General features: G+C 37.8%; 1 protein-coding gene across 8 annotated transcripts; it reads left to right on the forward strand.

Annotated features, from left to right (window-relative positions):
* The first annotated feature begins 3,085 nt into the window (after positions 1-3,085).
* Positions 3,086-117,991, forward strand: TRPC6 (transient receptor potential cation channel subfamily C member 6). Of its 8 annotated transcripts, XM_081238744.1 has the most exons (14): positions 3,642-3,725; positions 50,170-50,271; positions 64,656-65,430; positions 86,579-86,764; positions 88,649-88,813; positions 94,582-94,798; positions 100,728-100,961; positions 103,350-103,614; positions 104,847-105,042; positions 105,843-106,046; positions 107,929-108,003; positions 115,295-115,378; positions 116,846-116,921; positions 117,624-117,991. In XM_081238744.1, exons 2-14 carry the CDS (start codon positions 50,192-50,194, stop codon positions 117,773-117,775), a joined length of 2,709 nt encoding a protein of 902 aa, XP_081094870.1. In that variant the 5' UTR covers positions 3,642-3,725; positions 50,170-50,191; the 3' UTR covers positions 117,776-117,991. The 8 variants fall into 8 exon arrangements, with proteins under 8 accessions (XP_081094868.1, XP_081094871.1, XP_081094875.1 ...); XM_081238742.1 differs by lacking the exon at positions 50,170-50,271 and having other exon boundaries at positions 3,086-3,725; XM_081238747.1 differs by lacking the exons at positions 3,642-3,725; positions 50,170-50,271 and adding an exon at positions 3,816-3,890.
* Positions 117,992-144,179: the final 26,188 nt, after the last annotated feature.

The raw sequence follows: 144,179 nt of genomic DNA on the forward strand, positions 1-144,179 counted from the left end.
GGTGTTTTTGTTTTTTTCCCTGTGGATTCTACATGCATTAGAATTCAGGGCTCTGGGTCTCCATGCTTTGAATTATCCACATAAATTTCTGACTAAACTATTGTTTGTAGCTGTTGGCCAACTAACCCCAAACTGCATTTCCCAGAAAAGCTGTTGTGTCAGTGGCTTCCCATCAACAATAGCACCTCATAAACTGCAGCTGCCCAAAGTCTTCAATGTAACACCTTCTTCTTGAGTCATTAGGCATCTAATAATGTTTTCTCAACCTTTTGTCCCTGCTGCCAGTAGCAATATCATTTTCTTTCCCTTTGGGCTCTTAGTCTGAGACCTTCTAGAGGGCAATTCTTTTTCTTGACTTTCAAAATACTGTGTTGTATCAAAATCAATCAATCAAACAAACTGCAGGTATGTATAATGAGGTAAAAGTCATCACCTAATGGCATCCCTCCCTTTCCACATAGAGACACACAGCCTACCTTCATCTCCATATCTTGGACCTACAACTTGGTGTTCTTTTTTTTTTTTTAATACCATAAACATACTACATAAACATAACATAAAATTGCATAGCAACATTTTTAGCTCGTAAAAACTATACTTTCTTTACTCATCCAACTATTTTTTACTTTTTTAACTTCATTCACCAATTTTCTTCATTACTCCAATCTACTCAGCAATGCCTCACTTGATTAAAAAATATATTAACTGTCTGGGTTGTCTTTGTTTCACTGTTTTTTTCTTTTTAATGTAATTGAAGAGATGAAACTTCATAGATAAGCATAAAATGCAGAAAGTTAGAGATTGAGGAGTACTTAGTAATTATATATCTGCTTACTGATTAGTAAAGGAGGCATAGAGAGATTAGATGTCCTCTCTCAAATCATACAGCTTCAGTTAGGGGAATGGTTAGAACAAGGCTTTCAGCCTTCCAATCTAATGCTGTTTCCACTTCCTCATGTCATTAAACTCTTTCAGAATCCTCTAATCCTTTGTACACCACCTTCTCCATCCTGGGAAAATGTCCCTAGGATTTGTTGGTCCTGTTCTAACTATATTTAAGAAACAGAGAAAAGCATGTCTTATCTTGCAAAGTGATAAATTGATATCACATTATAAGTTTACTGTAATAATTTTTTCGGTGTGAAGGTTGCTACCTGAGAATGAAAAACTTCATTTTTTGAAATGAAACACTTCATGAAACACTTCATGATACACTTCAACTAACACCACTGGCCTTTTCTAACTTTTCTTTAACTCATAGAATTTGAAATGTCAAAAAACATTTGAATATTACCTTCCCCATTAAATTGTTTACTATACTTGATGTTCCCAAACAGATTACTTTGGCACTATTTAAATTAAACATTTATTAACTAACTCATTCAAGCATCAAAGCTACTGAGTTCTTACAGATGCAAACTGCCACAGACAAATTTCACTATGTATAATTATTAGGCAAAAGTGAGAATTTTAAACCATGACTCCACATGATGGGAAATCAAAGGAGATTCTTTTTTTTAAATATATAAATGTATTTATTTATTTTTGGCTGTGTTGGGTCTTCGCTTCTGTGTGAGGGCTTTCTCCAGTTGTGGAGAGAGGAGGCCACTCTTCGTCGCGGTGCACGGGCCTCTCACTGTCACGGCCTCTCCCGTTGCGGAGCACAGGCTCCAGACGCGCAGGCTCAGTAGTTGTGGCTCACGGGCTTTGTTGCTCCGCGGCATGTGGGATCTTCCCAGACCAGGGCTCGAACCCGTGTTCCCTGCATTGGCAGGCAGATTCTCAAACACTGCGCCACCAGGGAAGCCCCAAGAAGGAAATTCTTAAATCAGGAATAATGTACTTCACAATGATGGTGATTAGTTTTTCAGGGTAAATGTTCTTTTAGTGGCCAAGACTGTTTTCTTACTTTTTCTGTACTGCATCCACCCATCTGTTCATTCACTCATTCCAAATACCAGTGACAAATACAGACCCAGGCCCTCAGAATACAACAGTTCCTGTCCTCTCTGAGCTTCAGCTCTTAGTGTACTGGCAGAATCAAAAACACTAAATTTGTGACCTCTTTTCTCCTCCATCAGGTTCACTGCTTTCACACTTCCAACATCCATTTTATTGTCCACCTATTTATGGGAAGCAAAAGTACCTTTGTCAACAGAATTTCAGACTGTCTGGCTTTCTTCAATCTATTGCAACCAGTTTCTGATCTTTTCATGTCTGGCTCCTTGCCCTGTCCATCTCCACTTAAGGAGCACCTGCCTGGAAAGGTCTCTGTTAACCTCCTAATAATCTTAAATAGTCAGTCTCCAGTTACTATCACATCAACCTGTCTTATTTTTATTGTAGCCTTTTTCTCTGATACTTTCTCATTTGCTCGTTTAATCTCTGTCTCCTTCTCTTCCAGGAAGGCAGACAGGCACCTTATCTGTCTAGTTTGCCTCTGAATCCTGAAAGGGTGCTTGGCACACAATTGGGATCAATTAAATATTTGTTGAACGAATGGATTCCTAAATGACAACTACTTGAACTACTACAGATAGTGATTCATCCTTGTAGAGTTTCTTTTACTTTGCACATGTATGAAGATTAAATCTGAATTTAAAACTGTCTTAAAATTAAAAACAGTTCGGAAATGTGGGAAACATCTGGCAGAGAGATAATTCCGGCATTTGCAATGATGGAAGGAAAGTTTTTCTCTGAAGTAAGCAGGTTGTTGGCCTCTATTGGTATCATCGGAAAATGCCTATTTTTGTTGATTTGCTCAGGAACTGGGAACATTTGGCATTGGGAACACAGAATGTTGTTCATTTTAAAGTGAAGAGTTATAACTTCGGGGGTTGGGAGTGGGAGAGAAAATGTCCTAAGAAATGAAGGCAGACAGGAGAAAGGAGAGGCTCCTGTCTCTTTTAAAAAAGAGTTCTTTGAGTCTTACTTAAGAGAAGCTTCCTAGAAAGTTCTTAATTTGTATGGTTTCTAAATAAGCAAACTCTTACCCCGCCCCCCCCCAAAAGTGCATGTGTGGCTCCACCTACTTTAGGTTCATCTTGGCCCTGAAAGTTGTGGCTACACTATAGGCTTTGGATGCTTTCTGGAACGTCGTTCCGATCCCTTTAAAGGTGGAATCATGACGGAGGATGCGGGGGGAGAAGGCGGGAGCCTAGGGCTGAAGAGTCTCGGTTGACATAGTAACTCTTCAGCTCTGTCTCCCTTGCTCTCAGCTCTCAGGTTCCGCTGCCACCCACCGCCCCGCCTGCGCTCGCTCGGTCCGGGAGCCCCAGCCGCCTCCTCGAGGGGTCCCCTGGCCGGACACACCCCAGACAAGGTCCCCTTTGCGACCCGCTGCGTGGTAACTTCTCCCCGGGCCAGCGGGTGAACCGCTTGCGGAGCTCATCTCTCAGGGCGTCTGCGCTCCTCGCCTCACCCTCACCCCCTGAGCACCAGTCTGCCGCGGGCCAGTCCGACAGGTGACGCGGGACCCTCCGCACCGGGTCCCCGCTGGAACTGCCGAGGCGCCTCCCCCAGGAGCTTGATCCCGGCCAGTCGGGCGTTCCCGCCATGAACCAGAGTCCAGTGTTCGGGCCCGGGAGGGGAGGCTCTCCCGGGGTGGCTACCCGGGCCCGCGCGCGGCGCAACGAGAGCCAAGACTATCTGCTCATGGACTCGGAGGTGGGAGACGACGGCTGGCCGCAGCCCCCCCAGCCTCCCTACGGCTACTACCCTTGCTTGTGAGTGCGGGCGCTGCGGGAAGGCCGCGGGGGGCTGCAGGCGGGAAGTGTGCGCTCGCCGGAGAAGACCCGGGGCTCCGCGCGCGTCTCCGCACGCGTCTGCTTTCCAGGGCCGCGCGCGCCGGGTTGAGACCTGAGTGAGCGGAGGGCGCGCGCGGATCTAAGGTTTGTTCCGGGCGAGCAAGCACGGGTAGGTTTGCCCTAGAGAGTGGGACCGTGGGGTACCGATGCCACTACAGGTGATAGGTGTCTGTCGGTTTCTTTAGTCCCAAGTAATCGGGCGCCCTCAAAGAGACCCTGTGTCGCTGCGCCAAAGGCATGGTCTGGGCGGGGGACTGATTCAAATTTGCGTCCCCCGTGACTCTTAGCATTTGTGGGAGGGATGACCAGAACTCTCGGTCCTGGGCGCAGCTCGGAGCTTCTGCCGGGGGAACTCGAGAACCCGCGCGCCCGCCCCCTAAACACTCCCCGCCGTAGCCCTTAAGGTGGCGCGCACAGGTCCTCAGCTACCAGACGGCAGCAAAGTTCGAAGGTGCGCGTGGGAGGGGGTGCACTTACTCCAGGCATCCTCTCCCCAGCCTCCGGTTCTCCGGGTTAAGTAGGAGAAATAGAACCTCTAGGCTTTCCCACCCATAGCGCGAAGCTTTTACCAAGGGCGTCCGGGGGAGGCGAGCCTGTTACAGGTGCGGGCCGGAAATTGATAATTGTAGAAGCTGAAGAAGGTCGTCTGCTGTGGACCCTGAGGGACTACGAGATTTTATTTAAGAATCTGCAGTTTCTTTTTTGGCGGGGGATGGGTGGCAGGGGCAAGCAGAGGACGGAATGGGGAAGTCTCCCCTCCCCCACACGCCTGGGACCATAAGTGCAGCTGGCAGATAGCGTGTCTGCCTCTTTGCTCCTTTAGTTGATTAGGCAGTCTGGTTTCTTGACATGTCACATCCATCCGCATGCGGTTTCCCGAGGAAAGGCAGTTCTCAGTAGCAGTTCTGTAAGCAGCTGTAGAGGGGTGTGTGTGTGTGTGTCTCACTGTCGGGGGATGGGGGGCAGGATGGATGGGTGCACCTTTAGATCATTGGTCAGGGCTGCCCAGAGTCAAGGCCTGCTGTAGATCCCTTTCCCAGTAAGAAGTGAGCCCTGGGAAATGGTGCATCTAATTTTTCCCCTAGATAAAAGAAAAAGAAAATGGAACTGGTTCCATTCATCTACGTGCTGTATGGTTTGAAAGCATTTACTGTTACTTATTTTTTTCTTTTTAAAAAATTAAGATATATTTCACATTTCATAAAATACATCCATTTAAGTTGTACAGTTCAGTGGTGTTTAGTATATGCACAGAGTTGGGGAAACCATCACCACTATGTTATTCCAGGACATCACCCTCAAAAGAAATCTTGTACTTGACGTTAAATTAGAAAATATTTCTGTGTCTTTTACTACAGAACTTCTCGAATTTTATTGGCATATGAATTACTTATGGAGCTTGTGAAAGTGCAGATTCTGATTCAGTAGGGTCTAGGTGCAGCCCAAATTTCTGCCTTTCTAACAATCTCTGAGAAAATGTAGAGGCTGCTGGTCTGTGGAGCACACTTTGAGTAGCAAGGAGATATATGCCAAGAAAAAATAAAAATAAATAAATCAATTCTGGATATTCTGAATGCAGCTACTTTCAAATTTGCTTTGAGGGTATGTTTAACACATAGATGGACTTTTTCATTGACTTAGACTTAAGATCTACCCTTAAGCCTGAGGGTTATGTTTGGTAATGTTACCTGTGGTTAAGTTAAGCAACTTATAAAAGCTATATTGCTTTTTAAAAATTAGACTGTTCCATAGACAAAATCTTTTTTTTTCCTCTTTATCACCTAATCATTCTATAGTCACTTGTTACTGTGTGGGGAAAATAATTTGATTTTAAACACTTGTGGCTATATGTTAGTAGTGAGAGAGACTAAATAAAACAATAATTGCAAGTTGTCCTGAAAAGCTTCCCCAATGCTTTCTTCAAACGTGGTTTACTGCCTTATTGATTTATCTAGTTTTTACATCATCTACTATTTAGAGAATAAGTATTTTTCTCCCTTCATTCAGGAATCCTAGATCACTCTTAATGGATAGGCCTTGGCAGTAGAGAGATGAACAGAAATATTTTAATGTGCTTCAATTCTTAATGAGCACTCCCTGTCATGTCAGAGGTATGATAGTAAATTTAAGAGTGAGCCATGTTTCCAAGTAAGACTTTGGTCTTGTCCAAATCTATTATTTCCAAAAGGTTCTTAGTTACTTTTCATCACTATTTACTCTGGCAAGGTTTTTTATTTTTTCCAGTTAAATAATCAAGTAACTGAAAAATGTTAACCAATAAACAGTAGTACTTCACACCTGTGATGTATGAGAAAGAATGAAAGAAAATTATTTCCCTCTGGTAGAGAGTACAAATAAGAGCTTCTATATGCTTTTGACTTGTAATTTAAACAATTGTTTGCATATTTTCCTAGAGTGGGAGGCATAATATTTGTGAAAGTGGCAATCACTAGTATGTTTTAGATATGGGTACTGCCATTATCTCAAATCACTGAGATTTTTTCCCTTGTAAGATAACAGATTTTTGCAAATTGTCAATTCTGTGGGATAAGTTCTATGACTCTTGCTAAAATATTGTCATAGTTCACTTATGTAGAAGGATTTTTATATATATTTATGAGGCTTTTACTACTGAAAATTGTGGCAAATTATCTTGTTTGAGAGCAATTAAATATTCTCAGACCTTAAGTGTAAGAAGTAACATTTTGAAGTGGTGCTTAGAAGAAAAAGATGCAAATTCTCCCTTTTTTCATCTTCTAATTGGAAATTAATTAATACAATCTATTTTGATCATTTTGTAATGATGGTTAGCAAGAAATGTCCATGCCCTAGGAGGATCCCAGGAGTTAGAGAGTTCCTTCATTTAGAACTTAAAAATGTCTCTAGTCCATCCCTTCTGAACATGGAGAAGAATTCTGGACATAAAAAATGTTAAGTGTTTCTAAATTCTCAAGATCTGAAACAGTCCAACTGAAATTTCTGCTTGGAAAAGATTAATTATGAATAATGAAACAAACTGTAAACTAAAGCTCTGGCAAAACAATAGACTGAGATATTCTAAAAAAAATTACGGTTACAAACACCTAGCAGTGCTGGATAAAATAATCTAAATGATTTTAACATGGTACCCAATTTTGCAAAAAATAAAAGGGATTACTATTTGCAAAAAGCAAAGAAGTTAAAAGCCAGAGTATATCCTGTGAACCGATGCTATGGTTACCCTAGTGATTATGGATCTGGGTGACCAGGAAGTTGGAGTCTAATGTCCATGTGAGATGGAGAAAAGCTAAGGCCTTTGTTCCAGATGAGGCAGAGAGTTGGAACTCAGACATCCCTGTCTGCTGCATAAAACCAGGACCCTTATTTTAGTGAAAAGTTAGACTAGCATAATATGCCATCAGCACAGAGTGAGAACAAGAAACTTTGTTAGTAAGAGGAAAAGGAATCTTCCCCTAAGAATTTCATTCTTTGGGCCTGAACATCATGTGACTCTATTATTGCTTTTGTTTTTTACACTACCTAACTGACCTAGAAATCTTCAATTTGAAAAATGCTCCTGAGGCTCCTAGAAGAGTAAAACAGAAAGCCATTCTGAAAGTATAGTACCAACTATCTAGACTGCCAAGGATTTTCAAGAAAACAGCAATCCCTGCTAAAGATATGCTCGCTATAATACATAACGAAACACACAAGGAAACAATCAACTAAGAACAAAAGTTAGCAGACAGTACAGTCCATGAGGGAGAGTTAACATGAGACATAACAGCAGTATTGGATCCTTAATAACTTGAGATAATATAGCAACATGAAAGAGAATATATAAAATGAGTATGTATAAAATGTTGACAGTATATAAAGAAGTTAAACCCTAACAAAGAATGACTTATTTTTAAAAAACAGACAAATAGAAAACCTGTAAGTGAAAAATACAATTTTGAAATAAAAACTCAATGGAAAGGTTAAAAATGCAGATTAGCCATGGTATAATCGATGGTAATACCTAGAATGCAGAGACATAAATAAATGGAAAATATAAACATTATTGAGTTAAGAAACAAGACGGTAGGAGTTCCAGAAGGAGAAAATATAGAGAGTGAGGGAGAGGCAACATTTGAATAGATAATGGGTGATAATTTCCAGAAGTGATTAATCTCATGTTTCTGAAGTACAAGAATACTAGTGTGATACAGAAAATAAACCCATTTAAATGTATTATATTGAAATTGAAGAACATTAAAGATAAGAAATATAAAAATGAACCAAAATATAAGATATTCACATAAGTAAATTTTAAAATTCAAAATAAGAAAATACACTCATAGTGTATTTTGATACCCAGGTTATGCAATGTGTAGCTTATAAGAACTATGTTTTTTCTTTTACATGAAGCATTGTTTACTCTCTAGTTATTAATGTAGTTTTTAATACAAAGTCAGTGCTCCATTGCTGGTAGGATCTCTTTAAACATGGATATGGACAAAAAGGGATTCCAAGGGTCATTAAATCATGGTCTCAGGAGAAACCCAAAGAGATTTTTAATTGTATACTTTAATTCATATTATGAAAAAAAAGTGACATTTAAGAAAAATGTTTTAATGGGTCATGGATCTTTTTAAATTTTTATTGACCTCACGATGGTTTTGGATGAAACCCATCTATGAGCCCTAGGACCCAGACTTTGAACTCTTGATTTAAGAGAGGTAACCTAAGGTCAGAGACCACAGCTAAATAGATTCCCCCAATATAGCCTTCTTTTCTCCAGGCAAAATAAAATATGCTCGAATTCATTTATGTATTAAAAGGGAATGAAAAATTCAGACTGCAGGATAGAAAATGTTTTCTGACATTAACTGCTGATAGAGTACACGAATCCCTTGAAAAAGTTTAGGATTGAAGTTAGAGTATGGACTCAAGCCTATGAATCACATTACATTTTTTTTTTTTTTTTTTTTTTTTTTGCGGTATGTGGGCCTCTCACTGTTGTGGCCTCTCCCGCCACGGAACACAGTCTCCGGACACGCAGGCTCAGCGGCCATGGCTCACGGGCCCAGCCACTCCACAGCATGTGGGATCTTCCCGGACTGGGGCACAAACCCATGTCCCCTGCATCGGCAGGCGGACTCTCAACCACTGCGCCACCGGGGGAGCCCCCCCCATTACATTTTTATGTGCTTGTTATCCCTCCATTATTTTTGCCTCCCTATGTCTGATAAATATGTCTATTCAAACATCTGTTTCACTTTTTGCTCACAAATCTCTTTCTACCAGACTGTATGCCTCTAGTCCTTCATCTCTCTACTCTTAGCATAGTACCTAGCAAAGAGAAGGTATAAATTAATTTATTCCTCAACAAAGACATTATCCTCTCATCAATATTTATTCTAATAAGGAATAACGTGATGCCAGCTCTTTTCGTAAAATAGCATCTGAGTCCTTTAAGGAAGACAGAAGAGTGAATGTCCACATAGAAGGAGATACCCAGATCTTATATTCCAGTTGCCTGTCCCCTTAGATTCACCTTCTGCTGGGGGATCTGTCACTAATTACTATGCCACTACCATGCTGCTGTCCTTTTAGCTCTAGCCCCAGACTCTTCCCTTCAAGTTCCTTCTGCTCACCTGAGATGAGGCTGTATCTTTATCAGTACTTGTCAAATGCTTAGGAATAACCAGAGAATTAACATACAGAGAAAAACTCCTGGCTGGCTATAACTGTCTTTCAGCTCATTTGTGGAGTCTCCTAAGGACTGACCCCTGCCTAACCCCAAGTTTTATCCAACTGGCAGAGAGTATTCTTCCCTCCCCTCCTCAGACCATCCGCAGACAATCTAGCCCTTAATAGTCAGTGTTCCATAAATTGGGAGATTGGAACTGACATATACATACTACTATATATAAAATAGATAACTAATAATCTGCTGTATAACACAGGGAACTCTACTCAGTACTCTCTAATGGCCTACATGGGGAAAGAATCTTAAAGAAGAAGAGTAGATATATGTATATGTATAACTGATTCACCTTGCTGTGCACCTGAAACTAGCACAACATTATAAATCAACTATACTCCGATAAAAATCTTAAAAAAAGTTTTAAAAAATGTCAGTCTTAGCCCAGATGGACAAGGAATACCACCCTCCTCCCTTTATCCAGTGTAAAATATGCCTCTCAAACTCCATTTCTTTTTCTAGGATCTCCTTCTTTCCTGGATCATTGACATTAGGTATGTCTACTCTTTTAATCAGAGAACCTACAACTTACCCACACAGGTATGGCTTCACTCTCTGACCTATAGGGGCAGTTACCTTAGAACACAGCCACTCAGCAGCAGTACAAGAGATTTCCAAGTAAAATCAAGGACTCATTTCCTTATAAGAACACACTTATCAAATGAAAAATAAAATCAATCAAATAGAGTACGTGTGATATTATGATTTCTTATGATACCACAAACATATGTAGTGGTTTAGAATTCAGAGGGAATCCTAGTATCTATTATGTCCTTTGAAAGAAATAACATCTATAACCATAAAGCAAAAACTTGGACCTTGGTTAAGGGTATGCAGTTTGGAAGCTGCTGTGCTAGCAGGGGAAAAACAAGTGTAAAAATCACCTTTGGATCTGCTTCCCCTTCTTCATTTAGGAATCAACAACTCCTCCAGCTGCCATTTGGATTAATGGTGTGTGTCTCTCTCTCTCTCTCTCTCTCTTTTTTTTTTATATACCACATATTCTTTATCCATTCATCTATTTTTTTCTTAACATCTTTATTGGAGTATAATTGCTATACAGTGGTGTGTTAGTTTCTGCTTTATAACACAGTGAATCAGTTATACATATACATATGTTCCCATATCTCTTCCCTCTTGCATCTCCCTCCCTCCCACCCTCCCTATCCCACCCCTCTAGGTGGTCACAAACACCTAGGTGATCTCTCTTTTAATTGACCACTTTAAAGGTCTGTGTTCTGCATGACAGAAACCATCTATTTTGTTTCTAAACCTCCACTGGCTTGAAGTAATCAACATCTGCTGATAACAATTTATTATCATGAAACATCTTTTTTAGGGGTCCAACACTGTAGTTGTGGAATTATTTCCAGATGTGCTGAAATGCCCACATTTATTCTGTAACATAATGTTTGTTTACCTCTAGGAAGACATTGCATAATGTTTTTTCTCTAGACAGTTATGTTCCTTGAGTTACAAGAAGTAAGTTGACTTCATAAGGCAATTCATCTTTGCCTCTTAGAGAGTAAATCATAAAAGGAAAACATTTTCCTGAGTCCATTCTTGTTTTTCTCCCTCTTTCATAAAAAATGCTAAATGTAATTGGAACCAGTTGGATAAAATTACCGTTTGTGATTGCTTTTTGTTTAGGAAGCTTCTGCTGGCTTTCAGGACATGGAGAAGTGCTCATCTCTATGTCAAATTTCAATTAAACTTTGGCATCTAAAACTTGGTATGCTGTTTAAGACCCTTAAGGTATTGGAATGGATTGAATCACATTTCTTATAGAATGTCCTTTTGGAGCAGAAATGAATGTCACAAATACCCAAACAACACGTTAGTTGCACTCTAACTATTCTCACCCTAATTCAGGTAACTCAGCCAGGACAAAGAGGAGCAGGGGTGCTGACTAGAGTTATTTACAGGTTAGTGCAAGTTGCTGTTTCTGTAGAGGACTAATCTAAAGTATTTATGTATATTTTTGGGGACTAACATTTTTTGAATACCTACTCTGTAGCAGGTCCTTTTCTAGTTGTCATACAAATGTAATTTGCTCTTTGGAACAGCCACTTGGATATTTTAAATGTTTATTTTATAAATGACCATGCTGAAGTCTAGAGACACTAAGCAATGTTTAGAAAGTTACGCAGCTGGAAAGTTGTTGTCAAGTGGACGAAAACCAATACATTTTAGGTAACGCAGGCTGGAACGCATAAACAGAAGGGCTGGCAGGTTGCACAGAGTCCCCTAATCTCCCGGCATCCCATATAATCATGCCTGTGCCCGGCACAGCTGGATACGTGGTGGGTGTCCTCTTGGAGAGCACACTCACTTCCTTCTCCTCTGAATTTTCATAGGTGCTTGAGAAGCCACAGTTTGGCTCTGATCTACGGCACCAAGATTCCTGACCTGTGCTCCTTTTATCTAAGTTATTCTCTGGTGAGGGAAGAAGACAGGAAGAAAGGTTATAATAGCAGTAATATGTGTGTTTCACTTCTACCTCTTCTTTCTATTGAAATCTTAGTCATCCGTGAAGATCAAGCTTTATATTCCACTAATTCATTAATCTGTTTATTCATTCATCTTTGTTGACCTTATATGATTTTGTCACTTAATAATAAAAATAACAACTAGATTTATTAGGGATTTCTATGTGCTAGGCCCTCCTCTAAGTGCTTTATATGTACCTCATTTAATACTTCCAGCAAATCTCTGTTTTACTGATGTTTTAATGATAAGAAAGAAAAAAGTAAAAAAATACCACAGCAAAGAGAGGTTAAGTGATTTGCCATGGATTACACAGCCAGTAGTTGACAGAAATGAGAAGAAAGAAAGGAAAGAAAGAAAGATTCTATCACTTATCTAGACACACAGTGAAACTAGGTTTTGAAAAACTGCCAATCTTTGTCACCAAAGGAAGACTGTGAATGCATCAAAACTAAGTAATCTGTAAATTACTTACTAATTTTAGCAATGGTCCAGAAGCTGATCATGACTCTTTTAAGATTACAAAAGAGGAAGCTTTCTTTTACTCTTGATTTCTATCATGGGGATGAAATTGCTTCTTTGCTATGAAACAGGTTGTATCAGAAAAACTGACCTGACTCAAATGGTAGTGTGAAACTGGATTTCATTGCAGGATTTGCATAATTTGTAAAACATTTTACATATCTGAAAATATATATTGCTAGAAATCAATTACAGCATGGATAGTTATGTTAAGATTGATTGCCTTTTCAAGGCAGATTTCATGTTTCAGTTACAGAAACTCTGGTTGCAGCACAAAGAACATTTTGTCCTGACATGTATGGGTCAGCACAAAACCCTTGCACAAAACTGGGAAGAGTTCTCTTCTTGGGAATTACTAACAAGATTATCTTGAGAATTATAATAGGATTTGGAAATGACATGATTTCTAAAACTCTTTTAAAGATTCTTTTAGGCAATTTAAACTGTTATAGATAAAACTTATTTTATTATTACTATGTTAAACTCTCTGAAACAGAATTTTGCATTGAATAGGTTGAAGGGTGGCAGTAGTTGCTATGAAAAGCTGATTCCTGGGCACTGTAAGAATCTTCTCTTCTCCCCAGTAAAATGTTTTCTGCAGGACCCCTTTTCTTGGAGGGGCATCCAGGGCCAGACACTGTATTTCGTCTTGAAGAATGCATTAATTTTTTTCAACAAATATTTGTTTAGCTCCTTTGATGTGCTTAGCAGCATATTTGGGAACCACTGATACTGTATTTCATAGAGTCCAAGGTTGTATCAATTTTAACCTGTCCTGATGTTTTACATGCCTTTGAAAAACAAGAAAGAAAGTGCTGTATCAATTAAATTATACCTTAGATTTTTATACTATAACTATTGAAATAGATCTTTATACTTAATTAGGTATAGGTTTGGGTCATATATAACTCTTACACACATATGAAAAAAAAGTCTAAACAAAATAAATTTAGTTAAGGTATTCCTAAAACTTCTTCATATTCAGAGATTAACCTTCCTGAGTCATTTTCAACTCAAAAATTTTAATGTCTGTGTTTCTCCACACGGTCTTGTCCTTAGTGCCAAGAAGACATTGGTGATGCAGCATTTCTTTAAAGAATCCAAAGAACCATGGTAGACCAAAAGTTTTCGGTGCTAGGCAGTTAAACTGACTTTGCAATTATATAGAGCTAGACTATTTTGACTTAGCAGTTCCTGAATGTTGCTGAACAAATCTGATTCACCATCGTTCCCCATGTATGATCCACTCTCCCCAATTCACATATGCACATACACACATGTATTTGTTTCTTAGGCTTGAAAGGAATCCTTAGCTACTGTTTCCAGGATTTATTTTCAAGCCACTGTCATCCATTCTGAAACTTTGGAGCCATTGCTTTTAATGCTTGTACATACACTGCTGAAGGAAAACTGTCATGATAATGACTGACACCCAACTGGCAGCACTGATAAGACATGTTCTGTTCCAGAGAAGTTAAAGTGGGAGAATTATGTATCCTAAAGTCAATGAAATTTGGTGTTTGGTGTGCTAGAGTCAGGGCAAATGAAAGAAGAGGTGAGATATGAAAGATTACAAGGCAGACAATACACTTTATTACCTGTCCAGAATTTGAGAAGTTTGAACTTTATTCTCTGACTTTAAAACACAGATAAGACTATGCCAGTCTTTTGCCTTATTTATATTAGCTATGCAAGAATTTGATATACCCTCACTAGAAAATTGCAGTGGGATATTACTAAAGGAATAGTGTTGCACAATGACTGATGTAAACACAGAAAAAATCAGCAGCCTCTTGTCTAAACACGTACACACCATATGATGGGGATTAAAAAATGTTTTTATCAGTGGGTTGAGAATCTGGCTATATATTAGAATTACCTGGATAATTTTTTAAAAATATAGGTTCCTTAATAATTATGAGAGTTCAAGTAAGTCAGTATTTCTGGGGGTTATGGACTAGGAATAATATTTTTAAAAAATTTCCCTAGTTGATTCTAATATGTAGTCAGGTTTAGAAACTTATTGTTTCAGCTACTTTAGATTCACTATGAAAACCAGAGTTAGGAACTAAACCTAATTTCAATCAAGAAAACCATTACAGTGTATTCATCCATGCAAAAATATGAGAGACTGAAATTCATTTTTTTACCTAAGAGCCAATGATTAGTTATTATCAGATAAATTGAAAAATAGTATATTTTAATTCAGCAAATTCTCATCAAATACCTGCTATGCACAAGATGCTATTCTTGATATATTTTAGGAGCATAAGTGATGAGATAGGAGATATGCTTGATAAGATGTCAGGAGAGTAACATGTTGTTTTATGAGAAAAACTACCTTTCCAGTTTGTTTCTTAAATCAAAACATGATGCAATAATTTTATATTTAAATTAGAGGAGAAAGTAATTTATTTGAATTTTATTTTTATCTTAATGTTGACCTTCTTTCTGATTTGAATTATCTGTATTTTCAGAAAATAAAGAAGAAGTTTGTCCTTTTTAAATCACCCAAGATTTTATGGGGTAAAATTTTCCAAAAGGGTGAAAATTTTGCTATTAAAGAAACTTGTTATCACTTAACTAGATTTCTTTTTCTGAATATTATGAGATTTTGTAAAACTTTCTTGAAATTCTGCCTCCAGTGGAATAGATAATCTTGATGGTCATCCTGTTACAAAACAACTAGATTCTGCATAAAATATAATTTATATTTCTGTGCTTGTAGGAAGCAAGGGAAATCTAACCCAACCCCTGTATGCAAACACGAACATGCACAAGTCATAGGCTTCTATCAGAGCAGCAGCAAACTCTCTTGAAAGGTGGAATTCCATAAATAAGGTGCTAATGTCAGCATCGTGGTTAGGCGACTCTGCCTTAGACCTGGTAATCCTCAATTAATCCTGGTCCTCTGGGTTCTCTACAAATTGGTAATCTTTAATTGTGAGTACATATTTAATTTACCTTAGATAAACAAGAAAACAGCCATCCTGAGTGGGAGTCAACAGAAATAGCAAGCAAGATATAAAACCCTTAAGGACTTCAATATAAGGAGTAAAGTTAAGAACATAAAATTACTTTGTTTGAACTGTATAAAGACATAAAGATGGAATCCCAAAAGTGAACAAGCACAAGAAAACTATCAAAAATCAGCAAGCATATTTCTAAAAAAATTTTATTGGGATATAGTTGATTTACAATGTTGTGTTAGTTTTGAAGTAGGTGTACAGAAAAGTGAATCTGTTATATGTATACATATATTGACTTTTTTTAGATTCTTTTCCCATATAGGCCATTAAAGAGTGTTCAGTAGAATTCCCTGTGCTATATAGTAGGTCCTTATTAATAATCTATTTTATATATAACAGTGTGTATTGGTCAATCCCAATCTTCCAGTTTATCCCTCCCCCTTTGCCCCATGGTAACCATAAGTTTATTTTCTGTATCTGTAACTCTGTTTCTGTTTTGTAGATAAGTTCATTTATAGCCTTTTTTTAGATTCCACATATAAGTGATATCATATGACATTTGTCTTTCTCTGAGCAAGCGTATTGAAAAAAAAATGACAAGACAACAATACAGCTTTCAGAAAATAAAAAAACCCAAAAAACTATTGAAATAAAAGTATCTTGATAAAGGAAGCAGGAATGTACAGTGGAGAAAGGACAGCCTCTTCAATAAGTGGTGCTGGGAAAACTGGACAGGGACATGTAAAAGTTTGAGATTAGATCATTCCCTAACACCATACACAAAAATAAGCTCAAAATGGATTAAAGACCTAAATGTAAGGCCAGAAACTATCAAACTCTTAGAGGAAACATAGGTAGAACACTCTATGACATATATCACAGCAAGATCCTTTTGGACCCACCTCCTAGAGAAATGGAAATAAAAACAAAGATAAACAAATGGGACCTAATGAAACTTCAAAGCTTTTGCACTGCAAAGGAAACCATAAACAAGACCAAAAGACAACCCTCAGAATGGGAGAAAATATTTGCAAATGAAGCAACTGACAAAGGATTAATCTCCAAAAGTTATAAACAGCTCATGCAGCTCAATAGCAAAAAAACAAACAACCCAATCCAAAAATGGGCAGAAGACTTAAATAGGCATTTCTCCAAAGAAGATATACAGACTGCCAACAAACACATGAAAGAATGCTCAACATCATTAATCATTAGAGAAATGCAAATCAAAACTACAATGAGATATCATCTCACACCAGTCAGAATGGCCATCATCAAGAAATCTAGAAACAATAAATGCTGGAGAGGGTGTGGAGAAAAGGGAACACTCTTGCACTGCTGGTGGGAATGTGAATTGGTACAGCCACTATGGAGAACAGTATGGAGGTTCCTTAAAAAACTACAAATAGGGGCTTCCCTGGTGGCGCAGTGGTTGAGAGCCTGCCTGCCGATGCAGGAGACACGGGTTCGTGCCCCGGTCCGGGAAGATCCCACATGCCGCAGAGTGGCTGGGCCCGTGAGCCATGGCCGCTGAGCCTGCGCATCCGGAGCCTGTGCTCCGCAACGGGAGAGGCCACAACAGTGAGAGGCCCGCGTACCACAAAAAAAAAAAAAAAAAAAAAAAAAAAAACTACAAATAGAACTACCATATGACCCAGCAATCCCACTACTAGGCATATACCCTGAGAAAACCATAATTCAAAAAGAGACATGTACCAAAATGTTCATTGCAGCTCTATTCACAATAGCCCAGAGCTGGAAACAACCTAAGTGTCCATCATCGGATGAATGGATAAAGAAGATGTGGCACATATATACAATGGAATATTACTCAGCCATAAAAAGAAACGAAACTGAGCTATTTGTAATGAGGTGGATAGACCTAGAGTCTGTCATACAGAGTGAAGTAAGTCAGAAAGAGAAAGACAAATACCGTATGCTAACACATATATATGGAATTAAAAAAAAATGTCATGAAGAACCTAGGGGTAAAACGGGAATAAAGACACAGACCTACTTGAGAATGGACTTGAGGATATGGGGAGGGGGAAGGGTAAGCTGTGACAAAGCAAAAGAGAGGCATGGACATATATACAGTACCAAACGTAAGGTAGATAGATAGTGGGAAGCAGCCGCAGAGCACAGGGAGATCAGCTCGGTGCTTTGTGACCGCCTGGAGGGGTGGGATGGGGAGGGTGGGAGGGAGGGAGATGAATGAGGGAAGGGATGTGGGAACAGATGTATATGTATGACTGAATCACTTTGTTATAAAGCAGAAACTAATAAAAATATATATATAAAAAATTTAAAAAAAAAGAAATAAAAGTATCAATGGGCCAGAGTTATTCATGGAAGATTAAGTGCAGCTAGCAAGAGAATTTATAATTTGGGAGATAGATATTAAAAAGTTTCTCAAAATGTAATACAGAAAGATAATGTAAAATATGAGAGAGCTTAAGAGATATAGAGGCTAGAATTGGAAAGACCAGTTTACATATATTCAAAGAACCGTAAGCAAAGAAGAAAGGGAATGTAGTTAAGAAACAATTAGAAAAATAATGGCTAAGTTTTTTTCAGAATTGATGAAAGATATGAAGCTACAGAGAAAGGTGCCACAACACATATGAAATAAGATAAATAAAAAGAAATTCACACCTAGATACAAGGAACTGCAACTACATTATAAAAAATTTATTTAAAAAGATCTTATAAGCATCCAGAGAGAAAAATACAGATTATGTACCAAAGCAAGATAATTTTCTTCCAGCAAACATCTCAACAGTAAGAATGGAAAGCAGAAGATAAGAGAATAATATATCCAAAGTCATATTAATATTTTATACTCAGGAACAGCCCCTTTCAAGAAAGAGTTTGAAATAAAGACATTTTCGGGGAAAAAATATAAGAAGAATTTATCACCAACATACTTACATGAAAAGAACTTGTAAAGGATATACCGTACTTCGGAAAGATGGAAACTTATCCTAGGAGGATGGTCTGTGATATTAAAAGAATGAGAGCAATGAAATTGGTAAACATGTAGATAACATTAAATAATCAGTCTCCTATAATATAGTTATGTCTAATTTGTATTTTTAAAAAAGGATAGAACTAAAGTACTGAACAATTTCATGTAAACTGGGAGGGAATTTTCAGACTTAAAAAATTCTAGAGTCCTTATGTTGCTTGGGAAGGGGTGGGGCTTGAATTAACTACATTGTAAAATTTCAAAGGAAGTCCATACAAGAATAGAAATAGAGTATATAACTGTACAAATCGGAGAGGGAAAATATAAAGAAAGAGGAAAATGAATGGACAGAGAACTGGATAAAAAAAAACAAAACAAGAAAAAAGCCACCTAGAAAAAAAAAGTAGGATAAATTCAAAGCAAAAGTAAGATGGTAGAAACAAGTTCATATGTAGCAGTTAAGATAATAAGTATAAACTGACTAAATTCACCAGGAAAAATTCCCAGAGATTTAGAGAATAGATTTTTCTTAATCTAGTTATTTTTCATTTAAATATGAGACATACCTGAAAAATAAGGACATGGAAGACTGGGAATAAAGACAGGAACACAGAAGTATCTGGTAAACACAAAGAGAAATATTGGTGGTATAATAACATCAAATGAAACAAATGTTTTAAAACAAAAATCATTAGTAGGGAAATAGAGGCAACAACAAAATAATAAAAGGTATAATTCATCTTGCACGTATTGAAGTTAAAAATTTGCATACCCATCATATGTAGTCTTAAAAATATAAAAGTGAAAATCAAAGGAACTGTAAGAACAGCACTGACAAATCTGTCATCATAGTGGGAAATCTCAATTTTTGATAGGTTGAGCAAATAAAAACATTTAAATAAGGAAAACTTGAAAGTAAAATTATCAAATATTATTTATTAGACATATATGGAACCTGGCTGTTTAAATAATATCCACTTTTTCTCAAGCACATGTGAAACATTAAAATTTGTTGAGATAATTTTATGGTCTAACACATATAAATGTTACTAAAGAATATATATCTCATAGAAAGACTATCTGATCATGATACATTTGAATTAGAGATGAGTAACAAAAATAAACTGTTCCCATCAACTTAAAAATGTATATATGTATATATATATATATATATATATATATATACACACACTCATACACACACATTTAATGGAGCAAAGAAGAAATTATAATAGAAATTTTAAAATACTTTGAAATAAATTACAATGAAAATAGCAAATTTTAATAGTGGATTGGTGCTTAACCTTAAATGTTTAAATTAGAGGAAACAAAAGCTAGCAAATATTTTTATTTTGATAATGTTATTTTTTTGTGTGTGTTTATTCTCTTCTGTGCTCTCTTTTTTCATAAATTGAACACTTAGCTAATGAATAAAATTAATCTAGTTATTTTTCATTTAAATATGAGAGATACCTGAAAAATAAGGACATGGAATAAAATTAAAAAAACAATAAAATAGGAGATCAACAAATCCCGAAGTTTATTATTTTCAAAAACTAAGAAAGTAGAAAAGGCTGGTGAGACTTATCCAGAAAAGAGAATTCACAGATAAACAATATTAAGCATGAAAAATAGATATATTCACAGGTACCTGAAAGATTGAAAAAAGTGATAATATGGAATGATAGAACATAATAACAGTTATCAGAGGTTGAAAAGGTATGATAATAGGCCAAACTTATGCCAACAATTTGAAAATTTAAGGCACAATGTTCAATTTTTAGAATAATAGAACATATCAAAATTGACTCAAGAAGATTATATTAAAATCTTCTCATAAAGAAAAGACACACTCAGAGAGTTTGATAAATAAAACAAATTTCCTAAGTATAGATCACTTCAATCTCACACAAACTCTTATAGGGAAACCACTGTAACCATGATACACAGTCCAAAAGGAGTATAAGGAAAGAAAGTTATGACAATTTTATTCATCAGCATAAATGTAAAACTTTCTAAACAAAATATTAGTAAACCAAACCCAGTGGTTTAATTCTAAGTAAATAATCTACTTAATTCATTAGATCAATAAACTGAAGGAGAAAAGATAAGATATATGATCATCTCAATGACAAGTGAAAAAGCATTTGATGAATTTCAGTATTAATTCACTATTCACTGAAAAAACAATACTTAAGACATCGGTAATAAATCTAGCCAAAAATGTGTATGCTTTAATGGAATAAATTTTAAAATTATACTGAAAGATAAAAGGTTGTTCATGTAAATGCAAATATACTACACCATCTTCACACATATTAAAACTTGATATTTTAATGGTCAGCTTTTTTCCAAATTAATCTATAAATTAACTATAATTTCAATGAAAATTGCAAGATTTTTTCTTTCCAGAAGATTGACAAGTTGATTCTAATATTTATACATACGTGCAAAGAACCAAATTATAGCCAATGTCCTGAAGAAGAATCATCTGGAGGGACTTATCAAATATCAGAATACATATTAAGGTTTTAATAATTAAGCTGGTATGACATTGCTGTGATAATAGACTAATTGATTGAATTAAATTTATATGAAAAAGGTGGCTGGGCAAATCAATGAGGAGAAAGCTGATTTTTTCATTAAACAATGATAGAGAAATTGGATGTCCATATGGGGGTAAAAAGCAGAAATTGGATCTCTATTTCACGTCCTACAACAAAAATCCACTACAGATGAATTTTTAGAAGCAAAACATCTGTCTTTGTTTTCTTCTAAAATTTTTAATGACTTGGGGTAGAAAAAGATTCTTATGGCACACAAAAAAATCACAAAACATAAATCATAAAATTAATAAATTTAATCTATAAAAATTAAGAAACTCTGCTTACCAAAAGATACCATAAATAGAAAAGGAAGACAAGATTACAGACTGGAAAAAGATACTGACAGCATATAAAATACTTGACAATATATAAATTCTCTAAAAAATGGGCAAAGACATACACAGCTTTCTCACAGCAGCAGAAACACAAATGACCAATAATCATCCTTAGTCATATTAATAATCTGGAAAATGCCAGAACAATCACAAAGAGATACCATTTGACATCCACTAAATTGGCAAAAAATAAATGAGCTCGATAATATGAAGTACCTATGATGATGTAGATCAATGAAACCCTATACCCAGCGTGTAGGAGTATACATCAAAGGGAAACAACCTTGTTAGAAAAAGAATTTGGCAAAACTTAGTAAAGGTGAAGATGAGAATACCATATAACCCAACAATTTCACTCCTTGGCATATACCTAAAGCAGTGGTCTTAATGTTGCTCAGGTTGGTTACCCTAAAAGAATGTTAACATCTGAAAGTTTTCATCATAAGTTTAAATAGTTGCAAAGAATGTAATTGCCAGTATATTGTGAAATTAATGTTTATAAATAAAATGGATCCATTACTTTTAAAATTGTATTTTCATTACCATTCATAGTCCAAGCAGATTTGGAATTTTAGTATCTCAAGATGTTTATTTCACCACAGGTTCACTTCACTCATTTTGGCAACTGAGGTCATATTTTTGTGATGTTATGGTATATCTTAGACATTTGTGAGGTGTGCCCCAGGCAACTCATTAATAATGAGAGTTAAAGGACCAACATCTCAAAGGAATTTGCTTTTTTAAAAAATTAAATTTTAGGGGACTTAAGGTAATCCCTAGAATCCCCTGGTATTGACATTCCTTTTCATATATTTTCCTGAGTGGAAGAGAGAGAGGAGTGAGGCTTGTGTATAACCCAGCCTGTACCATCTATATCCAGTCCAAGGAAGCTTCTCTCCCTTTTGATATCCACCAGCTCAGATGTAGAGTGGAAAGATAAAGGAATGAGAGCCACTGATCTCGAATGTACTCAAGAGTCTGCATGAAAGTTAAAAGAAAAAAAAGAGGGTGGTAGTTCTGAGTAAATAAAAGAGTTGGCATGAAGCTCATGCATACCATTTATGAGTGCTCATCTGAACCGAAATGAAAGACATATTGTATGTATTTGTAATGAGTTTGATCCTTTACTTTTAGCCTATGGTGTATCAGAAACAACAAATGAGAAGGGGGAGACAGCACTTGAGACTTCTTACATTTCTGTCAATTACTTTCAATTTGCCTAACAGGTTTATATCAAAAAAGATGAGTTACTCAAATAGAATATTATTAGTGTAGGAGGATAAGTCCCACTTATAGCATTGATATTTTATTGGCAGCATGGTTTAATCATTGACATTCATAATGCTATCCTTGTGTCATCAAAAGAAACTTAAATTGAGCATTCTGAACATAATTTAAGAAAGGGGACATGTATGCAATGCATTTTAGAAAGATCTTAAATCTAACATTATTAACAAAAATGTTCATGCTATAAGACGTGGGTGTAAACTGTAACGTTCCCTTATGTGGATTAGTTTGTTGACGCCAATCAAATGCAATCTGAGGCCTTACTATGGGACAACTCGATATACTGGCTTCTATAGACTGACTGCCTCCTTCCTTCTCCAACATCATCTCTCCTCACCTTCTTCCCAATTTTTGTGCTCTCACAATAAATGTACTGATACTTTTGACTGCTGTGCCTTTCTTTAGACTATTCACTCTGCCTAAATTACCCTTGTCTCCTTTTTTATCAGGCACACCCCTTCAGAGGCTCCTTCCCTGAACCCTCTGCTCCACTCCAGGCTGGAGTTGCTTCACCTCAGAGCTCTTGTCATGTTCTGAGCAGATATCTTTCATTCCTTTTACAACACCGTAGTTCAATGATTCATTCCTGCATCTGCTTTATGGGACTTTTGGGTATTCAAGGGCAGTGGCTAGGGCTTAGTTATTACTTGTTAGTTGCAGAACAGTGTGTCATATACAATACCTAAAAGTATCTGAGGCATGGAAGGCTGGTTGAATGAATCAATCTTACCAAATCAAATGTCTAGGCAAGTCATGAAAAGAAATAAAGCAAGTCTGAAATAAAGGCTGGGGGTGTTGGGGATGTAGTGACCTTGAGAAGAGGCCCTATGTAAAAATGGCAGTCTCCACTTAGCCCAGGTCAATTGCTACCATGAGGCACTAGAGGTCTGTGTTCCTAAATCCTCTGGTTTTTAAAGAGAAGCCAGAAGTAAGATCTTATATGTGAAATGTCCTGGTTTTTAAAACATCAAATGGTCCAAAAGGACTATAGATCAGTTCTAACTCCCAGACTGACAATTTTTAAAGATTTAGAATGAACAAAATGTCAGTTTCCATGAAACCTTAATTAGAGGTTGAATAAATTTTGCTTGCTAATATACCACTGTAATGAAACCTACCACTCTATTGATCAAAAAAAAAAAAAAGAATGTTATTATATCTTGGTGGCATATAGGTTTTAATTTTTATTTCTCAGCTTGGACTTACAGATGTTACTTTTCCACAAGATGACTGGATGTTGCTTTGAAAAAGAACTGTAAAAAAAGAGTGAATTGATGCTTTTAGAGAAATAAATCTTGAAAAATCACTGTAATAAAAATACCTCCAAATTATCAAGAAATTCTGTTAACTCCCTGGTAAAAAACAGTTCACCTTTACTTAAAGGTACATTCATGATATTACGATTATTAAGTTTTATTTACTCTGTTAAAATATATAAAGATAATTTCATGGAAAACCACTCTCTAGGGAATAACTGGGATAGTGCTCCTCAAAGTTTTATGAATAAAATTTTATTAATACAAAATTTTCAACATTTTCTATCCCCAACCACAGGAAAAAAAAAATGGCTGGTTCTCATAGAACTCTGGTACAGCCCTGTAAGCACAAATATTCTTTGACATCTGTTTTACATTAAAAGTTTGCACCTTATTCCATAATGTTCCCATGTTTATCTGAAAATAGCTTTCCACCACCCATTCTTCCAAAAGGATGTAATATGTTTATCTATAGCTTTGTGTGCTGTTAGGTCTTGTCACATGCTCAGTGGTACTCATACAGGATGGGGGACAGCCAGTGATTCACATCAGTGACTATGAACAAAAAAAGTCAGCTCAACCCCTTCCCAAACTCAGACCATGAGCAAATACACTGAGCACACAGGAACTTCCTAGACAGGAAAAGGTAGTTAGGGGAGCCAAGAGGAAGCCTTTTAAAAATAATAGAATAAAAGGAAGGTCCCTTTTGGCATGGTGAAAGAGTAGGATGCAATATGGCAATTTTGAAGAGAGAGGTATTTAGAATGGAAGAAATAAGATGGAGCTGCCCATATGTTCCATGACCAGTTGACACCAAGCATAAAGCATCCTGCTTTGAAGAATAGGTGAAGAAAGCTGATTTCACCAACAAGAGAGTCAGTCGTATCACCTAGTGAATACACACTCCACGTCCATAACCAGTCACAGAGAAAGAATTCGAAAGCCTGAACTCTCCTGTCCTCTGCAGTATCTCTACAGCCTAGCACAGGGCTTGTCACAGTGAGGGCTCAATGAATATCAGGTCACACTGTGCTAGCACTGAAAATCATAAGCAGTAGGAAATGAGCAGCCTGAAGCAACTAAATATGTGGAATAGAATCTCTGTGGCCTGTTTTAAGACTGAAGTACAGAGAACAAGAAAATCTTAGGACAGTGAGGGAACAGAGCAGGAGGACTAGTGCCCACACCTAGGGTAAAGAAATAGGACTGGGATCTCTTGAAGGAATATCCAATTCTGATAGCTGGGCCAGCTGCTATCTGTCTGAGCTTGGAGATTCAAATACATTTCTTTAATTTTTAGTTAATAAGTAATTTTTTTGATTGGTTGTATTTCATTTTGGTTTTAAATTTTTCATCACTGTTTGGGTGAGACGATAAAAGGATGCAGTGAGACAAATAACTTGTCTTTCTTGTTGCCTGGCCCTGGGCAGCTACCAGCTGAAATTGACCAGGGCACTGAGGTTACTGTAGAGGTCAGTTTCTCTGCTTGTAACCAGGAAGACCCCCATATACCCGATCCATATATATGCCATACTTAGAGTCATACAGGGATGGGAAACATGAAGGATTCCAGCATACTCAGGCTGTTGCTTATTCTCTTAATAGGTTAACTTTCCATTGTTGCTCAACTTTCAGATAAACTTAGGTGTCTAGTTAATATACTAAGCATAAAATAAATACAAATGAAAGTTTAAAAACATGAATATATGCAAATCAAAACTTTTTTTGTACATCTTCTCTGAAACTGACCCCTCAATAATAATAAAAAAGAAAGTAAAAAGGAACAATTTACACTTTCAGTTCTTCCTGTTGAAATGACAGTACATGGTCTCATATGTCTTTTCCATTGCATATACTGGTCTGTCTGCCTGAGATACAAACTGTCTTCCTTCCTCTTCACTTAGCGAACCTCTTTCCATCTTATCAATGTACTTTAAAATCACCTCCCTGTGAATTCAGCTCCAACTCAGGCTGAGTTCAGTGTGTCTGTTTCTGTATTTTCATATTCATTATATAAACTTCTAGTGTAACATTTAAACCAAATATGAAAAATGCTCACATGAACATTTTTCCCACTGAAGTATGAACACTTACAACAGCTTCCAGGACAGAGCAGAAGTTTACAAAATATTTCTTATTTGCAAGTGTCTTATTTTCCTTTGTGTACATCCTTTTACTATGGGCTTCGCATTTGGAACATGACAAATGTTAAGTGAATTTCTGTGGAGAGAATGAAGTATGGGTGTATTTGCTCTTCTAGAACTAACTATGGGAGCCAAAGAAGACATGAATAAAATAAAGGAACTTTTGGATACATATATGATAGAATATTTTATAATTCTTAGTGGACTTGATACAATGTATGCTGAGATCTCAGCAGGAGAGCTGTTTGAGAAGGGAAGAAAGCCGGAAACTATTAGGAACATGGTCTAGGTTGACTCTAAAGTTTTGATTAGAAGTCTTGATTACAATGTCCAAAGACATGGGACCAAAATTACTTGGTTTAGGTGAACATCGGCATCCAAAAGGATCTGTTCTAACAGGTGGGCAAGGCAGCAGGGGTCAACTGGTAGGGAGACATTTAGATTCATCCTATGGTGTCATCTTAATTATTATTAGTTTTTATTATTTATGTATTTATTAATTTTATCTTTGGCTGCATTGGGTCTTCGTTGCTGCATGTGGGCTTTCTCTGGTTGCCTCCAGTGGGGGCTACTCTTCGCTGCAGCACACGGGCTTCTCACTGCCGTGGCTTCTCTTGTTGCGGAGCATGGGCTCTAGGCGTGCAGGCTTCAGTAGTTGTGGCATGTGGGCTCAGTAGTTGTGGCTCACGGACTCTAGAGTGCAGGCTCAGCAGTTGTGGCGCATGGGCTTAGTTGCTCCGCGGCATGTGGGATCTTCTCAGACCAGGGCTCGAACCCGTGTCCCCTGCATTGGCAGGCAGATTCTTAACCACTACGCCACCAGGGAAGTACCTTAATTATTTTTTATTCATCCAATTGAAATGAGATACCAACTCTAAAAAAGATTCAAGGAGAGGATTACAAAGCCTAGTGGGGGAGAAACATAAGAACAAAAAAAGGCTGTATCAGGGTTGGCAAATGTGGAATAGGTTATAGGGAAGAGTATAGCTCAGGGGGAATTTGGTTTCTGTACCAGGCCTGTTTCAATTCTTAACTTCACAGGCTAGAGTAATTGCACTGGTCAAGACTAGCTCAGGTTCATGGTCTTGAGCACCAGCTGTTGAGTCAGGCATGGAAAGAAGGGACTAACCGCCTCTTTTTTTAAATTACATTCCACCCCAAATCTCTTATCTTACTTCCCATTAATACCCTACTTCCTGTTTTCTGCAAAACCAGACTTTAAGGAAGCTTCTCTTTTCACATTAACTGAATACAACTTAGTTTCTTCTCCATTTTCAGGGGAAAAAAAATGATTTCCCAGTCCTGATATTTTCATTTCATTTCTGCCACTTGAAGCAGAAAACCACACTGGATAAAGTCCAAAAATATTTGTAACTATCATTCTTGTTCACGCAATAACGTTTACACATATGTTTTTCTAGGCACTGCCTAGAACCCAGAATTAGACCTGACCCTCATTTATTGGGGAAAGATAAATACTCAGTACTAATACAACATAATAATGTAGGAATTGTAGAGGAAATATGCAGAGTTTGAGACACATAAGCAATTAGACAGAATTTTTTAAAATTTAGTAGTCTGATAGCTAAGACAATTTCTCTTAGAATTTGTGGTTGGAGTATTGACCACTGCTCTCTTTTTGTTTGGGGAACAAATAAACAAACCTAAATGGAAAGAAGAGAAGAGGTCTCAAAAGCAAAAGTTGAGGTTTCTGGCTCACTGCCTCAGTTTCTGTTTTGTGCCAGAATGTATTGACTAAAGTTTTATTATTTTGTCCAAATGTTTCCTGGACCATTTTGGTTCTTGATATATAAAACACCAAGACAGAAGGTGACAAAAATATTTAGAGCAGGGGCCTCCCTGGTGGCGCAGTGGTTGAGAGTCCGCCTGCCGATGCAGGGGATACGGGTTCGTGCCCCGGTCCGGGAGGATCCCATATGCCGCGGAGCGGCTGGGCCCGTGAGCCATGGCCGCTGAGCCTGCGCGTCCGGAGCCTGTGCTCCGCAACGGGAGAGGCCACAACAGTGAGAGGCCCGCATACCGCAAAAAAAAAAAAAATATTTAGAGCCAAGTAATTTTGGAAAATTCTGCCTCATGTGGCTTTATTATTATTTTTTCAAATATAGGTCATTTTGTGTTTCATATATGGGTTATGTTTGATTTCTTTTTATCATCTATTTCTTTTGTCTCTTACAGCAAGGGGTAGCTAGCTGCACATTGGAAAATGTGCAGTGAGTGGCCCTGGCTTCATTTAGTTAAAGGCAATCAAAGCCAACTAAGTCCTGCAAATACTTTATAAATTGTAAGTAAATTGCATGATCTTACTGATGTCCAGTACTGCAAAGGGTCTGAGATTTTACTTCACTTGCAAACTTACAAGATAGCCTCTAATAGCTGCATGGATACTGGTAGAAGACACGAACCTCCTGGATCAGGGATAAAGGACAGTTTATTACCCTAGCAGTAACAGTGGCCAGAGTATTCTCATTTTCAGATTGGCTCCCCAAGCTGCAGTTTCCACAAGGAGACATGAGAGGTCGAGATGGTGCTGTACTCACAGTGAGTTGCATTACAAGAGAGAAAGTCTGAGCTTAGGGAACCTAAATCTTTTGAAATGGACAATAACCATGACTGCCCTTGTGCTCTGGAGAAAGACACCATTTTTGTCTTCCAAGGCTCTTTGCCATTCTAACATCCTTGGAGTTATAGTTTAGAGCAAAGGACAATCATTGCCTCACATAAAATATGTAGAAACTCTAGACTTATCTGTGAATAATTGGATTTTAGGAGGCTTTTTGAGTCAATAATTGGTAGAGACAATATATTGGGGGGAAAAGGTGATTTTAAAATTATTTATAACTACAGAAAAAAATTGCAGACTATGACTATATAAGGAAGTAGTGGAAAGCAATTTAACTTAGGTTTGAAAATGTTGTCAGGTTTTTCTAAATGTTATTTCTCAGGAGAGCAATTTAAATAACATTACACATTTTTCAATAAGAGAAGTTATGCTCCCAAAAGAAAAATAGTTTAAATGGTCAAATCTAACATATTTTAAGCTTTCTTTTTGACGAACTGTTTATAATTTTTTAATTATGATTGTCACCCTAAATTGGCCATAAATATCATTTACTCTAATGCTTTAAAGTTTGTCATGCTTAAAGAGTACCAATTCATGATATTCAGTTAGTCCTTTTAATTCATTTAGTAGTTTCACTGAATGTATTTACTGATTACATGTTAAATACTAATTTCTAGGACGTTTGAAATCGAGCTATTTTTTATAGAAGTATGTTTACTTGAAAATATGTTCTTATATGGAGAAGCTATTTTCTGATTACTAAAGTACAAAAGCATTTTCTCCAAGAAAACTAGACTGTAGAACCTGACTACTTTGTCCTAAATACTTACATATTTATAGTCATATAACTGCTCTTAATGAAAATGATTGTTTTAACTTTGACTAATGCAGCACCAAAAATTAAGTGTTTCATTTTTAAATCACATGGTTCAATTTCTTTTTAATATTACAATCCAATAAGATGTAGGAATCATCTCTTATCCCACAACAATGTTAAGTGAACCTAGTGAACACATAATTTAGCCTGTGTATTATTTTTTAAATAAAAATGAAACATCAACATGGAATATTAAAAAGTACTACATTTGATCCAAACATATTTTTCTAAATTTTGAAAGTTTATATCACCTGCTCTGCATGTATCACATACATTTTTAGTTAATCTGTTTGTGTTTTATGATGTATCACCTTATAAAGTCTCTAAGAAACATTTATATAAACAATAATATAGTATTCAACTGCCCTTTGTCATTTTTTAATTAGTGCTTATGGCATATATTATAAATTTAGCAATTGAAAGTAATTTTTCTTTTTTATTTTTGTAGCTTAAAAACACTACTCTGTGTTTTAGGGTTATAAAAATTATTATCATTAGTTGCACAAATATTTTCATAACAGCATTAATAGAAATCAAATTAAAATTAAGAAAAAAGTATCAATACTTCTGAACTCTAACAAATCAAAATATAATTCTTTTAGTTACCTTCATGTACCTATGCATATATATATATATCATTTTCCATCATAGTATTATAACTCTGAACTTTCTAACTGTAATTAGTATTATACCAATTTTTTCACATTTATGATATATATTTTTTATAATAGTTATGTTGAAAGTCACATAAAATTCTGCTGAGGAACTTTTTTATTAAAGAATTAATTATTATATGATTAATTATTTCCTTATTGTTGGACACTTGTAAGTTGATTCTAAATTTTTGTTCTTATGCATAATGTTTTAAAAACCATCCAACATAGCATATTTTTTTCCTTTAGACTTTTTTATTAGACTAAATTCCAAGAAGGAGAATTCTAAAACACAAAAACTTAATATATGTTCATGATTCTTAGACCATATTATTAAATTATTTTCCAAAAAGGTTTTTCCAATTTCTGTGTCATCAGTAAAAAGGGATGATACAAATTTCACTTCAGTCATATACTTTTGGTGATATCATTCTTTTTATTGCTAATTTAGTATATGAAAAATAATACCTCATTTTAGTTTTAATTTGCTTTTATTTATTAGTTGATTGTTTTTCCAAATTTGCTTGGCTTGTAGTATTTTATAATGTGAATTGTATTTCCGTGAATATTGTCTATGTATTTATTATAGTCATTATTATTCTCCTCAAAATTTTATATAAGCTTTTCAAAATATAGTAACTAACCCTTTGCTGTCTTATTCAGTATAGGGTTTTTCTTTCTACCGCTTTCTTTTTACTGAGTTTATTTTATTATAAACATTTAAAACTTTCATTTCATTATGGTCTCTCCTATTTCATCAAAGTTTATTAACATAAGATCTGATAAATATTAAATTCCTTTTTATTGTCCTTTTTTGCTATTTTTTTGGGTTTGTTTTTATTTAGGAAACTAAATCAAACTCTTGTAGATGTTTTTTCACATATGTTTTTTAGTTATATGATATTACTATATGAAATGTAAGTAATATAATTATTTTTCCTTATAGCTGATTTATTATCCTCACATAATTTCTTTTTCAAAAAAATATTTTTTTTTTTTGCTGTGGTAAAGTACATATAACGTAAAACTTACTGTCTTAAACATTTTAAAGTGTACAGTTGAGTGGTATTAAGTACATTCATATTGTAGTGAAACCACCAAACATTGCAGAACTCTTTTTATCTTGCAAAACTGAATTTCTGTATCCTTTAGAAAATAACTCCCATGACCCCTCCCCCCAGTCCCTGGCAACAATCTATTTTCTTTCTTCCTTTTTTTTTTTTTTTTTTTGTAATCTCCTATTTTTCTCCACTCTCAAGCCTCTGGTAATCACCATTCTACTCTCTCTAACTATGCATTCAGCTTTTTAAAATAATATGTTCCACATATAAGTGGGAACATGGATTTTGTCTTTTTGTGTCTGAATTATTTCACTTGGGATAATGCCCTCAAAGTTTATCCACGTTGTCGCAAATGAGAAGATTTTGTTCTTTATTAAGTGTGAATACTATTCCTCTCTCCCTCTCTCTCTCTCTCTCTCTCTCTCTATATATATATATATATGTATATATATATGTATATGTATATATATATATATATATATATGTCTTTATTCATTTGTCTGTCAATGGACATTTAGTTTGTTTCCATATTTTGGTTATTATGAATAATGCTGTAATGAACATTGGAATGCAGATATCTATTCAAGATATTGATTTTATATTCTTTGGATATATATCCAGAAGCGGGATTGCTGGATCACATGGTTTTTCTACTTTTAATTTTTTGAGGAACCTTCATACTGAATTCCATATGGCTGTACCAATTTTCATTCCCATCAGCAATGTACAAGAGTTCCCTTTTCTTCACATACTTGAGAACTTTGTAAACTTTTGACTTTTTAGTAATAGCCATCCTGACAGGTGTGAGGTGATATCTTATTATGGTTTTGATTTGCCTTTCCCTGATGAGTAATGATGTTAAGCATCTTTTCATATACCTTTTAGCCATTTGTATGTTTTATCTGGGAAAATGTCTACTCAGGTCCTTTGACCATTTTTTAATCAGATTGTTTTTTTTCCCCTTCTATTTAGCTGTAAGAGTTCCTTATATATTTTGGATGTTATACTCTTTTTTTTTTTTTTTTTTTTTTTTTCTTTTTGCGGTATGCGGGCCTCTCACTCTTGTGGCCTCTCCCGTTGCGGAGCACAGGCTCCGGATGCGCAGGCCCAGCGGCCATGGCTCACGGGCCCAGCCGCTCCGCGGCATATGGGATCCTCCCAGACCGGGGCACGAACCCGTATCCCCTGCATAGGCAGGCGGACTCTCAACCACTGCGCCACCAGGGAGGCCCTGGATGTTATACTCTTATCAAATAGATCACTCAAATATTTTCTACCATTCTGTAGATTGCCTTTCCATTTTGTTAACTGTTTACCATACAAAAAGTTTTTTGTTTGACGTAGTCCTATTTATTTATTTTTGTTATTGGTGCCTGCTCTTTTGTTGTCAGATCTAAAGAGTCCTTGCCAAAGCAAATGTCAGGGAGCATTTCCCCTATGTGTCTTTTTAGGACTTTATTTCTCAGGTCTAATGATTAAGTCTTTAATCATTTTGAGTTGATTTTTGTGTCATAAGATAAGGGTCCAGTTTCATTCTTTTGCATGTAAGACAGTAGTCCAATTTTCCCAAAACCATTTATTAAAGAGACTGTTCTTCCCCCCATTATGTGTTCTTGGTGGCTTTGTCAAAAATTTCATGACTGTATACTGTGGGTTTATTTCTGGAGCCTCTATTCTGTTCCATTGATCTGAGTCTTTTTTTTTTTAATTCAAATACTATTCTGTTTTTCTTTTTTTTTAACATCTTTATTGGAGTATAATTACTTTACAATGTTGTGTTGGTTTCTGCTGTATAACAAAGTGAATCAGCTATGTATACATATATCCCCATATATCCTCCCTCTTTCAACTCCCTCCCACCCTCCCTACCCCACCCCTCTAGGTGGTCACAAAGCACCAAGCTAATCTCCCTGTGCTATGCAGCTGCTTCCCACTAGCTATCTATTTTACATTTGGTAGTGTATATATGTCAATGCTACTCTCTCACTTTGTCCCAGCATACACTTCCCCTACACTTCCCCCTCCGTGTGTCCTCAAGTCCAACATCTACATCTGAGTCTTTATTCCTGTCTTGCCCACAGGTTCATCAGAAACTTCTTTTTTTTTTTTTTTTAAGATCCCATATATATGTGTTAGCAAGTGGTATCTGTTTTTCTCTTTCCAACTTACTTCACTCTGTATGACAGACTCTAGGTCCATCCACCTCACTACAAATAACTCAATTTCGTTTCTTTTTATGGCTAATATTCCATTGTATATATGTGCCACATCTTCTTTATCCATTCATCTGATGATGGACACTTAGATTGCCTCCATGTCCTGGCTATTGTAAATAGTGCTGCAATGAGCACTGTGGAACATGCTTCTTTTTGAATTATGGTTTCTCAGGGTATATGCCCAGTAGTGGGATTGCTGCATCATATGATAGTTCTATTTTAAGCTTTTTAAGGAACCTCCATACTGTTCTCCATAATGGCTGTATCACTTTACATTCCCACCAACAGTGCAAGAGGGTTGCCTTTTCTCCACACCCTCTCTAGTATTTACTGTTTGGAGATTCAGTGATATTGGCCTGTAGTGGTTTTGTTTTTTTTATGACATCTTTGGTTTTGGTATCAGGGTGATGGTGGCCTTGTAGAGTGAGTTTGGGAGTGTTCCTCCCAGTGCTATATTTTGGAAGAGTTTGAGAAGGATAGGTGTTAGCTCTTCTCTAAATGTTTGATAGAATTTAACTGTGAAGTCATCTGGTCCTGGGCTTTTGATTCTTGGAAGATTTTAAATCACAGTTTCAACTTCAGTGCTTGTGACTGATCTGTTTATATTTTCTATTTCTTCCTGGCTCAGTGTAGGAAGGTTGTGCTTTTCTAAGAATATGTCCATCTCTTCCAGGTTGTCCATTTTATTGGCATATAGTTGCTCGTAGAGGTCTCTCATGATCCTCTGTATTTCTGCACTGTCAGTTGTTACTTCTCCTTTTTCATTTCTAATTCTGTTGATTTGAGTCTTCTCCCTTTTTTCTTGATAAGTCTAGCTAATGGTTTATCAATGTTGTTTATCTTATCAAAGAACCAGCTTTTAGTTTTATTGATCTTTGCTATTGTTTCTTTCATTTCTTTTTCATTTATTTCTGATCTGATCTTTATGATTTCTTTCCTTCTGCTAACTTTGAGGTTTCTTTGTTCTTCTTTCTCTAATTGCTTTGAGTGTAAGGTTAGGTTGTTTACTTGAAATGATTCTTGTTTCTTGAGGTAGGATTGTATTGCTATAAACTTCCCTCTTAGAACTGCTTTTGCTGCATCCCATAGGTTTTGGGCTGTCATATTTTCATTGTCATTTGTTTCTAGGTATTTTTTGATTTCCTCTTTGATTTCCTCAGTGATCTCTTGGTTATTTAGTAGTATATTGTTTAGCCTCCATGTGTTTGTATTTTTTACAGGTTTTTTTTCCTGTAATTGATATCTAGTCTCATAGTGTTGTGGTCGGAAAGATACTTGATATGATTTCAATTTTCTTAAATTTACAAAGGCTTGATTTGTGACCCAAGGTATGATCTATCCTGAAGAATGTTCCATGAGCACTTGAGAAGAAAGTGTATTCTGTTGTTTTTGGATGGAATGTCCTATAAATATCAATTAAGTCCATCTTGTTTAATGTATCATTTAAAGTTTGTGTTTCCTTATGTATTTTCATTTCGGATGATCTGTCCATTGGTGAAAGTGGGGTGTTAAAGTCACCTACTATGATTGTGTTACTGTCGATTTCCCCTTTTACGGCTGTTAGCATTTGCCTTATGAATTGAGGTGCTCCTATGTTTGGTGCATAAATATTTACAATTGTTATATCTTCTTTGTGGATTGATCCCTTGATCATTATGTAATGTCCTTCTTTGTCTTTTGTAATAGTCTTTATTTTAAAGTCTATTTTGTCTGATATGAGAATTACTACTCCAGCTTTGTTTTGATTTCCATTTGCATGGAATATCTTTCTCCACGCCCTCACTTTCAGTCTGTATGTGTCCCTAGGTGTGAAGTGGGTCTCTTGTGGACAGCATATATATGGGTCTTGTTTCTGTATGCATTCAGCCAGTCTGTGTCTTTTGGTTGGAGCATTTAATCCATTTACATTTAAGGTAATTATCTCTATATATGTTCCTATTACCATTTTCTTAATTGTTTGGGGTTTGTTATTGTAGGTCATTTCCTTCTATTGTGTTTCCTGCCTAGAGAAGTTCCTTTAGCATTTATTGTAAAACTAGTTTCGTGGTGCTGAAGTCTCTTAGCTTTTGCGTGTCTGTAAAGGTTTTAATTTCTCCTTTGAATCTGCCTGAGATCGTTGCTGGGTGGAGTAATGCTGGTTGTAGGTTTTTCCCTTTCATCACTTTAAATATATCCTGCCACTCCTTTCTGGCTTGCAGAGTTTCTGCTGAAAGATCAGCTGTTAACCTTCAGGGGATTCCCTTGTATGTTATTTGTTGCTTTTCTCTTGCTGCTTTTAATGTTTTTTCTTTGTGATTAATTGTTGATAGTTTGATTAATATGTGTCTTGGTGTGTTTCTCCTTGGATTTATCCTGATGGGACTCTATGCACTTCCTGGATTTGACTGACTATTTTCTTTCCCATATTAGGGAAGTTTTCAACTATAATCTCTTCAAATATTTTCTCAGACCCTTTCTTTTTCTCTTCTCCTCTGGAACCCATATAATTCTAATGTTGGCATGTTTAATGTTGTCCCAGAAGTCTCTGAGACTGTCCTCAATTTTTTTCATTCTTTATTCTTCTCTGCAGTAGTTATTTCCAGTATTTTATCTTTATCTTATCACTTATCCATTTTTCTGCCTCAGTTATTCTGCTATTGATACCTTCTAGAGAGTTTTTAGTTTCATCTATTGTGTTGTTCATCATTGTTTGTTTGCTCTTTAGTTCTTTCAGGTCCTTGTTAAACTTTTCTTGTATTTTCTCCATTCTATTTCCAATATTTTAGATCATCTTTACTATCATTACTCTGAATTCTTTTTCAGGTAGACTGCCTATTTCCTCCTCATTTGTTTGGTCTGGTGGGTTTTTACCTTGCTCCTTCATCTGCTGCATATTTCTCTGTCTTCTCATTTTGCTTAACTTACTGTGTTTGGGGGTCTCCTTTTCTCAGGCTGTAGGTTCATAGTTCCCATTGTTTTTGGTGTCTGCCCCCAGTGAGTAAGGTTGGTTCAGTGTGTTGTGTAGGCTTCCTGGTGGAGGGGACTGGTGCCTGTGTTCTGGTGGATGGGGCTGGATTTTGTCTTTCTGGTGGGCAGGGTTGCATCTGGTGGTGTGTTTTGGAGTGTCTGTGAACTTATTATGATTTTAGGCAGGCTCTCTGCTAATAGGTGGGTGGTGTTCCTATCTTGCTACTTGTTTGGCATGGGGCATCCAACACCGGAGCTTGCTGTCTGTTGGGTGGAGTTGGGTCTTAGTGTTGAGACAGAGATCTCTGGGAGAGCTCTCACCATTTGATATTATGTGGGGCCAGGAAGTCTCTGGTGGTCCAATGTCCTGAACTCAGCTCTCCCACCTCAGAGGCTCAGGCCTGACACCAGGCTGGAATACCATGACCCTGTCAGCCACATGACTCAGAAGTAAAGGGAGAAAAAAAGAAAGAAAACTAAAATAATAATAAATTAAAATTTTTTAATTACTAAAATAATAATAATAATAATAATAAATAGAGACCAACCAAACCAGTAAACAAATCCACCAGTGATAACAAGCGCTAAACACTAAACTAAGATAAACATAAAAATCAGAAACAAATCAGTTCCAGACAACAGACCCCAAGTCTGCAATTGCTCCTGAAGTCTGCTGCCTCAGTTTTGGGATCCTTTATTGTCTGTTCAGGTATTCCACAGATGCAGCGTACATTAAATTGATTGTGGGGATTTAATCTGCTGCTCCTGAGGCTGCATGGAGAAATTTCCCTTTCTCTTCTTTATTCTCACAGCTTCTGGGGTTCAGCTTTGGTTTTGGTCTCACCTCTGCATGTAGGTCACCCTCAGGCATCTGTTCCCATCCAGACAGGCTGGGGTTAAAGCAGCGGCTGATTAGCAGGCTCTGGCTCATTAAGGCTGGGGGAAGGGAGGGGTTCAGTAGTTATAATTGGAATGCGGGGTGAGCCTGTGGTGGCAGAGGCCAGCGAGATGTTTCAACAGTCTGAGGCATGCTGTGTGTTCTCCCGGGGAAGTTGTCCCTGGATCACGGGACTCTGGACTCTGGCGTGCCTCACAGGCTCCTGGGTGGTAGTGCGGATAGTGACCTGTGCTTTCACACAGGATTCTTGGTGGCTGCAGCAACAGCGTTAGTGTTTCATGCCCATCTCTGGGGTCCAAGCTGATAGCCGTGGCTTGTGCCCATCTCTGAAGCTTGTTTAGGCAGTGTTCTGCCTTCTGTGGGCAGATGGGAAAGGAGTCCCCTCTCCTCACGGACCCCAAAATAATGGTCTCTTGCCTCTTAGGCAGGTCCAGACTTTTTCCTGGACTCCTTCCTGGCTAGCTGTGGTGCACTAGCGCCCCTTCAGGCTGTGTTCCTGCAGCCAACCCCAGTTCTCTCCCTGGGATCTGACCTCCGAAGCTGGAGCCTCAGCTCCCAGCCCTCAGCTGCCCCAGTGGGTGAGCAGACAAGCCTCTTGGGCTGGTGAGTGCTGGTCGGCACTGATCCTCTGTGCAGGAATTTCTCTGCTTTGCCCTCTGCACCCCTGTTGCTGTGCTCTCCTCCATGGCTCCAAACCTTCCCTCCCCTGCCCAACCCCTGTCTCTGCCAATGAAGGGGCTTCCTAGTGTGTGGAAACTTTTCCTCCTTCACAGCCCCCTCCCAGAGGTGCAGGTCCCATCCTTATTCTTTTGTCTCTGTTTTTTTTCTTTTTTTGTGTTTTGCCCTCCCCAGGTACGTGGGTATTTTCTTGCCTTTTGGGAAGTCTGAGGTCTGCTGCCAGCATTTAGTGGGTGTCCTGTAGGAGCTGTTCCACATTTAGATGTATTTTTGATGTATTTGTGGGGAGGAAGGTGATCTCTATGTCTTACTCCTCCACCATCTGGAACATTCCCCCCAAATACTATACTGTTTTGATTGCTATAGCTTTGTAATACAGTTTGAAATCAGGAAGTGTGATGTCTCTGGATTTGCTCTTCTTGCTCAAGATTGCTTTGGCAACTTGGGGCCTTTTGGAATTCCACACAAATTTTAGGATTGTTTTTTATATTTCTGTGAAAAATGCTACAGAAATTTTGATAGAGATTGCACTGAATCTGTGAACTGCTTTGGGTGTATAGAGGTTTTAATAATATTAATTCTCTTAATTTATGAATATGGAATAACTTTCTATTTATTTGTGTCATCTTTAATTTCTTTTATCAACATTTCATAGTTTTCAGTGTATAGCTCTTTCACTTCCTTGGTTAAATTTATTCCTGAGTATTTTTTTTTATGCTATTGCAAATAGACTTGATTTTTTAAAATTTCTTCTTCAGATAGTTTGTTGTTACTGTATAGAAATGCAACTTATTTTTCTATATTGATTTTGTATCCTGCAAATTAACTGAATTCATTTATTAGTCCTAACACTTTTTTAGTGGAGTATTTAGGGTTTTCTATATATAAGATTATGTTTAGCTTGACTAACTAAGGAAAAAAGGGAAGACTCAAGCAAATAAAATCAGAAATATAAGAGAAGACATTACAACTGATACCACGGAAATACAAAGGATCATAAGATACTACTATGAATGATTATATGCCAACAAATTAGATAACTCAGAAGAAATGGATCAATTCCCAGAAACATAACCTACCTAGTCTGAATCATGCAGAAATGGAAAATCTGAATATGCCAATAACAAGTAAGGAGATTGATTTAATAATCAAAAATTCCCCAACAAAGAAAAGTCCAGGAGTAGATGGCTTCACTGATGAGTTCCACTGAATATTTAAAGAGTTGATAGCAACCCTTCTTGAACTCTTCAAAAAAATTGTAGATGAAGGAACATTTCCAATCTCATATTTTGTAGCTAAATTACCCTGATACCAAAGGCAGACAAAGCCACTGTAAGGAAAGAAAATTGGCCACTATCTTGATGAATGTTAATGCAAAAATACTCAACAAGATATTAGCAAACTGAATCAACAGCATAGCACATTAAAAATATTATGCACCATGATCAAGTGGGATTTATCCCTGAGATGCACTGATGGTTGAGCATATGCAAATCAATAAATATGATACACCACATTAACAAAATGAAGGATAAAAATTATCAGATCATCTCAATAGAAGCAGAAAAAACATTTGACAAAATTCAACACCCATAATAAAAACTCTCAAAAAGTTAGCTATAGAAGGAATGTACCTCAACATAATAAAAACCATATATAACAAGCCCATGATAACATCATACTCAATGGTGCAAAGCTGAAAGCTTTTCCTTTAAGATCAGGAACAAGACAAGACTCTTGCCACTTCTATTCAGAATAGTTCTGGAAGTCCTAGCCAAAGCAATCAGGCAAGAAAAAGAAATTAAAAAGCATCCAAATTGGAAAGGAAGAAGTAAAATGGCCTCACAGAATTTGATGTAATTTCAATAAATAATTCCTTTATTTTATTATTCCTTTAATTTTGTAATATATCCTTCTTTTTTCATCAAACTGTTGAATATACTGAGTGTACTTCTAGGCTTTACATTCTGTTCATTTTACATAGTGTTTAATTTTGCATCTTACTTGCTCTCTAGTCACTTCAGGAGATTAAAGCAGACATATGTAGTACTCAGTTCCTCCTGGTAGTAGGCCTTACTCTTTATCTGAACATCACACCATCTTTTTTAAAGAAAACTAGGTTTTCCTTTAATAAAAAAGTGATATTTGAGCAGGAAATAAATTAGAAAATATAGAAAGGTAATAAGGAAAACTTTACATCTCACTGCATAAGCCCTACCCTCAGTACTACTCCCCAGAGTTACCCACTGATATTTCCTTGCATGTCCTTTCAGAAAATGTCTATACATATGAAGCCCTGTGTATATATATTCTTTTTACAAGCAAAATCAGATTATTTCTTCATGCTTTTCTACACTATGATTTTTTTACTCAGCAGTATATGTATCTTGTAGAATCTTGCATTTTATTTTTTTTAAGATGTGGATTTTTTTAAAAATAGTAACTTTAAAAAATATTTATTTGGTTGTGCTGGGTCATAGTTGCAGCAGGCAGGCTCCTTAGTTGTGTCTCACGGGCTCCTTAGTTATGGCTCACTGACTCCTTAGTTGCAGCATGTGGGTTCCTTAGTAGCAGCAGGCAGGCTCCTTAGTTGTTGCTCATGGGCTCCTTAGTTGTGGCATGCATGTGGGATCTAGTTCCCTGACCAGGGATCGAACTTGGGCCCCCTGCACTGGAAGTGTGGAGTCTTATCCACTGCAACACCAGGGAAGTCCCGAATCTTGCATTTTAGTAACTACATATAGATTTATTCCATTCTTTCTAGTAGCTGCATTGTATTCCATTGTATAGAAATAATTTCTAAAAAGTTTTTAATAGTTCTTTTATCTCAATCTTCTTTTTATAAATAAGCATGATTGTTTATGAATGCAGCAATGGGAGGGTATGGGCTTTGCTGTCACATAGGATTGAAGTCTAATGTTGGTTAAATGACTTGTTTTCTCCTTGGGCAAAATACTTAACCTTTTTAAATCTCACTTTCCTCATCTGTGACATTAGTATAATATGTATTTTGTTAGGCTGTTGGGAAGATTAAATGAGGTAGTAAATGTTTAATGCCTAGTATATAGTGCATGAAGAGAAGAAAGAAGAGAACTATATTTAGAAAGCCTACTGTGTTGAAGCTCACTTGGTTTCTGGTTGGTTTTATAGAAATCCTATTTTAGCCCCATTACTGAAACAATAGATTCAAAGTATATGGCAAGACTTCTGTGCTCTGAACAGCCTTAAGGAATATTAAAGTCATAATTGGCATCTCCTAGAGACAGTTTACCTGTGATAAGTATGTGTGAATATATTTGAATGTTGTATATTTATTGCCATAACAGTTCTGATGTTGAAATTGGCTAGTAGTCTCATTTTAGTGCCCCTTGGTTTGCTTTATAGTCATGAATATCAGAAATTAATAAATAGGAGGAGAGAGGCAGCAGGCTAGGAGAATATTACGCCTATTGAGACCAAAGAAAATATAACTGTGTAAAATATACCTGTTCCATTTTTCTATGTCCCTGTGTCAGTCCTTCCCCAGTCTGGCCTTTGAGCTGTCTCTTAGGACACAACTCTGAAACACTCACAGGAAGATTACCACCTGGATGTCTTTTAGGAGAGCCTGTCTTCTATACAAGGTTCCTGGTAACTCACTGCTTTCTAAATTACAGACAGGAGGGACATTCTTAAGACTAAGCTATAACAGTAATTGATAGCCGCCTGGGGGTATCCTTGGCATAACCTGCAGGGATCATAAATTCTCAGTTTGAACCAAGGAGGCTTTGGGGATTTCTAAATCAGGTACAAGAATTCTGAAATTGTTCCTGGCAGCAGAGTTTTTTTCTCTGCCATTCATCCTGTGAACACTTTGGAGAACTTGAGCTGCTTTGTTATTTCCCATATCAAAAAAGGAAAATTTTACTATGGTAGTTTATGAGCGCCTAGGAATCTTAGGCCCCGCCTTGCTCCTAGTATAAAGATACTTTGGGGATATTGAGAACCCTGGGTATAAAAGGCCTTTGTCTCTTTCTGTGGTGTCTCTCTACCTGGGACCACAGCCTTGAGACTCTGTCTTATTTTTCTTCTCTTATTTATTCATTCAATCATTTATTTATTTATCAACACTTTCGCACTCACAATTGTAACCCAGTGTATAGATCCAAGTTTGTTCCTTTCTTTTTTTTGTTTTTCTTTTTGCGGTACGCGGGCCTCCCACTGGTGTGGCCTCTCCCGCTGTGGAGCACAGGCTCCGGATGCGCAGGCTCAGTGGCCATGGCTCACGGGCCCAGCCGCTCCACGGCATGTGGGATCTTCCCGGACCGGGGCACGAACCCGTGTCCCCTGCACCAGCAGGCAGACCCTCAACCACTACGCCACCAGGGAAGCCCCAAGTTTCTTCCCTTTAAGACTACATTTCAATGGGGAAACCTGACAAATACATAAGCTAAGCAAACAAAGTAATTTTAAAGAGTGGTAAATATTACTTTAGGAAAATAAAGTTGTGCAGTGAGACATAATATGATAGGCTGTAGAGCTTTCTTAGCTAGGCTGTGTAAGGAAGTACTGTCTGAGGAGCAGAGAGCTACATGTAAATCTGGAGGGAAGTTCATTCCATGTAGACTAGAGAGACCCTGAAACAGGAATGGGCCTGACGTATTCCAGGAACAGCAATGTCAACAAAGCCAGTGTCCCTGGAGTAGAATAGAAAATAGGGAGAAGAGTGAGCCATATATAATCAGATTGCTAGTTATCTATTTGATTTTTTCCCCAATCTGCCTTGTGAAAGAGTTTAACACTATTTGATTGCATTGGGAAACTATTGGAGTTTGTTTGTTTGTCTTTTACCAAAACAAGTATACTGTCTGATTTTATATCTTGAGAAAATATTTGGACCTCTGTGTAAGAGGCAAAAATGGATGCAAAAGAGCAGTTATGGAGTTATTGTGGAAGATCAAGGAAGTAGTGATGAAGGCTTAGACCAGGATTTTAGGAGTAGAAACATTGATATGTATTAGGTTCCAAATGTATTTTGGAGGCAGAACCACTGAAAAATTTATTGATATATAGATATTAGATGTAGGGGAAAGACAGAGATTAAGGACTACTCTAAGTTTTCTGGCCTAAGGTCAATGGTGGGACCATTTGCTGAGGTAAGGAAAATTGGGAAACAGGAAAAAATGGGATATAGGAGTACCATTTTGGTCATATTAAATTTTAAACGAGTATTAGGCATCATGAAGTGGGATCAATGGCCTCAGGGATGAGGCTAGATCTGGGTATACTGATTTGACATTTAAAGCCAGATACTGGTTGAGCTCTTCTAAGAAGTGAGTGGAAATGGAGAAGAGAAAGGGAACCAGAACAAGGACCCTGGATATTATAACATTTAGAGGTCAGACAGTGGAGGAGAGGCTGAAAAGGAGGAGGTAGTATGATAGTAGAAGAACATGGTAATTTGGTATCTCAAGAACCTAGAGAAAATAAATCTTTTAAGAAGGTGAAATACCTGTTTGTGTCTTTGATGCCGGGACAACAAGCAGGATGAGTATAGACGAATTGATTTTGAATTTTCACAATAGAAGTCAATAACTACCTTGGTGAAAAGTGTTCAATTCAGTAGTTAAATACAAAATCCTGATTAGAATAAGTTGAGGAGAGTATAAGGTTGAGAAGATGGAGATAATAGGTCTATTCAAAACTTTTGAAAACTTTTGCTACCTAGGGGTAAATTTTTTAAACCAAACATCCAGTGCCCTCTTCTTGCCTCTTCTTTCCCACATTAACCTGTTGAAAATACAGTAAATGCCTCCTTATCTGACCCTAATGGGACTAGTAGTTAACAGCTTAATTGGAAGAGTGGATTGAATCCCAGAATTATGAAAAATGCGTAAAGTTAAAACACATCAGGATTGACTCACCAGTATTTTGATGTTGTGCTCTTATATTGCTAGTCATATTTCCTTCCCCAGTTTCAGTACAATGATGTATAAAATACTACACAACCTTGTACCTATACAATATGTTTTGAAATTGTAACCTTTTTCATCCCTTCAGGATTTGTGTGTACTGTGAAATAGTGTAACTCATTAGAGACGTGACCTAATTTAAAAAAAGTACTTTGGGAGATAAGCCTATCTAATAAAATCATCTTTTGGTATCAGAACATTCTAGAAAGGATTTTTATATACAAACAAAAGACAATTTAGGAATAACACATCTGGAAAAATCCACCCAGTAAAAAATAACTGTGGTTATTGATGTTGACTTTAAGAGGAGAAAGGGAAACTAAGATATATAACATTTTTTGAAAGTTAAAAATTATATATCATATATAAACTTCTAAGGACAGAAAATATACCATAGTTAACATGTTCAGTGTTTAATACAATTTCACATGGAAGTTAGCACTCAGAACTTTTATGGGGATGATAGTGGTCCTCTCTCCATTGGAGGAAACAATTCCATTATTTAGAGGTGTCTGCATTATCCCCATGAGTAATCATTGTTCAAAGGAAAGATGCAGAATGGGAGGGAGAGAGATTCATATTTATGCTTTTTCATTAATGTTGATATATATTAAACACACTCCACGTCCCAGAAATTGTGTGAGGGCCTGGGGAAGAAATGGTTCTTGTCCTCTTGGAACTTACATTCTACTGTGTGATGAAAATACATTATGATAAGCACCCTACAATGCAGGTAGTGAGCACAAAGGGCTATGGAACACAGAAGAGAAGTAGCTGCTCCTATCCTAGGGGATCAGGGAAGGCTTTCCTGATGTGTTCCTTAGTTCCCATTCCTGCTACCTTACTTTAGGTCACCATTGTCTTACACCCAACTTTTAGCCATAGTCTCCTAACTGGTCATCCTGCCTCCTGTCCCTTGTTTCTGTCCACTCTAAATCTAATTTAGAAGCTTTCAGTGTCTCCACATCACCCTCGGGATTAAGTCCAAACACAGCATTATGTCTCAAAAAGTCTTTCTTGGTTGGGATGCCATTTTCCTTCCATCCTAATCTCTAGCTATCCTGTTACACTTGACCCTCAAGTGTAACTAAACTACCTTGAATTCCAAGGACATGCTATGTTCATGCTCATCATCTGCCCCTTGTTCATGTACTTCCTCTTTCTAGAACATTCTCTTCTCCCTTACTGTACCTGTACCTGGCTAATTCATTCTCATATAGGTTTCAGCTCAGATGTATTCATCCAAGCCAGAAATATTAGTGTCATCCTTCTCTCTTCCCTTTATCTTGTCCTTTCCATTTAATCAATCATCAAATCCTAAAAATTCTAAGACTAAGCATCTTTGCTGTGGAGTATTTAAATTTTTTTCCTACTTATTAAAAGAACCCTGCAACGTTGGTATTCTTACTCCCCTGGTGAAACTGAAGCTAAGAGGGATTAAGTTACCAGTTCAGGATCACATACTTAATAGGTCACAGACCTGGGATGCAAATCAAATTCCATCTGACTGCAAAGCCAAAATGCTCTACCACATTGCCTTTCCACTACTTTTCCAGACTAATGACCATTATGTCTTTGTCCCCAAAATGTTATTACTTTGAGATGTTTCATTTCATTTTGTTTGTTTCTTTCATGGTTATATAAAATCGGTGGCTAACAAAATTGGGCACTAGACTTTTACTTTATATTTCTAAGGGATAGAAAGTGAGAAATAATTGGAAAGTGAATGAAGCAGGTGTGTTCATTTTAAATCACAGAAAAATAAATTATTTAAAAAGTATTTCAGGCTGATGTCACTTCATATGTGGAATCTAACAAAGTTGAATACACAGAGGCATAGAGTAAAATGGTGGTTACCAGGGACAGGGAGTGGGGAGAAATGGGGAGATGTTGGGCAAAAGGTACAAAGTTGCAGTTATGTAAGATGAACAGACTCGAGATCTCATATACAGCATGATAATTATAGTTAATAATTCTGTATTGAATACTGGAAATTTGCTAAGAGAGTAATTTCAGGTCTCTTACCCTCACAGAAAAGGTAACTATGTGAATAAATGGATATGTTAATTAGCTTGACTGTAGTAATGATTTTGTTATGTATACATATGTCAAATCATCTTATTGTAAACCTTCAGTATAATAATTTTTTATTAAAAAATAAATAAATAATAATCAGGCAAAAATGTGATTATAGTTATGAATCTGCTATTAACAAATAAAAATTAAAAAAAAATATTGCAAGTGAACTATAGGAAATTCTACCACCCATCCATAGATAACCATTGTTATCAAATTTTGCTGTATTTTATAAAGGTCATATTTATAACACTATACTCACATATCATATTTCTTGCTACTCACTGTTTTGGGAAATGGGGAATATTGAAATTAAAGGCCCAGTCTTGAAATCAAAGCTCTTACAATATGGTAGAATTACTTTTTGACTTAAATACATTCAGATCTAAGAGATAAAAAAAGGTCTGACAGACACTGAAGTCCCCGTCTCTTGGTAAATTCACCTGAGTCCCTTGATGAGCCCACAGTCCCAAATTTGTAAAAGTAAGACTACAGTAAAGATAAAAAGTAATACAAATGAGAGTCTCCTTTTAGATTGGAGAAATGCTAATGAACCAATTGGAGGCAGGCAGCTGGCTATCACTGAGTAATCCCGCGTTGACTTTGGCAAGGACAGAGCCTGTCTAGCTTAGAGAGATAGCTTCCAAATTAGCCATTATAATTTTAGAACCACAAAGGAATACAGGGGCAGAGAAGTGAGTGAGGAAAGAATGTTTTCCTCAAATTTTGACACGGGAGGGGCAGAAAATTTCACGTGGAATCACTTTTAATCTTTTAATACATCAGAAAAATTTTAAACAACTTTTTTTCTATTTATATATACATGACAAATAATCATTGCAAGCAGAGCAGAGTATTTGAATAGTGATTAGATACATTTTTATGTCAAATGAATAGGTATGGTCTTTTTCAATTTGTTCTGTTTCAGTTTCAGCCAGAGATAAGTATTTGTGAAGTGAACAACTGTCTAACCTAAGGGGAAATATGGAACATTTGTTTTTCTACTCTCTACTGAAGATTGAAATTGGTTCTATCACAGAGTTAGTCTCCGAAGATTAGTGGAATCTATGTTTTATTTCTGGTACTGTTGATTTAAAATATTTGAGAATAAAGACAAAAGGACAGAAAATTCCAGGTAATGGAAGACAAGGGCCACTGCCTAGCTTCCAGTCTTCTAATATATCTTACAAACAGTAAGGAACAAGAAAGTGTAAATAAAATTTCACATAAACCATGCCCATGGTATAACTTGAAAACAGAGAATGATCAAACTTCAAAATAACAGTAATAAGAAAAAGGAAAAAACCTACTAAATCCTAGTGCAAGATCTCATCTTCCCGACTCTCCTCCTCTACCCTGGCTTGCTTTGGTGCAAGCAAGGACAGACCAAGAATAACTACAGGGAAGAGAGAAGAAGAAGGCTAGTGATTACTCTCTCATTGATCTATAACTACTGTCAGAAATACTAAGCTGACCCTAAGTCTGAAAAATACTAAAAAATGTGCCCTGGTAGATCAGAGCCTGAACTATAGGTAAAGGACTATAGGGAATGTATGGTTTCAAAGAGCATTCTTCAAAATGTGTACCATATGGGGGAAAGGTAAAAATGATGTGAAAAGCTCCCTTTGGCTATTAGGTAGTGAGAGATAAAAGAAGTGAAAAAGAAACTTAACTTCAAATTTCTTGTTATCTATTGTCTGTCCTGGAAGACAATAGATGACCAGAAATTTGGAGGATATACAACCTCATCTCCCACCACCAAAATAGCAACAATCCACTGACCTATCTGAGCTTTGAAATACTGACAGAGAGGGTGCAATTGAACTAGGAATCTTGTACAACAAAAAAAAGGAACAGAAAAAAGTTCCAGGTGTCCTGCATCCTTACCAAAACATGGTAGGATCATTCTCTTTAATTTTAGCCATCCTAATAAGTATGCAATTGTATCTTATAAAGGTTATCATTTGCATTTCTTTAATGGCTAATAATTTTGAGCATTTTTTCCTATGCTTATTTGTCATTGATATTTATTTTTTGATGATTTAAAATCTGTCGAATCTTTGCTTATTTTTTTTTTTTTTTTTTTTTTTTTGCGGTAGGCGGGCCTCTCACTGTTGTGGCCTCTCCCCTTGCAGAGCACAGGCTCCGGATGCGCAGGCTCAGCAGCCATGGCTCACGGGCCTAGCCGCTCTGCGGCATGTGGGATCTTCCCAGACCGGGGCACGAACCCGTGTCCCCTGCATCGGCAGGCGGACTCTCAACCACTGCGCCACCAGGGAAGCCCTTTGCTTATTTTTAAGCGGGTTCTTTGGTTTATTGGATTATTTCTTACCTTTTTAATTGAATTTTTATTATTGAATTTTGAAAGTTCTTTATATATTCTGGATGCAAGTCCTTTATTAGGTAGGTAATTTGCAGGCATTTTCTCCTACTCAGTGGCTTTCCTTTTAATTCTCTTAACATTGTCTTTCAAAAAGTGAAAGCTCTTCATCTTGATGAAGGCTAGTTTACCAATTTTTTAAAATTCATGTATCATTATTTTGGTATCATATCTAAAATCCTTTGCTATTCCAAGTTGTCAAATTTATAGGCATAAGGTAGTTCATAATATTCTCCTATTATCCTTTTAAATCTGTAGAATCTGTAATGAAGCCACGTTTTTCATTCTTGGCATTGATAATTTGTGTTTTCTATCTTTTTTTTTTCTAATCTGCTAGAGCTTTATAGATTGCATTGATCTCCTAAAAAAAAACCCTCTATATAATGCTGTCACTGAAGCTACACCAAACAATTTCTTATAGGCAGTCAATCCAGGTTATATCTACTCATGCTTTCATCCATTCAGCAGACATTTACTGAGAATTTACTAGGTGCATTGAGAATACATTAGGAAAAATACCCTATACCTTTATAGAATCTACATTTTTATGAGAGAGGCAGACAGTAAACAAGATAAATAATTAAAACACATAGATGTTGTGATATGTGGTAAGATAGAAAAAAAAGCAGGGAATGTTAGAGATTAGGATTTTACCTTTAAATAGTAGCCAGGTAAGGCCTCAATGAGAAGGTGATGACCTAAAGAAACTGGGGGTGTGTACTCAGATACCAGGGGCAGAGTTTCCAGGCAGAGGGTAGAAGAAGTGCAAAAGAGCCAGCACACTTGGTACATAAAGGAAGAGTAAGGAGGTCAGTGTGGCTGGAGAAAAAGGATTGAGTGGGGTTGGGTTCCAATACAGGGTGGATACAGAGAACCAATACAAAGTCAGATTGTGCTGGGCCTTCCTTATAGGTCATAGTAAGGACTCTGCTTTTGTTTTGAGACAGGGAGCCTTTGTAGGGTTTTGAGATGAGAGGTGATACAATCTAACTAACATTTTAAAACTATTACTTTGCTATGTGGTAAGAATAGTCTTTCTTGGATGGTGGTGATTGCAAAGAGGCATGGGAAGCAGGATGGAATCTATAGCAATAATCTAGATGAAAAGGCCTGGGCTAGGATGGGAGCATGACACCGGGATTTTTTTTTCTTGAGTAACTAGAAGATTGGAGTGCCATTAACTGAGATGGGGAACAAGATAAGAGAAGCAGTTTTGGAGAAAACATCATATTGTTGAATGTTTTCCCTCAGTTTTCACCTGATTTCAGGTTATTCTGCTTAGTCTGTATCCTCAAAGCTGTTGAAAATGAAGATAAATATTCTACTTATTTAAAATAAAGAGAATAAAATTAGTATTAACTGTAATGGTCCTTAGAGATTGCTTTAAAAGCAAGAAAATAGAAGACCAGAGAGGAAAACTGATGTTTTTCTCTGAGTTGAATTGGTGGTAAACATCGGAGTGACCCAGCTGGCTCAGTGCCACAGTAACATCAATGAATGAATTTACTCATGGATTGTATCACTACTCTGGGCTTCAGAGAAGAAATGAAGATTATAGACTCAGCCAACTCTTTGGCCTTTTCTGCTTTGACCTGGCCACAATCTATATGGGAATAAATTTAGCACCAGCTATGGAAATATCTGAGGAACGATAGTTGTTTGTTAAATTTGATCTTTATCATAAGAAAGTTCCCCTTAACAGGACCAGAAACTAATTTCCTTTAAATAACTAATTTATTTTAAGGTAATAGCATCTTGGAGTGAAAATGGATCAACAGTTCAGGGTTACAAGAAGCTATTTACCATTGGGCAAGTTACTTTGGGCCTCAGTTTTCTCATATAGAAGGTAACTATATAATTTTTTAAAATAATTTATATATATTCCCTCTTACGGAAAAATTTAAGGCAGATACCTGAAAAGTGAGAAAGTTGAAAGAGATAATTTCTAAGTGCCATTCTGATACTTTCAGTCTGTGATTCTACTATTATTGCCTTGGTAGGTAAAGTGAAAGTGATGCAGAAATGTATCCCATACATTCAGACATTTAAGTAACTTACATTCACTAAGTGACTGATGGCAATAATCATCATAGATAAGATGCTTAGAGAGACTATGACCCTTGGGCAGGGTTCTCAATTTTAAGTGTTCTAGCAGAGCAATATAATGCAGTTAATAAAAAAATGGTTTGAGTTATAACTATAGGAACTGAAGTTCATTATTACCATAAAAGAAGAATTGTAAGTTAAGAATAACTTCTCTGTAGAATCGTAGACCCTTATTTTTTGTTCACGTGATACCAAAGCCTCCAGAAGTTAGTCAGCTAGGTTTGCTTTATGTTGTATTAAAGCAATGACTTCACTGGTTTCACTGAGTTTGTTTTTTCCTTTTCGCCTTACTTTAGAGAAGTCATATAACTTTTATAGCTCAAGTTGTCTTGAAAGTCCCATTTTAAAGAGAAGCTCATTGACCATGCCTCTAAAAATTGAATATAGCTGAAAATGGAGATAGACACATTCTACCCTTGGCTCAGCATAACTAGTAGCTTTATAGCCAGTACGGCTAGTCTCGCTACGTAACTTCCAGTGCAATTCAGTGTTTTGTTTTAGTGAAATTGGTTTTTAAAGATACAGACAAAAGAGGAGATGAAGTGAAGACCTTGGCTGATAACCTACATCTAGAGGACTTATGGAATAAGTAGGAAAAGGGCGAGCTCCTCTCCTCTCTGAGGTGATTTGCCTTGACCTACTCCTTTGTAGCAGTCACGAGCAGCAGAAGGCTGGCCAGATACCTTGCCAGATGTCTGGCCAGATGCTGCAGCTCTGGCGAGCCCCGTGTTTCCTAGGATTTCAGGCAATCCGTCACTGCCTAACCTACAGGGGCCCTTGTCAACTCTCAGGGAAGCTGGAACCAGACATTGAACCACAGACTCTGCTCTTCTTGTCATATCATAGGAGCCTTCCCCCAACAGTGTAACAGTGGCAATATTTCTTTGTCCTTATTCTTCCAGGTTTGTGCTAAGTACTTAATTTTTCCAAACTGATCTATATTATTTAGGGCATACAAATATGGAAAAGCTATAACAATAAAGTTGAGAACGTTTAACCCAAAAGCTAGGTGGTGGTATAGTGGTCACTTGTTGGAGTGCAGGGGGAGATAGTACTAATTCAAAATGGGCACACAGAAGTTTCCAGAGTTATCAGTGATCTAATTCTTAGAGGACGGATGGGAGACAGGGTAGGTAAATGGTGTTAATTTTATTATTAAACTTAAATTGTAGCTCTTTTCAGCATGTATGTTTCACAGTAATAAAAATAAGATTTAAAAAAATGAAATACAATATCTGCAAAGCTAAGTTTACAATCTTGCTTTACTATTTGTTACTAGTATGAGCTCAAGGAGTGTTCTATAGATCATAACTAGTTCTAGGTACTGTAGAAAATTCATAAACAATTTCTTAAGGTACTCAGTCTTAGCTTTATTTTTCAGCTGTATTAAAAAATATAACAACAACAAAAACAACACTTTTCCCTATGCATACCATTTCTGATCCTTATTGATCACCGAATATTTCTTCATGTGTAAAGTGGAAGTAACAAAGCCAACTTTACCAACTGCAGTGAAAATTAAATGAAATAACATCTATAAAGTAATTGACACATAATAAACCCTAGTAGTTGTCGGTTTTCATCCTCCCAGTTCTAGTCAAATTAATATAAAATATATGTTCATAAGTGTTTTTCCAATAATTGTATTTATGTTATTTTATTTTTTGTTGAGAGATAATTGACATATAACATTGTATTAATTTTAGCTGTGCAACTTAATGATTTGACATTCGTATGTATTGCAAAATAATCACCACAATAAGTTTAGTTAACATCCATCACCACATATAGTTACAGATATTTTTTTCTTGTGATGATATTTTTTTGAGGTACGTAGGTCACTCACTGTTGTGGCCTCTCCCGTTGCGGAGCACAGGCTCCGGATGCGCAGGCCCAGCGGCCATAGCTCATGGGCCCAGCTGCTCCACGACACGTGGGATCTTCCCGGACCGGGGCACGAACCCGTGTCCCCTGCATCGGCAGGCGGACTCTCAACCACTGCGCCACCAGGGAAGCCCGATGATAACTTTTAAGATCCACTCCCTTAGCAACTTTCAGTTATCTTATAACTGGTAGTTTGTACCTTTGGCCCCCTTCACCCATTTTGACCCCACTCCCTACTCCTCTGGCAACCACCCATCTGTTCTCTGTGTCTATGAGTTAAGGTTTTTTGTTGTTGTTGTTTTGTTTTGCTTTATTTAGATGCCACATATAAGTGAGATTGTACAGTGTTTTGTTTTTTTTCTCTGTCTGACTTATTTTACTTAGCATAATGCCCTTAGCCCACCCATGTTGTTGCAAATAGCAGGGTTTCCTTTTTTCTTTAACAGCTGAATAATGTTTAATTGTATATATGCATCACATTTTATTTATCCATTCATCCACCTATGGACACTAAAGTTGTTTCCATGTCTTGGCTGTTGTAAATAATGTTGCAATGAACATGGGGGGACGCAGATATCTTTTTGAAATAGTGATTTCATTTTCTTTGAATACATACCCAAATAGGATTACTGAATCATATGGTAGTTCTATTTTTAATTTTTTGAGGAACTTCCATACTGTTTTCCATAGCAGCTGCATCAATTTACATTCCTACCAACATTGCACATGCGTTTTAATTTTATTTATATAAATTTTATAAAATTTTATTTATAAAGCTAGAAAAATTATAGTAACTATATAGTGAACTTACAACTTTACTTGACACAATTGGCATGCTCAAAATCAAACTCTACCAAATTGCCATGTTTCATTCTCACTGATGGTGGACAAGTATATTTGAATTTATTACAAGTAAAAATTATTTTAAAATACAGTAAAATAATAATAAAAATTAAGACTATTTATTGAGCACTTATTATTATCAAGTAGTAAATGCTTTACATTATCTTTACCTCAATGAGAATAATAAGAGTACATACTACATAAGATTGTTAAGCTTCCTTAAGACTTGCAGAGCACTTAGTATTATGCAAGGGCTATAACTGATATTTCCAAATAAAATACATACATTATTATAATCCTCTCACAAATCCTGTGAAATAGGGTCATTATTATCCTTATTTTGGAGGAAGCCAGGGAGTCAAAAAATGGGCACATCAGAATCTGAATCCATGTCGGTTTACTCAAGCATTTGTGCTTTAACCACTGTGAATCTGAATCATTTGATGAAACTTTACGAATTTGGTCACAGGATGAGGAAAAAAAATGTGTAGCTTTACAAAGTCTGACATTGCTGTACTAGGAATGGTATAAAGGACAAAGTTATATAGATTAGTTTTGAAAGTCATTGGGACAACATTTACTATTTATGATGATTTCTAACACTTTGCCCTATATTTCAAAGGAACCAGCCTATTTAAAAGAGAGCATTGTGGATTATTGGAAGATCTTAGTTGTATCAAGTGAGTATATAAAAATTGGTTGATTTAGCCTTGTGGCCATTCTAATATTCAGACATAAAATTATTTTATCCCACAGATTCATGAGCTAAAACCTGATGTGTTGTTAATTAGATTGCATCCTTCTGGGTAGGAGAAATCCTAAATGAATACACTGTCATTTTGTAGGAAGTGAAGCAGATGTGGTTATACCTACAGAGTAGTCTGTCTACCTTCCCCTCAACTGCCTGAATGATGCAGGGACATTATGAAGAGTCACACTTACTTGGTAAATGCAGGATACACTTTTCAAAATTTGACTCTCTGACAGCACAGGAAGCTTGTGTAGTATGGTTGTTATACATTTGGTCATTGATTGATGATAAATGATATTCTAATTGTATAGTAAAAAATAAGTTCTTGATATGGAATAAAATGGGTTAAGAAACTCCTAAAAATGTGACAAAACAGAATGCTCTCCATTAATTTTTCTTTTCATCCTTTTTTCTTTCTATTAATTATTCATTCACTTGTAGATTCATAGACATTTTGTGCCTGTCTTGTTCTTGGCACTGGAAATTGAAGATGGATTTGGGTTTTAAGAGCACATGTAAGGGGGACTTCCCTGGCAGCCCAGTGGTTAAGACTTCATCTTCCAATGCAGGGGTTGTGGGTTCGATCCCTGGTTGGGGAACTAAGATCCCATATGCCTCACAGCTAAAAAACCAAAACGTAAAACAGAAGCAATATTGTACAAATTCAATAAAGACTTTAAAAATGGTCCACATCAAAAAATTCTTTAAAAAAAATAAAGAGCTCATGTATACAAGAAGGGTAAGGGAAATACACAATCAAGGGAAGAAGAGAAAATAATAAAACATAGTTTAAGAACAGTGTGAGCAATAATGAAGTACAGAATATTCTAAAGATTAAAAAAAAAAACTAAGGCAATGAAAATGGCTTGTTAGCCATGTTTACGTACAGAGCAAGGAGAAAAACAAGGAAGGGTCAATCTGTTATTTTAGGCACATGGTACAAATTTAAGAGATTGCATTGGGGAAAGGAAACCCATTTAATGACTACTTACCTTCCACCTTGTTTATTAAACAGAACATCTTCAAACTGGAAAGCTTTGAACAATTATAGTTAAGAAGGGTTTGAAGTTCATAAGAGATGAGGCGTCGAATTGCCTTAAGCTGAATGTCATGAGTCACCAATTTCATAGTAACCCTGAAAAGTAACTACTATTCCCCACCCCCCATCCATCCATTTAATAGCTAAGGAATCTGATGGTCAGAGAGATGATACAGCTAGTAAGTGACAGAGTCCAGATTCCCAACAAAGTCCTTCTTTCTTCAAAGCAATGTTCTTCCCAGTACTTGGCATAGCTCCCCAGAGTTGCCTCAAATCCAGATCCCTAAAGACTCAGTTCTCAGGAACCATAAATTTGTTCTTAATTTTCCTAAACTTGTGAACTTGAATTATGTAAGCTCCAAATTCCTCAGAACAAAACCCCTTGAGCTGGAGACCCAATAGTTGAATTCTGAAGCTTGAATCTCCTAAAATGGAATCCTTATCTCGTTGGGAGTTACCTAAATTTTCACCTTTCTGCCCTAAGGTATAAATGCTATGTGTTGAACCGAGATCAACAATGGAACCCAGGCCTCAGCTTCTAAACCCTGAGCCCTCAATCTTCAGTTAACCTGAGCCAGGAATAAGAAGTCCCTTGGGGGAGGGAACTCCTGTACACTCCAGCCATAATGGACATCTTTCCATTTTCTCTGGACTACTGACTTATACAAACAAGTATGTTTCTCTTTGCCTGGAGTGTTTTTCTCCTCTTCCATCCCTTCTGCTAACTTTTCCTTCTTTCTTACGAGAAGGGAAATGTCTTCAGAAGGCTTTCCCTGACCAACAGGTTGAGTTGAAAACTCCTTGTTATTCATTTATATGGCACATTATACTTTTTCTTTAATAACATGCATCACCCTCTAATCTTCTGTTTACTTTTCTCCTTTCTGTCATGCCTTAAGTGCCTTTCCTTTCTGTGTCCCCCATGTGCCTATCATAGTGCCTGGAAGCGCAAATATTTGAACTGATGAATGAGTAAACTGTTAAGATCCTGATGGTGAATGTGAGGTGTGATAGTGGTATCTAAAATTGTGCTGAATCAGCAGCAAAGAAAGGCATTCCATAATTTTGTTTTTTAAATAAATTAAACTATGTACTGCATCCTTTAGTCATCTTTCTCTATAGTTGTACTCTCTTATACATTCCAGGTGCATATAGACTTAAACCTGCATTGTGAGTGGTTGGATCTAACCCCGGAGGTAGAGATTGAGAGCATGTTCCAGATCTGTTATTGCAGTCTAGCACTGTTATCTCCAGCAGTCAGCAGCTTCAGCTTGTGCTGAACATACAATCTAAACAATTCTGAATGTTTCTATATCACATTACCCACTTTCTCACCCTCAGAATCAGAGTTGTTCCTCCTAAGCCTCATATGAACATTAACTTAAATGTGGATGGATGAATCTTACTTAAAAGCTCATTTTTTAAAATAATGGACTGCCTGAAATTGAATGTGGGTATCTTTCCTGACAGATAGCTTATAGAGGGAAAATTAAGCTCAGAAAGGTGAGAACTGATGATGCATCAGTGACTCATAATAAAAAATTAAACACATCATTTTCTCTATGCATATGTTTTCATCAGTGATTTCTGAAGGATATAATCATGGCAAAGTCAAATTCACGTAGAGAGCATGTTTTGGGTGTTTTTGGCTTGGCTCTCATGGTCCACTCTCCACCCTTCACACACTCTCCTCTGCCTGGCAGGTTGACATCAATGCAGACTGTGTAGATGGCATCAATGGGCTCCTTTGTCCCCTGCCCTTGGGTTGGGTACAGCCCATGGGGGAGCCCCTCCATGATATCAGAGGGCAGGAAAGTGAGGTCAGGGTATCAATTCCACTGGCTCTCTCCTGGTGGGTTGGCTGTTACCCTCAACCAAAGGTCAGAAATGCTGTCAAGTGGCCCTTGCCTTACAGTTACCCTGTTTAACTTCTTAGCTTGTAACTTCTTCTTCCTTTTGCCCCTTCAGGCTGAAGCCTACACTGTCCTAGACTGGGTACTGTAGAGCACCATGCTGGATTTCCCAAACTCCTGCCAACACATTCCTAGAGTCTCTTCATTAAAGTCATCAGATTACCCAATTTATGTATTCTGTCTTTTTCCTGTCTGGAATCTGTCTTATACAGAAGTTATTGTTGAATGGGCAAATATGCTTGTGTAATACATAGGACTATGATAGCTGTTGATAATAGAAGCAAAAGGTTTAAACCTGTTTCTTTGATGAGATAATTGGGGTATATTTTGCTTGTATTAGACATAAACTTTTTTATATTTCCCAGAGTACTCTATCAAAATAGATCAAAATAAATGCATGTGCCCAGAGATCTACAAAAGAGCGTTTCAAAGAAGGATGACATGACACATGAAATAAACCACAAGCTGAAGGCTGAAAAGAAACAATGAAATTTCAGACTTAGTTGTTTTACAAAAAGTAAAGTTTCTATAACTCTTCCATTACTTACTCATGTTTTAATTTTCTCATATAGTTTGGTTTCTACTTTGTACAAGTGAGATGTCAACTGGTGATAAAAATAAACAAACAAAAAATATATAACATGCACAAGACATTTTTCAGTCACACTTTTGCTGGTTCCTAACTAAAAGTGACAAACAGTTCAGGCTTCTATCATTTTGCTTCTCAGAATAATAAGGCAGTGTTGTGATGTAGTGTGACTGATCAAATAGAAAGTTAGTATTTGATGAAATGAGAGGAGTCCATGGGGAAAATCAAAGCTAACTGAATCAAAATAAAGAACTGTTACTTTGAAAAATATCTGGAGGTTAAAGGGATTTGATAATGCATTGTGAAGATGGGTGTGAAGATGGGTGGTTATGCTCTATGCACAGTGTCAAGGATAAACAGAGCAATAGAGGTGAGAGAATATTAGTTTTGCCTTTAAGTACAAGAAAATCTCCACTTCTGGATCAAAGACAAGTCACAAGGATGTCATTTAAAAAATATGCCTTTCAATTTTCTTCATTCGCTATTGAGCTTGATGCTTATTTGAAATGAATGTAAACTATTAGATGTACTCCAGGTCACATTGTGGTTAAACTTTCATGTTGTGTTCCTTTTTTTTTTTTTTTGTAGGGTTGTATATCGTAGTGATTTGCTATTGGCTTAATAGAGGGCAAACAGGCTTTGATTTTTATTCCTTTGACAAGAGGGACTCATGCATTTGAAGTTATGTACAGAGCACTTGCAGTGTGCCTTTCTACTAATCTCTGGGAATCCAGTGGTGAATAGGCAAAGTAGTCCTTGCTCTCATGGGAGTAGTCCTTGCTCCCTCAACCCCAGAGGAAGGACCAGGAATGTGTGGCTAGAGATTAAGTAGAGTAAAAACAGTCTCATTGTTATAAAATTAGAATAAAATTACTTTGATCATTTATCCTCCTAAAGTAGTATGCAAAATTGCTAGTTGTGTTTGTTGTTAATCTCTAAATATCTACGTCTAATTTTTCTCATAGATAATTGTGCATGTAATTTTTCCCATGGATAATTGTGCATGTAATAAAATATACATTCTAGAATTTTCTTAATTTTCACCTTCCTAGGATACATCTAAAAGTCTACTCCTGTGGCTCTTCCATGCTGCTTGGAATAGTTACATGTCATTTATGTTTCAACACTTTTGCTTTAGTAGAATTGTGCTTTATTTAAATATTTCAAGGATTTTTGAAGCAAAAAATAAAAGTGAAGCTAGATACTTAATATAGAGCTTAGTTTGTATAGGAGCAGTTCTATTTGATAAAAGTGCATCATATTTGAACAGGATGTAGAGGAAATTACTGCACATTCTCTGGCCTCAAGCACACAGTCCATTTGACTCAAAAGCTAATTCACATTGCTGGCACTTTCAGTAGAGATGGATTATTCCATCTCTCACTGTCTTGGGCAACAGGCATTATTCTGCAAGCAAAAAGAACAAGGAAAATGAGATATGTAAAAACTGCTGTTTTCATGACCTAATCAATATTTGAGTACCATGGGGGCAGTGGCTAGATACACTTTTCCTAGAACTGGTATTTATGTACTGTGATAAAGCAAATTACAAAAATACAGTCATGAATATGTAGGTTACTGAACATTCAGCCATGCTAAATATAGCTAGAAGGATGAAGAAAACAATCTTAATATTTTTCTTAAACAGAAGAGCACACTTTGCAAAAGTGTGCCCTTTAGCTGGAACGAAAATGTGTCTTTTGTTGACATAATGCTTTGGGCTATTGTTCCTCTTTCTAGTAGACAATTTTTCTAGGTTACATTTGCAATTAATGTACAATTCTATAATATAGCCTTATAAAATCCATTCTATAATCTGGCAATATCTAGTATCTTTCTTGAAAGGCTTCAAATATTTGTCATTTAAAAAGCTGTTTTACACATTTTGCTTTTGCGTTTGAACAAGGATTAAGCAGCACTGCTTATGACAAAATACTATACATGAAGCCTTTTGTTACTTCTTTAGACTGCAGTTGGGAATGATAAGGAGACAGTAAAGGATGCATTTGTCAACGTGCAAACACTTTCCCTTTATCTCACTACCCACGCAAAGAGTACTGCCTTCATTGTACATTTAAGAGTTTTCTTCCTAAAACAATCTTAAACACCTCTGTAAACATTATTTATCTGGCTTTTTCATTGACAGAGTGCTAAAGAGATGATGATGATCCAGGCCTTTTAATAAAAACATATCTGAAATTTATGCAACTGAAAATGATTAAAATTTGTGATAGAGACAGGAAAAGATTTGAAACTGAAGAAAACATTTTCCCTGGAAATGTCCTCCCTGTTCTTCAAAAGGATGGACGTTATAGGTATGAAAGCCATAATAGTTTAGAAGGAAATAGGATATATCCTTAGGATTAGTGCCTTGCCAGTATGGAACTTGGCATTATTCAAATTAATAACATTAAAATCATAAATCATTATTTTAAAAGTTTAGAATTAAAGATGTCACAGCTCAGGCTTATTCTACCTCAATGTAAATTTAGAGGTGTTATATGAACAAATAAAACTTTGGAAACTAGGTTAAAAATTGAGATATCAGTAAAGTTACTAATCATTATTTTTCTTTCTATAAAAAGACAAAAACCACTTATATCAATTACCATCACAGTCCTTGGCTTTTTGTGGGTTTTCTAATTGAATAACAGCTGAAAATTTATAAAGTCGGTGTCCTCTTCTTCATATAAATGCATATTCTTATGGCTGTAAAAATGATGAAATCCAAATTTAAGTGCTCTCCACATTCATAATTTCAATTGATCCTAGAAGTAATCCTGTAAATTAGGCTGGTATAATTATTTCTCTCAATCTTATGGAAAAAAAAGAACAAAAAAGAGGCTTGATCCTTCGTCTTTTGGTACTTGGCATTATTTTGTGTCAATTTTGTGTCCTTCGTTTTTTTTTTTTTTTTTTTTTTAATTTATTTATTTATTTATTTATGGCTGTGTTGGGTCCCCGTTTCTGTGCGAGGGCCTTCCCTAGCCGTGGCAAGCGGGGGCCACTCTTCATCGCGGTGCGCGGGCCTCCCACTATCGCGCCCTTTCCTGTTGGGGAGCACAGGCTCCAGACGCGCAGGCTCAGTAATTGTGGCTCACGGGCCCAGCCGCCCCGCGGCACGCGGGATCTTCCCAGACCAGGGCTCAAACCCGTGTCCCCTGCACTGGCAGGCAGATTCTCAACCACTGCGCCACCAGGGAAGCCCTCCTTCGTTTTTTAGTTACAAAAAAACCTTTCTTGCGCTACCAGTACTTTCATCTCACTTTTATAAATCCCCTGATCCTAGCTCTTTTCTCCTTTAATTTTACAGGTTTTCATTTTCAAAGCATTAACCATGTTCAGCAGATACCTCCCCTTCCCCTAATCTTTGAACTTCCTCTTGTCTACAACAGAAACTATGGAAAGTAATTTATACAGAAGACAAGAGGGGAAGTGGAAGGTTAACGAGGTTATTAGAAGTCAGAAAAGTGACTGAAAAAGGGAAGAAGTTTCAGAATTTCAGAAGGAAAGGATGGATGGTTGCTCATGCAACAAATCTCGGTGATTTCTTATCTCTTTCACTTCATCCATCCTGTTAACTCAGAAATAATGCTGCTCTTCTGGAAACTCACTTCTACATCAAGAGTCACCTTTTGCCAAAATCAACATTAGACGCTGGCTGATTCTTGTAGGAGAAAATTACATTCTCTTTGTAAAGACATTAGAAATAATACTTATTTTTGAAAAATGGAAAAGAATATCTCCTAAGGATCACTAGTTATTTGAGGAAAAACTTTAATATAAAGTATTAAACAAACATAAAAAATATAAAAACAAACATAAGAAAAGCAACTTAGGAATAACTTCTCTGAAGTGTTCTGATCTGTGTTAGAGTTTTTAACACTGATGTCCCCAGAATTAGATAAGATACTGTGTCTTTGAAAGCAGAAAATATCTTATAAACAGAAACATTTGAAGAATAAAAGATGTTCTTAAAAATTAAAAATGTAATAGCAGAAAAAAATTTTTCAAAAGATATATTAGAGGATAAAGTTGAAGAAATATTTCAGAGTACAATGCAAAAAGATAAACCATTGGAAAATAGAAGAGAAAAGATAAGAAAGTAAAATGATATTCCAGAATGTCCAACATCCAAAACAAAGGAGTTCCAGAAACAAAGAACACTGTAAGCAAGAATCAAAACTATCAGAGAAATAAATCAAAAATATTCTTCAGAAAAGAAGGACATGTTTTTCCACATTAAAAGGTTTACTGAGTGCCTAGAGCTATAGAGGAAAAGAGATTTCCTTCAATAAAAAAGCTCATGTAATTGTAGGGCACCAGAGAGAAAGAGAATTTCTAGAATCATACTCCTTGATAACAACTAACAAAAACTAGAATCTAACAGAATAAGACTTTCAAAATTATTTTCACCCTAGAATTCTCTACCCAGCCAAGCTACCAATTAAGTTTGGAGATAAGACAAAGTCATTTTTAGACATGCAACATTTCAAGAAATTTATTTCCTAGGCCTCCTTTCTCAGTCAGCTCCTGGAGGATGTACTCCATCCTCCAGGGAGTAAACTAAAAAAGAGGAAGATCTGGGATACAGACAATAAGGAACCCAACACAAGAGCAAAGCAAACAGAATCCTTGGAATGGTGCTAAAAGGAAGATTCAAAGACAACATATATTCACCAAGTCTAAATAGCAACTGGTCCAGATGAACAGATCAGAAGATGACAGGGAGATTCTTCAAGAAGCTAAAATTGAAAAAAAACCCACATAGTATGTTGAATGTATTAAAAGAAGATTTATACTGAAGGAGAAGAGTTTTGTTGAATTTCATAAATACATAGAACATTAAGCATATGAATACAGAAAGATGATTTTTAAAGACTGGGTTGCAGGACACAGGGAAGCTGTACCAGAAAAGACACCACAGTATAGTATATACTACTTGTCATAGGTATAGCTAGCACCTGCATTGTCATAATGTAACTAGCTACCTAACAAAAGTTATAATATAACTATACTGGGATGATAAGGGACCATGAAGCATGTGTGTGTGTGTGTGTGTGTGTGTGTGTATGAGAGAGAGAGAGAGAGAGAGAGAGAGAGAGAGGGAGAGAGAGAGAAGGATGTGAAGGTAAGGTGGGAGATTGTGAAAGTGAGCTAAATACTCAACTTTCATAATGGGAATTCTGTAGATAATACCAAATCTGGAAAAGCAAGAAACAACAATATTATGAAGTTATATGGATATAAGGATTTAAATTATAAAATAACCAGCTAAAATAGTTGAAATGTATTTCCTCTGGGGATCAGGATATGGAGAAGGTGAAGAATAAGGGACTGCTGTTTTTTGTAACAAGCTTTTAGAGTCTGTAAACATGCACATGCATAATTTGGGTACAATTTAAAATGGAATTGGAAACAAAGCAATAGCTATAGAAAGCAAAATAGATATATAAATCATTCTCTTATTACTTAATAAAAGCTATGGATACATTATCTAAAGACCTATCTTAAAAATTACTAGTATTATAGCATATGTTTGGCTATGGCCCTTAATGTCATTTTAAAAAAAATTACATAGTTGTCAGTAAAACATCAGCCTGGTTAGTTTTGAAGAGGCCATGGCTGGCTAAAGGGTTCACTGCTGAACGAAAAATTTTTTTAAAAATTTGTGACTATAGCAGCATAATCTTGAAGCTCCTTGGAGAGCCAGAACTTATTTCTGAGTTGCTGACATTTTGCTAACTTCTTTGAGCATCACACTGCCATTATCAACATTGCCTGGAGCTTTGGTATAAAGATCGATAAGGGTTAGTATGCAAAGAAAATTAGGTTCTCGTAGCCTGGCCACATCGGAGGGGAAGATGGCTTATGGGGTCTTTGGATCTATTTAAATTCTCTTTATATGGGGAAGTTTGTGACAGTCTTTGAAGGGGGATGGCTTTTAGAACATTTATAAAGAGAAGAAGCGTCTATTACATTAATCATCAATCACACCTTTCTTCTTCTTTTCAGGCTCCCCTTTAACCTGGCTCTTCCGTATTCTGCAGGAACTTGTCCTTTTTGGGTTTCCAGTTAGTGATAGTGACAAAGCTTCAACCCTTCAAACTCAAAAACACCTTAAGACATAAAGTTATGAATCACTAGGGAAAAAAATCCTCATTGCAGCATTTCGATCAGAGGAGGAATCACTTTTTCTTATCACAGAACGGAAGCCAACATTGAAGGCTGGCCTCCACTTTGACCACGGTCTCCATCACAGACTCATTCCTTCCCACTTACTACCTGGATCACAACTTTCTCAAGTTACCAGTGATTTTTAGAACAATGCCTAACAGAGTCCCATCCATTAATTGTCCCTGTTGATGAAACCTACGCCGTGGCAGTTGATCCCTCTGCTGGAGAAAGCTCTCTACCTATACCTGACCTCATCACACTCTCCCCAAACACACTGTCACCTGACTCCTGCTATCCTTCCATTTTCAGCATGTCACTTTCTCCCAGAAGATAGGTTAGATGCCCCTGCTATAAGTTTATCATGACAATTAAACAGCTGATAACAAGGCAATGTGCTAATTGCCCATTTCTCCCTTTGAACTACAAGATTTTTAAGGACAGAAAGGTTTCTTTTTTTTTTTTCACTATTGTTTTTTTCCAGATCTTATATAATGCCTGGCACTGGCATAGGAGGGACTCAATAAATATATGTTGACTTGAATGGATTTGCTATTTTCCTACTTATTTTTTATATTTTCACATTCTATGTCGTAACGGTGACATTTTGGGTCTTTCTTATATCTATACTATCTGTGATTGAAAATACACATTAATCTCTGTGTGCATGGCACAGAGAGATTATGGGAATTGCCAGAATCTCCAACCTAAATTAAAATATTAAAATCTGCAAAGTGCTTGGCTTTCTAAAATGAGAAGTTTTTGGAATCCATTAACAAATAAATGCATCTTCATTTGTATTATAGTTGGTCTAGAGATGATGAGACAACATCTAATATACTTGAGGATTGCATTAGATGAATGGTAGGTCATTTTACACACTAAAGTGCTCTTAATATGATTTGTTCACAATCTTTCTATTTTATTACAGCCGGGGTACCGACAATAGACTGACCCACCGGCGGCAGACAGTTATCCGTGAGAAGGGGAGAAGGTTAGCTAACCGAGGACCAGCATACATGTTTAATGATCACTCAACAAACCTATCTATTGAGGAGGAACGCTTTTTAGATGCAGCTGAATATGGCAACATCCCAGTGGTAAGGAAAATGTTAGAAGAATGCCTCTCACTCAATGTTAACTGTGTGGATTACATGGGCCAGAATGCTCTGCAGCTGGCAGTGGCCAATGAACATCTGGAAATTACAGAACTTCTTCTCAAGAAAGAAAATCTCTCTCGTGTTGGGGATGCCTTACTTTTAGCTATTAGTAAAGGTTATGTTCGGATTGTGGAAGCCATTCTCAGTCATCCAGCTTTTGCTGAAGGCAAGCGGTTAGCAACCAGCCCCAGTCAGTCTGAACTCCAGCAAGATGATTTTTATGCCTATGATGAAGACGGAACACGGTTCTCCCATGATGTGACTCCAATCGTTCTGGCTGCCCACTGCCAGGAATATGAAATTGTGCACACCCTCTTGCGGAAGGGTGCTCGGATTGAACGACCTCATGACTATTTCTGCAAGTGCAGCGAATGCAACCAGAAACAGAAGCATGACTCCTTCAGCCATTCCAGATCTAGAATTAATGCCTACAAAGGCCTGGCAAGCCCAGCTTACCTGTCATTGTCTAGTGAAGATCCAGTCATGACAGCTTTAGAGCTTAGCAATGAGCTGGCAGTGCTGGCCAACATTGAGAAAGAGTTCAAGGTAGGTCTTTAAAAGTCGAAGTCAAGGTATATTTACAAGCTTCCACTATGTACTCACACTCTGCTAGGTATCTAGACAGTAGGCAATTTTACATGTTTTTTTGACAACAAGCTCATTATTATATAGAGTAAAAGTTGTGATCACTACCATTTGGAGATGATCTACTATACACTAGACATTTTACATTTATTATGTCTAATTCTTATCACAACCTTGAGAAGATCTTAGTTCCTTTTCAGGTGCAGAAATGGAGGAATAGAAAGGTTAAGTAAGGCCCAAGATCCACAACTGGTAAAATGACAGAGCTGGGATCAGAATCCATGGATGCTGATCTCTAAAACCCAGATTCTGTCTCCTGTAAAACACTGTTTCTATATTCAGAGCATGGTGATAGCTGCTGTTGAGGTCAGAAAGATGAATATGATAAAGGAAGTCATAGTTTGACTTGAGAGACAGATGCATGCATGCATAAATATGGTATAAAAAGAAATGAAACTACTAGATAGGTCTATAAGCTGTGTGCTGTAGCAGTTCAGAGAAAGCAGTATTTAATTCAGATTAGGTGTCAGGGAAGTTATGTGTAAAATGGTATTTCAGCTGTATATGGCAGAATGAGTAGCATTTTGGAAGGCAGAGAATGAGGGAGAAGATATTTTAGGCCAAGGTAACATCCAAACAAAAGCTTGTAGATATGGAAGAAGTAGTCACTTCGAGGGAACTTTGAGCAGTCTCTGAATAAAAGGTAAGTGGAGAGATACCGTGTCATATGCTGCCATTTTCCCCAGGGTTTGTGCTACATCTGGAGAGGGTGAAAGTTCAGATTCCTAGTCTAAGGTCACACACCTACACACATACACCTTTAAATTCCCTCCATAGGTTATCTGACCTGTCTTACAGTGTTCATCACATTCTGCTGTACATTATTGTTATTTAGGGTGAGCTTTTCTCCATTACTCAGCTATACACTGCTTGGAATCAGGTCTGATTCATCAAATACAGTATTACACAAAGATAAATATTGGTTTTATTTTCTCTGTTCTCTGTGCTATGAGAAAGCATGTCTCTACATTCCACACTTTAGGGGTCTCTCCTGTGCAGTTTCTCAGTGCCTCTGTCATTGAAGGAGCACTGTTAAACCCAGCATGGTATGTCATGTGTCCATCTATCCTTGGGTCCTATCCATCCAGGCAGGGAGGGGGAGCTAAATGATCACTGGAACCTTTCAATGGCCCCCAGGATGGAGGATGCTGCTTTTCCTTTAGCTACCTGGCAGTTGAGGGTACAGGACAAGCAAATGATCTCTTACAATCCTGTCTCAGTCTTTCCTACTTCTCACTTTACTCCCAGGACTCAGTGAGTCAGAGAGCTATGCTATCTTCAATTAGAGAAGTTTCTTCAAACTCTGATTAATATTATTTCAAAATTTGTATTTAATTTTTTTGAAATTTCACTGCTTAGGTTTCAACATTTCGGTTTCTGTAATTGTATCTTTGTTTACACACTTCTCTAGACCACAGAAGAATATTACATTCTTAATTCATTCATTCACTTGCTTACATCTTTTGAGCCCATGTTTGTACCAAATATTGTACTGGGGAGAGTTGAGAAGGGAGGATGGAGATGTAGCACAAACACAAAGACAATTCAGTCAGTAATCCTGCCCTCAATTAGTTTGTAATCTAATAGGAGAGGAAAGACCTCTGTGTAGGAACTATAATATAAGGCATGACCTTGTGGAGTGAGGGGGCGGGAAGGTGGGCCAAAGGTGAGAAGAATCACATCTAACCAGAATGTGAATTTTTCACTGTCCCTAAATGCATTGCATAATGTAAAAGCCCCTTTAGGATTAAGAGGATTTAAGGATCCGGACATTCCTTTATTTGTTCACCACACATTGTTTCTGCTCAGGAAGTGCGAGGTATATGGATCAGGCACTTTCCCTCCATTTATACTTTCTCTATGTAGTTCCACTCTCTTTAGCAGCTACCTAGAGCCTCTACTCAGGCTTACTCTCTGCTGAATGCCCTGCATCTGTGAAGGCTTGAAGGCAAAGAAAAACCAAATCTCTCTGAAAACACAGATCTCTTTAATAGTATTTTATCCCTAATATCTTTAAAAAATCCTTCTCAAATATTATATTAGTTTACTGTTAAAAGAGGGTAGCAGTTCAGAAAAAATTTTTTTTAAAGTATATCCTAGAACTCGACAATCAGCAGTTTTTCTAATTAGAAATTTGACTCCAAAAGTTCTTGTATTACACAAGGAGAAAGGCCAGTTCTTGGTTTTTTTTTTTTAAGTCTTTGGCAAATACAAAATAAAAAAGCACAAGATTTTCTTTCTCACCAGACAGAACACTCTAAAGCAAATATTTCATTCTCCAGACTAGTTTGATCCACAGAGGCAAGAACAGCCTCATACGAGGATGAGCTGCCATTGCCTTTGTGTGTCAACTCAGGGAAAGCACATCCTCCATCCACCACCATCCATGGTGTTGTGATGCTAAACCTGTTCCCAGCAGCCCAGCCTCAGTTTACAACAGGATGGGACCTGACAGGGCTAAAGAGATTGGTGTCTCTGGAGATTTCTTGCTAAGTCTGCTGCTCTACTCTTCAAAAATAACTTCTCTTTTCTCCCTTTAAAAGGATACAGCTGACCCTTGAACAAAATGGGTTTGAAGAGTGCGGGTTCACTTATATGTGGATTATTTTCACTAAATATAGACTACAGTACTACACAATCCCAGGTTGGTTGAATCCATGAAGGTGGAACTCTGGATACTGAGGGTCCACTGGAGAGTTACATGCAGGTTTTCAACTGCACAGAGGATGGGTGCTCCTAACCTCTGCTTTGTTCAGAGTATATGGTCATGTTAGAAAATAATAATATAAAAATGAAGAAAAGTTTAAAAATCATTTCTATTTTGCCACCAAGAAATAAACACTGATACTGCAAACATGCCAGCACATATCCTTCTATTTGTATTTTTAGTAGTCAAGTCCCTTAGAGTCTCAGGGAACAAAGATTGCAGAGTCTGGACCACCTGAGGCCTGGGATGCCTCACAGGGCCTGAGAGATTGTATTGGCCACAGGCAATCCTTTCTGCTCATGGTCTTCAAATTATTTTGCTTCTTTTTCACCTGAAAGACATTTGAAAAATTCTGTGCTCATGTGCACATTTTAAAATTGGCATCTAAATATTTCTATTTTTTAAGTTTAAATATTTTTAAAAGATATAATTTCTGCATAGTATAAATATTGACATTTAAAAATAGAACTCTTAAAGTGCTCCTTCAGATGTATCTAGGGGCCTTTAAGTGCTGTGATTTTATGCATACCATCACCTATTTTAAAAATAAGTAAACGACCTCCTTTTTAACATTCAGAATAGCTACATCTTTCCTTTTCTCCTTGAGCTTGTATTTCCAGTCCAATTTCCTCCACAAATATGATTCCTGATGTAATAGCTTTTCATTGTGTAAAGTCCTTTATAGATCACCCAATTACATATATATTATATATATGATATATATTATATAACACATATTAGCAGTATATTTGATCAAAACTACATAAGTTGAACAAAATTTTTCAAAATAACAAATATGTACACATTTTGAAAGTAAATTTTAAATATATGACACAGTTCTTATTGGAAATGAATTTTTAATGGGATTAATCGTGTCCATACTTTTGTTATGTATTTAGTGAAAGAAAAAGTTATAGCCTGCTAAAATAACTTGATTTGTCAGCTATCATTTTAATTTTTGTTAATAGGATATATCAATTAATAAAATTAAATATAAATTATTTTATGTAATAAAATTAAAAGAGCTGACTATAGTTGGAATAACTATTTCTTGATGTGATTTGATAACTGCCTTACTGAATTACCCACACTGAATCTGAAAGAAATCACATAAAAGTTTTATCCATGTGTTTTAGCCAATATCCTATGAAAATTTTGAGTCCTGGAAACCATTCCAAATCACATTAAAAGGAATCATTCTCCTAACATTTTCTGCCTTGCCCATTTGAGATGTCTTTCCTTTAAGCTAACAATACATCCAAAAAATGAGTATTAATAATTTAAAAGAATCACTTACATTTAAATACATGAAGAAGTGATTTTTGTATTCAGTATTCCCTACTGATACCTTCTTTGCCATCCTCTCATTCAAGAAGGATGCATTCTTTGACAGTTATTGAAGAATGAAGAGGCAAAGTACATTAAGCAAAAATGATCATTGTTCCTATCACTACACTGCACCGTACATCTAAATTTAGAACATCCCAACATGAACCAGCATGTTGTATTTCTATCATTAAACTTCATCTTCAACAGGAATGTGTATTAGGGCAGGAAAATACAGAAAGCCCCTCAGGTCTATGGTACCTGGGTTAATTATTAAAGGGGAATTCTCCGTTGTTTGCTACATCGGTGAGTGAGAGTGGGGAATTATTTTGTAAAGGGGTGAAAGATCTATTTTCAAGGAAATCAGTTTTAGGAAAGTTGAAGATCTGGAAATTTATTCCCTTAAAACTATCAGTGTTCTCTGGCCCCTTGGAAAGTCTTCGCATATCTCTGTTTGGGGCTTCCCTTGTGGCGCAGTGGTTGAGAGTCTGCACGCAGATGCAGGGGACACGGGTTCGTGCCCTGGTCCGGGAAGATCCCACATGCCGCGGAGTGGCTGGGCCCGTGAGCCATGGCCGCTGAGCCTGTGCGTCCGGAGCCTGTGCTCCGCAACAGGAGAGGTCACAACAGTGAGAGGCCCGGGTACCGCAAAAAAACAAAACAAAACAAAACAAAACATATCTCTGTTCGAAGGCAAATAATCTTTTTTTTTTTTTTTTTTTTTTTTTGTGGTATGTGGGCCTCTCACTGTTGTGGCCTCTCCCACTGCGGAGCACAGGCTCCGGACACGCAGGCTCAGCGGCCATGGCTCACGGGCCCAGCCGCTCCGTGGCATGTGGGATCTTCCCAGACCGGGGCACGAACCCATGTTCGCTGCATCGGCAGGCGGTCTCTTAACCACTGCGCCATCAGGGAAGCCCCAACTTATCTATTTTATGAGAGTTAGAGAATGAGAACTTTCACAAAGATTTTGTAAACTTCAATATATAGCTTCTCTAAGCTCCTCCTAAATTCTCCTTTTCCATAATTAACCCATAGTCCTTTAACAAAAGAGGCCAGAGTAGTTGCTACTGAATTCCTCAGGCAATTGTAGTCTTGCACCTTGAATCTTCTAAACCGAACAAATTGCACTCATTACCCGTATCATCAGGTCTGGAGCTGGCTCCATGTGGGGGTGACAACCAAACCACAGCAGAGAAATCTAAAAATTAGGTGGAACCACAGGAATAAGAAGAAAACTGATAGGCCTGAGGGATTGCAGGTCTTCCAAGTGAATGGGGGAGAAACCAGATTTAAAAGTTTTCTCCCATTCAAGTTTAATTTTTATACTGAATTTTTAAAAAAATAAATTTATTTATTTATTTTTGGTTGTGTTGGGTCTTCGTTGCTGTGCACGGGCTTTCTCTAGTTGTGGCGAGCAGGGGCTACTCTGTTGTGGTGTGCGGGCTTCTCATTGCGGTTGCTTCTCTTGTAGAGCACAGGCTCTAGGTGTGCGGGTTTCAGTAGTTATGGCTCGTGGGTTCAGTAGTTGTGGCTCACGGGCTCTAGAGCACAGGCTCAGTGGTTGTGGTGCACGGACTTAGTTGCTCCACGGCATGTGGGATCTTCCCGAGCCAGGGCTTGAACCCGTGTCCCCTGCGTTGGCAGGCGGATTCTTAACCACTGCGCCACCAGGGAAGCCCTATACTGAATTTTTATAAATAAATTTTTGCTTTGGTAGCAAGAGACCTCAGCCACCTTAAACTTAAAACTTGGGCTAAGCCTAATTTTGGCAACAAACGCCAAATCGATTAAAAAAACACACACAGAATTTTGACTGTTTTTGATCCTGGTGAAGGAGAGCATAACTCCTGGATTTTCTCCTTGACTCAAGACTAAGAATTATCATAAAGACAAGGATATCAGTATCAGGGATGCTTTTTCAGCAAATTCATTCTCCCAAATTCAGAACTTCCTTTTAGTATATCAATATGTACCTATGACTTATGTCTCTAAACCCTTTTTTGAATATATTTATATTTTAGGTTGTTTGTGGTAATAAACAAGGTTTCCTTTAATTACCCTAAAATTACCCCCTCTATACATCAGAGTTTGTCCCCTTCCCTGTCATTCTAGATAAGCAGCTTTTCTGAAGGTTTTCCAGATCCTTCATGTCTTCCTAGGGGGTGTGTATCTAAACAGGCACATTGCCCTCCAGATGCCTCTGCCACTGACTTTGAGGAAAGGGAAGACATTCTGCTGTGTCCATTTTTAAACTGTTGCTATGTTCTGGCATTCAAAATGTTCAAAAATTCCTGGCATTATTTGAAAAAGAAATACCCTCTAAGAAACTGACTGAGTTGAAAAGCAGCTTTTGTTAGCAGAAAGGCAGTGTGACTGTTATCAGACCTTAGCAGGGTGACAAAGGTGTCACTTGCATGCTAAATAGCCTACAGAAGCACAGGGCAGGGATCCAGACCAAAGGGGAAGGAGGAAATGGACCATTGTTGAGCTTCATGAATTATTCTAAGTGATTTACACTCTAACTTTATGATATAGCATCATTTAAATTCTCCATAATTAGGAGAATTTATCAAAAGGCCAGAAAATAAAGTAGGCTTTCAAGATCATAGTTGTTAAGTAGCAGAGCAAAAATTCAAACACAGGTATGTTTTATACCCAGTCATGCTCCTTTCTTTATATGACACAACAAAAGTTTTGGTTACCTGCTGTGTGCCACCCACTGAGCTGGAAACTCAAAGGTGAGTAAGATACAGTCTTTGTTCTGAAGGATATTTGAGTCTATTCAAGAGAGACAGATACATGAACAAATGCAGTTAAGTGTATGAGTCTGTTTGTTCTTACCTTTGAATTTCCAATCAGTTTAAATAGATGGGCAGAAAAAATCCATTCTGGCAAAATTTTAGATCTAAGTAAGTCAAGTCAACAGTTAGGGATGGAAGTTACATGCAACCGTGTGTACCCTGAGAGACCTCAGCCCCTGAAGCACCTGTTTACCTTCACTGCTGCTCTTCAATCTTCCTAGCTTCAATGGGACCTGAGAATTTCTATGCCAAGGAAAGGATAAAACCTGGTTATCAAACACTCTGTTAAGTTAAATAAGTATCCACTGCTGTGGCAACAATCAACATAAAAGTCAGTAACGTCTGACAAACCTAGGAAAATGTCTGTCTTCAATTCTTGTTTGAAAATGTATCTCATCTCTTTTTACCTTTTCTTTAGAGTAGTGTCTGATTACCTTTTATGTTCCTCACAACCCCACATATTAGGTGCTGTAAAAATGCTTGTTAATCATCCTCACATCAGCGGTGACAGGGCTCAATGATCAATGTGCCATTGAGTGACAATTATTCTGAAGAGCCTTAGAGTTACTTATGGTCCCAAGAAGCAGGACTGATAACTCGATCACTAGATAGATAATGATACTATGTACTTTCTTTACTCTTTAGGAACATAATTTCATTTTACCTAACTCCCATCTTAGTAAGACTGCTGTATCTATCACAGCACTAGTTGCTGATTGCTTGCTCAACATTTGTAGAATATTTGTTGAAAGAATGAATGAATGAATAATCATTTTATTTTCAGTACATTCAAGTGATACCCAATGTTGATGAAAATAATCCATAAACAATCTACAATAGGAATGGAAAAGAGTTTTATTTGAGGACTATAGTCTGGAAGACAGCCTCTCAGATAACTCTGAGGAACTGATCTGAAATAGCATGGTTTTCAGCACAGTTTTATATCTTGTCAGAACAAAGAACATTAAACAAATCAGGGATATGTTCCTTCAAGGTTTGAAAAAAAAAAACAGATTAGCATGTACACAGCAAGTCAGTATGACCTTGGCACCTGGAAAGGAAGTCTTATCATCGAAGGAGAACCAGCATTGGCTTCCCAGGAAGAGAGACATTTAATCGTTACTTTTAACATGGATATTCTTTACTTCTGGTCAATGTGCCCTTTACTTAACAATTAAAGCAGGTGTACAATGTATGTTTGACAGGGCACAAACAGGCTATTTTAGTTAGCATAAAATTCAAGTTAACTCATGCATAAGCTAGAATGACTTACCTATACCTCAGTATGTGGAAATATCTTTTATCCCCAGGAATCCCATAATGGCTTTATTATTTTTTAGCACAATTTTGTGCCAAGGTACTGAGACTACTGGATATTGTTTATGAAATGATGAAAACAACAACAATAATAATTGCCATTGATTCACCCCAACTCTGGGCCTGGAAGTGGCATTTGTTATCTCATATAATCTTCACAGGAACCCTAAGAAGTAGGTACTTACATTACCTCTGTTTTACACATGAGAATTTTGAGGCTTTAAGGGATTAAGTAATTTGCCCAAAGTCATGCAGCTAGTAAGTGTTTGCACCTAATTTCAAATCCAGGCCTGCCCTTCTCCAAAGCCCATAGGGTTGATTAGTGAGAATTAAGGCATGCATTTCCCCCCACCATCTTAATTTCTATAAAGCAAATGTTATTCTATGTATCGATCCAGACATTAAAATTACACACCATAAAATATCTTCTACTATGTAAAATCCAACTAAGATGACCCTTTGACAGGATATTTTTAACAGGGTATTTTATGTCTATTAATCTCTAAACTCTGTTCTATTAACCCACTATCAGACATCTCTTTAAAACTCAAAGGTTAATAGGCAAGCACCCACTTCTAGTTTATTAATGTATGCTGTGGGTATGTGAGCCAAAGGCAGAATTAAATCAACCGCCAGCTTCACTTTTTCAAAAAACCAAAATCACAGTGCTGAGTCTGGCTAATGAACTGCCAACATCTCATTTTAAGTGAGTTTATATTTCAATCTGAGAAAACTTAAAATATGAAAATATTTGTAAATGGATTCCCAAGGTGAAAAAAAGCATGCATTTCTAAAAGCAGTCTTCTTCTTTATTTTATTTTTTAATTGTTGGGTTTTGTTTTGTTTTGTTTTGTTTTTGCTTGGAATATGTCTTGAGAATTAGCAGTGAATTGGAAACAATTTTTTAAGTCAAGATATGAAACAGCACAGAGCTCCTGTACTTTACTTTTTCAGTCCATGTAGTTTCTACGAAAAATGTTACTCTACACTTGAAGGGTCATACCCTCCTTTGAAATATCTAATTTCACCTGAGCTTTTTTGGAATTCTAGAGAGTACTGGTTTTGAGTCTTACATTTTTATCTCCCAAAGGACTAAAGATAAATCTAGAATTGAGCGCTACAAACAGGAAAGGCTAGATTCATTAAATTTTGTCATAACTCCATAGGTACTTACAAATGTCAAGAAATGGCCTGTTTTCAGATCTTGCCTTTGATGATATAAATAAAATAATTATGTTTTATCAAATGCTTGCTATGTGCTTTGCAATGTGTGATTTCCTTAACAATTACTCTCACTAAGCTTTAGTTTTCTCATGTGTAAAATGAAAATAATAATAACACCTACCTCATAGAGTGATTTGAAGCTACCTAAGATCACATGGCTGAAAAACAGAAGAGCTGGGATTTGACTACAGGTATATCTAACCTTAAAAGCCCAAGCTCCTAACCACTATAATATGGAATAGTGGGCATGGACAACGTATATATTGATACTTCCACACCTCAAAGTTCTTCCCCATGACCTTAATTGACTATTTCATGACAGGGCTAGAGCTGTTTCCTTGTGACCTTATTTATACTATCTGAAAAGATACCTGTTTAGAAGTAGTTTGAGCCATTCTCAGTTAAGACAGAATTTGTTTTATTAATTTGCTTTTATAGAATCTGTTTGAACCTACAGTTAGCAAAGTGAAACTTGGCATGATTTACGGGGAGGAGCCCAAGAAGGTGCTTTGCAAATACCCAGGTTGAAGCTGTTTTCCATTTAGCCACCCCGCAAATATTACCTAATGATTCACATCCAGAGCCTCTTATATTTCTCTAACATCTTTCTCTCTTGATCCCTGCAAGGAATCTTTTTTTTTTTTTTAACATCTTTATTGGAGTATAATTGCTTTACAATGTTGTGTTAGTTTCTGCTGTACAACAAAGTAAATAAGCTATATGTATACATATATCCCCATATCCTCTCCTGCTGGAGCCTCCCTACCACCCTCCCTATCCCATCACTCTAGGTCGTCACAAAACACTGAGCTGATCTCCCTGTGCTAAGCAACAGCTTCCCCCTAACCATCCATTTTATATTTGGTAGTGTATATATGTCAATATTACTCTCTCACTTCATCCCAGCTTCCCCTTCCCACTGACCGTGTTCTCAAGTCTGTTCTCTATGCCTGTGTCTTTATTCCTGCCCTGCCACTAGTTTCATCAGTACCATTTTTTTAGATTCCATATATATGCATTAACATACGGTATTTGTTTTTCTTTTTCTGACTTACTTCACTCTGTATGACAGACTCTAGGTCCATCCACCTCATTACAAAAAACTCAATTTCGTTTCTTTTTATGGCTGAGTAATATTCCATTGTATATATGTGCCACATCTTCTTTATCCATTCATCTGTTGATAGACATTTAGGTTGCTTCCATGTCCTGGCTATTGTAAATAGTGCTGCAATGAATATTGTGGTACATGACACTTTTTGAATTATGGTTTTCTCAGGGTATATGCCCAGTAGTGGGATTGCTGGGTCATATGGTAGTTCTATTTTTAGTTTCTTAAGGAAACTCCATACTGTTCGCATAGTGACTGTATCAATTTACATTCCCACCAACAGTGCAGGAGGGTTCCCTTTTCTCCACACCCTCTCCAGCATTTATTGTTTCTAGATTTTTTGATGACAGCCATTCTGACTGGTGTGAGGTGATACCTCATTGTAGTTTTGATTTGCATTTCTCTAATGATTAGTGATGTTGAGCACGTGTTTGTTGACCATCTGTTTGTCTTCTTTGGAGAAATGTCTATTTAGATTTTCTGCCCATTTTTGGATTGGGTTGTGTGTTTTTTGATATTGAACTGCATGTGCTGCTTGTATATTTTGAAGATTAATCCTTTGTCAATTGCTTCATTTGCAAGTATTTTCTCCCATTCTGAGGGTTGTCTTTTGGTCTTGTTTATGGTTTCCTTTGCAGTGCAAAAGCTTTGAAGTTTCATTAGGTCCCATTTGTTTATCTTTGTTTTTATTTCCATTTCTCTAGGAGGTGGGTCAAAAAGGATCTTCCTGTGATTTATGTCATAGAGTGTTCTGCCTATGTTTTCCTCTAAGAGTTTGATAGTTTCTGGCCTTACATTTAGGTCTTTAATCCATTTTGAGCTTATTTTTGTGTATGGCGTTAGGGATGATCTAATCTCATACTTTTACATGTCCCTGTCCAGTTTTCCCAGCACCACTTATTGAAGAGGCTGTCCTTTCTCCACTGTACATTCCTGCCTACTTTATCAAAGATAAGTTGACCATATGTGTGTGGGTTTATCTCTGGGCTTTCTATCCTGTTCCATTGATCTATCTTTCTGTTTTTGTGCCAGTACCACACTGTCTTGATTACTGAAGCTTTGTAGTATAGTGTGAAGTCAGGGAGCCTGATTCCTCCAGCTCCGTTTTTTGTTCTCAAGATTGCTTTGGGTATTCGGGGTCCTTTGTTTTTCCAAACAAATTTTGAAATTTTTTGTTCTAGTTCTGTGAAAAATGCCAGTGGTAGTTTGATAGGGATTGCATTGAATCTGTAGATTGCTTTGGGTAGTAGAGTCATTCTCACAATATTGATTCTTCCAATCCAGGATCATGGTATATCTCTCCATCTATTTGTATCATCTTTAATTTCTTTCATCAGTGTCTTATAATTTTCTGCATACAGGTCTTTTGTCTCCTTAGGTAGGTTTATTCCTAGATATTTTATTCTTTTTGTTGCAATGGTAAATGGAAGTGTTTTCTTGATTTCATTTTCAGATTTTTCATCATTAGTGTACAGGAATGCCAGAGATTTCTGTGCATTAATTTTGTATCCCGCTACTTTACCAAATTCATTGATTAGCTCTAGTAGTTTTCTGGTAGCATCTTTAGGATTCTCTATGTATAGTATCATGTCATCTGCAAACAGTGACAGCTTTACTTCTTCTTTTCCAATTTGGATTCCTTTTATTTCCTTTTCTTCCCTGATTGCTGTGGCTAAAACTTCCAAAACTAAGTTGAATAAGAGTGGTGAGAGTGGGCAGCCTTGTCTTGTTCCTGATCTTAGTGGAAATGGTTTCAGTTTTTCACCATTGAGGACGATGTTGGCTGTGGGTTTGTCATATATGGCCTTTATTATGTTGAGGAAAGTTCCCTCTATGCCTACTTTCTGCAGGGTTTTTATCATAAATCAGTGTTGAGTTTTGTCAAAAGCTTTCTCTGCATCTATTGAGATGATCATATGGTTTTTCTTCTTCAGTTTTTTAATATGGTGTATCACGTTGATTCATTTGCGTATATTGAAGAATCCTTGCATTCCTGGAATAAACCCCACTTGATCATGGTGTATGATCCTTTTAATGTGCTGTTGGATTCTGTTTGCTAGTATTTTGTTGAGGATTTTTGCATCTATGTTCATCAGTGATATTGGCCTGTAGTTTTCTTTCTTTGTGACATCCTTGCCTGGTTTTGGTATCAAGGTGATGGTGGCCTCGTAGAATGAGTTTGGGAGTGTTCCTTCCTCTGATATTGTTTGGAAGAGTTTGAGAAGGATGGGTGTTAGCTCTTCTCTAAATGTTTGATAGAATTCGCCTGTGAAGCCATGTGGTCCTGGGCTTTTGTTTGATGGAAGATTTTTAATCACAGTTTCAATTTCAGTGCTTGTGATTGGTCTATTCATATTTTCTCTTTCTTCGTGATTCAGTCTTGGCAGGTTGTGCATTTCTAAGAATTTGTCCATTTCTTCCAGGTTGTCCATTTTATTGACATAGCATTTCTTGTAGTAATCTCTCATGATCTTTTGTATTTCTGCAGTGTCAGTTGTTACTTCTCCTTTTTCATTTCTAATTCTATTGATTTGAGCCTTCTCCCTTTTTTTCTTGATGAGTCTGGCTAATGGTTTATCAATTTTGTTTATCTTCTCAAAGAACCAGCTTTCAGTTTGGTTGATCTTTGCTATCGTTTCCTTCATTTCTTTTTCATTTATTTCTGATCTGATCTTTATGATTTCTTTCCTTCTGCTAACTTTGGGGGTTTTTTGTTCTTCTTTCTCTAATTGCTTTAGGTGCAGGCTCAGGTTGTTTACTCGAGATGTTTCCTGTTTCTTAAGGTGGGATTGTATTGCTATTAACTTCCCCCTTAGAACTGCTTTTGCTGCATCCCATAGGTTTTGGGGCGTCGTGTCTCCATTGTCATTTGTTTCTAGGTATTTTTTGATTTCCTCTTTGATTTCTTCAGTGATCACTTCGTTATAGAGTAGTATATTGTTTAGCCTCCATGTGTTTGTATTTTTTACAGATCTTTTCCTGTAATTGATGTCTAGTCTCATAGGATTGTGGTCGGAAAAGATACTTGATACAATTTCAATTTTCTTAAATTTACCAAGGCTTCATTTGTGACCCAAGGTATGATCTACCCTGGAAAATGTTTCATGAGCACTTGAGAAAAATGTGTATTCTGTTGTTTTTGGATGGAATGTTCTATAAATATCAATTAAGTCCATCTTGTTTAATGTATCATTTAAAGCTTATGTTTCCTTATTTATTTTCATTTTGAATGATCTGTCCATTGGTGAATGTGGGGTGTTAAAGTCCCCTACTATAAGTGTGTTACTCTCGATTTCCCCTTTTATGGCTGTTAGTATTTGCCTTATGTATTGCGGTGCTCCTATGTTGGGTGCATAAATATTTACAATTGTCATATCTTCTTCTTTGATCGATCCCTTTATCATTATGTAGTGTTCTTCTTTGTCTCTTCTAATAGTTTTATTTTAAAGTCTATTTTGTCTGATATAAGAATTGCTAGTCCAGCTTTCTTTTGATTTCCATTTGCATGGAATATCTTTTTCCATCCCCTTACTTTCAATCTGTATGTGTCTCTAGGTCTGAAGTGGGTCTCTTGTAGACAGCATATATATGGGTCTTTTTTTTGTATCCATTCAGCCAATCTGTGTCTTTTGGTGGGAGCATTTATTCCATTTACATTTAAGGTAATTATCGATATGTATGTTCCTATTCCCATTTCCTTAATTGTTTTGGGTTCGTTATTGTAGGTATTTTCCTTCTGTTGTGTTTCTTGCCTAGAGAAGTTCCTTTAGCATTTGTTGTAAAGCTGGTTTGGTGGTGCTGAAGTCTCTCAGCTTTTGTTTGTCTGTAAAGGTTTTAATTTCTCCATCAAATCTGAATGAGATCCTTGCTGGGTAGAATAATCTTGGTTGCAGGTTTTTCTCCTTCATCACTTTTATTATGTCCTGCCACTCCCTTCTGGCTTGTAGAGTTTCTGCTGAGAGATCAGCTGTTAACCTGATGGGGATTCCCTTGTGTGTTATTTGTTGTTTTTCCCTTGCTGCTTTTAATATGATTTCTTTGTGTTTAACTTTTGACAGTTTGATTAATATGTGTCTTGGCGTATTTCTCCTTGGATTTATTCTGTATGGGACTCCCTGTGCCTCCTGGACTTGATTAACTATTTCCTTTCCTATATTAGGGAAGTTTTCAACTATAATCTCTTCAAATATTTTCTCAGTCCCTTTCTTTTTCTCTTCTTCTTCTGGAACCCCTATAATTCGAATGTTGGTGCGTTTAATGTTGTCCCAGAGGTCTCTGAGACTGTCCTCTGTTCTTTTCATTCTTTTTTCTTTATTTTGCTCTGCAGCAGTTATTTCCACTATTTTATCTTCCACCTCACTTATCCGTTCTTCTGCCTCAGTTATTCTGCTATTGATCCCATCTAGAGTATTTTTTATTTCATTTATTGTGTTTTTAATCGATGCTTGATTCATCTTTAGTTCTTCTATGTCCTTGTTAACTGTTTCTTGCATTTTGTCTATTTTATTTCCAAGATTATGGATCTTGGAAATAGAATCTTGGATCATCTTTACTATCATTATTCTGAATTCTTTTTCAGGTAGACTGCCTATTACCTCTTCATTTGTTAGGTCTGGTAGGTTTTTATCTTGCTCCTTCACCTGCTGTGTGTTTTTCTGTCTTCTCATTTTGCTTGTCTTACTGTGTTTGGGGTCTCCTTTTTGCAGGCTGCAGATTCGTAGTTCCCGTTGTTTTTGGTGTCTGTCCTCAGAGGCTTAGGTTGTCTCAGTAGGTTGTGTAGGCTTCCTGGTGGGGTGACTAGTGCCTGTGTTCTGGTGATTGAGGCTCGATCTTGTCTTTCTGTTGGGCAGGTTCACGTCTGGTGGTGTGTTTTGGGGTGCCTGTGGCCTTATTATATTTTTAGGCAGCCTCTCTGCTAATGGGTGGGGTTGTGTTCCTGTCTTGCTAGTTGCTTGGCCTAGGGTGACCAGCACTGTAGCTTGCTGGTCGTTGACTGAAGCTGGGTGCTGGTGTTGAGATGCAAGTCTCTGGGAGATTTTCGCCACTTGATATTATGTGGAGTTGGGAGGTCTCTTGTGGACCCGTGTCCTGAAGTTGGCTCTCCCACTTCAGAGGCACAGCACTGACTCCTGGCTGCAGCACCAAGAGCCTTTCATCTACCCAGCTCAGAATAAAAGGGAGAAAAAGTAGAAAGAATGAATTAGTAGAAGAAAGATAGAGTCAAATAAAGGAAGAAGGAAAGAAAGTAAGGAAGGAAGGAAGAAAGAAAGAAAGGAGTGAGGGAGGAAGGAAGGATGGAAAGAAAGAAAGAAAGAAACGAAGGAGGGAGGGAGGGAGGAAAGAAAGAAAGAAAGAAAGAAAGAAAGAAAGAAAGAAAGACAGGAGGGAGGGAGGGAGGAAGGAAAGAAAGAAAGAAAGAAAGAAAAGGGCGGAGGGAGGGAGGGAGGAATGGAAGGTAGGAAAAAGAGAAAGAGAGAAGATAAAGTAAAATAGAATAAAGTATAAAATATAGTAGCGTTATTAAAAATAAAAAAGTAATTAAAAAAAACGGACAGATAGAACCCTGGGACCTATGGTGGTAGCAAATCTATACAGAGAAAATCTCACACAGAAGCATACACATACACATTCACAAAAAGAGAACAGGTGGGAAAAATCGAAAATCTTGCTCTCAAAGTCCACCTCCTCAATTTGTGATAATTCGTTGTAAAAAGAGGAAAAGGGGAAAAAGTCTGAAATCTTGCTCTCAAAGTCCACCTCCTTAATTTGGGATAATTTGTTGTAAAAACAGGAAAAAATCTTAAATCTTGTCCTCAAAGTCCACCTCCTCAATTTGGGATGATTCGCCGTCCATCCATGCACTCCACAGACGTACGGCACATCAAGCGGACCGTGGAGCTTTAATCCACTGCCTCCGAGGCTGCACAGAGAGATTTCCCTGTCTCTTCTCTGCTCTCACAGCTCCCAGGTCTCAGCCTTGGACTTGGCCCTGCCTCTGCGCGTAGGTCGCCAGAGGGTGTCTGTTCTTCGCTCAGAAAGGACGGGTTTAAAGGAGCCGCTGATTCCGATATGTATGTTTCTGTTAACATTTTCTTAATTGTTTTGGGTTTGTCTTTATAGGTCTTTTTCTTGTCTTTTGTTTCCTTCCTAGAGAAGTTCTTTTAGCATTTGTTGTAAAGCTGGTTTGGTGGTGCTGAATTCTCTTAACTTTTGCTTGTCTGTGAAGCTTTTGATTTCTCCATCAAATCTGAATGAGATCCTTGCTGGGTAGAGTAATCTTTGTTGTAGTTTTTTTCCTTTCATCACTTTAAATATATCTTGCCACTCCCTTCTGGCTTGCAGAGTTTCTGCTGAAAGATCAGCTGTTAACCTTTTGGGGATTTCCTTGTATGTTATTTCTTGCTTTTCCCTTGCTGCTTCTAATACTTTTTCTTTGTTTTTAATTTTTGTTAGTTTGATTAATATGAGCCTTGGCATGTTTCTCCTTGGGTTTATCCTGTATGGGACTCTCTGCACTTCCTGAACTTGATTGACTATTTCCTTTCCCATGTTAGGTAAGTTTTCAACTATAATCTCTTCAAATATTTTCTCAGACCCTTTCTTTTTCTCTTTTTCTGGGATGCCTATAATTAGAATGTTGGTTCACTTAATGTTGTCCCAGAGGTCTCTGAGACTGTCCTCCTTTCTTTTCATTCCTTTTTCTTTATTCTGCTCTGCAGCAGTTTTTTCCACCATTCTATCTTCCAGCTCATTTATCCATTCTCCTGCCTCAGTTATGCTATTGATTCCTTCTAGTGTGTTTTTAATTTTAGCTATTGTGCTGTTCATTACTGTTTGTTTGCTCTTTAGTTCTTCTAGGTCCTTGTTAAACATTTCTTGTATTTTCTCTATTCTATTTCCAAGATCATCTTTACTATTATTACTCTAAGTTCTTTTTCAGGTAGTTTGCCTATTTCTTCTTCATTTATTTGATCTTGTGGGTTTTTATGTTGCTCCTTTGCCTGCAAGATATTTCTCTGTCTTCTCATTTTGTCTGATTTACAGTATTTGAGGTCTCCTTTCCCTAGGCTGCAGGTTCATAGTTCCTCTTCCTGCTGTTCTCTGCCTGCAGTGGAGAGGTTGTTCCAGTGGCTTGTGTAGGCTTCCTGATGGGAGGGACTGGTACCTGTGTCCTGGTGGGTGGAGCTGAGTCTTTTCCCTCTGCTGAGCAGGACTATGTCAGGTGGTGTGTTTTGGGGTGTCTGTGAGCTTAGTATAACTTTAGGTAGTTTGTGTGCTGATGGGTGGGTTTGTGTTCCTCTCTTGTTTGTGATTTTGTGTGAAGCGTACAGCACTGGGAACTGCTGGCATTTGGGTGGAACAGGCCTTGGATTCAGATAGAGGCCTCCGTGAGAGCTCTTGGCAATTAATCTTCCCTGGGGCCAGGAATTCTCTAGTGGTCCAGCTTCCTGGACTCAGTGCTCCCACCCCAAAGCCTCAGACCCAACTTCCAGTCAAGGAAACAAGACCCCGCAAGTCACTCATTCCCACAATAAAGGGGATTAAAAAAAAAAGGCTAAAGAAACCCCAGACAAATGGTAAAAAGTAAAATCAAAGAAAAACAGAAGCAAGGAAACACACACACATACAAAAGAAATAAAAATAGAACCAAATAAAACAAAAAGCAAAGAACAACCAGACAAATAGAGGAACTCAAAGGCAAAATCAAACAATTAAGATCAAAACTAACAAAAACACAAAACCAAAGCATTGTGACAACTGAAGAATAAAGTAAGGAAACAGAACCAATAAAAAGGATTAAAAAATAATAATAAAATAAAATAAAATGGGATAAAACACAGGACAACAGAAAAGCAAAGTAGAAATGGAAACATTTTTTAAACAATATATTAAGGAAAAAGAAGAAGAATAAAAATAAGGGAAAAGAACACAGAACAACAGAAAAGCAAAGTAAAAATAGAAATATATATTTAAAAACGTTATAAAACATGAAGATCCCAAAAGACTAAATTAAAAAAAACTAAAACAATAACAATGACAAACAAAAAAAGAAAGAAAAAGAAACAAACAAAAAAGCCAGAACCAACAACAGAATGAATAAAAACATGATAAAATTCTTAGTAATAATTATGTTTCCCTGGGGTCTCTACTGTAAGTGTCCTTGCACATGCTGTGAGACACAGCCCACCTCTGCCTCCCCAAGAGGCCCTCCTCTGCCTCTGGGCTGGTCTCTGGACCTGCTGTGGGCCCTGTGGGAACCACTCAGACACTGATTGGGCCCAATTCCTCTGTGTGCTGGCCCCCAAAGTCCACAGATGCCAGAGCTAGACTGTTTTCATTTGTGGGAACACTCATTGTCTACTCAGATATTCCATAGACACAGGGTCTACCTAGCTGATCACAGGGATTTAATCTTCAGCTTGAACAGCTGATGGAAAGATTTTTGATCTTCTTCCTTAGTCGCCCTGTTCCTGAGGTTCAGCTTTGGTTTTATCCCCACCTCTCCCTGTGGTCCACCCACAGGAGTCTGGTCCTGAGGCTGCCTTGGAGCTCTTGGGTCTGCCCCTGTGAGGACGGGGCACAGAGGTGGTATGTCTGCTTGGATCACAGGACCCCTGGTGGCACCAAATGCATAGGGAAGCTGGCGGCCATGGGCACCAGAGATATGCCCCAAGTGAGGGCCTTTTCTGGTGCTCAGCGTAAGGTGTGAGAGAGCCAGCCCCGAGAAGGCTTCCTTTATTGGTGCCGGTGTGTGGGGAGAGAGAGGTTATAGTAGCGGCTCCTCCCCCTCTGTGTGACTCAGCAGTAGCGCCCTGCTTCCATGGCAGTCCAGTCTTCCTCCATAGGCATTACCTGCTGTGGATTTCCTCCCTCCCGTCCCATCAGTGTCTCCCCACAGCCAACAGCAGTTCTTGCTCCGGGTCTGTTCTCCAATCTCCACAGTCCAGCTCCCAGTCCCCTTGCACACCTGTGGACACACGTCCCAGTCTGGGGCACATAGGGCTGTGGTACAGACCACCTGTATATTTCTCGCTCTGTCCCGTCTGACATAGATTGGCCGCTTCACCCTCTTCTGACAGCCTCAAATACTTCCTTTCTGTCCCAATCGATTTCCCTGTCAGAGGGGGGTTTTCCTTGAATTCGGGAATCTCTCCTCTGCTTCAGCTCCCCTGCCCCGAAGTGCAGGTCCCATCCCGCTTCCTCTCCTCCTCCTTCTCCCTCCTTTTTTTCATCCTACCCAGTTATTCAGGGATCTTTATAGTCCCTTCTGGCGTTGAAGGTCTTCTTCTAGTGTTCAGCTGGTAGTCTGTGAGAATTGTTGCATCTGTAGATTTATTCCTGATGCATCGTGGGGAGAGATGAACTCCACATCCTCCTACTCCTCTGCTATCTTAACTCCCCCTGCAAGGAATCTTTTTATCCTCCAACACAATGGTGGCTTCAAGATGGAGGAGACAACTAATTCTGAACCTGCAAAGCTGGCTTTAAGAGTAAACTCTGTCATGGAGGCAGTGACCTCAAGGGACCTTAGTTTTTTGATGTGCAAAATGGGACTAGTATTTCCCTGGCTTGCCTCCCAGTTCTTCATAGATCAAAATAGAGAAGCACTCTACAAAAAGACAAAGTGGCATAATTCTTACAGGCAAAGGGTTTAGAGCAAAACAGGGTTACATTTAAAGCCTCATTTTGAAACTTAGTGGCTGCATGATCTTGGACATATTATTTAACCTAAGTGATCAAGGCGATTGTGAAGATTAAATGATGATATGATCCACTTGGAATGCAACAAGTTCTAGCTAATAGGTTTTCTTTATTAACATTGGGTTATAAATGGCCTTATTTCAATGTAAGAGAATAAAGAGGAAGGAAATATCAGAAAGACCAGAATGAAGATATGAAGGCATGGTGTCTGTAAGTTCAAAATGAATTTTTGGTGTTTAAATATGATCTGTACTCTCTAAATCCTCCCAAAATACCATTAGTTCATCAGCAGTAAATTACAGTGAAAGCATTTTCATTAAATTTCCTTTTCTCCAAAGAGAAGAATCTCAATTTGCAGACTTTATATTGGATCTCATCTTTTGACTCTTTGTTTGGTACATAAAGTTCCTTGGTAACAATTTAATAAGTAGATAAGTGATATATGTTTGCTTTTGTCTAGCAAATATATATTATGTACCTAACTGATGAAGTTATGAACATAAGAGATATATGTATGCAAAATAGTATGAGCATGCTGTGGGAAACGTTGCTTACTTTATATTTCTCCTGAATCAGCAAATGAGTTTGGTGCACAGTGCAGTACTTTTTGATAACTTTCGTTATGTTTTAGACAAATTTCCTCTTTCAGGATATAAAGAAAATCTTTATTGTGCTAAGATATTTCAGAGAGAGATCGCTCAGCAGAACAGCAATTGAAAATGTTAAAAGAATAGTAAACCTAAAAATAGAGTTTTTTTCCTCTACAGACCGTCAAATAACTGATAAATTCTGCAGCATAACATAGTAAAATTTGCTACTTCTACATTATTGTTTTTTACTTTGCTTTGTCTTTCCTAGAATGACTACAAAAAACTGTCAATGCAGTGCAAAGATTTTGTTGTTGGACTCCTCGATCTGTGCAGAAATACCGAAGAAGTAGAGGCCATTCTGAACGGCGATGTTGAAATACACCCCAGTGGTGAAGATCACGGTCGTCCAAATCTCAGCCGTTTAAAACTTGCCATTAAATATGACGTAAAAAAAGTAAGGTCAGGCCTGAAGCCCCTTTTACATTATTTCAGTTTTTATTGGTGCTAAATCAGGGTGAAGGCTTGGCATAATTAGATTGAGCTGGGTTTTTCTAATTAATTGCACTAGGTAGGTTCTCTAACAATTCTAAGTGCCTGGTTGTGAGGCATTTAACCTACACTAATGCCAGTCTTTAAAACCTAGACTTGTTTATGCGGTGATTGACACTTTCTTTTACTTAACTAATGATATAAAAATGACTTTGTGTGTTCAAACTACAAGGCATTTGTTATAGGATAGGAATATCAAGACCCAACTCGGTTTTCCCATTTGTTAATATATTCCAATTCCAGACCAATACCTTCTATTCCTTCTTTAGAGCATTTGAATCTCCTTCATCTTTATTTGTGGAGTATTTTTATCTCTGTCTTCATGTGGTGCCCCCTATCCTTGACTGCTTTCTTAGGTTATGTAAGATATCTTTAAAAAAAAAACAGTTTTTATAGGTAGGTTTTCTAATAAAAGTAACACAGGCTTATGGTAAGCTTTCAAACAATATAGACATGCCCTCTTTCTGTCTTCTCAATTCTTAATGGAGAGTAGTTAATCAATATTATATTTCTCTCCATAAATTTATACCTTGGACATCTTCACATATCAGTAAATAGACATCCACTTAATCTTTTCAAAAGCTGCATATAGTTATGTTTATTTATATTGTTATGTTCATTTAGTCAGTTTACTATTTAAGGGTGTTTATTATTTCTTTATTTTTTTGTTATTTCAAAACATTTGCTAAATTTCCCTTCAAAAAAGGTACACCAGTTTACAAATGTCAACAGTGTGTGAGAGGGATTATTTCTTCCACTCATAATGGGTATTATTGTTTTTTTTCTTTTTTTAAAATAGATCTTTATTGGAGTATAATTACTTCACAATACTGTGTTAGTTTCTGTTGCACAACAAAGCAAATCAGCTATATGTATACATATATCCCCATATCCCCTCCCTCTTGAGTCTCCCTCCCATCCTCCCTATTCCACCCCTCTAGGTCATTGCAAAGCACTGAGCTGATCTCCCTGTGCTACATAATGGGTATTATTAAACCTTACCATTCTGAGAAGACAAACATTGTATCTTGATTTAATTATCTTCTAGGTTAACCATCCTTAAGAAACATTTTTAGTTCCTTTATATAACCTGTCCTTTGTCTAATTTTTAATATTCTTTACCAATTGTTATTTTGAGTTGTTGTTTTTTATATATTAAATAATGCAGCTCTCTGTCATATGTAGGGTTCATTTGTAAGCAATAAATATGTAAGAATAAAAAATTCTGAAAAATAAAGAGTGAAATTTAATTATAAAGTTTTCATAATTGAAAGAGTTTATGGTGCAGGAATAAAAAGAAATATCAGTGGAATAGAATAGGCAGTCTAGAAAAAGACCCATATGCAAATGGGAGCCTAGTATAAAATAAGTTTACCATTTTAGATCAGTGCAGAAAAGGTTGTATACTTTAAAAAAAAAGTATTTAGACATCTGATCTACCAGGATCTTTATATCACTCCTTCTAGATGGAAAAAACATATAATCATAAAAGTCCTTTTGTAAAATATTGATGAATCTTTTTCCAATATTAAATTTCCAAAATTTGTTTGTGCTTTGAAAGAAAACCATTAGTCATAAAGCAAAAGTTGGAATCTTTGAATTTATGTAATACATATTAGAACCCTCTGCCATCTTGCTTGATACCTGCCCGCTAGATATTTTACATTTGTTCTTTAATTCTAACAATATTTTTCATGGGCAAGAACAGAACATAATATTAGAATGCAAGAAAAGAGTTTATGCTGAATCTTTAAGCAAGCTGTTAAATGTTTTGTCACTCCCCTGCTAGTTTGTAGCTCATCCAAACTGTCAACAGCAGCTTCTGTCCATATGGTATGAGAACCTTTCCGGTTTGCGGCAGCAGACCACAGCAGTCAAGTTTCTTGTGGTCCTCGCCGTTGCCATCGGACTGCCTTTCCTGGCTCTCATTTACTGGTTTGCTCCATGCAGCAAGGTATGTCTGTGAAGCCTGCACCTCTGTTATCTCCTAGAATTGTATTTGATTTATATATCAGAGCCAGTTAAGCAAAGAAAATTCCATTTCCCAAATAAAAATTTCAGGGAAGTCAGAGTTGGGTTTAAATAATCTTAATGTTTTTAATATTATAAAAATAACATATATTTGCTATAAGAAATAAAGCAATGGAAAGAGAAAATTCACCTGTAGTATTACCAGTATTAATATGTGAAAGAAAACCTCAGTATATTTCCTATTTGTCTTCTCTCTAGTTACGCCTATGCATATATTTTTACATTTTTGATGAGGTATGCATTGAGCAGATATCTCAAATAACACCCTAAAAGAACATGTTTCCTTTTGTTATTTCTGCTCTGGCAAAATTTGAGATGAAAGTTTTTGTTTTGTATTTATTTTAGCGAATATGACCAGATAAATCTTAATATAAATAAAGGACAATTGTGTAAATGTTATTATAATGCTTGTTTCAGTGAAGACTGTTTGTTTTAAGGACAGAGTACATTGTAACCTGACAACAAAGATAGCCTGTTTTTCTGTTTTTTGTTTTTGTTTTTGCTTTTGGCAAACTCTGCCCAGAATTTGATGAGATTAATTTGTTCAGATGGACCTAGCCTTTCATTAGCGAGACAGAAGAAGTTTGGAAAATGTTGACCTGTCATTCTGTTAACAGACATAGAGATTTGTCTGCCTGCATTGCCAACAATCTTATTCTTCATGTTTTTGAAGCCACATTTCTGGAACTGTCTAAGTTTCAACCCTTAGAGTCAGACTGAAATAATTCTAAAGTTATGTGCCTGAAATGTCTGCTGGACCATCTATTTATGTGCCATGTAGATATGCCAGTTGAATCACTTGCTGTTGTTAAATCTGGGCATGACTCATTTTCAAATATTTGTAACATGTGGGTGGAAAGACATATATCACCATTACCAACATATTTTCTTATTATTATTACTTAGTCATATATTTGGTGCTTTAACCTTATAGGAATGTTAGTAAGTGGCTTATGGTAGGAAGATGGTGCAAAGCCTTACACAGTGGGAACTTTGTAATTACTTCCATTGATGATGATAGGAACTGCTGGAAACTTGGCATTTTCTCCTGAGGGTAAAATCTGTCATTATAAATGTTTTTCCCTTAAATATATAAGGCCAAAAGTTGACCTTATATATTTATAAATAAAATATAAAGGAGGAAAATAAAATGAAAATTGTGATATTTACTAGAATTAGAAATTTATAGCATGGATTTTTTTCTAGAAAGTTAAGATTTTTCTTTTCTTCCTTTTTTCATAGGAATGACAGATTTCACTTTGAAAATAGAATTAATTCTCCTTACTAGAACATAGGCTACATCTATGTATGTAGTCTCTATTCTGCTTCTATTCACATTTCCTGGGTCTTCAGAGATTTAAGCTGAATTAAAAGTGGGGGGTGGTTCTGAATTATCCTTGTTATTACTCTGTGATCAGTTAAATTATAATATCTCTTCTAAAGTGAATATTTGTGCCTCCCCATATCCAGTGAGTTCAAAAGCATAATGCCTTCCAGAGTGTTTGGTGTTTTGACAGACTAGTTTTGGCAGTCCTTAGAGTTGCACATTTCTTAAATTTTGATTGAATCCTAATTAACCTGATTTCCTTCACTATTTCTTCTTCCCTGGCCACGTTTCTTTCTGGTATCTGTTTTCCATCCTCGTTTATGAACCCTGAGGCAAATAATCAAATTAAAAGGACACTGTCAAGGTATTTTTTTCATATCTAAAATCTATTTTACTGTTATTTAATGTTTGAAACATGATGATACAATCTATTTACATTTTTCCCTTTAGTAATATGTATATAAATATTATTTACAGTTTAGAGAATTGATTTTTTAAATGGGGCGGGGAGATTGCTCAAGCTATATTGATGCTTTTATTTAAAATATTATTTAAAATATTAAAACATTCCAAAGCATCCCTGAAAATTAAGTGAGATCAAATTGCAGGCTTATGCACCTTGACAGAGTCCCTGTTTCTATTTAAAGTTTGGTTTTCTTTCCTCAAGTCTGCTCTTTTCTTTAAGAAATTATTTTTGTCCTTTCTTGTTCTCTTTTTCCACCATAACCCAAATGTGTTCTATACTCATTATAGTAAAAATAGGTCATGCTGTGATTTCAAATCATTTTGGCTTAAGCTATCTTCAACCTTTTCTGCTACTATTGGTATTTGATAGTTATTTGATCATCAGTAAATACTTAAAAAGAGTATGATATAATATTTAAAAGCAGGTATTTCTTTCAGTGATTACTTTCAGTCATTTTTCCAGGTACATCAATTTTTCACCTTGTTCAATTTTTCTTTACAGTTATTTTTTAGAAATCTGTTTATGTCACAGAATATATAGATGACAAATTTTACTAAAATGAATAACTCACTTCAGTTCCTAAAGTCCATTGAGTGGTGCCAGAATCTCCTTTAGTTTAAAGAGAAACACAACTCTCAATGATTTGTAATAAGAAATAAAAGATATGACTATCAAAACACACCATTTTAGTTTCCTGTCAACCAACTTTTTGTTTGTTTTTTGTTTATGTGTTTTCTTTTTAAAAAAATTATTTATTATTATTTTTTAAACATCTTTATTGGCGTATAATTGCTTTACAATGGTGTGCTAGTTGCTGCTTTATAACAAAGTGAATCAGCTATACATATACATATGTTCCCATATCTCTTCCCTCTTGCGTCTCCCTCCCTCCCACCCTCCCTACCCCACCCCTCTAGGTGGTCACAAAGCACTGAGCTGATCTCCCTGTGCTATGCAGCTGCTTCCCACTAGCTATGTATTTTACGTTTGGTAGTATATATTTAGTAAGCAACAAAAGTACCTGGTTTGATTCTATTCTCTCCCTTCTGAATAAAATAAAGGAGTCATATTGTGTAAGAGCCAGGAACCCAGGGAAGAAGGAAGGTGAGGCAGGTCATGAGTGAGGGGCAGATCAGACACCGTGCTCTGAATAACTGAACGTTGGCTTTAGATGTGTCCAGACAGCTGAACTCAAGTTCCAGACCTCTCAGGCTTGAGGAACACTCTAATGTGGGTAGCTTTATTCTCACCCCGTTTTATGTCTCCAGCCTTTTCTCTTCTCCTTCTCCTATTTTAATTTGTGCTCTCTTGAGTTTTTCATAATTTTGTAGTTTGAAGGCCGCCTCTGATTCTCTCCTGGACAAAGCAGGGAATAAATAAGTTTTCCATGGATTTTACTACTAATATTCAAAGCCCCAATCCCAGTTTTCCACAACAGTCAAATAAACTGAGAACTTTAAAAAATTGGTTTAATATTTATAATAATAGCTGTTTTCACCAGGAAGATATTGAACCTTGCAATAAATGATTAAATAAATCTTGTACACATGATTAAATCTTATATAAAACATGATTAAATAGCCATGATTACAATAAATTGTATATAAAGCAAATGTAGAATTAAAATTGTATATGTGGCACACCATAGAAAAAGAAAGTAAAGTCACATTAATGTTCAGTTTTTAATAGTCCATATTTTTTTAGAAAACATTGCTAAGAACAATAGGCAAAAGAAAATCAAGCCTACTTTCTCTCCCATTTGTTTTAACTTTATTTGAGAGTTCTATTTAAACAAGATCTTAAAAAGACACAAAAAGTACTCTTTGATTCAATCTAATGAGCATTTACTTATGGAAGTATGGTTTTTGGACAAAATTTTTACAGCAACCTTTTACAAAGTAACCTTGGATTGGGTCTGCAATATATCTAACTGTATAGATCCACTGGCTTAAAACTAGATAGATAGAGCAATTGATCTATTGATCTAGATAAACACACACACACACAAACACACGCATGCATGCACGCACATGCACACCCTGATATTCTGCCTGGCCTAAGGTTCTAAATATCAAGAGAGAAGGGACTAAATTATGTGATTCATCCTAGCTCTAATGTTTATAATTTTGAAAACCATATAGACAGATAAAGTGTGTAGGAACAGAGAACATTGCATTCCTTCCATTATAGCATTTAGCTTTTTAAAATCTTAGAACCGTTTGTTCTCTAAGAATTTACATATATATGTACTTCAATGAGAAAATATGAACTTGTTTTGTAAACCAAATAGAAACATTAACTCAAACAAGTATGCCTGGGTTCAGATTCCAGCTCTACCACTTATAAGCTGTGTGACCTTTAAGCTAGTTTCTGGACCTCACTTCCTCAATTCCTTCATCCATAAAATGGGCATTTCAGCAGCATATGCCGCTTTGTATTGTTGTAATTATATCATGAAATTAACAGGGTAAAGCACTTAAAACAGTACATACAAGTACTGGCCAAGTGTTGGTGGTATTATTATTAATTTTTATATTTTTTTCTGTAATAATAAACTCGTTTGAAAAGCTGTCAAAAGCTATTGGCCCTCTCCTAAGAAAAAATCCTTGCATACATGTATTTGAGTTTTGTTTACCATTATAGGGGATACACAGAACCCTTGAGACACACCGTGGGCACACACCATCCCTCTACCCCAGCTAGGATTCGTGCATCTCAGATGGAAATGATTCCTGTACTATAGATGCACAAGAGCTTTTATTGTCTCCATATTTCATATGAAAAATCTGACTTTCACATAATTTAGGAAATTCACTCATTGCTACTCAGCTAATGAAGGAATGAAACTGGAACCTGAACCTAAAATGTGTTGGTTATGTGACCAGAGATGTATGTAATTGCGAATCTGCATTTCTTACCACACTGATGCAATTCTAGCCAAAAAGTCCCACAAAACTTTTTTTTTAAACCTTTTCCCGAAGCCTATGAACAGCAAATATAAAGTGATTTCCATAGGCTTCTGAAAATATAAAAAACGGTTTGAAGACGCTACAGCCACCCTTACAAACTACTCCCGTTGAGTCCCCATTTCCAGCCTCTGCACCTGATACCCGCCCCCTACTTGGTTTCCGTCACCTGGGCCAGCTCCAGTGAATTCACCTATTCTTCCTCAAAACTCCCTTCCCAACATGAGACCAAATATTTTAACCTTTTGCTCCTATCCCATATTTAAAGATTTAGAGATGTATATAAAAAAAAAAAAGACACCTGGACATTTTTCAATCCAGTGTCATTCCAGGACATCTTTCCAGTGTGTGATGGGAACTGCCCTACCATCCTGTCCTGAGCTGGGAGTTCTCTTCTTGGTACTCCTGACTCTTACTCCATTTACAGCATCACTTGAAGCCTGATTTGCACCCATGTCAGTGAAATACACATGAGGACAACAAGCAAACAAATATCAACCAAGGGTGTATATATTATAAAGCAGATTCAGTTTAGTATTTTCATTGTTGCTTCCTCAATACTTCACACCCACTAAACTAGTTTTCTTTTTATGAGTAATGGTGATACTATGCTCTCTGCCTTTTGTCATTATTATATTCATAAAATATTTTGTCAGTATTATATATAATATCTTAAGAACTTAAATGTCATTTAATAGAAGTTAATTTATTTAACTATCAATCCAGAATATCAGCATATGTAGCTGAGCAACATGACCAAAATTTTATATCAGCATAAGGAATTATTTTTCTTTTATTAGTTATATAAAGTTATATAATTATCTTAGGAGAACATTGGAGTGCCCAGATATTTATTCTTGTGTATACGCATGTGTGTTTTGCAAAATGTACAGAACAAAGCTAAGATTTTCTTTTGGTGTGTGTTGTGGCAGATGGGGAAGATAATGCGTGGCCCATTCATGAAGTTTGTAGCACATGCAGCCTCCTTCACCATTTTTCTGGGGCTACTAGTCATGAATGCAGCTGACAGATTTGAAGGCACCAAACTCCTTCCTAATGAAACCAGCACAGATAATGCAAAACAGCTGTTCAGGATGAAAACCTCCTGCTTCTCATGGATGGAGATGCTCATTATTTCCTGGGTAATAGGTAAAGACTGATTTCTCTGTCATCATTTATTTTTACAGCCTTAGCAGTAGGACTGCATGACACTGATTCCCTCACACATCAGTTATACAGATGTATACAGCATGATACAATGTTCCACACAGCATGATTTTGTTGCTGTTGTTTTTAAAGCACAGTTATCTTGGGTTCATTATAAGTACCACAGTCTTCTCACATGCCACATGCTTTTTAGATTTCCAAGAAAAACCCAGGAAGAAAATGAACAGGATAGTATGAATCAAACCCTGCCAGTGATGAAAAACTGCCATTCATGTTTTAGGAGAGCTGTGACTTCAAGTCTAAAAATAACCACATGATTTTATGTTGCAATTTAATAGGAACTGAAGGTAATAGCCACTCACATCTATTGAACATTTTTTATGTACCAAGAACTGTTCAAATCACTTTACATACATCATATCACGCACTCTGTTTGTGCCTAGTGGTCCAATCTGTCATATAATAATGTCTACACTACAGCATTAATGTGAGGATTAAGTAATTTGCTTTAGATCTCCCAGATGGTAAGTGAAACAGAGGGAATGTGGTCTTAATTACTATGCTATTTGTCTTTAGAATCACTCATCCATATAGCTTGTCATTAAATATAATGCAAATGAAAGATATCTCAATTGGATATTTATGAATGAATAAAGTCAGTAGCTATTACCTACCTAATAGCTGTCTAACAAATTGCCCTCATTAGATAATGAGGATATTGAAGTGAATGAAATGCAGTCTTTATAGTCAAGGAAGTTAAGTCTGGGGGGAGGGGACAGGTCAAGAAGTAAATCAATAAAGAAAACCTACGTGACACATACTGTAACTGAGGAGCTATTAGGGTGTTATGAACACACATGGATTGGACATCTAAATCTGAATGGGGTGGGGTGTGGATGGGGTGAAGGAGGCCTCCCTGAACAGTAGGTTCAATCTGAGACTTTGAAGATAAGGACATGATAATCCTACAGAGTGTTTATGGAGAGTAAGGACACTACAAGTCATGGATGCAAAATGTTAGATGCAAAGGTGTGACTTCATGCATAGTCAGGGCCTTATGAAGATTGCTGAAACTTTATCCACAGCCCGACTTCTCCCAGGGGTTTCAAAGGTCGACAGCTGGCACCTCATTTACAAAGTCATGTGTTAGATCCAGCTATAATGCAGGTTCACTTATGGATGTGGGTGATGGGAGATAAGGGTGGTGACATGGCCAGAGGATGATTTTCAGCTGTTGGTGATGTGATCCATCACACTTTAGAAAGGTCACAGTGGTTGTGAGATAGAGGATGGCTTTGGGGAGGGGTGAGTGTGGAGGCTGAGAGACAATTGAAATGATCCCTGTGAGGAACATGGGGCCAGAAGTCAGGGCGTGGGGAAAGGAGTTGAGAGCTTCTTAAAAGACACGTTTCAAAGAACTTGGTGATGTATTGTACATGGAAAGGGAGAGCTGTGGATTCTGCCTTGGATTACTAGCTGGTGACTGCAAGTCTCTAGGAGGAAGAATATAGAGGGAAGATCATGCTTGAGACTGGGAGAATGAAAATCTGGTAGGTAAGTTTGGGTTGTAATTGACTTTGAAGTGCCCATGGGATTTCCAGTTGAAGATGTCCACTAAAATGCAACCCCTGGGAGAAGCCAGGCTGTGGATAAAGTTTCAGTAATCTTCATAAGGCCCTGACTATGCATAAAGTCACCTAGGGTGTAATGAGGAGAGTGTCAAGAGAAGAAGGTCCAAGGAATCTTTATACAAAACCATTGGTAACCCATAAGTTTGGTTCTCTTCCAGTGATCTGGAGAAGCATCTGCAGTCAGTTTTATATCACTTCTAGGGCAGGGGATGTCTTCTTGGCTTCCTCATACTGGGGCTGATAGGATGATCAATTGAAATACTACGAAGCACTATACAAATTACCATATGATCATTTTAAATGCATATGAGGTAATTCAACAGCACTGAGAGTTATTCAAAACTTCTGAATCACTTCATTTCCTGGAAATGTTCCAAGAAATATAGTGTCTTAACATGTGAATTGCATCACTAAATAAACCTGAGATAAAGAAGAGTTTGATTTTCCACTTTTTCTTTTCGAATTTATTGATATTTACCTTATAACATAATGCTATAAGAAATAAATTACATTTCACTTTGAATATTTGATTTAAAATAATAATGATCATTTGGACATTGCCTTTACCTCAGACTAAAGGCCTATATGTTATAGGTTCTTTTTTTTATGTTAGTATGTTTAAAGTACATATTACAGCACTTGGCACATAGGAAATGTTTAATAAATTTCAGATAACTATGATTACTATTAAACTCTTCATTAAGAGTTCATGTGTTTTATATGGAAGTGCTATTTCCTACTGAAAACATATTAAGCAAGATATGACACTTCAGTTCAAGATTAAACTTTGAAAACATTAAATTTTATGTAAGAGGATTAAATACAATGAATGTTCATTTTATTCTTTATCAAAAATAATTGATTCTCCTCATACTAATATTTTAATATAAACATTAGAAGTTTTTCCTTTTTCACTTGGAAACCTAAACCAAGAATGTTAACTTTTAATTTTATGAATAAAAGCAGCTTCCTTGGAACAACTGGCTGGATAATCTTTGTGGTTGAGATTCAGAGATGATCTCACAGTATTCATTTAAAGGGAAAACAAGGAACAACTCAGAATGGACAGTTGATACTTTGTAGCATATGTTATAGACTCCTGGTTCAATTTCTGACACTGGTATTTATTTTTCTTTTTGAAGTTATTCTTGAAAGACAGTTGCTGTACTTTCTGGAAATATTAATAAGAAGTGGACCACTTAGGTCAAGATACTAGTTGGCTTGAGGGAAAAGACTGACATAATTGGTTACAGAAAGCAAATTTATATAATTTTTAGTAGACAAAAAGTTGAAAGGCTGGATGTTGGAATTGACATTCCAGGAGATCTTGACAAGGCTGAAGGGCAAGCTGAAACCAGTGAGAAGTGTAGCAGGAACACAGGGAGGGGGGAGACACGCTTGATGACGCTTCACCTAAGGAGCACTTTTTAACTTAACATCCAGTGTGAGCTGCTGAGGAAGCAAATGCAATACTGGATTGACCCTTCAACAGAAGGAGAGGACTGCAGGCAAGGGCCGTAATTACATCCCTACTCCACGCTCTGGCCACATCCCATCTGCAGGCAATTGGCAAACTAGGGAGCATCCCAAATTGAAAGCAACTAGAAAAGGGAGTGGCTCTTCCAGGGAACAGCACTTGTTTGAACTGGGGAAGCTTACTCTGGAGTGTGGAGGTAGGGCAGAACCCCGGGATTGTGGAGCCTGAAGTTTAGTTATTTGGAGGGCCCCATTTAGAGAAAAAGAAGATGAAACAGAGCCCTAGGAGGAGCCTGGGCAGATAAGACATCGTGAATGTTAAATTTTATTAGCTTTGTGGGAAACCTGTCTCTGCTGTAGAAGCATAGATTTAATGAGTGCACAGGCGTTTGTGCTTTGTTTTATCCTGTTTTTTAAGAAACGTAAAGGCAGAGAGAGCAGACTCATTCTCTTCTCTCAAGGGCAGAATTAGCACTAACAGGTCCACAGTGAAGGGATGCTTCCTAAAAAGTCAACAATGGGATGAGCCGTCTTCAGAAGTAGTCATTCAGGACGAATTCAAGAAGAGGCTCAACCCTGTGGAGAAGTCCCCTGCTTGCTGGAGAAGTTGGACTAGATGGGGGTTTCAATCTGTGCTTGGCAGCTCCTGGGGGTCCACAGGGGAAATAAGACAGGAACTCTTCCTTCAAACGGAAGAGTTCGCTGTATCTGTTTTATTTTTTAAGCTTTGGTGAGATATCATTTTTTACCAAAAACTGTACATCTTAAAGAGAGAGAAGATGGAGAAGTGGGAGGAAGAAGGAGAGAAGCTTTGAAAACAACTAAACGATATGAATTTAAACCGCCCTTTAATCCCTCTTCTTCAGTTACACTAAACTACCCTTTTGTCCTATTGAGGAAGCTGGCAGGAATCCAGGGACCACAAAAAAAGGCTGCTCTCAGATTTTTTTCACCCCTGCTCAGAGTTGTGTGCGTGCACGTATCTGTGCATTAGTGTACACATGTAGTGTTTCCTGTTTTAAATCTGATCCACTAAAGTATGTATGAATTCAATTCTAGTCTCCTCTGAATTGGGAATAATTCCAAATAAGTAAGTTGTGTGCTACAGTGAATGATCATTTTGAGAAAAGCACATAGTAAGCTGTTGGAAGAGTGGAGACCATGGCTTTTTTAAACCCCTGAAGGACTCTACAGTCATTCATGTGGCAAGTTGTGATTGTGATAAAGGTTCATGACAAATGTGGGGACTTGGGGAAGGTGCTTGGTAGGAGAAAGGGGAGAAGATTAATTTCAACTAGGGGACCATGGAGATTTCTTGATGGAGATAGGCTTTGATGGATTGTTGGAGTTTGGCTTGTATTTTTCCAGATGGCTCTAGGAGGAGGTGGGGCATCAGAGCATAGGGATCTAAAGATAATTAGAGTAAAGTAACTTCTTTTTAATAAAGTAATATTTTTCAGATGAAAAAAGAAAATGTGTGTCAGACATAGGAAATTTTTAATAGTAAATGCTCAATCAATGTTAGTTATTTTTTCAAGTGCCAGGCACTGTGCTGTGCATTTTACATGTGTTATTTAAGTCTCATAACTATCCTGTGAAGTAGGTACAAACTACTATCATCCCCATTTTCCAAATTGAGTTTTAGAAAGTTTAAATAAGTTGCCAAGGATTACACAGCTAATAAGTGGAAGAGCAAAGTCTCAAATCTGTGGCAGTCTAATTCCAAAACCTATGCTCCTTCCTGAGTACCACATTATGTTTTAGAGTGAATATGCAACATTATTAATAATTCCACCATCAAGAGACAACTACTATTACTATGTTCCTGTAATTACCTCTAGTCTTTTACTATGCTTGCTTTAAACATAAAGTCATACAATATATAACATTTTTTACTTAGCATGCTTGAATGTTTATGACATAAACATTTTCCAATATGTATTAGTTCAGGTCCTCCAAGAAGCATGTGCAAGACAGGATTTAATGTACAATAATTTTATTAAGGAAATTCCATGTGAGAGAAAATGGGAGAGAACTGAAGAGAGCTGCAAGGGCTGTAAGACTGGGATGCAAGTCTGATCTTGAGGGGAGGAAAGTAGGGTAGAAGTATCTAGGATACTTTTAGGATACTTCTAGGATACTTCCATCCAGTCTAAAGAAAGTTTAACAAGGCCGTCAGGAAATCCTTGAGCCAAAATCATCCATCAAAGGAGTCCCATGTCTCTGAAGAAGGAGTGCCCTCAGTCACTATTGGGGAGTAGCCCATGGGAAGCATGGCCTTAGGGCAAAAGTGGCAGTAGTTTTCAGAGTGCTGTAGCTGAGGCCCATGGCCAATTAAATTCCTGCAGTTGGAGGTCTGTGAGGTACATTCCTGTGGCCACTATCCCATGGTAATTAAAATATCATATGAAATGGCTGCATAATATCCCATATGTAGAAGTCCCATGGTTACTTCTATTTTGAGTGTGTGAATGTGGGTGTGTTTGTATGGTTTGATTGTTATAAAGAACACTACAATGAACATCTTATTAATGTATTTTTATGTATAGAATTAATGGATCAAATCATGTTTGTTGATTGAATGCCCTTGATGAAATTTGTCACATTGCTATAAGGTAATGCACTGATATTGTTGGACTCTAGGATTTGTGGGGACAGGATAATTATGGCTGGATGGGTGGGATGAGGCCAAATTTTGAAGGGTTTTGAATATCAGTCTGAGATCTTTCAAATTTATTTTGTTTTATTGAAGAGCTAAGGCTGGAATGAAGTTGGATTGATATTTTAACATCTTTCTAATACAGGCATGATATGGACTGAATGTAAAGAAATTTGGACTCAAGGTCCCAAGGAATACTTGTTTGAGTTGTGGAATATGCTTGATTTTGGAATGTTGGCAATCTTTGCAGCATCATTCATTGCAAGATTCATGGCATTTTGGCATGCTTCCAAAGCCCAGAGCATCATTGATGCAAATGATACTTTGAAGGATTTGACAAAAGTCACATTGGGAGACAATGTGAAATACTACAATTTGGGTGAGTTTATAGGACACAGTCAATATAAGTTTATAAAATGCAGAATTTTCTTATAAAAGTATACATCAGTAACAGTTTGATTACTACTCAGCTCTCGTAGAATTGTTGGTCAGTTTCCAGCTTCTTCAGAGTATCTGTATCTGAAGAAGCATGTTTTCTACCTCTTCCCTTGATATTTCTTCTGGCTGGAAACCTCTTTTAATCACAAGAATCTTCTCACTTTATCTCTGAGATTAATTGGCTAACCACCAAACTTCATTGAGAATGCCTGTATTATGTCTTTGATTTATTTTTTTCCCTCTTGTCCATTAAAAATAGTACACATTTAAGTACCATTTCCATTTAAGGCATATAAATTATTTGAAAGCAAAGGAATCATTGGAGGCTCTAGAGGGCCCCCAATAAATAACACCACCTTTTCTCACCCAGTCTTTGAAACTAGATGAGAGATAAAACCAAAAGCGAACATGGAGGCCAGATCATTACCTCTAATACTGACAAAGTTCAGGGTGGATGACATAATTCTGAGTTTATTAGCCAGCCGGCTCAGTAATATTGAACCCCAGGCTAAGGCAGATGTATGGACAGCAATGGACAGGGCAGTCTTCCCCAAAGAGGGGTATGGCAGCAAGTGTCTGATCATGTGAGATTCCCTCATGGAAGACCAGAGGAAAATTCTCAAGAAAAAAGAGGGCAGAGCTGAACCAAGTATGCTCAGTTTCCACCCCAGTTTAGTAATCAGATAAGTCATTCCACCTCCCCAGGAGGAAAGTGACTAAGCGATAGAAATAGGTTCAGTTATTTGCTTAGGGAAAATCTCTCCTTGTAGAAACCTAGAGTGAGGAAAACAGATTCTCTTTGAATACTTATTTCAAATCCTCTGATAAGATGTCAGTTAACAGTCAATTGACATCTCTATGGGTTTTACTGGCTATATCACATAGGGATTTCTTTTTTATTATTTCTTTTGAATATTTATTTTAATATTTAATTAACAACTTTTAGTGCATAATGTAAGACTTTTATATATTGTACAGCACAGGGAATGTAGCCATAATTTTATAATAAAAATTTTTATTATATGAAATTTTAAAGTCAGAGCTATCTATTTATATAATTGTACTTATATTCAAAGTGCTATAAAAGAGGAAATTGCTTTTATTAGTTTATTGTATCCTTTCCTGATTCCACTTCTCAACAAATAAGCAAATACAAATTTATAATTATATTTTTCCTCTTTCCTACACACTGCTTTTCTTCATAATGGTTTCTTAATTAGGTTTTTGATGACCTGATGTAATAATGCCAGAAAAATTCATGTGAAAAATTACTACATTTTTATGATAAAAATAGACTTGAATGACCAATATAAATTACTTTAGTAAGTTTAAGTAACTCCAAAAGCCCCCAATTACATTATAGTATAATTACAGTTTAAGATTAAATAATGATATCATTTATTTAGGGCCTTTTTTTCTTTTATTATAGTTTAAGATTAAATAGTAAATGCTGTCATTTAGTTAGTGCCAAGCAGTTTCTAAACACTGAATGTATGTTGACTTACTGGATTCTCACAACTGATGACAGAGGTAGAAGCAGTATTATCTCATTTTTAAAGATGGGAAAATAAAAATAAGATAAGTAATTTGTACCAGTTCTTCCAGCTGACTTTAGATAGATACATAGATAGATAGACAGGTAGATATTGGAATTTTTACATATGCTGAGTCCACAGTCCGTACTCATTTCTTTTAAACATTTTTATTGGAGTATAATTGCTTTACAGTGGTGTGTTAGTTTCTGCTTCATAACAAAGTGAATCAGTTATACATATACATATATCCCCATATCCCCTCCCTCTTGCATCTCCCTGCCTCCCACCCTCCCTAACCCACCCTTCTAGCTGGTCACAGAGCACCGAGCTGATCTCCCTGTGCTATGCGGCTGCTTCCCACTAGCTATCTATTTCACATTTGGTAGTGTATATATGTCCATATATACACTACCACTCTCTCACTTTGTCCCAGCTTACCCTTCGCCTTTCCCGTGTCCTCAAGTCCATTCTCTAGTAGGCCTGCGTCTTTATTCTTGTCTTGTCCCTAGGTTCTTCATGACCATTTTTTTTTTTTTAGCTTCCATATATATATGTGTGTACTCTTAACCATTATGCTAGACCCTATAGAAAACTTCCAGCAAACCAGGGGAATAATTTTCTCGGTAAATTCAGAAGCTCAAATACACCTGACACTTAAAGAAGCCCTTTAAGATAAAAGACATCCGTCAGGAATTGGATTGCTAATGTAATTTTATTTCTACCCCAGAAAAGACATTACCTAAGTAAAAACCTTAAATAAACTCACCATAACTCTTGTCTTTCCTTTCTCCTAGCCAGGATAAAGTGGGACCCCTCTGATCCTCAAATTATATCTGAAGGTCTTTATGCAATTGCTGTAGTTTTAAGTTTCTCCAGAATAGCCTACATTTTACCAGCAAATGAAAGCTTTGGACCTCTGCAGATATCTCTTGGAAGAACAGTGAAAGACATCTTCAAGTTCATGGTCATATTCATCATGGTGTTTGTGGCTTTTATGATTGGAATGTTCAACCTCTATTCCTACTACATTGGTGCAAAGCAAAACGAAGCCTTCACAACGTATGTGCTTTCAGATATTTTGATCATGGAGATCATCGATTAAATAAATGTTAGCTTAACAGTGTTCATATGCATCCATGGCATAAATAATGTTTTGGTAAAGACTTCATCTCCAGTTACTCTTTAGCAAAATGAGAGGATTTTAAAATGGATTGGAAGAACTCAATAATGTAGGCAACCTCCGTAATATTAAGTAATTATAGCTAACATTTTTAAGGCTAGGAACTACCTCACACACATTATTTTATTATCTCTGTTTCAGAAAAAAAAAGGAAACTGAAGTTAAGAAAAGTTAAATGATGTGCTGAACACTGTATAGCTGCTAATAGGTAGAAAAGCCAGGACATAGTCCCTTGTCCACTATAGCATCTGTGCTCTTCACTGCTGTGTCCTTCTGCTTACTACAGACTCCTGGGATGCTGACTATGAGAATAGCTGCTTCCTAATTCAGTTTGTTGGATCTTATCACTGAGACGATCCAATTTATCAATAGTGATAAGAGTTTTAACTTATGTTCACCATAGACACACATGTTTTTTATAAAGTGTGTTTGGAATACATTATTCAAATGTTAGGTATTCAGTGTTACAATAAATATTGACTGAAGCATAACCTATTACCCATATTCCTGTAAAGCTCAGTTTATGAGAGAAATTAAACCACCTGGGCTAAGCAGAGGGGCTTAGTTTAGGGTCAATAATTATGCCTAAAGCATTGAAATTCCTACATAAGACATGTCAGTGATTTTGATAAGATTGACTGTATTTATATTGTCATATTTTCCTTAAGACACCTTAAGACACATACTATTGTAATCTTTTTATTGGAAATTAGTGGAAGTATAGATGAGCAGGAAACCCAAAAGGACTCTAACAGATAGCATTATCTTTTATTAAGTAATACATTTAACACTTCCATTGCCAAAACTATGGATTATTTAAATGTTAATATCTGTGGTTATGTAATTATGCTAGCATTTACTGAGTGCTTATTATGTTCCAGATAGTGAGTTATGTGCTTCATATACACAATATTTCCTCATCCTTTCCACAATCCTAGAAATAAATAATTATTGTACCCATTTTACAGAAAAGAAAAATGAGGCTCAGGGAAGTAGTTTTCTCATGAATATCTAATAATTTTCAAAGACACTAAATCAACTCACTTTTATTATGGTACCATTTTTGTTTAGTTGTACACTTTATCATTTCCTTTCTCTCCTTTTTCACCAGAGTGGAAGAGAGTTTTAAGACACTGTTTTGGGCTATATTTGGACTTTCTGAAGTGAAATCAGTGGTCATCAACTATAATCACAAATTCATTGAAAACATCGGTTATGTTCTTTATGGAGTCTATAATGTTACAATGGTCATTGTTTTGCTAAATATGTTAATTGCAATGATCAACAGTTCATTCCAGGAAATTGAGGTATAATCTCTATACATTTGTATACTATGTGCTACATGTTTTAACTATTCTAGGGATCAACTCAGCATTGGTGGCGACAGTATAGACTGCTTTCTATCTGTTCTTTCCCTTTTTACATACTTCTTTATATACTGTATATACTGTAGAGAATATCTATATTTTTGTATACTTTATATACAGGAATCTAGAAAATTTTAATGATTTGCTTCCAAACACAATATCTATGGGCGTTGTGGGATAGTAAGGCATAAGGATGAGAAATGTTGTGTGATTTGTTATTATTATTTACAAACTCTTTAGAAATACTATATCAGCATGAATTTATACTTTATTTTAAAAATTATTGCTTCCAAATACCACTATTCTCCAAATCTTGTTTTGAGTGATGTTCAGAATTGACCCTTTCTCAAACTCAGAGTGATAGTATACATTTTTATTCCAGAAATCTTGGTCTGTCTCCCAAATTAATCAAAGTAGTGATCTGTTGCAGAATAAAAAAGTGAATGATTTTTCATAGTGTTTTCTAGAATGTAGGAAAATGCATCTATATCTTTCAGTATATTTATAAACACATGCAAGTTTTGAGATCTATAGATATATAAGCCTGATAAAATTTTAGGCAGATTTAGGAAGGAGTGTGTGAATAGTACCTTAATATTTTTGAAAAAATCTTGGAGTGGTCTTTGGGGTCTGAGAGTGTTGTAGGCATCATTACTTCCATCTAGTCACGCAATGTTAGAAGCATCCCAGTAATTCTTTTTACGCATTTCCTTGCTGAACTGTCATATGTATTTGTATAGGATGATGCTGATGTGGAGTGGAAATTTGCAAGGGCCAAACTTTGGTTTTCCTACTTTGAGGAGGGAAGAACTCTTCCTGTTCCCTTCAACCTGGTGCCAAGTCCAAAGTCCCTGTTTTATCTTCTACTGAGGCTTAAAAAATGGATTTCTGAGCTGTTCCAGGGCCATAAAAAAGGTTTCCAGGAGGATGTGGAAATGAACAAGGTGATTTGACTTGATAATTTAAAATTATATTTTTAAATGCTGAGACCATTATAACCACTGTGCCACATCGCTTTATAAAGAAGCAGTCTGTGATGACATGTCCATCCATTCCCAAATGTAGTCACTTAGCTCAGAGCAGTCCTTTGGCTTATGTCTGTTTATTAGGAGCACACTGGACATTTCTTCTTAAAAATATAAGAAAAAGTCATGAAATGTAACTAAAGTAATGTACTACATTATCTGGAGTGGGTACTGAAAGGCAGAGCTATTCTGGGCCCCATTTTTGCTGTTATGGCTACATGTCCCTCACTTCACCTTCAATTTATACAACTAGGTATATTTATATACCTCAATTTATACAGCTTCAATTTTTTGCATGTTCAATTTATACAGCTAGCTGATTATGACTTGGGGGAATCTGACAGACAAGTAAGTCCTACATTGAAAAGTTCAGAAATCAATTGCTCACATGTAATATGGGAGACCAGGTTTGGCATTAAGTAGTTCAAGAAAGAAATATCTAAGGAGACTAATTGGAAACAGTAATCCCATGAGGCAGTACCACCTTAAGAAGCCATGAAAGAGAAGAGGTTTAGTGCTTAGATGAGGGAGTAGAGCAATCACAGTGGGTTTAGAAATGTGTGGAGCATGTGGAATGCTGTGTAGAATGCATGGGGGTGGGGAGGTTACTCTCAGCAGGGAACTCTGCAGGGGACAGAACTCTATATCCAGAAGGAGCACTGAGAGACTAGATGCCTCCAGAGGAGGAGGGCCAGGAAGGGAACAGGTGTGGATATGGTATCATATTATGTGGACGTGAAGGAGCTGGCTGCTTCCAATTCCCAATTTTAATGAGGAAACACATTTAATTTTCTCTTCAAAAATAGGAAGAGAGGGCTTCTCTGGTGGCGCAGTGGTTGGGAGTCCGCCTGCCAATGCAGGGGACTAGGGGTTCGTGCCCCGGTTTGGGAAGATCCCACATGCCGCGGAGTGGCTAGGCCTGTGAGCCATGGCCGCTGAGCCTACGCGTCCGGAGCCTGTGTTCTGCAACGGGAGAGGACACAACAGTGAGAGGCCCGTGTACCGCAAAAAAAAAAAAAAAAAAAGGAAGAGAGGCAATGGGCAAAAGTTGCAAATAGTTCATTTTTAGTTCTATGTAAATAAAAAAATTTGTAACAACAAGATCTGCCCAACAGAGTGGTGGGCTGTCTTGTGAAATAGTGAGCTCCCCATCATTGCAAGTAATCAATAAATGTTGGCTGACCAACATTAGGAATTTATAGGTTTTCCTACACTGGTGGGCAACTGAGCCAAATGACTGTAAAAGTTCCTTGCAGCTACACGATTCTGTTATTGAATGATTTGCTACTTACTACGTGAGATTCTCAAGTTAAGCTCCCAGAGCTCCAATTTCCTCAACTGTAATATGGGAATAAAAATCATATCTACATCATGAAAATCAAATCAGATAAATATGTAAAAGTGCTTTGAGAATTCTAAAGCCCTCTTTAAATGTATTATCATTATTTTGTATAGGAATTTTGGAAAAATATACCATCTTTGGTGCTCTCCCAAATGTATAACTTACAGAACTCAGTGTGTTGAGTGGCAAAATTTTCCCTCACTTTACTTAATGTTATTAAGTGTGTAGTTTACAGGTGTGATTAGAGCTGCAACCCAAGACAATTCAGTCTTGAAAAGGAAATGTCCAAGTACTCACCAAAGGGAAGACCTCAATAGAATATGTTTCTCTCATTGAAACTTGCTGGAGAATTGGACCAGATGGCTTTTAGAATATAGAATAAAGAAAGAGTGAAATTCGTTTTATAATCCCCAATGTAAAATTAGCGATTGTACTTATTTTACTCTCTATCTTTAAAAGAGAAATGAAGAAAAGAAATTTGGAATTCTGGGAAGTCAAGAAGACCTTTCAAAATTATCACTTGACAAAAGACAGGTAAGATCACATTTGAAAATATGAAGCCACGAGTAGGTTCAGGCTTTCTACTCAGAGAAAAGGACAGATGTTCAGAAGCAATTTCAAGAAACAGTAGACACATTAAAGAATTAACAATTTAACAATGCTCAAAGAATCTGTTATTGGGAAGTGAAAATAAGCCTGTGTCCTGTTAATCAGCAGAAAGAATTACATGGCTGTTTAAGACAGATAGTAAACAAGTATATTGAGGTACTTATGGGTGATGGAATATAGGAATTGTGATGTAAAGAAGGGAAAATTGAGATAATAGGGACCTGATGGGGATATAATTAACTTAATTCTCGGCAGCTCAGGTGGAGATTATGCACACCTAACAGAGCTGCATTATTTGTCAGTAATCGAGAAGCTATCAAAAAAGGCACCCTGAGAATTTAATGGCTCCTGTCATCAGCCCAGTTTATAATGAGCAATGTTCCCTGGAGCTGCATCAGCTCCGTCATTTGGAGTGGCAAAATCCCTGATGCTGAGGACTTAGGCTTCATTCTGGCAGCAGGCACATAGTAGTGGTACAATAAATGTGTGTTGCTGAGGGAAATTATGAGTGAATTAATTAGGAGAAGGGCAGTGTATCAGGTGGGACTAGCATTCAGTTGCACATATCATGGTGTTTTCAACAAGACAGGTGTTTTCCCCCCCCCTCTCATTTAACTCTCCAGAGTTGGCAGTACAGGACTGTTGTCAGGAGTGAGTCTCTGTGATTCTCCTGGATTATTTGGTCGTAGTCAGATGCAAGATGACACCTCCACCTCCAGACATCACACCCACTTTTCAGGCATGAAGAAGGAATGAGGCAAAGGAAAAGTGGGCCCCAAGCTGCATCACCCTCAGAGATGCCTCCCAACAATTTCTGTTATTATACCTCATTAGCCAGAACTCTGCTACAGGGCCACCCCATGGGACACAAATGCCAAGGAGGGATGCTATTTTGTTTTGTGTTTAAGCCAAGTATGTTACCTCCTCCAACAAAATAGGAATACTCTTATGTATTGATATAGTATTGATATAGCCAGATCATTGAACCAAGTAGTCAGAAGGTGGGGATCTCATCTTATCTCTGCCCCTTTAGCAATTCGTTTGACTTCTCTGAACCTTAATTTCCTCATCTACAAAATAGGAATGATCAAGTTGTACAGCCCAACACACAAAATTGTTGAGAGGATTCAGTTGATGCTTTGTAAATCACAAACATTATTATACAAATAGTGAAGTACTTGTTATAAAGAAGCAGCTTTTTGTTATTTGGTTATGAATAACTCAATAAAAGTTTTTCAAAAATAGGTCAGTGTAAGTTGGATTTTATAGTTTTCCAGTAAGAAATTACTTGTGCTGAAAGTGTGATGAATGCATGATAACAATAAAGCGTTGGACAAATATGAGAAAAATTCAGGGGGGATCAACATGCCTTTTTTCTTTATGATAGAAACTATAGTGTCTTTCAATCAAATAATTTTATTTTCTTTGGAGTTTCTCAAAAAATGTGGAAACTTAAAATTTGTTTTAATCATCTGGAAAATACATTTTATATTTTTTAAACATGGCTTGGATTACTCTACACTTTCCGATAGCACATATTTCAATCCCAGGTGGAAGCAAATTCTTTAAGAGCAATACGAAGCCTCTGGTATCTGATCACAGTGGTACATCAATAAAATGTTGATTCCAATGTCAGCTGAACCTTCTAGAGACCCTTTTGAGAGACTGTTTATTGTAGCAGCCAGGGGAACGTACACCTCAGGTTTTCTTTCAAGAGCCTGCTTCAAGGAGTTCGGTCAGCTGACAGCCTCTGGTTGCAGCATCTTTGGGGTCCCCTCAGCTTTCCCACCATGGCCGTGCTCTTTAGGTCCCGTATAGTTCATGCCAACACAGGACCTCTCTTGGGGCACTCTGGACCACAGCTCCCCATTGGGCTGGCTGACTTTCTCAGACAATCTTATTACATTTCCCTCTTTCACAGGTGAGCCACGCCTCACGGTCTGGGAGCTTTTTCTGCCTTCTGCTGCCACTTCCCATTATCTTTCACAGGCATACTTCTGAATACATCTCATATTTCTCACTTTGTCTTGGCATTTGATTCCTAGAAGGCCAAATCAACACAAGTGTCTGTTTTCCCTTACCATTTAAGCTTGTGATGAACAAAACTGAGGCATATTTCACATAGCTTGCTTTTGCTTGATACATTAACTATAGTCCTGAGAAAATGTTTTTTAAAGCAACCATTTATAGTTCCAATCAGTTTTTTGTTGTTGTTGCTGTGTGTTTTCCCTAACCCAGTTTGCCTGGCTTTTGCTCATTCTTTTTCATAAAGTCTATGTCTAAAATGGCACAGTTAAGTTTCTATTTTGCTGGGGTCTTCTTTCTTGACTCCTTGAAAGTTAAAGTGGTTAGGTCGCACAAACCTTCCTTCACATCTGCTTCCTTCACATCTGCTGTATAAATAACTATAACACTATATAAAACAGTCAGATGAGCCATATAAAAATACTTTTTACCGTATCTATTTATTATCTTTAATCATCTCCTTCAGCTCCGCATATCACTGACTTTGGTGGTTAGCATTAGCTTTTCGGACATATTGTCTGAAAGGACAACATACATTAATATTCAGTCTCTGCCATACTGTATTACATGTGTAAACCTGAAAATGCCAAATAACTTCTTGAATGTTTGCTCTGTTCCAGCTCTAGAACAGATCCCCTTCAAGTTGTCAGTTTCAGATCAGGTTTTACATGCCATGCACCATAGGCCAGTATGGAGCACAGATGTTATTTTAGTATTTTGGGTCCATTCTGTACTGGATTGAATGAGATATGGAGATTTTTTTTTATCAGTTACATATCCAGGAACTATGTCCTTTAGCTTCTAATTAGGTCAGGGGCTTTCTTTTTAGTCATCTGATGAGCCAGTGATATAATGTAGCTGTTCCAATTTGTTACTGTCACCAGGGTCACTTCACCAGATGAATTTGTACCAATTACCCATCCTCTTCTCCAGGTCTATAGAGTTAAAATCTCTGGCCATGGGGCCTGGAAATGTGTATTTTAATAAGTCCTTAGGAGATTCTAATGCTCATCTGGGTATGGGAATCACTGAGTATTTCATTCCCTGAATGACTTAGTCATGGACATGAACACATCAGTAAAAATCAATATTCAGCAAAGGGTCTCCAAAAGAAATAGAGCAGATTAAAACTAACCATGAAATAGGCCTAAAGCCACATAGTAGATACTTATCCTTCTGTACAATAATAATAGCTGTTGACACTTGTACAACCTCTACTATGTCCAGCTACTCATTCTATACACCTTTAATCCTCATATTAGCTCTAGAAGTTAGGTAATATTATTTTCCCTATTTTATACATGAGAAACCTTAGGTTAACAGAGGTGAAATGACTTGCTCAAAGTCCCACTTTAGACACATGACAGAGACAGAATTCAAATCTATATCTGTTTGATTTCAAGCAAGAGCTTTTACAAGCACTGTACCACATGGTTTCATGTCATCTGTGCACCCCCTGCTGACTGATCATATTTCCTCTACATTTTCAGTTCGTTGCTTTGATCCCTGCCTCAGACCCCTCAATGTGGGGAATGGGAGACTGACTCCTAGTACTATGTCCAACAACATAAAAAATTCCCAAGACTGAGGCTTACTTGTTATTCTTAATGAATAACAAACAAGTTATTTAGTGTTCCTCACTCTACAATGAAGCTGCAGCAAGATGAGAAATGCTAATATCAAACTAATTACTAGGATTAAAAAGAAAAAGCAACATAAGGAATGCAGGAAATGCGGTAGAAGCTATGGGGGAAAAAAAGGACAGGCAGTGCTTTATTCAGAATCGGCGTGTGTATTTGCATTAGACAGGAAGAAAGCTTACACCCAGTCCTTCCTGCTTCTACTCAACAAATTCCCCTTTCCCACTCCCATCACATTATGTGTCAGTGCCATCTATAAATGTCCAAATCACTAAGGTTTAAATGCTATTCATATTACCAACTGAATTCTCTTGACTTCCCAGTCTATTTTAGCAGCTGTACATCAAAACAAATATAAGTTAGAATTTTCTGCCACCAAGTGGTAATAATGCTTCTTTGCACCACTGGGTAAGTTTCTTCTTACATATTACTCCTTTGCGTTATTAAATTTTTAAACATGTATTTGTTGAATACCTACTATATATCAGAAACTGTTTAGAAATTTTTGCTAAACAAATGTTATATTTGCATGCAAATTCATTCTTCAGATTTAGAGCAGAACTCTTCACATAAAAGTGATCCAAATGAATTTGTAACTGTTTAGTCATATACCATTTAACTATACTAGTCGTTCCCACTGAGAGGTAATTTTGATTCCACACTACCAGCAGTCCAGGGTGCATTTGCAATACCTGGAGACTTTTTTGGTTGTCACAACTAGAGAGGGGAACTGTTATTGGCATCTAGGGTGTCAAGGCCATGGGTGCTGGCAAACATTGTACAATGCACTGGAAGTCCCCCACAATAAAGAATTACCCAGCCCAAAGTGTCAAAAATGTTACAGTTGAGAAATCCCAGACTCTACCCATTGGGTGCATGCAAAGAGGAGCTGTGTGTTATAAAAGTGTATGACACACTGTAGCTGCAGTCATTGACACGTCAAGATCTACAATCTGGAAAATCTACAATTATACCCATTCTCAAATGAACAGAAAACTGTTTTCTGGCTTTCCTGGTACTCTTACCTCTTCTGTGTCATCCAGGGTATTAATTTGTAAGTCATCTGCCTCAGCCCTTAAAACCATGTTTCAGATTTATCTTTCCCGTGTGGTTGAGCTGCAGCCAATTGGTTCACGAACCTATATTGTACACGTCTTGTATAGCAAGTTGTCCAGAAACCAAGTGAACTCTATTAGTGACCCAAAGGCACTTCTCCCTTCATTCATTTCGCCAACCAACAACTTTTGAGCACTTACCATCTGCTGGACAGTGATGGCTCTTAAGGCATTGAGATAAACTAAACAAAGTCCTTCCTTGTGTAGAGCCCAGGAGGATGTAGACAATAACCATGTAAACAAGCCAGTGAATAAAGTAATTGGCAATTGTGAAGCACATTATGAAGGGTACAAAAGGCCTAGCTTGCTCAAGATCTATTTTCGTGGGGTAGGCAGAGAAAGCCATTTGAGGAGCTTATGTGTTGAGCTAAACTCCAGCGGATCAGACAAAACAAGTCAGACAGGCAAAGAGCCAGGAAAAGAGTGTTTCAGGAATTGGGAACAACAAACCTTAAATTAGAAATGAGAAAAAGCCTGCATAGTGTTAATATAATATTAAGTTTCCAAAAAAGGATTATTGCCATAGGCATGGTGGGTTGTGGAGCTGCCTTAATTTGGAATGACCGTCACAACGAGTATTAAGGTCCACACATTCATCTCTAAAAAATCTAAAAGAAGTATAATTTTTCACTTTCTTTTTTCCATGAACACCATTTGGATGTGTTAGTGACCTCTAACAAAAGAAGGAGACATCAAATTAATGATTTGCCACCATGAGGCTGTGCATTCATGAAGAGATGGACGTGATGCACACAAAGATTCCCTTTGCCTGGATCCTTTCACTCTGATTATGAACCTGTCCTCACCCTCCATGCTTTATCATAAAAACTGGGGGTTGGAAGTGATGACTCTGGTCATCATGTTTAATGATGTCTTTAAAACATAAGTCATAGTTTGAAATCCAGGAATCATATCAAATATATTAAATATCATTATATTTTATAATATTATAAAAATAAATGATTATGTAATTTGAAAATAAACATTAAAATATGTTGACGTTTGCATTTGTTTCACAAATTCGTAAATTAGTAGGACTTGAAAGACTGTAGAGGTCAACTAGGGCATTCCCTTCACCGTCAGAAGAGATTGTAGGGTTTCAGCTTCTCACCTAGTATCCCACAGCTAACTTGTGGCAGAGCCAGATTTGAGTTTTCAGTTTGCTCTTCTACAGAACCCAAGCTGCTTCTCTGGTTAATTTGGTCAATTGTAAAATTTTATCTTAATTTTTTTAAAGTTAATATAAAGTTAAAAAAAATACAGACATTTTGTTGACATTATTAGAGAGGGTGAAAGAAAAAGGCAAATAGCTACATGGAAAAGGATGCTATCTAAACAATATCTTCACAATGAATATGAATCTTGTCAGCCTTGCCATACTTTTCGTATTATCATAACTCAGCTAGATCATAGTTATTTATGTTATTCATTAAATACCCAGAACATAGCACAGCACCTTACATATAGAGGTCACTCACACATACCTGTTTAATGGATGAATGTGTGCATAGCTGCTTGAATTCAGCATGTGACCATTTAAAGAATCAATGCTTTGAAGTTAAGACAAGGATTTTAATTGAGTCTCATTGAGCTTTACCTGTAGCAACTTAGATGTCATTGGGAAATATAAATCATGGCTGTCTTAGTAGATAGTCTTGAAGTTTCTTTTCCCCTGGAAGAGTTTTGCACCCTAAAAAATATATATTTGGAGATGCTGTGTTTTGCTCAATTTCTCCTACTTATTTCTTTGTAAAACCATTTTTTCCCTTTAGAAAATGCCTTAAAGAGGTTTTTAATCATCCTCTTAGCATGTTAATATGGTACTTTAGCACCTCTCTTGTAGATTACTTTCCTTGTTATTTTCATATTCAAGCAAATGTATTATTTGAAAAGTGTTGCCCAGATAAGATACTATATATATCCTAAAATTCAAATGGTTTATTAGTGCTTTCTTGGCACCTGAATCCTATCCTACAGCAAAGTCTTACCCTGGTGTTTCTTCAGGAGTCTTATCACAGTCTCTACTGCAGGTGTGGATGGTGTAGTCAATCATGCTGGACTGTGGATCCCTCATCAATGGACTTCTGAGATCACCACCATTATTTTCTCAACTTGTTTGCCTCTTCCTCCACCAAGGATGTATCTGTGGGAATGTTAAAGCATGACTCTCATGACAAAATGATTGATAGCCACAAAGTCTAAGAGTGTCCTCAGACAACCTCTAATAAACACTGAGAGGCTGAACACACCTAAAGTGTCTATGATTTGTCTTGGAAGACAGAATATTAAGCAAATTAAGTTAAAATGGCACTATACATATAGAAAAGATTATTTATATATATGAGACTTAGTTCACATATATAACTATGAGATAAATATCATCACATTTAAAAAAAATTAAATGATAATCAACTTCTAATTCTTTTCAAAATACAGTTTGGACATAGTAAACAATCAAGCTTAAGAAGTTCAGAAGATTTCCAGTTAAACAGTTTCAATAATCCTCCAAGACAATATCAGGTAAGCATGAAGTTTTAAAGAAATAAGACTAGTTATTTGTAATATTTAGAAACTCAAACTATGTGATTATTTAAATGAAAATGAACTGTTATGATATTTTTCTCAATATCAAAATAATACACTAATTCAGAAAAATATTTATTGAGTAACTACCACATACCATGCACTTTCTAAGTACTAGAGATATAGAAGTGAACGAAATAGATGAAGTCTTGCCATCATGGAACTTAGAGCCTACATGTTTATTGTAAAAAGTCTATCTTACTAATGTGAATTCTCCATTGTTGTTCTTTTCCAAGTTGTTTGGGTTATTCTGTTTCTTTGCCTTTCAGTATAAATTTTAGAATAGATTGTGTATCCCAAAATTGTGACTGTGTTGAATCTATAGATCGATTTGAGTAGAATTGTTGTCCTAACTATATAAAGTCTTCCAATACATGAATACAGCAAAAAAAAATAGTCTATCTTACAAAAAACATAAAGAAGAGAGTAAAAAACCCCACCATTGAGAAGTAAAGACTACTTACTGTTTGCGAATATTCTGCCAGATGATTATATGTATGTATATAATTTTACATATATTTTAATATTATTATAGAAATGTGTATGTCATGTTATATAAATGAGTTAACAAGGCTTATATAATGAATAATAGTTTTTCACTTCACAAAACATATATTCATATTAATTTTAATGGATGTGCTATATTCCTTTGTACAAATAAATAATCCTCTATTGATGGACATTTAAGGTTTTTTTTTTCACCATTATAAGTAGGACTACTATGAATATACTTGTCCATGTACCTAATTACATCATTAGGATAAGTTCTTGAAAGTGGGATTTGACTATCATTTAGTTTAGGGTTTAGGTAGTAAGATTTGGTTTAGCTATATATCCACCCAGGACTTCCTGCATACTTGCTGAGTCTCTTACTTTTTATGAAAAGTACATAGTAAAAGCAATATCCTCATGGTGGAAGCTCATGTGCTGGAGAAATATCATTACATTGAAGCTAGCCATTCCTAAATTATTAGCAAGTATAAAATCAAAACTGGCTCCATTTCCTTGTAATGGAGTGGAAAAGCCATAAATGAGGGCACATTTGCTTAACTTTCCATTTCCACGTGCAGAAGTGCACACCTCTGACCTGCCCAGTTGTTAAGGCTGTGTCTTGTTCTAACACTTTCAAGTAAAATACAAGCAATGAACATCAAGGATTAGATGTTTGCTCTGAACTTATTCTTTTCTCAAGAATTAACTTTTGAGTCATTGGTCCTGGTGATGTGAAAATTACTTTTAAAATCTGGAGATAGTATGCATCCCCTACTAGATACATCATCTTAATCTTTCATAGCTATCATTTCTGAAGTGCTTACTAAAGAGAGAAAAAATCAGAAACTTATTCCAAATGAGAGATTTATCATGAACATAAAACTAAGATGGATTTCTCTTTTCTCTGTCTAGAAAATAATGAAGAGGCTCATTAAAAGATATGTATTACAAGCCCAGATAGATAAAGAGAGTGATGAAGTGAATGAAGGTGAGTTGAACACAGGGACAAGTCAGCCCCTGAATATGAGCCAGGATCTGGGGCCTGAAGCAAAGCTGAGGGAGAGCTGGAGAGATGGGCATGGGAAGGGTGAGCTTCAACAGGAGAAGACAGAATCTCGCCAACCATCAGTACTGCTACATACTGGGGAAATAGGCTATTTCTCCACAGTTGGGGGCAGATGCCACTTGCTAGATAAGTAACTACAGTCATCTCTTAGTATTCATGGGAGGTTGGTTCCAGGACCTGTGTGGATACCAAAATCCATGGGTGCCCAAGTCCCTTATATAAAATGAAGTAACTACTACAGTCTACCCTCTGCCTCCGCACACATAAAACCCGAGGATAGGGAGAGAGAACTGTGTTATATCCGTGGGGGGCTTGGAGGGAGAAGAAGTGGTTGGGGATAGTGAGGGTCCATTGCCCCCAAACCCTGTAACATTTGCCACCAATGTTTCCCTTCCACTGACTTCAGGAGGACTACGTTATAAGTTTTCTCTATAATCTTTTCACTAACCAAAATACTGAGCTGAGAAAATAGAAACCTGCCCCCATTAAAAAGTGATTTCCTTTGAAAGGATTCAAAATACAGATGTGTGTGGCAGTAAGGCTGATTTCAATCTATCCCAGAATCACTAGTTTCTCTGCATTATGTATTTGCAATTGACTTCTTATCACTCTTGTTTTGCAAAGGGGAACTGAAGGAAATTAAACAGGACATCTCAAGTCTCCGCTATGAACTTCTTGAAGAAAAAACTCAAAATTCAGAAGACTTGGCAGAACTTATTAGAAAACTTGGGGAGAAATTATCAATGAAACCAAGTCAAGAGGAAAGCAATAGATAATGCAAAGTCTTTCTTTAAAATTCATATTTATTTGTCCACTTGAAGCCATGTTATTTTCTGATTTATTTTTTTAAGTGCCAATATGACCAGCTTTTAAAGAAGAAAAAGTTCAAAGATAACTTGGGTCATCCTATTATTTGGAACTCTACTATTTAATATTTTTGATGATTAAATTTCATTATTCAGGCTAAAGGTTGCAGATCATGATGAAAATTATGCCCAGTTGTTTGGTGCTTGTTTTGTAAACTGCTTTCTTGGGTACAACTATTGTGATGATGTGATAGCCATGTAGTGTCTGCCTGGGAATCATTTTAGCTGGCAGGGCAGACACACCATATTGTGGTATTTCCCCAATGGAGATTTCAGGTACCTTCTTGCCTGCTCTGTGGATCCTTGCTGGTGACTTCCAGACTTGAAATCTAGAGAAAAATAATCTCTTGCCATTTAGATAATACTGTTTAATCATCTACCCTTCTTAGCCCCCACAGAATATGATTGATAATATCTGTGCAAAATGGGGTTAAATCTTACCTAAACTTTCTGATTCATCTCTTTGAAAATGTTACACTTACCAGTGAAAAAGTGTTTCCTTCACTGAACTCTGGAAACATAGTTCAGTTCTGTGTGTGTGTGTGTGTGTGTGTGTTTGCACATGTGCATGTGAAATACTTGTCCTATATTCTTTTGCAGTTAATACAGATACTCAAAAGCTCTTTATATTATACTTTTTATTGTACAATGTACAATTTTTTATTTTATGGAAAAATTATTGACCAAATAAGAACACTTTATTTGAGAAGTATCAAAACCACAAACAATTATCATTATTTGCTGCAATTATAGCACAATTTTTGTGCCATTTCCAAGGGGCTTTATAGGTGAATTCCTATGTTTGGCCTCAAATGTAAAGGAAAAAACATGTTGAGGGAACCTGCAAATACTTAGTATGTCCTACCCTCCTCTCAAAATATATGAAACAGGAATTGGAATTCATGAGCATTTACCAAGAGGTTGCTATTACTTACTGATGATGTGAGGCCATATCTAAAACAACTAAAAGGAAGAAATGAAGGTTCACTGTTCAGCTACCCAAAGACTGTCAACATTTGGATGATGCTGAGCATTGACTGGAAGTGCTGCTTTAAATTCAAGCAAATTTTAAATTTCATTTTAAAGATAAAATGGTCACAGAGAATCTATTTAGCCCCAACTTTGATTTAGTTTACATCAAAAAGCCTTTATGTAACCAGATCAGAAAATATAGCTGAGATTTTTATATACAGTGATTTTGTGTTTATGGTTATTACTTATTGAGAAATTATTTAGTGATACAGAAAACGTCTGTTTTCAAGTGTTTTGTGACAACATTTGAATCATAAATTTAAAAAATCGACCTCAAAACCAAATGCACTATCTGCAAATTAAAATAATATAAATGCATAAAGCTTGTGTTTCATGCCATGCAAGAGATTGGCCTCCAAGCCAAGAAACGCTCTATGACAGCAAATGGGCTTGACTCCAGAAGATTCTGGAAAAGTATTTAGATTTTTCAGCATCTTTTAAGTTGGGTTGACTTGACAAGATGTAAGTTTTAGGAAATGCAACAGGCGTGACGATGAGTTCCTCAGTAAAAGCCACTGCCATCAAGTGCCACCTGTTATTGTTCAAAATTAAATGTCCTGAAGTCAACACATTTTCCTTGAAGTGCAGCTGAATTGACATCTCTTCTAATTTACTTTTAATTGGAAGATGAAAAGACAACTCAAGCATATTTTAAGAAAGGCTTTAAAAATTCCAGCAAGAACTTAATTCAAGGCATATTGGCAAAGGATTGTCAAAGCACAATGATCCTTCAAATATCTCAAGATGACTGGCTTTAAATCCTGTATTCATATTGCAGTAAGCTTAATCTTTTAAAATTAGGTGGTTAAGAAATTTAAATGTGTTTATCCAAACTGCTGTCTCTCATATTTCTCCTCTGTGGTTTGGTGCTTTCTGGAAGTTTGGGTACCATAAGGAGGACAGAACAATGATATCTGGCGCTCTGGCCTTACAGCTACTCCCTGAGGGCCAGGCCCTGCCCACTCCTCATGGCAGACCTTCCACCAAAGAACAAAATGAAGCCCCTGGTTTTGTACATCACTGTCTAGTTTTACTCTCTGCTGTTCTCATTACTCTGAGACTGAGACATAACACAAATTCAATATGATTTTACTAGGAATATAAAATAAATCACCAGAATCTAGTCTGCTTAAAACTTTGCCAGGGATTAAAAGGAATAAAAAATGTGTCTGACCTCAAGGAACCTGCAACAAAGTAAAGAAATAAGACTTATACAACTATAAGAAGTGTTTATTGAGCACCTACCATGTACCAGGCACTGTGATAAATGCTTTCCACGCTCTATATAATTTAATCTAACTTAATGCTTACAACATCTATATGACATAACTATTGTTACTATCCTCATTTTAGAAATGAGAAAACAGGCTTTTAGTGGCTAAGTAACTTGCACATAGAGCAAGTGTCAGAACCAGGAACAAAACCTAGGCCTGCCTCTCAGCAGAGGCCTCACAGTTACCTGGGATCTTGAACAGCTATTTTGGAGTGTGGTTGTCTCATTGTGAAGCTTATATTTCAACCTCTAGGTGAGGAAAAATGGGCTGTATCTGAAAAGCCAAAATTCCATTCTATACCCAGTACAGAGATACACAATCATGTTAATCAAGAAAGGCTAGGGGTGGGTTTCCCTGGTGACACAGTTGTTGAGAGTCCGCCTGCCAGTGCAGGGGACATGGGTTCATGCCCCGGTCCGGGAGGATCCCATGTGCTGCAGAACGGCTGGGCCCATGGGCCATGGCCGCTGGGCCTGCACATCTGGAGCCTGCGCTCCGCAGTGGAAGAGGCCACAGTACTGAGAGACCCACGTACCGCAAAAAAAAAAAAAAAAAAAAGAAAGGCTAGGGGTAAAAAGAATATTTGGCTTCAAAACAATTGCAGATACAAAAAAGAATAAAAGATAGAGATGTATATTAAAGGTTGGGGATAGTGTGAGCAAGGCCAAGAGTTGGGCATGAGTGTGGAACACTAAGGGAGAAATAGTGAATTCAGTGGCTGTGACTTGGTGAGAACAGATTGACTTTATTTGGACAATCTCTGCCACCCATCCAGCACTATTCCAGTATTAATCTTATCACTATGTGAATAGTAAAAGAAAACCAAAAACTAAAATTTTAATTAAAATGGAGAGACTATACAGTAGTATTTGCCAAACAGGCAGCCTGACCTACAAGTGTCCCAATAGAATCACTGTCAGGACCAATTTCCAGCTTTGGGCCAAGGGTTTGCTCTAAGTGCCACATTCTAAATATGGCCTGCATCTATTCCAATTCTAACAAGCAGATACAGCCTCCTTCTTCACTCTGAAACCGTCCCTTGTCATTGTGTGCCAGGCAGGGTTTATGAAAGCCATGGCAGCTGTCCCTGCAGCTCTGTTGAGTGGTGCTGGGTGGGAGGTCCTACACTGTAGTTAAAGTCTCTGCCCTTCAGTGCAGAGGGTGCAGGTTGAATCACTGGAGAACAAAAAAGGATGTGAGTTCCTGACACAGACCTCTGTGTTGTACTCTGGAAACTTACCTGAGCAAGTTAAACAGAGGTTGTGTAGGAGCACAGCTCGGCACCCCACCACTGGCAGAAGTTGAAAATTCAGCCAAACATCTGTTACCGTACACAACATTGACTTATATTCTGAGTCTTTACTTTTATGTGTGACTAGCTGAGGTTAGAGATACACCACAAACTCTATGAAAGACCCAGGTAATTAAGGCAAATGTATTGTTTTTCTTGAATCACTAGAATGATTGCTTGAAGTTTCTTCTTTACTCTATTTACAGCAACAACTGTAAATGTTTCTATAGAAACTTTTAAAAATACTTCTCCAGGATGAATATGATAACACCTATTCACAAGTCACAAAAAGCTTTCATTTTAGAATCAATTTTTGTAGAAATGTTGTACAACTGAGTAAATAACTAGAAACTCTGACCAACTGTATGATAGACTTTTTTTATATTAGTGCCACTTGTTAGATAATTTATCCAGTGTAAGTGGATCATAGGGATATTGATCCATGTTTTTCAAACTCTTTGAAAATGACAGATCAAATAGCCCACATATTCGATGGTAAGGGGAGTTCTACATACTAAGGAGATTACATAAGTCACGGTACTAAAAATTAGTTTTTCAGATTCATCATAGTCATAGTACACCCTAAGTATAATGTTATCGAAAACACTGAAGTAAAAACCAAAAGAAAATGGGTATGTACAGAATCTAAGAATGCTTTACCTTTCTTCTTTCTCTCATGCCCTCTCTGAAAGCCAAAGGCTTTTGTCATTGTCCACTGATAAACTGTAGGAACAGTGTGTAAAAAGTAGGCAGACAGGCATGTCCTCTAGTAAATGCACAGAACATTACTTTTTTTCCGAAATCATTAGAGGAAGCCTTGATGATGACATTCGAGAAGTGAGTCTTGAACTTCACAGCCCTGCCTTTTTGTCCTCATCATTGTTCATGAAAATAGACTTTCATAGCACCACAAGAACAGACTCAGAATAAATTAAGTTTACTAATTATCATGTCTGAGACTAAAAGTACTATGGCAATGCTCTGCTTGTGCCTTAACCTTTCCAGTATTTTGTGATTCAGTCATCTGACATTTACCTTTCACTCTTCCTCAGAAAATGTACTCTCAAAATAATTGGAAAAGGTCAAATTTCAGTGTTACCTTATATTTCAAAAAATGTTAACATGTCATATTGTCACTACTATTAATATGTAGAAGAATATATCTATACATACTAAACATATATATAGTTTGTCATTATACTTAGTCTATAAACATATAACACATATATAATATATGCATGTTATGTATATATATACACACATATATGTGTGTATATATATATATATATATATATATATGATCAAAGACATTTTTCAAAGCATAGTAATGATCTTAGAATAAAACATTATGCTTACAAATCTGGATTTTATTTTTGTTTCTTTTCTCACTTGTCCTTTTCTTTCTTTTTTCATTTCAATGATTTCAACTTTTTTTCCTAGTCTCTATATGTTATCTACCTCTTCTACTGAGTTCTTTTCAGTCTAGTAGCTCAGAGTATAGGATCTAGAGCCAGAAAATATGGGCTTGAATCCCAGCTCTGACAATTACCAGCTGTGCATTTTTCACTAAATTGCTTAACCTTTCTGGGTCTCATTATCCAAATTCCAAGGATTAAAAAAAAAAAAGCTAACATCATCTTCTGCATAAAATTTCTGTGAGGATGAAATGGGTTAATACCTCTTAGACTCAGAAAATCGTATTTGGCACATATAAGCATTCAGTTAATTACTGTGGAGAAAGGATATGGCTCTCAAATTCCTTTTTCTACCCTGTCTTAAATCTCCCCGTCTTAAACCTCATAAAATCTTATGACATTTAAGTTTCAACTCATGTTTCCCTGACTGGTTGATATACAGTGTCTGGAGCATTGTGCTGAGAAGGAATCTGAGGCCCCTGTGGAGAAAAGGAGGAAAGAGAGATATAGAGACAATTAACAATGCTTGCCATGCACATGGGAAGTTGGCCCTCATGCCACATATTTGCCATCCTTGAAAAAAAGGAATCATATTTGAACAATATTTAGGAAAATTTCAAGGCATATTAGTTACTTTTCACTGTAATAATTTTATTATCATTTTAAAATAATATCATAAGATGGTTTAGGGCAGGTACCATATTAAATTCCACTCATAAAACTTTTATTTAAAACCTATTATATTCATTGCAATGTGCTGTGTACCAGTGCCAATAGCAGTACTAGAAACAGAATATAGAACTGACTTATAATCAGTAGTTTGATGAGGCCTATTTTAATTTATTCATCCTAGAGAGCTATACAACACTTGGGAAGAAATTCTTCAGCATCCACAAAGTAGGAAATGAAGCCTGGACTCATTTGTGTTAGGTTCAGTTTACCTGCTAGGGTTTGTGGTTTCTTCTCATTTCTTAGAGGACATACCAAACCCACGTAAGGAAATCTTGGCATTCCTGATTGATTTCTACCTCCTTCTTGGAGGGTAAGCAACATGACTCATTCACTTCATACTTTTGTTTAATAAGATAGTTATCCTTTGGCTCAAGAAGTAGTAGGCAGTAATGAATTGATCACATGCCAGATTTTTTCTTATTAATTCATTTATGGGTCTAGCCTATTGAGTTTTCTCAAAGACGTGATTCAGTCGTCTTTCACGATTGACTAAGAGGTTACTGTTAATCCTCAGTTGTGTCATTAGTTCACTCAGCGTTAAGCCTCACTAATGAGGAGGAACAGACTGTCATAGTTTGTTGCTTATCCTTGATGCTGTCCATTCTGGAGCCCAGTTACTTTTCCTCACAAACCCCTAACTCAGGTCTGACCCTGGAATACGTTTGAGTTTTTCTCTCTTAAACCGATGACATCTGGCTGATGGCTTAAGAGCTCGGTAGGCTTTATAAACATAACCTTGGTGTGAGGAGTGGTCAAAGGTTAGAGCGTTTTGAACGTCCATCCTTCAGGACAAATCAGAAGTCCTCAAGTATTGTTTGTGCTTGGAAATATCATTTAATATGTTACAGGATCAGCACATTAAAAAAAAACCTTTATTCTCTAAGCAATCTGGGCTGAGGTTGTGGCATTATGGGAGGATAATGATTTTTCCAGCAATTCACTAATACTTATTGTTAGAGAATCTGGACATTAATTGTAGCCTATCTGCAGCTGACTGTAACCAAGGTTCATCCCATTCCTCCTCCTCCTCCAAGCAGGGGCCAGGCCTGCAGCCTGCTAGTATTTTACAATATATCATGGAAATTGCAAATATACTAATATCAAATGCATTATCATAAAATTAAAATAATACAATATTCAGTGTGCTTTGACCTGTGCTTTACAAGAGAAGTATCTAATGCTATTGATACTTTCATTCCAGTGATTTTTATGCATCTCCATGCCCGGTGCAACACCTGGGATATTGTGGGTGTCAGCAATAGGGGTTTATTCAGTCATTTCACTTAAAATTCAAACAACAGTCAGGACACAGTTTCTGCCCTCAAGGAGTTCTTAGTCAGACACAGGAGTCAGTCATGTCGCCTGTTCGATGCCATGAAAGTCCCCAGGAGAAGCATCAAGGTGTGGGAGGAGGAGGAGTGCTTTATTTCAGGTCAGAGAGGCTTCTGGTTGGAAGTAGCGCACATTTCAGACAAGCCTGCATTAGGCTGAAACATTGCTCCTTTTACCCTCTGGAAACAACGGTATTGGAAGTACCGTGGCTTGGCACGCTGCTTGTCTTTATGTAGCCTGTCTTAAAGAATGTTCCCCAGAAGCAGACTTGGAACGAAGCAATGCTTCCAGGCCTAGGACAAACTGATGAAGAGTTGGGGAAAGCAGGACAGGGAAGAAGAAATCTACACAACTGTCTGATGCAGACAAAACCCCACTAAGGGTAACTTCAGCCTGGTCCTCCAGAGGAATTCTGAAGTTCTACCTCTAGACTTTCATACCCTGGCCCATCAGTCCTTTGCTTAAGGGCTGCCCCAGGGGGATGCAAATTCCCAGGCATTAAATATATAAATATAAACCTTCAGTGGCCCAAGGGAAGCCCCCCCCCCCCAGAGAACACGTCACGTACAGGCATTTAGAAGCAAAAGCACACAGATGTCAGGAGGAGATGCGCTGTAAAGAGGTCTGCTGGCATCTGGAGAAGCACTGACAGCATCCACTCCACTCCCAATGTACAGTGCCAAGGACGATATTCTTTGTAACCATAGATTGTGTCAGAATTCTAAAATGCTACTTGGTTTTCTATGGATCTTTGGAAATTTGAGAAATAGTATCTGTTTTTGAGTCTGCAGAGGAGATGGTTAAGCTCTTCTTGAAATTAAGGAGATTCTGGGTTACTTGTACTTGGTGGTTTAACCCCAAGTGTGTACCCTTCAGAAAGAGGGCTGTTTCCACAGGTGGCTGCTTACTTCATTAAACTAAATAAGTGTTGAGAGTTACACATACATCCTGGACCAACATACCTCATGAGGCAGCTAGGTCCTTCAAATTGCCCACCAGTTGGAATTCCTTTAAGTAGAGGTATAATATGTTCCTCTGAAATGTAATTTTAATAAGGGTGATGCATTAACCAATTATGATCATCAAACTGAATGAATTTATCTAGACCTCTAGAGAATGAGACCCAGAATTGGTAACTTTTTTATTTATTTATTTATTTATTTATTTATTTATTTTTTGCGGTACGTGGGCCTCTCACTGCTGTGGCCTCTCCCGTTGCGGAGCACAGGCTCCGGATGCACAGGCTCAGTGGCCATGGCTCAGTGGCCCAGCCGCTCTGCGGCATGTGGGATCTTCCCGGACCGGGGCACAAACCCGTGTCCCCTGCATCGGCAGGCGGACTCTCTACCACTGCACCACCAGGGAAGCCCAGAATTGGTAACTTTACATGTAGGTGGGTCCAAGAAAAAATCCAGAATATGGGGCCATTCAATTAGACACTGTACAACCAAGAATATCATAGCAGTGTCCTTGGCTTAAGGCACAGCAGAAATGTAATAGAAGTCTGTGGAGAATGAAGGAGCCAAGGGCAGCCTTTACAAAATGCATCAAGGAGCACCAATGACTAATTTTTCCCTTGCATGGCCTACTTCACCGTATTCATGATGCTATTGCCACCAAAACAGACTTTGCATAACCCTTCGAGAACCATAACCCAAGGATTTATGTCACAGGCAATTTCAGTGTTCCCAGAACATACTGGGTGCTCAAAAAATATTTTCTGAATGAATACATTTGTTGGATGAATGTGTTTGGTGCCACTTGATACCCCAACAGGGCTTGCTATACCTCGGGAGAAGAAAAAGAGAACAGGCTTTAGGCAGAGAAAACTCCTGAGGGAGACCTGTTCAAGACTTGCTGGCCAAACACTTTGACATGAGACCCCCAGTAACCTCCTGCTGGCTCAGTCAGCAGTGCGGTCTAGTGAGGTACACAGATCTCTAATGCTGCGAGGCTCTCTCTGTCTGGCCACCATAGGGATCTACCCATAGACTGAGAGAGAGAACACACAAATCTGCCTTGACTTGGGTTCTTTGTTTCCCCACTTTTTGAGGACTGTATTCTGGTCCCAACCTTCTGGGTATCACCTTTCATCCACACCAGAAGAGAGATTAGAGTTGAGAAGAAGTCTGCCTGGGTGACACTGTGCAATCAGAATTGCCAGGGAGAAAGGGGCAGCGGGAAGCAGCCTTTATCTCTGCCCCCTTGGTTTCCTTTGTCATCAGATGAGGGGAGTAATCCTTGCTGTACACTAGACATCCTGAGATTAACGTGAGGTGAAAAAAAAATGATGTCTCTAAAGTTTTTAAAAATTGCTCCACAGAGCAAGACAGCTATCCTGAACAGAAAGTCAGTGATGGCATTCTACCCCTTAAGGGTTTCCATTTGCTTGGAATAATTGAGACTCTTCTACCAAAATCTCATTGACAACTAATGGGAAGAGAGCAAATATCAACCCAGTCTTTGACTGGTTGGTGGTAATTACCACCAACCAGGTAATTACCACCTGGAAGGTGGTAATCTGTGGGTCCATGGAATCCTGTGACTTTGGTTTTACCTCTCAGAATTTCTTTCATTCTCTCTCTCTTTTTTTAAAATTAATTAATTTATTTTTGGCTGTGTTGGGTCTTTGTTTCTGTGCGAAGGCTTTCTCCAGCTGCGGCGAGCGGGGGCCACTCTTCATCACAGTGCGTGGGCCTCTCACTGCTGTGGCCTCTCCTGTTGCAGAGCACAGGCTTCAGACGCTTAGACTCAGTAGTTGTGGCTCACTGGCCCAGTTGCTCCGCGGCACGTGGGATCCTCCCAGACCAGGGCTTGAACCCATGTCCCCTGCATTGGCAGGCAGACTCTCAACCACTGCACCACCAGGGAAGCCTCTCATTCTCTTTTTTTTTAAAAAACTGAGATATAATTGACATATAACATTATGTTAGTTTCAGGTATACAATATAATAATAATAATATAATAAAGTGATCACCACGATAAGTCTAGTTAACATCCATCACCACAGTTACAATTTTTTTCTTGTGACAAGAACTTTCAAGATCCACTCTCTTAGCAACTTTCGACTATACAATGCAGTATTATTAACTATAATTACCATGTTGTACATTACATCCAACTTGGGCTTTTTTTGTTCCCATTTTGCCTGGTTGCTAGCCAAACCACAAGGTATTCTATCCAGACCTGGGAGGTCACACTGACACAGTTCAGGCAGGCTGGCGACAGGATGTGTGAGGAACCGGGCAGGATGGCCCCAGCCTGCTGGTGCCAATGTGTGGCAGTGTGGTTCAGAGAAACACACAGAGCTTCAGAGACAGATCTGGAGGGAGACCCCATGCTGCCACTTACCACCCCCCGTGTGAGCTTGGACTAACGTTGAACTTTTCTGAGGCTCATTTTCCTCAGCTGTTTAAGAATGCCTTCCTCATTAGGTCAATGTGAGGATTAAATAAGAATATGTGCAAGAAGCACTTCATCTTTGTGGATCTTACAATTGAGCATCTCTGTCAGACATTGTGTGATACAATCCTCAGACATCTTTTACCCCTGGTCTTCCCCAGACACCCAAATCACTTTTTGAAAAATTCAAGTAGAGTTGATTTACAATGTTGTTAGTTTCAGGTGTACAGCAAAGTGATTCAGTTATATATACATATATATCTATTTGTTCAGATTATTTTCCCTTATAGTTTATTAAAAATATTGAGTATATTTCCCTGTGCTATACAGTAGGTACTTGTTGGTTATCTATTTTATATATAGTAGTGTGTATATGTTAATCCCAAACTCTTAACTTATCCTCTTCCCCCTTTCCCTTTTGGTAACCATAAGTGTGTTTTCTATGTCTGTGGGTCTATTTCTGTTCTGTAAATAAGTTCATTTGTATTGTTATTTTAGATTCCACATGTAAGTGATGTCATATGATATTTGTCTTTCTTTGTCTGACTTCACTTAGTATGATAATCTCTAGGTTCATCCTGTTGCTGCAAATGGCATTATTTCATTCTTTTTTATGGCTGAGTAATATTCCACTGTATAAACATACCACATCTTCTTTATCCATTTATCTGTTGAAGGACATTTAGGTGGCCTGACTCACTTTTGAGATACCTGTAAAATAATCCCAGGACAAGCCTCAGGATATGCACCTGGGCCAATAAAGTCCAGGCTAAGATGTGTGCTGACCTTTGCCAGGTAGTTGGGGGAGGGGAGTGGTCCAGAGGCACATCAAGGCCCACATGCCCCCTTCTCGTCTGTAGGCCTTGGTTCATCTGGATCTGAAGTTTCCCCTCTAAACTTCACATATAATTTGCCTTCAACATATAGCTGCTCTTCCTGATAGAGACAACAGTTTCATCCTGGGGTTTGTTTTTTGATACCCCTGGAGTCCCAATGGCATGGGCTTAATTATTGGCACTCCCAATCTTATGACTATTCCTCAAAGTTACCCGCCCCCCCACAGACCGAAGGGCTCTACTGCTGAGTCTTAAACACATTGGCACACAGAAACCCCACTGAATCAGAAGCCCCACCTTGACACTCCTGTGTGAGCCCCTTGTGCTCAGGACTCTTGAATCCCTTGAGTTTCTGTTCCCCACCCAAGACACGGTGCTGAGAACGGCAAGTCCAACACTAATTTCCCGTGGAACAAATATGCACTGAGCGCTCACGTGTACGAGGCACCACTGTGGATGGTGAAGTACACGCGAAACCTCTGCCTCCTCATGGAACCTGCATTCAGGAAGGGATAGTAGACCAGAAGCAGAATAAATAAGTGAAGCACACATTGTGTAAAAGGGTGATATGTGCTATGAAGAAAAATAAAGAAGTGAGTGAGTTGCAATTGAAGGGTAAGCTGGGACGAAGGTCTCATGAGAAAAGACCAGAAGTAGGCAAGGGACGGGATTTAGCAGATGTGTGAGGAGAACATTCTCGTGGGTGAACCTGAGAGCAAAGAGGCTGAGACCGGAGCGTGTTTGGTGTGCTTGGGGAACAGCGAGGAGGGGAGTGGGGTTGGTGCGGAGGGACGGAGGGGAAAGCAAGAGAAGATGAGGGCAGACAGGAAACAAGTGCTGGCCAGGTTGCTGTCCTTGAAGCCACAGATGGCAGAGGCTTTTATTCTGAGTGGCATCAGAAACTGTAGCAAGATCTTCAATCAGTGAAAGCAACATTCTTCCCCAGTTATCTCTCTGGGGCCTGATTCTTACCCTCATTTCTAGAAGCTGAGCCCTGTCTTTCTTCATCTCACATTGCCATCATCCCACGAATGGCAGGTTGGTGAGGAGATGCTGGGAGCATCAGAACTGGCTGGGTCAGAGCCCACCTGGTGACATTCTCTGCACACCTTTACTCTTGACTTACCTGCAGGAAATGAACTGGGTCAGTCACATCCCTGTATATACTCTCTCTGATTGCAGCTTATACATTCAGGCTTCTAGCTGAATCTTTCTTTTTCTCTTTTCCCCCATCCTTTCCCCATAATTTCCTTGAAATGGGCTATTTTGCCCTTATCATGTCATGAAACTGGCATCAGTCTTAGGGCTTTCTAAATATCTGTTAGAAGCTAGTGACAGGTGATTAGTGGGAAGATTCTGTATCCCCCTCTCTGCCCATTTCTATCAAGAAATTATAATAAAAGTAACATAGTGCTCGCCTCAAGAATTATAGGTCAAGAGGAGAACAGATAAGGGAAGGAAGGAAGGAAGGAAGGAAGGAAGGGAGGGAGAGAGGGAGGGAGGGAGGGAGAGAGAGAGAGATAAAGATCTAATCAACTTTTTTCTTCATGAAATTGACTGACTTGAGCCAGTGTTTCAGAACAAGATGCGCTTGGTTACTCAGTGGCCAGCATGAGCTATATATCCAGGTCACCCTCCAGCATCACTCTCTGGCTGAGGAGGAGTGATGCTGTGGTTCTTCAGTTAGCTGGCCTGGCTTGAGGACCAGCATGTCTTCCAGCTTCTGAAGCAGCCTGCCTGGCAGCCCAGAGCACTGTGCTGGCTCCGTAGCTTTTCCAAGGTCCCTGGTGACCTCTAATAACCCTGCTTATAACCATGGCCTTTGAGAAGGGGCCCTGAAGACTGTCTGAAGAGGGAAGGCAATTATGGCCTTGACTTGTATAAGGGCCCCATACAATTTTCTCCATCATATTATCTTCCCCAGTAATGTGTGGGACTCTGCTGTGATATTTGAGCTTTGCAAGTAAATGTGTTCAAATATAACCTGAAGAAAATCTAAAATTATAAAGATTTTTAAATGATAGCATTTTTATTTTATAGTTTGAGATTTTATCATTTATGAATCCTTATTATTTGTAGAAGATTTAGTAAGATTAGTCAGCAGCAGTTGTCATCTATGAAACACACATCAATGCCAGATTCTGTGCTAGATCTCTCCCTCCTGTCTCATGTAATCTTCAGACAACCCTATGAAGGAGATATTATTGTTTTATCAGAGATGAGAACATTCAAGCTTCATTAGATCACATAATTTGTCCCAAACCATGCAGCATTAACTGTACCTCATATTAATGTGGTAGAATCAGGACTTCAATAGAGGTCTGAAAACTACAGTGCTGTGGAAGCAGTGAAGGTGTTAGGAGTTAAATGCCTGCGATTCGTAGAGCTGTGGTGGCTTCTCTGGACAGAGGGTGGTTTGCAAGTGTTTAATGGTGTTGCACGGTGGGTGTAGCAGTGTTGCACAAATGGAAGGATGTATCTCAGCTCCCACTTCAGTCCCCACCCCACTTGCTATCACAGCCCATGGAGAACACTGCTCCTGAGGGGGACTGTGACAGCAGAAGTCTGCAGAGCCCCCCGTCACAGCGACAGCTTCCGCTCTGCACTGCCGTGTCCTGAGATCACAAAAACAAAATACTTACTTTGGTGGGTTCCAAAGGTCCACAACTATGAAGCTAACATACAAAGAGTGGTTTAGCTGCTTACCCAATTAGAATTCTCTTCCATTCCCTTATCATATGGGTTAAAACAAACCCTAGCTCCACAGTAGGAAGAACTTGGAGCCTGAGTTCTGCAACTGATGAAAGAGATACACAGAAGGTTCCGATGAGTATACAGACCAAGCTGTGTTTAATTCTCTTAGCAGAACATTTAACTCCATACTAAATAAAGATGACTAACAGATTTATTAAGAATCCCTGTGCCCCTCTGGTCATTTTTATATATTTGGATCCCATCTGACTACTAAAGTCAAATTTCTCATACCCAGAGTCAGAACAAATAGGTGAGCCCTTGGAGAATACCTGCTTAATGTGTACTGTTTTTCTCTGGGTGTGCTTCATGTGATATCTTACACATTTGCTTATTTTAATCTTCACATCAGCGCTCATATTGAGGTTTAGAGAAAAAAGGAGCTAACATTTTTCTGACTTGAGACCATGATTCTAATCCCAGACCTTTTGATGCCAAGGCTGGTACTTTCTGCATGCATTTTCCATAATAATAAAAGAAGAGACTATCTCCAAAAGGAAGAGTGTTGAAGCAATCTTCAGACGCTGGTCAAGTTGCTCCTGTCCATCAGCAGCGAAATTAGGCAAAGAAGAACAAATTGTCTTTCAATTTACCAGGCAAGGAGAGCAGCAGAAAGCATCTTGAAAAATGTCAGCCACTAGAGGGTGCCATTGCCCTTCTGTGCACGTGTGGTAAAGCACTCCTAGGATGCTTGCCCAGCCTGCCTTCAGGAACAGGTCCAGGTGAGAGGTCCCCAAACTTCTGAGGAGATATATATATATATAGATATATATATCTGAGGATATACGCCCCTGCATCTGCTTTCCTCAAAATTTGAGAGATCAATAAGAAAATTTTCCTTTAATCAAGTAGGGAGTTGCACTTTATGGATATAGATAATTTGATGTCTTTGAAACTGACTTCAACAGATTTTTTAACTCACTAAAAAATATTTTTAAATGACTAAATGAGACCCAGGAGGAAAACAATAGCTCATATTGTCTTTCTTGAAATAAATTTAATTTCCTCTTTTAGGCAGAAAGGATTAGTTTGTAAATAATCAGCTTTGCCTAGTTCTCTCAGGAGAGCCAGAGAGTTTAAACTTTGACAGAGAATGATCTCTAACCTTATTCCTCAACCACCACCAATTCTAAATTCTCATCCAGCCATGTTACTGGACATGGGAGTAAAACAGTGGACAATACAGGGACTTCTGTCAACAGTGAGCACTTAATAACTGCTGGTCGAACAAATGATTGACTGACTCAAATCTCTGCTTAAATACCACCAACAGTAACAAGGTGATGGAAACCTTCCCCAGCTACCCCTCCTGCCATGGTCTTGAGCTGTCTGCCTTATACCTATCAGTAGTGAGCATGTTGAAGATCAAGCAGAGATGACGTTTAGATTTGTCCTTTTCCTATCCGTGGTTACAGACACAACTTACACTCCTGGTAGATGCTTTATAAATACCTGATGAGTTGAAAAAGTAGGAGCTGGCTCTAATTAGGAGTAATAGATGAAACTGAGCCCTGGAAAACTGAAGATGGAATAGTTTAAGTGGGAGAGAGTAATGGTAAAATCTGCTTCTGTGTGTAATCACCCCCAACAATAGCAGTGGCTGTCCCCTACCTTAATTAACTTAGAAAAAGAAATAGCTCAGCCCAGAGGCCATCTTGCAGGGATGCTATGAGAGGATGAGAGAGATGGGAGAAGCACAGTAAAGATGCCCTAATGGGTTTTCCACATCTAGGTTGATTGACTGTTGAGAAAAGAAAGAACAGCTTGTACTATTCTGGGGAGCATGAGCACTGTAATTTGTGACAGCTATAGGTCATGTATCTATTTTTCTGTCTGACAAGGACAAGAAGCAGCTGGTGGGTGGTACAAACTAAGATTGGCTTGTTCAGGCTGTAAACTATGGAGATAGAGCCTTGGTTTTCGATCTGAGCCATACAGGAGATAGAGCATGTGGTTAATGCTTGCATGTCTGTGCAAACAGAGTTAGCAGATTTCTGGCTGCAGGTGGGAAAATGAAGCTTAATGATTCTAAGAGCTCTGTCCCTAATTTCCTTCTGAGCATGAAAAGAAAGTCAGTTTTACACCTCTCTCTCCCCTCTCCACTCCCACCTTCAATTCAATTAAGTCTAACAAACATCAACGGAGCTCTTACACCTCACACCACGCTGGGCACTGAGGAAGTGAGGTGAGTGTGGCCTGCTCCCTGCGCCTCCAGGACTAGTTTTATACAGAAGGCAGGCAAGTGATCATATAGAGTGGTAATTGTGACAATAGATCAATGTGTAAAAGCTACAAGATGCGGTACAGAGAAGGGAGTGATTTATTCTATTGTTATAGATAAGGAGAATTGTAGAAAACTTCTCAGTTCGTGGATATGAGAACATCATACTAAGGAATGAGAATGGCTTTCCAGCACATAATCCTAACGTTCCCCTCCTGTAAATTGATTAGAAAAGAGCTGAGAGGTGAAAGGACTCATCTAGATAGCTGTAGGTTCCCTCCAGCATGCCCCAACTGCCACTCTCCCTTCTGTGCCAAGGGGTGAGCCTCCTTACTTGGGCTGTTCCATTGGCAGCTGCTCCACTCATGCTCCCAGGATGGTGCCATTAGGGTCTGTGCACTCAACTTTATTTCATTTCTTGATTTTTTTTCTCCTACAAAATTGTGATCTTTATTTTATCTCCTTTAGACAATAAGAGAAAAATTCTGGCAAATGCATTCAGCTAGAGTGTTCTTGTCTTTTACAAGCCAGACGTGCCAACATTTCCCTTAAGAAAAGGGCATTGTCAAGATCCATGAAGTTATGCCACAGGGTGAATGCATGTAATTAAATCAGGTAGTTTAGAGGGTCAGGCACACAGGGTTTCCTGACATCGTCTAGTTGTTCTTTACATGCCCATTAAGTCTGTCCTAATTTCCCCCTAACCCTCCTCTCACAGGCTCTCTCCCTGCCTACCTGTGGTACCTCAACAAAGTCCTCATATAAACTGTCAAATTTTGACAAAACTAAAACAGTTTAGTCAAAATTTGATGTCCTTTATTCAAGGGAAACAATCCATGGGTTGGAGAAGTACATTGCTCACAAGCAGTGGAGCAATTCTGCCCAAGGGATTTGGGGCAAAAGTGAGTTTTAACAAGAGTTAGAAGCAGCAACATAGAAACAGGGCATAACTGGCTGGAAGGTCAAGGTCAAGGCAAGTGGGTCCTATTTTCTAGGGAAAGGTAAAGTAGCTAAAGCTGAGTTGGAAGATTGCGATTGGTGTTTGTTAGGTTTCCTTGACAAGTGTTTCCCATAAGTGCAGGCTGATGCAGGTTTAGATTTGTGGACTGGGTCACTGGGATGGCCTCCATCTTGAGGTCTTGATATATGAGTTAATATTATCGACCCCTGGCACTTCTCCAGGAAAAAAACAATGGCAAAGAGGAAAGTCCTGATGTCCTCTTGTTATAGGAGTGTCAATGTATTCACTTTGAGTCACTGATGCAGAATAAGCAATGTAAGGATGGAAAACAAGTCTATGTATCTGGAAAAAAATCTCATATTCTTGGAATAAATCCATGCCCTCAGATCCTTAATGGAAGAGAGTGATAAATCCATAAATAAATATATAAATTGAAGTAAGTTCTCCATGTTAAATGAAGAAAATTCATGGATATATTTAAAGAAATTACATGTAACAACTAGAATATTCCACTGTGCAGCAGCAAGTCCCTTTACATTTGAGGACAGTCCCCTGAAGCCAGATGGAGCCTCAAGATTGTCAGAAAACCAACAAATGTCCCCACAAGGGTATTCCTCTCTAATCCTAGGATTTGCTGTGTCAGCCAAGCACTTAAGTCTTTTCCATTTGATTTAGGAAGTTTTCTCTACTTGAGTCTGTCATGCTCATCTATGTGGCAATGACACACTCCTCTCCTTCAGAGAGGAGTTGGCCAAAGGGTTCACTCTGAAGCAATTCAGGTTATGTTTAGGCTGCAGCACGTATCAGGAAGCCTCTGAACATATATGCATCCTGGAGGGGTTTGCTAAGCATTGGGTGGGGATGTGCAACAGGCTGAAAGACAAACCACAACTTAGGAGGTCTTCAAACCAAAGGGCAGTGTGGACTCATGACTGTTATGGTGTGTCAGGTAAACAGGAACCTTTTATTTAGCAAAAGCTTGGACGTTTTAGTGTTGCCAAAGGAGATATCCAGGGACAAAATCCACTCCCCTTCATTGCCAAATGAATTCAAACTGTGACCTGTTTTTCTCAGCCACCATGAGTTTGTCTTCTGATGAGACTCAGTTGAACCTGGGAAAAAGGAACTAAAACAATTAACTGTACACCTCATAGTCTGGATCTGGCAACACTTAAAGTTGAAGGCAGGGCCTAGATTTAAACCCTCATGTTGCCAGAGATGCATCCAAGACATTAAGATCAATTATTTTCCAGTCTTAGCAACCTAAATGTCCATTGACAGATGAATGGAAAAGAAGATGTGGCACATATATACAATGGAATATTACTCAGCCATAAAAAGGGTAAAATAGATAGCTAGTGGGAAGTAGTTGCATAGCACAGGGAGACCAGCTCTGTGCTTTGAGACGACCTAGAGGGGTGGGATAGGGAGGGTGGGAAGGAGGCTCAAGAGGGAGGGGTTATGGGGACATGTGTATGCATATGGCTGATTCACTTTGTTGTACAACAGAAACTAACACAGCACTGTGAAGCAGTTTTACTCCAATAAAGATGTATAAAGAAAAATCAAATTGTTTCCAGTCTTAATGGCTCAGGCTGCAGGAAGCTCCATGGAGAGGAGCAGCAGGGATCAGGCCTATTCCACTTGAGACTGGGACCTCAAGGCTTTACTCATTAGACAGAGGACAGCAGCCTACATCCTTTTCATCACTCCACCTTGAATTTTGCACATGTCAGGCCCTGAGGCATTACCTGTGGAAAGTTACACTGCAAACGTCAGAATGGACTCTGGGGGTTTTGTGGTAAATAATTTTGGCAAATAATAACTATTTTATTCCCTCCTGAAGAGTCACAATATTCTTGGTCATTTTAAAGACATCAGAAATTCTGAAGTCAAAACTTTCATTTTTTTGTATTCCTTTACATATTTTTTAGTCCAGCATTTTCAAAATTTCTTTAACCACTGTTAAAAGATAAACTGAGGCATATTGAACACCTTAAGAGTTTATTTGAGGAAAATCAATTTATAACAGGCAGTACCAAGCTGAAGTGGTTAGGAGTACTCCAATAGGAGCTAGAAGAAAGACTTATAAAGTGAAGAAGAAAAAAAAAATTACTGATTATCTATGGCTTAAATCCCAGTTGGCTGTTTGTGATCGGCTGTCCTTAGGTATCAGTTCCTTAATCTTGAGGCCGTTACAGGCTTAGATTTGGTTTGCTTGCATAGGTCACCATGATGTTAGAGCCACCTCAGTCTAATGGCCTTCAGGTTTAATTAATTTAACACCATGGAATGCTTTTTGCAGAACAATTATTAGCATCTCAAGAAATGAGTGTTCGGCAATACACATTTCTATTATTTTTTAATTTTTATTTAATTTTTATTTTTTAACATCTTTATTGGAGTATAATTACTTTACATTGTCGTGTTAGTTGCTACTGTATAACAAAGTGAATCAGCTATACGTATACATACCTCCCCATACCCCCTCCCTCTTGCATCTCCTTCCCACCTTCCCTATCCCACCCCTGTAGGTGGTCACAAAGCAATGAGCTGATCTCCCGGTGTTATGCAGCTGCTTCTTACTAACTATCTATTTTACATTTGGTAGTGTATATATGGCCATGCCACTCTCTCACTTCGTCTCAGCTTACCCTTCCCCCTCCCCATGTCCTCAAGTCCATTCTCTACATCTGCGTTTTTATTCCTGTCCTGACCCTAGGTTCTTCAGAACCTTTTTTTTTAGATTCCATATATATGTGTTAACATACAGTATTTATTTGTTTTTCTCTTTCTGACTTACTTCACTCTGTATGACAGACTCTAGGTCCATCTACCTCACTACAAATAACTCAATTTTGTTTCTTTTTTATGGCTGAGTAATATTCCATTGTATATATGTGCCACATCTCTTTATCCATCTGTCGATGGACACTTAGGTTGCTTCCATGTTCTGGCTACTGTAAATAGTGCTGCAATGAACAAAAAAGACACACAAAAGTGGCAAGCACCTCACACAGCAAGTTAACATGGTACAGAGTTACCTGCAGGTGAGGAAGGATACGAATATTTGTATAAATCCATGTTCTCAGAGCCTCAGGCAATACTGTGATGTAGGCAGTCAATACTGGCCAGGTGATTCCTTGCTTACAAGTGAGGGTGTACTTGGTGGAAGTGATCGTTAATTTCAGGTCAAAGGAAAGGTTATTTGCACAGCAGGGGCTCCAAAGTTTAGATAGTTCCATCAGACCCCAAGGGAGCTCTATCTGTCAGATCACAAAAGCCCTGGGCAGGGTGGATCCTGAAACCTTATCAGAACCACACAATGATTCGCCTCGGGTGGGCCACATGTGGAACAGGCCTTGTGGCTCCCGCATCGGCCACCTACAATACTATGAAGAATAAAAGTAAAGGGAGGGAGGGGGAGACCACACAGACTAAGATCAGCAGTTTTCCTTTCGCTTTAATGATCACCAGTTACAGCTGATTTGGAATGGGGGCCCTGAGCATAAACTGAAGGTCTCTGGCCTGGGAGGCCTGAGTTGGGCTCACATTCTTCAGGCCCTGCTGTAGTTAAAATTTATAGCTCTGCTGTGGATGGGAGTAGCCTTAGGAAATAGAATTCCTAGTCTGAGAGTATAGGGATAGCTTGGGGACAAACAACACATTACTTGAGATTGTTTACCAGAGATTTGGGGAAAATATCCAAGGGAAAAAAATTCCTCAAGAAAAACAAGCCCTGATGGAGTTTTACTCTTTCTGGCTGTTTTCCTCATAGACTAACACCAAAGGCTCCTGTGTTAGTTTGGACCCTCCTAAAAGCAGACTCAGGACAGGATTGTATTCATAGGAGACTTACTGTAAGGATAAAGGGGAGAGAAAGTGAGAAGGTGGTCAGAGACGGGCACCGGTGGGGGAAAGGGGGCAAGAAGGACAGTCCAGTCACGTGGGAAGAGAATCATTGGACCTGGAGTGCATGTGTCTTCACTGCACTAGCCACCTTCTCCTTGTCCTGTTTGACGAGCTCATAGTCACTGATCAGGTTTACCAGGCAGCTGAGCTTGGGCACACTGCAGTCTGTCTCCGGGATCCATCTTGTTTCTGTAGAGGCCAGCCTATGACTTAAATGGAGATATGACAGGGACCATGAGCTCTGCATCTTTTAGGTATTTAATGGAGGCACCATCCCTCCCAGGATGAACTATATCAATCAGCGTCTGAAATTTGGCTTAGGTCTGGGAACTGAGCACGGAATTTTGACTTTGTATTGGGATAGCTGTCTTCAGCCTCGTGCTCCTCCGTTCTTCCTTTTTCTGGCTGTAGGTTTTTACGGCTCCCTTTTTGGCTGCTGTCCATTTTGCTCCTGGGAACGATATGCTCAATTAACCATCTACAAAACTCCCTGAAGATCAAGCCCTCCTGACTGCCCTCTCCACCTGCCAGTTATTATGGTAATTATGATCTCCTAGCTTCTGGCAGTTAAGTGCTAAGGGATGCCACCTAACAGCTAATATCTCAAGGTTCTGTCATCCCCATGGACACTAACAAGGCCAGCTCTGTCAGCTCTGTGACTTCCTCTCCCACTGTAAGCACTGGCCTGCAGAGGACAGCTCCCACTAAACTGCTGTCCTTGTCATCAGTACATTCCTGATGGCCTTGGTGAATGCTGTGTCCTCTGGGCCTTCCTGCAGAACAGAATTCTGCTGGCTCTTCTGCCCTCACAGAATATATCCGTGCTGGCATGTCCACATCCCTCAGCCCCTTTATTCCTTCCTCTGCTGTCTTCCACGACTCAAGCATTTTCATTTTACTCAAACTGGGCCATCAATTTCTCCAGGTTTCCAGTAGTCACCCTAGTAGTGAATTTGCCTCATCCTCTAGGGTCCTTGCCAGGGTGGGTGTTAAGTCCAGTGTCTTGAGAAATTTCCCCCAAGTCAATGAATTCTTGCTTATCCACTCTTTCATTCCATCACCCTTGATCAAATACCCTCAGAATACAATAGTGGTATAGGCTAGCCAGTTTTTGTGGCTCCTCATAGTATATAGTCTCTTCCTTCTCTTATCAGACCCAGCATATCTTCAACTGGTTATCAGTCTGGATTACAGGAGATAAAGTAGGAGTAGCTCTTATGGGGGGGTTGCCTCTTGCATTGTTGGGAAGAAGTCTCTGCTGCATCTTCCAGTATAGGGGAAAGTGTTAGCTCTTACTAGGGAAGGGTAGCTACCTGCTACAAGCTCTGAGGATTGTCAAGGGGGCCATGGTGTGTGTACAGAGCCAACATTCTCATACTCATTGTCGTACTTCTTGATGCCCTCATACCATTTTTCAGGGTCCCAAGTTTTCTCAACCTTTTCCAAGCTTTCTCACCATTTTTTACATCTTAGGAGCTCCAACTTCAAAATTCAGATTGCTGGTCAGCTACTCAGTTGTGTCAGCTTTCCCACTGCAGGAGATAAGGTTTTAAAGAAGCCCTCTGGCTCTCACACATAGCCTTTAAATGCTTGTTAAAGGCCCTCAGTTGTTCATTATCCTTGCATAGGACATCACTATAGTTTAGCAGTCACTGGCCAACTTCTCTGTCCCCCAGACATTGCACCTCCCAAATTTTTCAAAAACTTGAATTGTGTACCTGCAGTGATGCCCCCCTCCATGGGGGAGTTTCTCCAGGTCACGACTTGTGAAATCTTTAGCATCTGAGATGACACCTTGTGCCAGAGACTACCCATGTACTATATACACCACTCAGGATGGCATCCTCCCTGGGCAATGAGCAAGCCAGTCCCAAATTTCCATCTTACTGCCTTTTTCTTGGATCACTCCAGGCTTCACTTGTGTTAGTTCAGCTCCTGTGAGAAGCAGATATCAAGATGAGATTTGATTTAGTGAAGGAGATGTCAATTAAGAATTAAGGGGACAACACAAGAGAAGGCAGGGAGAGCCTTTAGGCCATGGTACAAGTCTTAAACCTGTGAAGACAAGGAGGTCTTGAGAAAGTGAAAGGAACTGAGTAAAAGAGTCTCAGACCGCAGCCCAGTTCTATGAAAATTTCAGCCAGTTGGAAGTTCCCAAGCAAAGCCACCCACTAAAAGAGTCTGTGTTTTGCAGGAAGAGTCCTTCATTAATTCTTTGACTACACTCACCTCTTAGCTGGGAAGAACACATGGGAAGCATGGTCCTAGCATTCCACCCAGAAGAGCAGCATCTGAGGCCACCAGTCAATTATGCTCCCTGCAGCAAGAGATTTGAGCATCATATTTTCATGGCACCACAACCTCCCTGATACAGTGTGGCTGTTCTCAAGACCTACCTGTCACTGAAGTGGCTTTCTGGAGGAGTCTGTCCACACCTTAAAGAGACCTATTCTGTAGACACATATTATCCCTGTGACTGACTCCTACCTAAACTGAAGGATGAAATAGCACCTCTTTTCTGTTAAAATTTAATAGAAAAGTAGAAACCAGAAAATGAAGAAGGGCTAAGTCGGTGTTAGCCAGAGAGGCTGCAACAACCAACAGAGAGAGGACAGCAACAACCCCCAACATGATTTAGGGAAGGACAAATGTTGTCTGCCCTTACTCTGTCTTGCATAGATTGGGAGTTAGAGCTTTAAAAAGAGAGGAAGGGCTTCCCTGGTAGCGCAGTGGTTGAGAATCCTCCTGCCGATGCAGGGGACACGGGTTCGTGCCCCGGTCTGGGAAGATCCCACATGCCACGGAGCGGCTGGGCCCGTGAGCCATGGCCACTGAGCCTGCGCATCCGGAGCCTGTGCTCCACAACAGGAGAGGCCACAACAGTGAGAGGCCCGCGTACCGCAAAAAAAAAAAAAAAAAAAAAAAAGGGAGAGAGGAAAAGGAAGTATCCCAGAGGCAGGTCATGCTTCTTCTGGTCTCACCCAAGCTGCGAGTGCAAGAGCCTCCCTCCTCCAACTCCACGCAACTGACTAACAAGAGGAACAGAGGAGATGAGATTAATCTCCACTAGGAGATTTGAGTTCTAAACTTGTTAGACTTTTTAGTTTAGTATATATGTTAAAAAAAAAAACAACAACCCTAAAACAAACACACGACCTAACTCAAGAGGTCAAGAATCATCAATATCTTTTAAGCCTCCTATGGGTTTACCACTCCATACTGTGTCCTTTTTCTTTTTTTTTTTTTTTTAACATCTTTATTGGAGTACATTTGCTTTACATTGTTGTGCTAGTTTCTGCTGTATAACAAAGTGAATCATCTATATGTATACATATATCCCCATATCTCCTCCCTCTTGCATCTCCCTCCCACCCTCCCTATCCCACCCCTCTAGGTGGTCACAAAGCAACAAACTGATCTCCCTGTGCTATGCAGCTGCTTCTCACTAGCTATCTATTTTACATTTGGTAGTGTATATATGTCCATGCCACTCTCTCACTTCATGCCAGCTTACCCTTCCCCCTCCCCGTGTCCTCAAGTCCATTCTCTACATCTGTGTCTTTATTCCTGTCCTACTCCTAGGTTCTTCAGAACTATTTTTTTTAGATGATTCCATATATATGTGTTAGCATATGGTATTTGTTTTTCTCTTTCTGACTTACTTCACTCTGTATGACAGTCTCTAGGTCCATCCACCTCACTACAAATAACTCAATTTCCTTTCTTTTTATGGCTGAGTAATATTCCATTATATATGTGCCACATCTTCTTTATCCATTCCTCTGTTGATGGACACTTAGTTTGCTAAACTTGATAGACTTTTTTTTTTTTTTTTTTGCAGTACGTGGGCCTCTCACTGCTGTGGCCTCTCCTGCCACGGAGCACAGGCTCCAGATTTGCAGGCTCAGCAGCCATGGCTCACGGGCCCAGCTGCTCCACAGCATGTAGGATCCTCCCAGACTGGGGCATGGACCCATGTCCCCTGCATCTGCAGGCGGACCCCCAACCACTGCGCCACCAGGGAAGCCCTTAATAGACTTTTAGTAGACAAAAATTACCTGGGGTTGAAGAATCTGCCCAATATGTCATGAAAGACCCTGCTTCTGAGCAGGAAGTGTTGATATTGACCACCAGCAGTGAATGGAGAAAATTAAAATCATTTCAAGGTTATATGCCTCCAAATTGAGACAGTCCAAGAAGCTAATTATAAAAATTTGAAGCTCTCCTCAGGGCCATGAGGAGACATAAAATTTTTTAAAGGAAGAGGGTCAATTGATCATATTCACATTTAGGTGGATCACTTGGCACAATGTGAAGAATGGGTTGTAGGTGAGTATGTCTGTGTGTGGGCAAATGGCAGGGGGAGAACATTTGGAAATCAAGCTAGAAGAAGGCAGAGCAACTAGAAGGTGGAATAGTGTTGGTGGAAATAGAGACAAGAGATGAATTTTGCAAAGTGAATTGAATTAAAAGTCCTTTGTAGTTAATTGCATATTGGGGGTGGGGAGAGGTGGAACAGTCAGAATAATTTCTATGTTTCCAGCTTAAGCAACCGAGTAGATGGCACTGCCATTTACCTAGATGAGGAACATGGGAAATAGCATGTTTGAGGACAAGATAATGATTTTATTTGCAGACATGCTGATTTGAGGCATTTATAGGAAAGTCAAATGAAAGATAATGTTCAGTAAGCAGCTGTAAATAATGATTTGGACTTCAAGAGGAAAGAGTAGGATTTGGGTGGGAGATAGAGACTTTAGAGTCATCAGCTTATATATAACAGTTTAAACAATTGACATGAATAAGAATAACCAGAAAGAGTAAGAAAGTAAGAGGTACCTGAACAGAATCCTAATGGTGCCAATACTGAAAGGGTGGACAGTAAAAAAGAAGGTTAAAAGAAAACTCTAATAAGGAGTGTAAGAGAGTCAGGACATGCTGTTCCTAAGAGAAGAGATGGTTTCAAGAAGGGGGAAGGAGTGGTTATCACTTTCCATATGTGGTCATGTGGCATTTGAATGTAAAAGTGACTTTGGGTTTAGCAAGAAGAAAATCATTGGTGACCTTGATAATTGTAGTTTCAGTGGAGCTGAAGAAGCTGAGCCCAGATTACAGAGGGTTGATGAGTGCAAGGAAGCTTAAGAAGAAGTGAAA

The sequence above is a fragment of the Mesoplodon bidens genome (assembly GCF_964165515.1).
Source record: "Mesoplodon bidens genome assembly, chromosome: 7".
NCBI classification, from domain to species: domain Eukaryota; kingdom Metazoa; phylum Chordata; class Mammalia; order Artiodactyla; family Ziphiidae; genus Mesoplodon; species Mesoplodon bidens.

Bases quoted from the DNA above. Each gene is read 5' to 3' on its own strand.
- TRPC6 (XM_081238742.1), top strand. From the start codon at position 3,556: ATGAACCAGAGTCCAGTGTTCGGGCCCGGGAGGGGAGGCTCTCCCGGG. The intron at 3,726-64,655 runs GTGAGTGCGGGC...ATTTTATTACAG, and splicing joins TACGGCTACTACCCTTGCTT to CCGGGGTACCGACAATAGAC. The intron at 103,615-104,846 runs GTATGTGCTTTC...CTTTTTCACCAG, and splicing joins CAAAACGAAGCCTTCACAAC to AGTGGAAGAGAGTTTTAAGA.